This window comes from Salmo trutta, chromosome 30, assembly GCF_901001165.1.
Source record: "Salmo trutta chromosome 30, fSalTru1.1, whole genome shotgun sequence".
NCBI classification, from domain to species: Eukaryota; Metazoa; Chordata; class Actinopteri; order Salmoniformes; family Salmonidae; genus Salmo; species Salmo trutta.
Window position 1 is genome coordinate 37,136,071 of NC_042986.1, and position 143,055 is coordinate 37,279,125.

A 143,055-nucleotide genomic window follows, 5' to 3' on the forward strand; every position below is an offset into this window, starting at 1 on the left:
GGACGGCAGACAATAGGTCTTTACCTCAGACTCTTCTCTCTCTCAGTATCCCCTAGCTACCAGACTGTCTCCACTCAGTAGCCACTCACCACCAGATTGACTGGAAGGGGGTCTTTGACTGTTTAATCAGAATCACCTTTAGTCAACAAGGACATTTACATATACGCAGAATCAGATTTTGTGAAATGGTGCTGCTACAGTCAATAGAATCAACAAAGAATATAGACGATAAACAGAGCACAGAATAGATACTCATCATTATCACCTTTAGTATCAGCAGAACTCGCAGCAGGCAACTGATTTGACAAGAGTCACAAAGACCGATTACACAACTTCATATTAGTTTCCTTCTAATCTGAACTATTAGGAGTCCTGGGCAACATTCCTAGAGTTTCTCTCAAACGTGAACAGTGTAATAAATCAGGATGGGGTTGTGACTAACACAATGAAACAGAAAGATGAATCTGGGCTCCTGCAGAGACATTTCCTCCTCTGCTTCCTCGTCTGTACTCTTCTCTTCTCAAGGCTCAGTTGTAGAGTGAACCACTACACCCCCTGGTGGCATTTTTGCAATCTACAACCACTCATAAATTCCTACATCCCTTGAGAGAACTTATCCTCTAACACTTTGCTTTAGGAGGGGGCGTCACGGTAATTCCTTCACATCACCTCACCATCCCAGACACCAGATAGGTGTGGTTTCATAAATTCTCTCAGCTCGTTTGTCTGTCTGCATATCAGTCTGTCTGGGCGGCTGGCACGGGGCCAGTAACCGAAAGGCTGGTTTTGAATCCCCGAGCCGTAATGTGAAAAATCCATTGATGTGTCCTTGACCGTCGTGTCGTCAAACAGAGAGTACAGGAGGGTGCTAAGCACACATCCATGTGGGATGGAGGGATCAGCGTGGTGGAGGTGTTGTTGCCTACTCTCACCACCAGGGGTCAGCACATCAGGATTTCCACGATCCAGCTGTGTAGTGAACTGTGTAGCTGCAGGTGGAGTTTTTTTTAATAAGCAACACTGGAACCTAGAGCACCATAGGAAAGTATTCAGACCCCTTGACCTTTTCCACATTTTGTTAAGTTACACCCTTATTTCTAAAATTGAGGAAATAAAACAATTTCCTCAATCTACACACAATACCCCATGACGAAGCGAAAACAGGTTTAGACATTTTAGCAAACGTATATTAATAACAAAAATACCTTATTTACATAAGTATTCAGACCCTTTTCTATAAGACTCAAAATTGAGCTCAGGTGCATAACATACTGCTTGACTAGTTGGGCTCAAGCTTCATGTACAACATTAAAACCTATTCAGTCTACAAACAGGCTCTCAAAGTGCTTGATAGGAAGCCCAATAGCCATCATCACTGTTACATCCTCAGAAAGCATGAGCTCCTGAGTTGGGAAAATCTTGTGAAATACACCGACGCATGTCTCGTCTTCAAGATCCTAAAATTGCCAGTCTCCTCCACTCAGTACTTTTGTTAAACAGAAAACCCAAACATATGGCAGCAGATCCACAAGGTCTGCCATGAGAGGTGACTGTATAGTTCCAGGTTGACTAAAAGCACCTTTAGTCAACCTGCTTTCTCTGTGAGAGCTTCCCATATCTGGAACACTGCCATCAGACACACACAATGGCACCACCTATCACACTTCACAAAAAACATGGCTAAAGGCCAATCAGATGTGAACATAATCCCTAGCTGTGTATTGCCACTTTCCATGTTGTCTATTGCTCGTGAGGTGTGGAAACACTTTGTTGCTTTTATGGATTTTGTCTTGTTGCTTTTTGTGCTATGTATGCTACCTCTTGCTTGTCCTATGTTGCTCTGCGTGTGCTCAATGATGGTCTGTATTGTTATTGTAAATGTTTTTAATAACCTGCCCAGGGACTGCGATTGAAAATTCATCAGAGCAAAAACCAAGCCATGAGGTCAAAGGAATTGTCCGTAGAGCTCCGAGACAGGATTATGTCGAGGCACAGATCTGGGGAAGGGTACTAAAACATTTTCTGCGGCATTGAAGGTCCCCCAAAAAACAGTGGCTTCCATCATGCTTAAATAGAAGAAGTTTGGAACCACCAAGACTCTTCCTAGAGCTGGCCGCCCGGACAAACTGAGCCATCGGGGCCTTGGTCAGGGAGGTGACAAAGAACCCAATGGTCACACAGAGCTCCTCTGTGGAGATGGGAGGACCTTCCAGAAGGACAATCTCTGCAGCACTCCACCAATCAGGCATTTATGGTAGTGGCCAGATGGAAGCCACTCCTCAGTAAAAAAAAGCCTGACAGCCCGCTTGGAGTTTGCCAAAGGGAACCTAAAGAGGACTCTGACTATGAGAAACAAAATTCTCTGGTCTGATGAAACCCAGATTGAACTACTTGGTCTGAATGCCAAACGCCACATCTGGAGGAAACCTGGCACCATCCCTACGGTGAAGCATGGTGGTGACAGCATCATGCTGTGGGGATGTTTTTCAGCGGTAGGGACTGGGAGACTAGTCAGGATTGAGGCAAAGATGAACAGAGCAAAGTACAGAGAGATCCTTGATGAAAACCTGCTCTGGAGTGCTCAAGAACTCAGACAGAACCGAAGGTTCACCTTCCAAAAGGACGACCCTAAGCACACAGCCAAGAAAACGCAGGAATGGCTTCGGGACAAGTCTCTGTCCTTGAGTGGCCCAGCCAGAGCATGGACTAGAACCCGATCAAACATATCAGGAGACCTGAAAATAGCTGTGCAGCAACGCTCCCCATCCAACCTGACAGAGCTTGAGAGCATCTGCAGATAAGGGAGAAACTCTCCAAATACAGGTGTGCCAAGCCTGTAGTGTCATACCCAAGAAGATGCTGTAATCACTGCCAAAGTTCCTTCAACAAAGTACTGAGTAAAGGGTCTGAATACTTATGTAAATGTGACATTTCAGTTATTTATAAAATTAGCAAGCATTTTGGAATTTAAAAAAATATGTTTGCATCGTCATTATAGATTATTTTATAATAATTTTTAAAAAAGTCTAACCTAAAATGTAGAAAGTCAAGGGGTCTAAATACTTTCTGCACTGTGACGACATCCTAATCTCCTTCCTCGAGTGGTCCATCAGATGTGATCTCCGCGCTATCCCTCCTACAGCTCAGAATGCACTTAACTGTAGTATTGTAAATAACCAGAAAAACCCATGTGTGGGTGGCTACTTCAGTACAAAACTAAAGACCTACAAATAGGTTATGCTTCTCTACGGTGATATACACCAACATTTATTGAAATAAAAATCAGCTCATAAACAAAAGCTCATAATAAACTTTGAATTGCACAAGTAGAATAGGAGAAAAAAACGGTATATTTATTTGAAATGATAGCAGGGTTACTGAACTTCACCTAAACACATTACTACAAAACTGCTCAATCTTAAATCCCTATCAGGAAAAAGCCCCCCCCCCCCTTCTATCTGGGCCTGAAACACACTGCTCCATTCTGCAAAAGGACAGAACTTATACATAATCAAAGCAAAACAATCCCAACCTAAAGCAAGAGGAATCATTTGATCCCCTGGGTCTCCTCTCCGAGGAGATATGGTTCTGTCGACACGGTCTCCATCTCCATCCACCTCTCAGTCACTGCACAGGACATAACCAACTCATATACTAATAAATTACTTCCATATAACAGACACTTCTGATTGGATATGACTGAGTATGACAGAGTATGACTCTCAGAAATCTCACTGTCATAGTAAATGTCCATACAAATATCAAAATGTGACATCATGATCGCATAAGTTTAGTTGCTTCCTTAAATACACTGATCTGAATTCTAAGCTATTATTACCGTTACACTGGCCAACAAGTCAGGCGGCATGTAATTACACACACTACCAAATTGGCACAATTATACCTTGAGAATGGTAGGTATTTAGGCCTACTTCCAGGCCAGAGGACTGTAGCAAAGGTGAAGTTCCTTCTAAAGCATGTGTTTGACAATCGTAGACTCATCTCCAGCCTCCTTTACATCGTCCAATGATGTTTGATTCTCGATGAGGAAGGGATTCCTATAGCAAACCAAGACTGGACAGAAACCAAACCACCAAACCTGACCACCGTTATCTGAGACTCCGAGAGCAATTTCTAAAATGTTCAGCTTCCTGTGATCTCAGATTCACCCGAAAACAAAATAGTAAAACAGAGTTTAAAATACTGGCAAATCAAATGAAATAAAAACAAGAAATATCATGAGAATGCAAAAGGGAAAGGAATACAAAACAAGAACGAAAACATAGGCACCAAAAAGCTGCTTTACAAACCACTTGAACTACAACATATCCCAATGTTATAACAGTTAATTCATCAAAATCATCCACTTCCATGTACAGCACACAACCCCTGGGAAACATGAACACCCTCCTAGGATGTGTATAGAGAGGAGGGCTGCTGTGAACGTGGTGGCAGAGAGTGATGGACGAGCTTGTAGGACCTTTGTCATCATTTGTCTTTTTTCTCAACCTGTGTAGTCTCTTCCTTAGCAGCAGCATCTTCCGCAGACACTTCCTCATACCTGTCAGATGAGCAGAAAATAAAAAATGTTTTTACAGAGACCAGGAAAGACAGGATGAACAAAACGTTGATTTCACTAAGGCACAATGCACGGCACAATTAACATGCTTCGTGCTGATATCAAAAAACAACCAATGGGAGAGGAGTGATGATTCCAATGCTGGCCTGGGACTCCGACAAATAGATAAAAAGACGTGTCTTAGCTGCAGCCCTTGAGATGACTGAAGGGGTATCCGAATCAGACTCAACCAAAGAAACTCACAATACTTAAGATAAAAATGGTTGGGTTTAAATGTCTGGACCAGACTGGGCCTGGTTAACTAAAAGGAGAAACCCTATTCTCTGGACATGGAACCCTTCGCTGGACATGGAACCCTTCCCTGGACATGGAACCCTTCCCTGGCCATGGAACCCTTCCCTGGCCATGGAACCCTTCCCTGGCCATGGAACCCTTCCCTGGCCATGGAACCCTTCTCAGTGAAAGCCTGACATTTACATTTCTTTCAAAGGAGAGGGAAGGCATCTGCCAATGCCATGGGTCCACAGAGCTCAGGCTTAGAAGCAGAGCAGAAGAAAGAGGGAGACTGAAAGCCAGGGTTGATGACAGGGGTGGCAGGACAGGAGAGTGGGGAAGGGAGACATGGGGAGTACCTGCCCGGGAGAGAGGTGGTGGGTGCTCTGCAAAGTCGCCATTACATCAATCAAATCTTATTTGTCACATGTGCCGAATACAACAGGTATTACAGTGTAATGCTGACTTAAACAATGCAGTTAACAAAATACCTACAAAAATAAGAAATAAAGTAACAAATAATTAAAGAGCAGCAGTAAAATAACAATAGCGAGGCTATATACAGGGGTTACCGGTACAGAGTCAATGTGGAGGCTATATACAGGGGTTACCGGTACAGAGTCAATGTGGAGGCTATATACAGGGGTTACCGGTACAGAGCCAATGTGGAGGCTATATACAGGGGGTACCGGTACAGAGCCAATGTGGAGGCTATATACAGGGGGTACCGGTACAGAGTCAATGTGGAGGCTATATACAGGGGGTACCGGTACAGAGTCAATGTGGAGGCTATATACAGGGGGTACCGGTACAGAGTGAATGTGGAGGCTATATACAGGGTGTACCGGTACAGAGTCAATGTGGAGGCTATATACAGGGTGTACCGGTACAGAGTCAATGTGGAGGCAATATACAGGGTGTACCGGTACAGAGTCAATGTGGAGGCTATATACAGGGGATACCGGTACAGAGTCAATGTGGAGGCTATATACAGGGGGTACCGGTACAGAGTCAATGTGGAGACTATATACAGTGGGGCAAAAAAGTATTTAGCCAGCCACCAATTGTGCAAGTTCTCCCACTTAAAAAGATGAGGCCTGTAATTTTCATCATAGGTACACGTCAACTATGACAGACAAAATGAGGAAAAAAATCCAGAAAATCACATTGTAGGATTTTTAATGAATTTATTTGCAAATTATGGTGGAAGATAAGTATTTGGTCACCTACAAACAAGCAAGATTTCTGTCTCTCACAGACCTGTAACTTCTTCTTTAAGAGGCTCCTCTGTCCTCCACTCGTTACCTGTATTAATGGCACCTGTTTGAACTTGTTATCAGTATAAAAGACACCTGTACACAACCTCAAACAGTCACACTCCAAACTCCACTATAGCCAAGACCATAGAGCTGTCAAAGGACACCAGAAACAAAATTGTAGACCTGCACCAGGCTGGGAAGACTAAATCTGCAATAGGTAAGCAGCTTGGTTTGAAGAAATCAACTGTGGGAGCAATTATTAGGAAATGGAAGACATACAAGACCACTGATTATCTTCCTCGATCTGGGGCTCCACGCAAGATCTCACCCTGTGGGGTCAAAATGATCACAAGAACGGTGAGCAAAAATCCCAGAAGCACACGGTGGGACCTAGTGAATGACCTGCAGAGAGCTGGGACCAAAGTAACAAAGCCTACCATCAGTAACACAATACGCCGCCAGGGACTCAAATCCTGCAGTGCCAGACGTGTCCCCCTGCTTAAGCCAGTACATGTCCAGGCCCGTCTGAAGTTTGCTAGAGAGCATTTGGATGATCCAGAAGAGGATTGGGAGAATGTCATATGGTCAGATGAAACCAAAATAGAACTTTTTGGTAAAAACTCAACTCGTCGTGTTTGGAGGACAAAGAATGCTGAGTTGCATCCAAAGAACACCATACCTACTGTGAAGCATGGGGGTGGAAACATCATGCTTTGGGGCTGTTTTTCTGCAAAGGGACCAGGACGACTGATCCGTGTAAAGGAAAGAATGAATGGGGCCATGTATCGTGAGATTTTGGGTGAAAACCTCCTTCCATCAGCAAGGGCATTGAAGATGAAACGTGGCTGGGTCTTTCAGCGTGACAATGATCCCAAACACACCGCCCGGGCAACGAAGGAGTGGCTTCGTAAGAAGCATTTCAAGGTCCTGGAGTGGCCTAGCCAGTCTCCAGATTTCAACCCCATAGAAAATCTTTGGAGGGAGTTGAAAGTCCGTGTTGCCCAGCGACAGCCCCAAAACATCACTGCTCTAGAGGAGATCTGCATGGAGGAATGGGCCAAAATACCAGCAACAGTGTGTGAAAACCTTGTGAAGACTTACAGAAAATGTTTGACCTGTGTCATTGCCAACAAAGGGTATATAACAAAGTATTGAGATAAACTTTTGTTATTGACCAAATACTTATTTTCCACCATAATTTGCAAATAAATTCATAAAAAATCCTACAATGTGATTTTCTGGATTTTTTCTCTCTCATTTTGTCATAGTTGAAGTGTAACTATGATGAAAATGACAGGCCTCTCATCTTTTTAAGTGGGAGAACTTGCACAATTGGTGGCTGACTAAATACTTTTTTGCCCCACTGTACAGGGGGTACTGGTACAGAGTCAATGTGGAGGCTATATACAGGGGGTACCGGTACAGAGTCAATGTGGAGGCTATATACAGGGGGGGTACCGGTACAGAGTCAATGTGGAGGCTATATACAGGGGGTACTGGTACAGAGTCAATGTGGAGGCTATATACAGGGGGTACTGGTACAGAGTCAATGTGGAGGCTATATACAGGGGGGTACTGGTACAGAGTCAATGTGGAGGCTATATACAGGGGGTACCGGTACAGAGTCAATGTGGAGGCTATATACAGGGGGTACCGGTACAGAGTCAATGTGGAGGCTATATACAGGGGGTACCGGTACAGAGTCAGTGTGGAGGCTATATACAGGGGGTACCAGTACAGAGTCAATGTGGAGGCTATATACAGGGGGTACCGGTACAGAGTCAGTGTGGAGGCTATATACAGGGTGTACCGGTACAGAGTCAATGTGCAGGCTATATACAGGGTGTACCGGTACAGAGTCAATGTGGAGGCTATATACAGGGGGGTGCTGGTACAGAGTCAATGTGGAGGCAATATACAGGGTGTACCGGTACAGAGTCAATGTGGAGGCTATATACAGGGTGTACCGGTACAGAGTCAATGTGGAGGCTATATACAGGGGGTACCGGTACAGAGTCAATGTGCAGGCTATATACAGGGGGTACCGGTACAGAGTCAATGTGGAGGCTATATACAGGGGGGTGCTGGTACAGAGTCAATGTGGAGGCTATATACAGGGGGGGTACCGGTACAGAGTCAATGTGGAGGCTATATACAGGGGGTACTGGTACAGAGTCAATGTGGAGGCTATATACAGGGGGTACTGGTACAGAGTCAATGTGGAGGCTATATACAGGGGGTACCGGTACAGAGTCAATGTGGAGGCTATATACAGGGGGGTGCTGGTAAAGCCAGTTCAAGGTGAGTCGTCACTGTTCTGACGTCCAGAAGCTCTTTTTGGTCATAAGAGACGGTAGCAGCAACATTATGTACAAAATAAGTTACAAACAAATGCAACAAAAAGCAAACAAAATAGTATGGTTGGTTAAGAGCCCATGAAACGGCAGCCATCCTCTGGGGCGCCATTAAACACGGGCGGGTTGTTGCGTCGCCAGCGTGGCGAGGAGGAGCTATGCATTGAGTTAGCCAGACTGGCCGGAGAGCCTGATACGGTGGGATAGTGTGGCAGCACTTCCTCTGACGACTCATAGCTGAGCAGGAAGAGGAGGAACACACAGCAGAGAAAGAGAGGGCGAGAGAGTGCGAGCTCGCGAGTGAGAGGGCGAGCAAGAAGAAAAGACAATTATGTAAAGACGCCTAAAGTTAATTAATCTCGACAAAGAAATCAGCAAAAAATTAAACGAAGATCTTTGGAAGACTGAACACAGCGGTGAAGTAAAAAAATTAGTGAATATAAAGTTTGTCTGGTCCGAGACACCAGCAGTGAGAGATAGGAACCAGTCAAAAGTACGCTGACAAGGCAGGTTGTCAGTTGGTACGAAGCCTTGGCACTGCCACCTTTGACACCCAGGTCTCTTAGCCTCTCTCCACATATTGTGCCACCCCAAGGTCACATCTCTGCTGTTACCATGGTGATTATCAAGCGAGGACACATTCCTGGCAGGAGAGGTTTGGGGAATGTTTCTTCTCCTTCCCCAGCCCAGTCCCAGCATGGGTGGTTGCCCCAGCTGAGTGTCTAAGCACTGTTATTATGGCTAACAGGCAGCAGTCACCCCTCCACAGCCACAGGGCTGAGGGTAGGGGTTAGCGGCCCAAGGCCCTGAACCAGCAGGTTCATTTACATAACACACAATACTCCAAGCAGCACGGATGGGAGGAATGATATCCCATTTTATTTGTCACATGCGCCAAATACAACTCAATACCTTACAGTGAACTGCTTACTTACAAGCCCTTAACCAACAATGTTTTAAGTTAAAAAATACAAATTAGTGTTAAATTGAAAATAAAATATCGATATCGTTGTAATCATGTAAATGATCTTTGAGTCTGGAGGAACAATTGTATGATGAGTGAAGATAGTAAAAAGAGGCATCTCCATGCTTAATGATCGATCATTTGTCAAGCTAAGAGACAGGCAACCAATAGCGCCATCTGGTGCTGAATGGCGAATGATTTGATTTGAAACAGGCTAAATGTTCACTACCACTGGTGATGAGGCTGATGCGTGAGCTTGGCTGATAAAATAAATGCCATGATGGAAACAGGTAAGGTGTTATTACCTGAACATCTCAGTCAGTTCTCCTTTCAACAGAGCTACAACCACCGGGAATCCAATACAGGCTGGGACCAGGTACAGCAAGGCAGGCTGGGAAGGAAGAGAGAAACAAGACAACCAGTTGGTACCAGCCAAGTCGACATAAAGGTGACCCTTTGACCTGCATGTCATTAGTGTGACCTGGGAACCGGTGCCTCTCACCTGGGCATGTTTGAAGGTATGCATGACCCAGATGGTCAGGCCCAGGCCAAAGATGTAGGCCAGGAAGCTGGTGTGGAAGTAGGTCCTGGTGTTCTTCTTCAGACTGGAGGGAGCAGAGACAGAACATTACACATGACAGGTAGGGAGAGGGAGGATATGGGCCATTATAGAAAAGAGTTAGAGCTCACCTGACATCAAAGCGGAGAAGTAAAGCAATGAAGATACCTGAAAAATAACATGTAATATTAACATGTAATATTAACAGAGAGGGCAGCACTATCAGAAGACAATAAGGTGTACTGGAGGTGGATCTAATGCTGAAGTACTACCATTATCTAGTGGATGTAACAAGCCAATTGGTATGTAAAATTAGACGCTACTGTTGAGGGAAGAGAATGTTTACTTGCCTGGAATGACAATATCTCCCAGGCCCAGCATTGCAAATTGACTGGCACCCAGACCCTTCTCCAGAAGATCCTGGGGAAATACCACTGAGATGGACAGAAGAGAAGGGGGAGAAAGAGGAAGAAATCGCTGTCACCGTGTCATCAGATGACCAATCGCAGAGCACACACACAGTACCTAGCAGGAGTATTAAAATGGCGCTGGAATGTACAGCGGAGGTTTTACGGGCTCCTGACCAATTCAGCCATTTTGTCAGTTTTTTTCCCCCACTGATCTTAACTTTATTTGGACCTAATGTTTCAGCCAGTGTTCCCTCTGACAAAAAAAGAGCTTCTGGACATCACCAACTTCGAATTTGGATTAAGATTTCTACTTCAACAAGTCAGTGGCACAGGACATACGGTTCACCCCGGACCAGGCTCTAATCCCGACACTCGGAAGAGAAAGAAGGCAATATAAAGACAGACGTAAGCGCACGAGGGGTGGCTGTGAATGTCTTAACAGCTGGTGCGTAATCTCTAATATTAAGGAAGCCTCAAGGTTCTGCCGTCCCGAGTTAGAATACCTCATGATAAGCTGTAGACCATACTATTTACCAAGAGAGTTATCTACATATTTTCATAGCTGTCTATTAACCGCTACAAATCGATGCGGTCACTGAGACCACACTCAACCAGATGTATAAGGTCATAAGCGAACAAGAAAATGCTCACCCAGAGGCGGCGCGCCTAGCGGCCGGTACAGTAATTTAATGCAAGAAAACTGAAATCCGTCTGACCTCATTTCTACCAGCATGTCACCTGTGCAACTAGAGGTGGAAAAAAAATGACTCTCGATCACATTTGCTTCCCACACAGAGACGCATACAAAGCTCTCCCTCGCCCTCCATTTGGCTAATCTGACCATAACTCCATCCGCCTGATTCCTGCGTACAAGCAAAATCTTAAACAGGAAGTAACAGTGATGCGCCCAATATGGAAATGGTCCAAAGAAACAGATGCTAAGCTACAGGACTGTTTCCCTAACACAGACTAGAATATTATTCTGGGACTCATCCGATGGCATTGAGGAGTTACCACATCAGTCACCGGCTTCTTTAGTCTGTCGACGAAATCATCACCACAGTGACCGCACGTACTGATCACAACCAGAAGCCATGGATTACATGCAACATCCACACTGTGCTAGAGTAGAGCTGCCACTTTCAAGTAGTGAGACACTTATCCGGACACTTATAAGAAATCCTGCTACACCCGTCAAACAGGCAAAGCGTCAATACAATCATCACCATGATTATCCCTGATCCAATCCAATTCGCATACTACCCCAATAGATCCAAAGAAGATGCAATTCAAATTGCATCCACACTGCCCTTTCCCACCTGGACAAAAGGAACACCTACATGAGAATGCTGTTCATTGACTACAGCTCAGCATTCAACACCATAGTGCCCTCCAAGCTCATCACTAAGCTAAGGACCCTGGGACTGAACACCTCCCTCTGCACCTGGATCCTGGACTTCCTGACTGGGTAGGCAACAACGCATCCGCAACGCTGACCCTCAACTCAGGGAACCCCTCAGGGGTGCGTGTTCAGTCCCATCCTGTACTCCCTGTTCACTCACAACTGCGTGGCGCACACGACTCCAACACCATCACTAAGTTTTCCCGACGACACGACGGTGGTAGGCCTGATCACCGACGATGATGAGACAGCCTACAGGGAGGAGCTCAGAAACCTGCAAGTGTGGTGCCAGGACAACAACCTTTCCTGCAACGTCAGCAAGACAAAGGAGCTGATCGTGTACCACAGGAAACGGAGGGGCGGTGCCTCCATTCACATCGATGGGGCTGTAATGGACTGTTTTGAGAGCTTCAAGTTCCCGGTGTCCACGTCACTAAGGATATCTCATAATCCAAACAACACAGTTGTGAAGAGGGCACGACAACTCCTCTTCCCCCTCAGGAAGATGAAAAGATGTGGCATGGGCAGCTGCACCATTGAAAGCATCTTGACTGGCTGCATCACCGCTTGGTGTGCCAACTGCTTGGCATTCGAATGCAAGGTGCTAGAGGGTATTGCATATGTCACTGGGGCCGAGCTCCCTGCAATCCAGGACCTTGACACCAGGCGGTGTCAGAGGAAGGCCCTAAAAATGGTCAGACTCCAGCCACCCAAGTCGGACTTCTCTTTGCTACCACACGGCCAGCGGCACCGAAGCACCAAGTTCGGAAACCAACAGGACCCTGAACAGCTTCTACCAGCAAGCCATAAGACTGCGAAATAGTTAACCAAATGGTATCTGGACTATCTACATTACCGTTTTTGCACAAACTTTAAGCATCCTTTAAGCTGCTTACTATGTCACTTTATTCTTAGTTATATGTACATATCTACCTTAATTACCTCATACCCCTGCACATTAACTCGGGACTGGTACCCCTTGTATACAGATGAAGTCAGAGGTTTACATACACTTATGTTGGAGTCATTAAAACTTGTTTTTCAACCACTCCAACATTTCTTGACAAACTATAGTTTGGCAAGTCGGTTAGGACATCTACTTTGTGCATGACACAAGTAATTTTTCAACAATTGTTAACAGACAGATTATTTCACTGTATCACAATTCTAGTGGGTTAGAAGTTTACATGCACAGTCAACTTAGTGTCTTTAAACAGCTTGGAAAATTCCAGAAAATGATGTCATGGCTTTAGAAGCTTCTGATAAGCTAATTGACATCATTTGAGTCAATTGGAGGTGTACCTGTGGATGTATTTCAAGGCCTACCTTCAAACCCAGTGCCTCTTTGCTTGACATCATGGGAAAATCAATATAAATCAGCCAAGACCTCAGGAAAAAAATTGTAGACCTCCACAAGTCTGGATCATCCTTGGGAGCAATTTACAAATGCCCGAAGGTACCACGTTCATCTGAACAAACAATAGTACGCAAGTATAAACACCATGGGACCACGCAGCCGTCATACCGCTCAGGAAGGAGACGAGTTCTGTCTCCTAGAGATGAACGTACTTTGGTGCAAAAAGTGCAAATCAATCCCAGAACAACAGCAAAGGACCTTGTGAAGATGCTGGAGGAAACAGGTACAAAAGTATCTATTTCCACAGTAAAACGAGTCCTATATCGACATAACCTGAAAGGCCGCTCAGCAAGGAAGAAGCCACTGCTCCAAAACAGCCATAAAAAAGCCAGACTACGGTGGCTTGGGGACAAAGATCATACTTTTTAGAGAAGTGCCCTCTGGTGTGATGAAACAAAAATATAACTGTTTGGCCATAATGACAATCGTTATGTTTGGAGGAAAAAGGGGGATGCTTGCAAGCCGAAAAACATCATCCCAACCGTGTTATTGTCCAAATGAGCCAATTATTAGTTGGCTGCTACTACAGTTAGCTAGTAACGTTAGCAAACGTTAGCAAAGCACAGGGGTGGCAGCATCATGTTGTGGGGGTGCTTTGCTGCAGGAGGGACTGGTGCACTTCACAAAATAGACGGCATTATGAAGTAAAATTATGGAAGTAAAATGATGTGGATATATTGAAGCAACATCTCAAGACATCAGTCAAGAAGTTAAAGCTTGGTCGCAAATTGGTCTTCCAAATGGACAATGACCCCAAGCATTCTTCCAAAGTTGTGGCAAAATGGCTTAAGGACAACAAAGTCAAGGTATTGGAGTGGCCATCACAAAGCCCTGACCTCAATCCTGTAGAAAATTTGTGGGCAGAACTGGAAAAGTGCGCGCGAGCAAGGAGACCTACAAACCTGACTCAGTTACACCAGCTCTTTCAGGAGGAATGGGCCAAAATTCACCCAACTTATTGTGGGAAGCTTGTGGAAGGCTACCCGACACGTTTGACCCATGTTAAACAATTTAAAGGCAATGCTACCAAATACTAATTGAGTGTATGTAAACTTCTGACCCACTGGGAATGTGAAAGAAATAAAAGCTGAAATAAATCATTCTCTCTACTATTATTCTGACATTTCACATTCTTAAAATAAAGTGGTGATCCTAACTGACCTAAGACAGGGAATGTTTACTAGGATTAAATGTCAGGAATTGTGAAAAACTGAGTTTAAATGTATTTGGCTAAGGTGTATGTAAACTTCCGACTTCAACTGTATGTATGTGTGTGTGTGTGTGTGTGTGTGTGTGTGTGTATGAGTGAGTGAGAGTGTGAGTGTGTGTGTGTGTGTTTGAGTGTGTGTGTGTGTGTGTGTTTGAGTGTGTGTGTGTGTGTGTGTGTGTGTGTGTGTGTGTGTGTGTGTGTGTGTAGCTACAGCCAAGTTATCGTTACTCATCGTGTATCTATTATTACACGTTACATTTTCTGTTACTTCCCTTCTCTCTGCATTGCTGGGAAGGGCCCGTAAGTAAGCATTTCACTTAGTCCACACCTTTGGTTTGATAGATGCAGCTTTTCACAGGCAGTCTAACAAAACGCGAAGTGTATGGCTAACAGACATTTACATAGCACTCGTTAAAAAGTTAAACATTAAATACTGTCTATAAAATATTGGCTGCATTGACTTTACCCCCCCCCCCAAAAAAGTCCCTTTACTCACATTTAATGGGTGCCTCGAACGACTTGGCAACAGTAACCATGACATTGGTGCCAAATACCTACAGAAATAACGGTTGTGTTTATTCAAGTGAGTCAATACACCCAGCTTAACGCTTTGACAGGGCCTGAGAGGTTTACTACAAAGCAGAATCAATGAGTTAGCCATCTACCTTGTTTAAACATTCGGATATCTATCAATCGAGATATTTAACAAACTTGAAATTGGCATGGTCTAATTGACTCAAGCAAAAGCGCATAGCAAAGTTCAGGTTTCTTAACTTCTCTAGGATAGGGGGCAGTATTTTGACGTCCGGATGAAAGGCGTGCCCAAATTAAACGGCCTGCTACTCAGGCTCAGAAGGTAGGATACGCATATTATTAGTAGATTTGGATAGAAAACACTGAAGTTTCTAAAACTGTTTGAATGATGTCTGAGTATAACAGAACTCATATGGCAGGCAAAAACCTGAGAAAAATCCAACCAGGAAGTGTGGAAATCTGAGGCTTGTAGTTTTTCAAGTGATTCCCTATCCAGTATACATTGACTTAGGGTTCATTTTGCACTTCCTAAGGCTTCCACTAGATGTCAGTCTTTAGAACGTTGTTTCATGCTTCTACTGTGAATATGGAGCAAACAAGAGGGCCTGGAAGTAGATGAGTGAAGAAATAACATGAGCTCAGAGGCGCACACTCACGTGAGAGTTAGCTGTGTTCCTTTTCTTTTCTGAAGACATTGGAATTGTTCGGTTGGAATATTACTGAAGATTTGTTAAAAACGTCCTAAAGATTGATGCTATACATCGTTTGACATATTTCTACGAATGTAAATAGAACTTTTTTTTACTTTGTCGTGACATTTGTGCGCACTTCCTGCATTTGGAGTAGTGGACTGAACGCGCGAACAAAAGGAGGTATTTGGACATAACTGATGGACTTTATCGAACAAAACAAACATTTATTGTGGACCTGGGACCCCTGGGAGTGCATTCTGATGAAGATCATCAAATGTAAGTGAATATTTATAATATTATTTCTGAGTTTTGTTGACTCCACAAGTCAGAACGCTGTACTCAGATTATTGCAAAATTTGCTTTCACCGTAAAGCTTTTTTGAAATCTGACACAGCGGTTGAATTAATGAGAAGTGTATCTATAATTCTTTAAATAACTTGAATATTTTATCAATGTTTATGATGAGTATTTCTGTAAATTGATGTGCTCATTCACCGGAAGTTTTGGGAGGCAAAACATTTCTGAACATTACCAGCCAATGTAAAATGGGGTTTTTGGATATAAAATATGAACTTCATCGAGCAAAACATACATGTATTGTGTAACATGAAGTCCTATGAGTGCCATCTGATGAAGATCAAAGGTTAGTGATTCATTTTAGCTATATTTCTGGTTTTTGTGACGCCTCTCCTTGCTTGGAAAATGGCTGTGTGGTTTTTCTTGTTTAGGTGCTGTCCTGACATAATCTAATGTTATGCTTTCGCTGTCAAGCCTTTTTGAAATCGGACAATGTGGTTGGATTAACGAGAAGTGTATCTTTAAAATGGCATATAATAGTTGTATGTTTGAGAAATTTGAATTATGAGTTTTGTTGTTGTTTTGAATTTGCCGCCCTGCTATTTCACTGGCTGTTGAATAGTGTGTCCCGCAGGTGGGACGCTAGCGTCCCACATACCCCAGAGAGGTTAATGAACATCAATAAGTGTTTATCAAAGTAGCTGGATAACTCATTGATCCTGCTTTGTAGTATACCCCGCTGGGCTATAACCTGGTAGTACAGTATTGGGGTCATGTGGTAGACTTACCCAGAAGACATCATACACAAACAGCCCCCCCAGCAGGATGCAGCCAGTACTGATGTTGTTCAAGTGCAGAAGTTCCACCCCATTCAGGGCGAACGCCAGGCCAAAGAGGTTGTTGGCAATCCAGTGCTGGGAAGAAATGTTCAAAGATGAACGAAAGAACACATGTTCAAAGAAGAACACCCACACAGACAGAAGACGAGGAACCGTATGTAAAATGTATGCACGCATGACTAGGTCTCTTTGGATGAAATAGTTTGCTAATGGCATATAGAAATAATATACTAAGACAGATGAAGACAACCACAGAGTATTAAACGGAGGGAATTTTCTAGGACTAAGTATAGGCTTACACCATTACCCTCGAAACTACCAACAAAATTGCTATGCCATAAAGGCTAAACACACACACACACACAACCTTAATATACTGTAATTTTAACTGACCTTCTTGAGTATGTACCAGACCCCAACCACAGTGCTGATGACCAGGCAGATCATGTCCTTGGTGTCAAACTCATAGTTGACTATCTCTGTTGGAGGGAGAGTCATCAGTGACATTAAAACACACGTGCTTTTACAGTGTATTAACCATATTACTGCTTCTCATTCCGTTTCCGCCTCACCTTCTTTGGTTTCTCCTGAGCCCTGAGTGAAGAGCAGCTGGTACTGCTTGATGGGAATGCTAGCAGGGAAGATCCTGTTCATGAAGGGACTAATGGAGAGATGGGGGGGGGGGGGGGCACAAATTATGTCGAGACCTTCAGGCTAAATCCGATGTCATAAAGTGAATGGATAACCTAATAAAGTGCTGAAACAAAGCTCTCACCTCATTGTATGAGACAGTGCCAAAATCCCCAGGACAAAGAAATACATTGACAGCAGCAAGTTGATGTACTCTTGAGAGAAAATCTATGATTGAAACAAAACCAATTTAGTACTACTCCACTTTCACAACATACAGTATCCCAACACTAGTCTCGCTCACTTTAAATCAGAGCTGAAAAAGGGAATCAATAAGGACATAGCATGCATGATGTGAGCACAGCGTGCGAGTAAGTATTAACGCAGATACAGCTGATGGTACAGTAAAGCAGAGGTACAGCGCTATGTGGGAGATTGTTGGGAGGGAATAGCAGTAGATTATTACATTGTAATAGTGCAGGAAATGATTCAGGACAAAAACAAGTGATGCGGGGGGGGGGGGGGTGTGATGCTCACTTTGAAGAAGAGATAGAGGCCGAAGAGGGTGCAGCTGGCAATGATGGGGAACCGTGCAGCATCTCTACCTGTGATGGTCTCTGGCATGTCTGAGGAGTTCTGGGAAGAGACAGAAACAAGGGTTGATGTGAGTGGACAAGCATAAGCAGCACACTTCCTAAGTTCCTTCAAAACACACAAAATAAATCAATATGCAGGAGGTTTTTGGGGAGGAGGGACACTTTTTTGGGTCGCTTATGTCCAATGTGTAGAATAGCCGGAAATTTGCTTTAAAAACAGACAAATGTCACTGTGGCAGCCAACAGGAGGGCCAACCACCTACAAGCCCCATTTGGATCCAAAAAAATATATAACCGTTTCAATGCACATTGCCAAAGTTCCACTTCAAAAGAGAAAGCACTATAATGTCTCAATATCAACCTGTCTCTAAAAACAGTCATAACTTTTATTGTTTCATCACATCACAGACTAATTCATCACAAAAGTAGTAAGGTGACTGACAAACTGAGGCAGGTTGCATGTTCGTGTCCCACTAGAGATAGGCCTATCTGAATGAAATGAGCAAATCTGCACAGGGAATATAATTAAAATGGGTCAATGTGGTGCGATGAGCAGCAAGGAACAAGACTGCAACAGGCGAGCAATTAATTCCATCCAACTCTGAAGACCTCATCTCCAGTAAATACTGGAGGCCTTTGACTCATCACCATCTGTGCCCATTTCTTCTTTAGCACAGTCATTGAACCTTACCAGCATACACCCACCCCGTTCAGTGAGATTCTGGTCCAGGGGCCTTTACCTGTACACCAAACACCCACATCCTCATTGATTATGGGCAAAGCAGGACAATGAGGTCCACACCTTGACACTAGGTGCCTAATAACCAGAATGATTTCAAGCACACGGATGGGAAACAGACGCATAGCGACACTGTCATGAAGCATCTTCCAGATTGTTCGTGTCAATGTGTCAGAATAATAAAAACATCTGTTCTGATCATCAGTTCTAATACTCACTCTGTACTCATAATCGCAACCATTTTCTCCAGCAACCTAAGGACGAAATAAGTGCACAAAGTAATTAGCGGAGTATATTGTAAGTAATCTATAGTAAACGCCAGGCGAGATTCTGGATGAGGTAGCAACCAACCACAATTCAACACCACACATGAAACGCTCTTTAGCAGAGTGCAAGTTAGTTAACCACACCGGAAAAGTAGCTCGTTTAGTTTCACGCCACTCAAAAAGCCTGTCCTGTCTAATCGGTCATGTCATCAGACAACCAGGTCGTGCATCGTCGGTTTCCCTCCACCCACCGACTGAAAGTCCACACGTGATGGCAGTAAGGACACGTGTAGTTAAGAGAAACAAACTATGATCAGCATATTCCTACTATACATTGAGCATTGGGACCTTGGAGGAAAGAAAATGCTTAGCTAGAATTTAGCTTTGAAACAATGGTTAGCAGAGTTCATGTTACCTAAAACCTATCCAGATTATTGACAAGCCAAAACAACATTTCCTGAACCTTGTACCACATCTCACCTGCTAAAAGACCTGGCAGTAACAACCTCCTGGCTGAAATGACTCGAGAAACATCCTGCCAACTAGCTCAATGTCATGATAAAACTAAAATATATATGTATTGGCTACTATCAACAATAAACGAATCTAGTTAGCTAGGTGAGTAAACTACCAGGCCAATAAGATGAACATATGGTGCATTGATAGCCCCAGTCAAGGCCTGCCAGTCATGGTAGTTACCTGGATAAATCATACCGGTCTGGATATGGAACAAAACACGGAGAGTGGAAAGAGACACAGCTGACTAGTGTTTCACGATACGTGTGTCTGGGACACTGGGCAGACTGACCGGTGAATGAGGATCATTACCTCGTTTGTTTATGGCCCAACAGTTAGTGGGAACCGAGCTAGGCTCAGTAAACTACCTAGCTGGTTGTACAATCTCATTCATGTTAACATTACCTTGCTTTTGCCGCAGCTTACGGACCGCAGTGCACCGAAGAAGATGGGCAACAGAGCCATGAACACAAGGCTGCCATATGCCAGGGCTGTTCCCTCCGGTGTCGCCACAAACTTGGCCACTGTCGCGTTGACAGCGTCGGTACCGTTTGAGTCGGTTGCATTGAGTCCGTCCAGAGCGGGAGGTGTAGTTTCACCAGGTAAGACCGATCCTTGATTAACATCGGCCATGTTTACAAGTTGTCCACCAACCCAACGGAGTCGTGTACGCTATTTGCCGCCTATCAAGACAGCTTGTTTCTATTAATGTTGGATTCTGCTTTGCTAAGGCCACGTTTACTAACTCTGGCAATTGACAAGCCTCTTCCTTGTTAGTTCACTTGTCAATATCGTTTCAAACCCGTACTTACTTCCGCCTAGTGGTCTGGATGGTTTGGGTAGACAGATCCTCAAACGAAATGTGGCCTACTTTGTTTTAAAATCAAGTTTTATTCAAATACTGTGTACAATACATGCATTGAACATTTACAGTGACAATGTAAAAACCACATTACATAATAGAATGTTTTAAAAAACCTAAATGAATTTGAAATATTGCAACCATTAATTTACAAAATAGATGTTACTAAATGCAGAAGTAGTGGCTTCTGGAATCTGTAGCCTTCCATTCAAGATATTATATGTCAAATACCTGAAACTACATGTCAGAGCAGAGCAAAACTGGGATCAGCAATCCAACACCAGAGCAAATCCATAGATATGAATTGAAAGGAGATTATTCTGTCAATTTGTGTAGTGATAAATGTTGCTGTCTCTAAAATGTCTGCAATCTCATGGGGACCAGTCAAAGACGGAATCACTGTTTATTAGAGCAGTGGTTCTCAAACCTCTCCTCAGGGACCCCCAGTAGTTCCACGCTAGCACACCTGATTAAACGTAGCAACTAATCATCAACATCTTGATTAGATGAATCAGGTGAGCAAGTTCAGGGCCACAGCAAAATAGTGAAGCATCTAGAGGTACCCAGGGATAGGTTTGACAAACCCTTGCATGAGTGAACCAGCTGCTCATTGAAGTTTTAGATGTCCATACCATTGAATTAGAATGAATTATAAATTTCTATGATCCATACTCTGGAGAAGACCATCAGTCCTCCTCACACCATACTGGTTGAAGGTAAGATGTGCAGGGCGGAGGTGATGACAGAGAGAGCAATTAGCAGGAGAGGCTGAACCGGAGCTTGAAGCTGCCCTGACGATTTAGTCTTCAGCTCCACCTCAATAGGGAAGTGGTCACTCACTTCCAGAACCTGAAATTTGGAGATCAGTTTATTCTGTGTCATGACATCTATGACACAGGAAACAGACATAAAACAGGTGACTTCAGCATGTCTGGGATGTTACATCTTCTCCTGGTGCTTTTTTGAAGATGGATAGGAGTTTGAAAGGTTAAATGAAAATGTTGTTTGTAAAGAGGAAAGGGAAGTATTACCCTTTCCTTTGAGAGTTTATACTCGTTGGCAATGTTGAAGACCTGAGCTGAATAAGGTTTGATGGCCTTCAGGAAGCGTTCTCCATGTACCACAATCCTAAGAAAAACAAAGTGTCAAATAGAGCTGAAGAGTAATATGTTATTGGATACATCAATACAGATTGTTTATAATCAAAATGCCTTCATTTCAAATTTCCACCCACCTGTCATAGGCACAGCTGGCAGTATCCCCAACAGTGGTGTCCACCTGGTCCCTGATCAACCAGAAAAATCCAGGTATTGAGAAGAGTCGGATGTTCGTCTTGTCCTGCCGGGTCATGTGCCCACAACCAGCATTGAAGGCTCCAAGGAACATCACGGCCTATGATACAGAGTGGCATTATATTGGTGAGAGGAGTATGTTCCAAAAGTTAGATATTCAGAATCATGTAGCATGACAGATAACAGTAACTGCATTCATCTATGAAAAATAAGAACCAAACAGAAACACCAACAGGTAGCTGTCATGCCTCACCTCAGTATTCCACTTCATTTTGATTTCCTCAAAGACATCGTAGAGCTTGTCAATCTCCTTGATTGCATCAGAGGCCATAGTGTGCAGCGGGATCAGAGCAAAGTCTCCAATCACTGTTCAGAGGAAGATCATTGGAAGTTATCCAAACAGTACACATTGAATTTCAAATTCTCATGAACTTAACTAACCTGTTTCCTTGGCTTGAAATCTAACAACAAAGGGGTCTCTGGAGAATGCAGCCACATTCCCCTCCTTTCTGTCGACGTACTGGTACTGATCCGTCAACTCTACGGTTTCATTCCTGTGGAGGCAGTTATAGCACCATTTGTTGAGGCTTAAAGTCAAGCAGGGTGACAACGTTTAAATAGCATGTAGGGCCGAGATTCAAAAGGTTAGGACTGCGGAGGCGGCATATTTAGGATCTCAAATGAATGCAAGTTTACGTCACGAGAGTAGCATTTCTAAATGAATGAAGAGCTGAAATAGATGTAAAAGAAAGCTTCCCTTACCTGTACAGATAGACGTATTGCTCCTGGTCCTGAGGTGTTCGCCCCAGAACTCCACTGGAAACAGATTTATAGTGATAGGCATCATATCTATGAAGAAATTAACAAAGGGTTGGTCCATAAATTAAGTGAAAAGACTTATCATAAATTATTTTCTTTATAATCAAAATCACAATTTATTTAAAGTGCATTTAACAAAAGCCGCAATACACTTTTTTATAGGAAACAATCAAGGAATACAAAAATATATATATATATATATATGCATGACTGAACGGTGCATGAGGAAGATCCCTCAAATTGAAATCCGGACCTCTAAGGCAGTTCCACTGCTTTCCCCCCTCCCAGAGACTGTTTTAGTTATCAGGAAGAACAGAAAACCCATCACTCTCCGGACCTCGTAGGATAAGATTGGAATACGCCTGAGGTAGAGTACTTGTTACAGTCAAATAGAATTCAATGGATTCTCTTTCTATGGTAACAGTATCTAGATGCAACTGTACCTGTTGAGTGCTTCCACCAAAGCTTTAGTGGCATTGCCTTGTGCGTCTTTAACCTCCTGAAGGAGACAGATGTCACAGCGAGACACAATCTGTGGACAATCAACCATTAGAACAAGAATGTCTAAATCACGGAAAGATACCTGGATTATTATAATAAAGTAATTGAGACTGATTTATCCAACAGTATGGAACTATAGTTAAAACATTTGAGTTTAGATCCTTCCTGGACCAGTCGTCATGAATAGCAACTGTATGATTGTGAAAAGACGAGGCAGAGTCTCACCCTGGTCAGAGTGTGCATCACCCTGAAGTTGGCCGATTTGGCATCGTCGAAGTTCTGGACATTGAAGGCACAGATCTTGAAGCTTGAACATGGCCCAAAAATACCAACGAGAAGGAGGAGGAGAGGAGAGTGGCAAGTCATGACTGAGCTGCTTGCTGTGAATGGAAAATATGTGAGATTACTGGTCATACATTATGTTTTTACTACACTGAACAATACATATACACAGTGCAGTCGGAAAGTATTCAGACTCCTTCCCTTGTTCCACATTGTTACAGCCTTATTCTAAAATGTACGATATTCATTTTCTTCATTCTACACAAAACATCCCATAATGACAAAGCAAAAACTGGTTTAGACATTTTTGCAAATGTATTAAAAATAAAACTTACATAAGTATTTCAGACCCTTTGCTATGAGACTCATTTGAGTTCAGATGCATCCTGTTTCCATTGATCATCCATGAGATGTTTCTACAACTTGATTGGATTCCAACCTGTGGTAAATTCAATTGATTGGACATGATTTGGAAAGGCACACACCTGTCTATATAAGGTCCCACAGTTGACAGAGCAAAAAAACAAGCCATGAAGGTCGAAGGAATTGTCCAGAGCTCCGAGACAGAATTGTGTCGAGGCACAGATCTGGGAAAGGGTACCAAAACATTTCTGCAGCATTGAAGGTCCCCAAGAACACAGTGGCCTCCATCATTCTTAAATGGAAGAAGTTTGGAACCACCAAGACTCTTAGAGCTGGCCGCCCAGACAAACTGAGCAAATCGGGGGAGAAGGGCCTTGGTCAAGGCCATGACCAAGAACCCGATGGTCACTGACAGAGCTCCAGAGTTCCTCTGTGGAGATGGTTGTCCTTCTGGAAGGTTCTCCCATCTCTGCAGCACTCCAATCAAGCCTTTATAGTAGAGTGGCCAGACAGAAGCCACTCCTAAGTAAAAGGCACATGACAGCCTGCTTGGAGTTTGCCAAAAGGCACCTAAAGACTCTCAGACCATAAGAAACAAGATTCTCGGCATCACATCTGGAGGAAACCTGGCACCATCCCTACTGTGAAGCATGGTTATGGCAGCATCGTGCTGTGGAGATTTTTTTCAGCGGTAGGGACTGGGAGACTAGTCAGGATCGAGGGAAAGATGAAGTACAGAGAGAGATCCTTGATGAAAACCTGCTCCAGAATGCTCAGGACCTCAGACTGGGGCCAAGGTTCACTTTCCAACAGGACAACAACCCTAAGCACACAGCCAAGACAACACAGGAATGGCTTCGGGACAAGTCTCCAAATGTCCTTGAGTGGCCCAGCCAGAGCCCGGATTTGAACCCGATCGAACATCTCTTGACCTGAAAATAGCTGTGTCTGGAGGATCTGGAGAAAAGAATGAGAGAAACTCCCCAAATACAGGTGTGCCAAGCTTGTAGTGTCATACCCAAGAAGACTCAATGATGTAATCGCTGCCAAAGGTGTTTCAACAAAGTACTGAGTAAAAGGTCTGAATACTTTTACATCAGTTTATTTTTGTTAAATTTGATATCTTTTCTAAACCTGTTTTTGCTTAGTCATTATAGGGTAGTGTGTGTAGATTGATGGGGGGGGGGGCGATTTAATCAATTTTAGCACAAGGCTGTAACGTAACAAAATGTGGAAAACGTCAAGGGGTTTGAATACTTCCCGAATGCACTGTACATGTGCGCACACACGCATGTGTACTCCCCTTCAAATGAGTGGATTCAGCCATAACCGTTGCTGACCGGTGTACAACATTTAGCACACAGCCATGCAAACTCCATAAACAAACATTGGCAATAGAACGGCCTTCCTGAAAAGCTCAGTGACCGCCAACGTGGCATTTCTGCCCTGCTAGAGCTGCCCCGGTCAACTGTAAGTGATGTTATTGTGAAGTGGAAAAGTCTAGGAGAAACAGCTCAGCAGCGAAGTGATAGGCCACAGAACGAGACCGCCAAGTGCTGAAGCGTGTAGCTCGGAAAAATCTGGCCTCTGTTGCAACACTCACTACGTAGTTCCAAACTGCCTCTGGAAGCAACGTCAGCACAATAACTGTTCGTCGGGAGATTCATGAAATAGGTTTCCATGACAGAGCATCCGCACACAAGCTTAAGATCACCATGCCAAGCGTGAGCTGGAGTGGTGTAAAGCTGCCACCATAGGACTCCGGAAACGCATTCTCTGAAGTGATGAATCACTTGTCACCATCTGGCAGATGAATACCAGGAGAACGCCATCTGCCCGAATGCATAATGCCAACTATAACATTTGGTGGAGGAGGAATAATGGTCTGGGGCTGGTTTTCATGGTTTGGGCTAGGCCCCTTATTTCCAGTGAAGGGAAATTTTCACAAAAACAGCATACAATGACATTCTACACAATTCTGTGCTTCCAACTTTGTGACAACAGTTTGAGGAAGGCCCTTTCCCGTTTCAGCACGACAATGCCCCCATGCATAAAGCAAGGTCCATACAGAAATGGTTTGTCCAGATCGGTGTGGAAGAATTTGACTGGCCTGCACAGAGCCCTGACCTCAACCCCATCGAAACACCTTTGGGAAGAATTGCCAGTCCTAATCGCCCAACGTCAGTGCCAGACCTCACTAACGCTCATGGCTGAATGGAAGCAAGTCCCCGCAGCAATGTTGCAACATCTAGTGGAAAGCCTTCCCAGAAGAATGGAGGCTGTTATTACAGCAAAGGGGGAACCAACTCCATATTAATGCCCATGATTTTGGAATGAGATGTTCGATGAGCAGGTGTCTATTTTTGGTCATATCGTGTATAAACGCAACAATTCCAAAGATTTTACAGAGTTAGTTCATAAGGAAAATAAGTTAGGGCCTAATCTATGGATTTCACATGACTGGGAATACAGATATGCATTGGTTGGTCAGCTACCTTAAACATTATTATTATTTTTATTAAAGTAGGGGCGTGGATCAGAAAACCAGTCAGTAATGTGACCATTTGTCTCATGCAGCGTGACATCGTCACATTGAGTTGATCAAGCTGTTGATTGTGGCCTGTGGAATGTTGTCCCACTCCTCTTCAATGGCTTTGTGAAGTTGCTGGAAATTGGCTGGAACATGCTGTTGTACACGTCGAGCCAGAGCATCCCAAACATGCTCAATGGGTGACATGTCTGAGTATTCAGGCCATGGAAGAACTGGGACATGTTCAGCTTCCAGGAATTGTGTACAGATCGTTTCAACATGGGCCTGTGCATTTTCATGAGGTGATGACGGCGGATGAATGGCACAACAGGCCTCAGGATCTCATCACGGTATCTCTGTGCATTCAAATTGCCAAAAGATAAAATGCAGTTTCACATTGCCAAATTCTCAGAAACGATATTGGTAGCAGCTTATAGTAGAGAAATTAACAATCAATCCTCTGGCAACAGCTCGTGGACATTCCTGCAGTCAGCATGCCAATTGCGCGCTCCCTCAACTTGAGACATCTGTGGCATTGTGTTGTGACAAAACTACAAAATTGGCCTTTTATTGTCCAACACAAGGTGCACCTTTGTAATGATCATGCCGTTTAATCAGCTTCTTGATATGCCACACCTGTTAGGTGGATGGATTATCTTGGCAAAGGAGAAATGCTCACTAACAGGGATAAACATTTGTGCACAATTTTGAGAGAAACTTTGTGCATATGGAACATTTCTGGGATCTTATTTCAGCTAATGAAACCAACACTTTACATTGCATTTATATTTTTCAGTATATTTATGTAAATGCACTTAAGTAGTATCTGTACTATTTATATTTTTGACAATTTACTTAACTACATTAAAGAAAATGTACTTTTTACACCATACATTTTCTGACACCCAAAAGTACTTGTTACATTTTGAATACTTAGCAGGTCAGGAAAATGGTCAAATTGACACACTTATCAAGAGAACATCCCTGGTCATCCCTACTGCCTCAGTGTTGGAGTGTACCCCTGGCTATCCGTAAATAAAACAAGGTAATGGTGTCGTCTGGTTTGCTTAATATAAGGAATTTTAAATGATTTACACTTACTTTTGATACTTAAGTAGGTAATTGCTCAAATATTTACTTTTGATACATAAGTATATTCAAAACCAAAACACTGACTTACTCAGGTAGTATTTTACTGGGTGACTTTCACTTGTCATTTTCTATTAAGGCATCTTTATACTTTTACTGAAATATGGTAATTGGGTTCATTTTCCCACCCCTGGGCCTTGTCAGACGTGATTGTAGTTCTACAGTCGAAGTTGCGAGAGTGCCACTGCCCTTAGTGGCGCTCTCTACCGAGCACCGACTGAAGTGACGCGCCCCAGTGCAGACAAAATTGGTTTTATATTGGATATTCAGTTTGTCAATAGCTGTTGAACCAAGCATGCCAAAAATATGAAAAGTGTATATTCCGAATCAGGGGTGGATGGAGAAAAATACACTTACACAAAGCGTTCCATGACTATGAAAATTATGTATACTGCTCAAAAAAATAAAGGGAACACTTAAACACCACATCCTAGATCTGAATGAAATAAATAATCTTATTAAATACTTTTTTCTTTACATAGTTGAATGTGCTGACAACAAAATCACACAAAAATAATCAATGGAAATCCAATTTATCAACCCATGGAGGTCTGGATTTGGAGTCACACTCAAAATTAAAGTGGAAAACCACACTACAGGCTGATCCAACTTTGATGTAATGTCCTTAAAACAAGTCAAAATGAGGCTCAGTAGTGTGTGTGGCCCCCACGTGCCTGTATGACCTCCCTACAACGCCTGGGCATGCTCCTGATGAAGTGGCGGATGGTCTCCTGAGGGATCTCCTCCCAGACCTGGACTAAAGCATCCGCCAACTCCTGGACAGTCTGTGGTGCAACGTGGCGTTGGTGGATGGAGCGAGACATGATGTCACAGATGTGCTCAATTGGATTCAGGTCTGGGGAACGGGCAGGCCAGTCCATAGCATCAATGCCTTCCTCTTGCAGGAACTGCTGACACACTCCAGCCACATGAGGTCTAGCATTGTCTTGCATTAGGAGGAACCCAGGGCCAACCGCACCAGCATATGGTCTCACAAGGGGTCTGAGGATCTCATCTCGGTACCTAATGGCAGTCAGGCTACCTCTGGCGAGCACATGGAGGGCTGTGCGGCCCCCCAAAGAAATGCCACCCCACACCATGACTGACCCACCGCCAAACCGGTCATGCTGGAGGATGTTGCAGGCAGCAGAACATTCTCCACGGCGTCTCCAAACTCTGTCACGTCTGTCACATGTGCTCAGTGTGAACCTGCTTTCATCTGTGAAGAGCACAGGGCGCCAGTGGCGAATTTGCCAATCTTGGTGTTCTCTGGCAAATGCCAAACGTCCTGCACGGTGTTGGGCTGTAAGCACAACCCCCACCTGTGGACGTCGGGCCCTCATACCACCCCATGGAGTCTGTTTCTGACCGTTTGAGCAGACACGCACATTTGTGGCCTGCTGCAGGTCATTTTGCAGGCCTGTGGCAGTGCTTTTCCTGCTCCTCCTTGCACAAAGGCGGAGGTAGCGGTCCTGTTGCTGGGTTGTTGCCCTCCTACGGCCTCCTCCACGTCTCCTGATGTACTGGCCTGTCTCCTGGTAGCGCCTCCATGCTCTGGACACTACGCTGACAGACACAGCAAACCTTCTTGCCACAGCTCGCATTGATGTGCCATCCTGGATGAGTTGCACTACCTGAGCCACTTGTGTGGGCTGTAGACTCCGTCTCATGCTACCACTAGAGTGAAAGCACCACCAGTATTCAAAAGTGACCAAAACATCAGCCAGGAAGCATAGGAACTGATAAGTGGTCTGTGGTCACCACCTGCAGAACCACTCCTTTATTGGGGGTGTCTTGCTAATTGCCTATAAATTTCCACCTATTGTCTATTCCATTTGCACAACAGCATGTGAAATGTATTGTCAATCAGTGTTGCTTCCTAAGTGGACAGTTTGATTTCACAGAAGTGTGATTGACTTGGAGTTACATTGTGTTGTTTAAGTGTTCCCTTTATTTTTTTGAGCAGTGTATAAAGCAAACCAGACAGCCAGGGCAAGCTCCAACCCTCAGACATAATTTAGAAATGCAGACAAACCATGTGTTTAGTGAGTCCACCAGATAAGAGGCAGTAGGGATGACCAGGGATGTTCTCTTGATAAGTCTGAATTAGACCATTTCCCTGTCCTGCTAAGCATTCAAAATGTAAAAAGTAGTTTTAGGTGTCAGGGAAAATGTACATACTTTTCTTCAGGAATGTAGTGAAGTAAAAGTATAAAGTTGTCAAATAAGTAGAAGTACAAATACCAAAAAAAGTAGTACTTTCAAATATTTTTACCTAAGTACTTTACATCTGTGTGTTTGTGCAAGTTAAAAAAAAGCATGTTGACTCACCCTACTTGTAGAGAAACGCCAATGTCATCCTCTTTCATGTTGATGAAACGGTCTATCACTGTCATACGCTTCTTTTTGTTGTCCTAGGCTACCTGGCTAAAATGCTTGCTCGTTAGCCTAACTTCCATTCATGGGCAACGTTAGCTAGTTAACATTAGCCTTCTACATCTAGCTACATGTTGAACTTCCATCCTCTCAGGCCAGGGGCACAACAAACAATGTATGAATTAATGGTTGGATCAGAATCGCCGTTATAATCATTTGAGAAATTACAGACAGTAGCATACAAGTATCAAAATAGAACTCAATTGATTTAACATTAAAATGTATTTCAATATGATAGGCCTATAGACTACTGTAGACTCTTAACCCACCTGTTGTGTTAATTTCATGTTAACTAATTCTGTGTTCCCGGTCCAAAATGACCACCCCATTATAGCTGATTATAAATCAATAATAATACATATTAATCCCCTAATGATGTGTGAGATCTTTTTAATCAACTTAACCTGTTATGGATAGGGGGCAGTATTTTCACAGCTGGATAAAAAACATACCTGATTTAATCTGATTATTACTCCTGCCCAGAAACTAGAATATGCATATAATTATTAGCTTTGGATAGAAAACACTCCAAAGTTTCTAAAACTGTTTGAATGGTGTCTGAGTATAACAGAACTCATTTGGCAGGCCAAAACATGAGAAGATTCTGTTCAGGAAGTACCCTGTCTGACCATTTCTTCCCCTTCTTGATTATCTCTATCCATTACAAAGGATCTCTGCTGTTACGTGACACTTCCTACGGCTTCCATGGGCCCTCAGAGCCCAGGAAAAAGCTGAATGACGTAATTCAAAGCCCTGGCTGAAACACACGAGCGCTTTTGCTAAGTGGTCTATCAGAGGACAAAGGGCTTAGGCGCGTGCCCGAGTCGACCCCGTGCTGTATTTTCTTTCGGCTGTTTACCTAATTGCAGATTCCCGGTCGGAATATTATCGCTTTTTTACGAGAAAAATGGCATAAAAATTGATTTTAAACAGCGGTTGACATGCTTCGAAGTACGGTAATGAAATATTTAGAAATCTTTTGTCACAAAATGCGCCATGCGCACGACCCTTATTTACCATTCGGATAGTGTCTAGAACGCACGAACAAAACGTCGCTGATGGAACATAACTATGGATTATTTTGGACCAAACCTACATTTGTTATTGAAGTAGAAGTCCTGGGAGTGCATTCTGACGAAGAACATCAAAGGTAATCAAACTTTTCTAATAGTAAATCTGATTTTGGTGAGTGCTAAACTTGGCGGGTGTCTAAATAGCTAGCCGTGATGGCTGGGCTATCTACTGAGAATATTGTAAAATGTGCTTTCACCGAAAAGCTATTTTAAAATCGGACATATCGAGTGCATAGAGGAGTTCTGTATCTATAATTCTTAAAATAATTGTTATGTTTTTTGTGAACGTTTATCGTGAGTAATTTAGTAAATTCACCGGAGGTTTGCGGGGGTATGCTAGTTCTGAAAGTCACATGCTAATGTAAAAAAGCTGGTTTTTGATACAAATATGAACTTGATTGAACAAAACATGCATGCATTGTATAACATAATGTCCTAGGGTTGTCATCTGATGAAGATCATCAAAGGTTAGTGCTGCATTTAGCTGTCTTCTAGGTTTTTGTGACATTATATGCTAGCTTGAAAAATGGGTGTCTGATTATTTCTGGCTGGGTACTCTGCTGACATAATCTAATGTTTTGCTTTCGTTGTAAAGCCTTTTTGAAATCGGACAGTGTGGTTAGATTAACGAGAGTCTTGTCTTTAAAATGCTGTAAAATAGTCATATGTTTGAAAAATGGAAGTTTTCGGATTTTAGAGGAATTTGTATTTCGCGCCACGCCCATCATTGGATATTGGAGCGGTGTTCCGCTAGCGGAACGTCTAGATGTATTAAGTTCTTGTGAACATTACAAGTTTTAAACTTCTATTTGCTATTTATGGCCTATAGGTCTCACTGACCTGAGCTCATACAAGTCATTTGCGTATAAAAAAAAAACCATAATGTATTATTTTGACTATAAACAGATACTCAGATGACAGTGCTAATTATCACAGACTACTTTGTGTCAAAGTTTAACAAGGATTCTCCTTCTCACCAGTGTCGTGATCAAAGATATGATCAAGAGCCTCGCATACAGTTCATCGTTTGGTCATTGTGCTGCCACAGAATGAATTGTGAGCAAGGCCTCAAAAAAATATATATATACCAGAGCTGCGAGAAAAGTTCTATATATTATTGAAACAATGTTACTATTGTTTGTGAGAATGACAACAGATGTGGTTTCCGTGGGGTTTTCCATGGAAACCAAGAAGGGGAGTAAGGTGTGTGTGCTCAAACACACATGCCTCTGTGAGAGGAATAATGGGCATGTGCCTGAACTCAATTTTATACACTAATTGTAGTCTGACTCATTAATTTCTAATGACCGATCATTTTTGGCCGGGAACACCAAGGGTGTACAAAGGTTAAATAAAACACCCAAAATGTAATGAAAATCATCAACATGTATTTTGTATGTTCAGATGCCCTGTGTGGACAAAGTCATGGAATCGTATGACAATCAGATTAAATGAACGACATTTTTCAGAGAGAGAACTTGTAAATCGGTCCAATTCGACCGGAACACAGCAGGAGGGTTAATGCAGTCATTTCGGTTTTAATGTTTAGCATATTCTGATGCGGGAGGGTAAAAAAACTATCTGACGCACTTCGCTGTTGTAGGAGTCGTCTGAGACAGGCGTTATGTGTAACGTTAATAGCGATTGTTTTTTTGAAACAGCTCTGAGATTTAAAGATGCTCCTACGAAGGATCTAACGTGTGTGTGTGTGGTTAAAGTTAGATATAAGTCTGAGAATTCAACATTTGTCTATAAAAAACATTCACACCAGCGGAAAAGTGATTAGATACAGAGACTCAAAAGAAGCAGACAAAACTCAGCGGCAGGAAGAGCGTTGGGCCTGTAACCGAAAAGTTGCTGGATCGAATCCCTGAGCTGACAAGGTAAAAACATGTCGTTCTGCACCTGAACAAGGCAGTTAACCCACTGTTCCCCGGTAGGCCATTGTAAATCAGAATTTGATCTTAACCGACTTGCGTAGTTAATTATTATATTATTTTGGGGGGGGGGCAATTTCCTCCATGATAGTTTGTAGGAAACAACAAAAGCATTGAAGCAGAATTACATTTAGAAGCTTTTGGTGAGCAAGGTGAAGATATAATATTTGAACAGAAACAGTGAATATCATTAGTCTACCTTGTTTGAAGAGAATTTGGTGAATTCCAGGTACACGGGTGTTGAATTAAACTAATGTTTAAACACCTTGATAAAAGTCCCGTCCGGCTGCCGCTGGGTGTAGGTCAGGTATCAGTTTTCACCACACCTTTAACACATCTTCCTGTCAGCTGATGTCCCGATCCGCTTCCTTTTTTTCTTCTTGGAAACTGGAATCTACCAGTACACCGGCTGACCAGTAGGAGTAAAATGTTTTTTTAATTTAAAAAATATATATATATATATTAGGAGCAGCAGAGAGCTCAGTGACTGTTACTATGACCGTGCTACCGATTATTGGTTACACGGTCTGACTAAATGCACTGCAAAAATATGGAAAGTTTAACACTCAAACCAGAATGTTGAATACAATTATATTTGAACGTACTCTACCGGTTGGTCCTTATGTGCATCGAAATTCTAGAAAATATATCTGAAGGAAAGTATTATTTAGCAGAATTTTTTGAGCGCCGGTGGGTGTATGGTTTTGTCAACTATTTTCATTCTCCTGATGTATTCGCATGTGATGGACACGATGTAAACAATCGCCTAATGTAACAGGAGATATCCGGGGAAAAATGCTCGCTTGCAATTTGACCGCACATCGCCCGCTAATATATAATGGCTAATCTGTGGTTCGGTTGGCAATTGTTTATATATTGTGCAAGTGTTTACTTTGCATGCATCAGTAGATTGGAAATACAAACCGACAGAACCATATACACACCAGCGTTCTAAAAGTCTGGTTAATAACACTTTCCTGTGGATATTGTGTCTCTAATTTCCACCCACATAAGGATGAAATCAGTGGACAACAGGTCAAATTCAAATTACGTTTATTCAACATTCTGACTTGTTATTATACACTAATTGTTATACACTAATTTGTTAGAGAAGAGCGAGGAAGGAGACTTCCACGGGGGGGGGAAAGTGTGAGCAAACTACACAGATGTGAGTCAGTCATGGCCACTTCTCAAATATCTTTAAATAAAAAATATAAACATGTAATTCTTACGTGACAGCTTTACAAATTCTTAAATAATACTTTTTACATAAACACATATTTTCATGTGGGCGATCAATTAATTTGGGACTTTTTGCCTAACTTACAATAAACACCAATAAAACATATTTGGGAAGTGGCTATGACACCAATCCACCAGACTGTCTAGTAAATCTCCAAAACTATTAAATTGTTCCATTGAGAAAATTATAATTTTTCTCCTCAGTGGAAAGCAATCTGAAAATGTAAGAGTCTTATTAGTGCTTTGTAGAAGGCACACATCTGTAGAATAAACATATTTCAAGCAGTTAATGAATCAATATTTATCAAGCATCTCACCCAAACATTCAACTGTCTGTAATGTTATGTTTGCAAGTGTGATTATGGTACAGCGGATGCGTCTGTCTCTCTGCACGTTCCTCTGCCCAGGCATTGCTGACACAGGAGGAAAGCTTGGCATGGGCCCTCAAATCCTCAAAAGGTTCTACAACTGTACCATTGTAAGCATATTGACTGGCTGCATCACTTCTTGGTATGGCAATAGCACCCGCCCTCGATCGCACAGAGGGTTGTACGGACAACCCAGTACACCACTGGGGCTGAGCCCCCCGCCATCCAGGACCTCTATATCAGGTGGTGTGAAAAATTGTCAGACCCCAACCACCCAAGCCATAGACTATTTTCTCTGCTGCCGCACAGCAAGAGGTACCGGTGCATCAAGTCTGACACCAGCAGGCTCCTGAACAGCATCTATTCCCAAGCAATATGATAAATAGCTAACAAAGTAGTTACCTTGTATCTTTATTTACCTTTTATTTCAATATTTGTCTCTATGCACACTCACAGGGCCTTACACACTCACACTGTCACTCCAACACACACACACACACAAACACTCCACCATCTGCTCACTCACACATAATATGCACATACATTTATACTGACTCTACACACCCACTCACATGCAAGCTGCTGCTACTCTGTTTATCTTATATGCTGTTGCCTAGTCCCCTTACCCCTATACATATATACCTCCATCACTTAACATGTAAATATGGTATTGGAAATTACTTTTGAAATATTTCCTGTATATAGTATGCTTACTTACTTTGTGTATTTCTTGTTCCTCGTGTTTTTTTCCAGTGATTATTGAATTGTTGCATTTTGAGTTTGCTAGAAAGGCATTTCACTGTACTTGTGCATGTGACATTAAATGAAACATTCCTGATCTTACTACGCCTGGAAAGTTATTTTATGTATTACCTAACCATGCATGTCATATGTTCTAGCAATCAGTTGATGATGTGGCACGCCACCATTGGTTGATGCATGCAACGTCTGAGCAGGGACCTCTGATAGATCATCAAGTAGAACATCTTTGGATCCACTCTGATTGATTTAATTTATTTGACAATTTGTAAAATCCATACCTAGCTGGGCGCTCCAGCTGGTGATGCCTCCACATTCAATATTCAATTTTAAGAAAATCATCAAGGATTACACAATAAATCTTAACAGCTTATTTCAGGTTTTCTCTGTATACATCAATGATGTCGCCCTTGCTGCTGGTGATTCTCTGATCCACCTCTACGCAGACGACACCATTCTGTATACATCTGGCCCTTCTTTGGGCACTGTGTTAACTAACCTCCAGACGAGCTTCAACGCCATACAACACTCCTTCCATGGCCTCCAACTGCTTTTAAATGCATGTTCTTCAACCGATTGTTGCCTGCACCCTCCTGCCCGACTAGCATCACTACTCTGGACGGTTCTGACTTAGAATTTGTGGACAACTACAAATACCTAGGTGTCTAGTTACACTGTAAACTCTCCTTCCAGACTCACATTAAGCATCTCCAATCCATCTAGAATCGGCTTCCTATTTTGCAACAAAGCCTTCTTCACTCATGCCGCCAAACATACCCTCGTAAAACTGACTATCCTACCGATCCTTGACTTCAGCGATGTCATTTACAAAATAGCCCCCAACACTCTACTCTGCAAACTGGATATCACAGTGCCATCCGTTTTATCACCAAAGCCTCATATACTACCCACCCCTGCGGCCTGTATGCTCTCGTTGGCTGGCCCTCACTACATATCCGTCGCCAAACCCACTGGCTCCAGGTCATCTATAAGTCTTTGCTAGGTAAAGCCCCACCCTATCTCAGCTCACTGGTCACCATAGCAACATCCACCCGTAGCACGCGCTCCAGCAGGTTAATTTCACTGGTCACGCCGAAAGCCAACACTTCCTTTGGCCGCCTTTCCTTCCAGTTCTCTGCTGCCAATGACTGGAACGAATTGCAAAAATCTCTGAAGCTGGAGTCAAATATATCCCTCTTTAACTTTAAGCATCAGCTGTCTGAGCAGCTTACTGATCACTGTACCTGTAAATAGCACACCCAACTACCTCATCCCCATATTGTTATTTATCTTTTGCACCCCAGTATCTCTACTTGCACATCCTCATCTGCACATCTATCCCTCCAGTATTAATGCTAAATTGTAATTATTTTCGACCTCTAGGGCCTATTTATTGCCTCACCTCCTTACTCTTCTACATTTGCACACAATTTACATAGATTTTTCTAATTTTCTTTTCTTTTGTGTTATTGACTGTTTGTTTATGTGTAACTCTGTGTTGTTGTTTTTGTCGCACTGCTTTGCTTTATCTTGGCCAGGTCGCAGTTGTAAATGAGAACTTGTCCTCAACTGGCCTACCTGGTTAAATAAAGGTGAAATATTTTTTTTAAATAAAATTCCTTTTGAAGAGGGAAGGGGGTGATGACGCTTCGCTCCAGACCCGAGCATTCCGAGTCTTTGCGGTGATATTCTCATTTGGTTCTTAGTTGAAAATGCTTAAAAATCAACCTAGAACCATGAAAAAAATTATGCAAATAACCAATGTAAAGCCCGAAAGATTTGTGAAATGCGCGTTCAAACATTTTTTTTACCTGGCCAAATTATGAGATGGTCTGCGACAACAATTTTTTTTTATACACTGAAAAAATCAACATGTAACAGATTGATGCGCTCTCTGCGCTATTTATTCTTTCTGCAGTGAGGATTCATCCTCTTTAGATCATTATTTTGTAACTTATCCATAACAGGTTAAAGCAGTAGTGGCAGCAGAGTTACTTTCGAGGAGAGGAGAAACTCAATTATGATCGTATTAAAGGCCATTGTGTACAGTACGTTGCCCATGCGTCGTCAGTGGGCCGCACGGCGAGCTCTCCTTCAGAGAGGGAATTTGAGTAAATTGGGCGCTAGCTCAAAAACCCAACATTAGCCTGAATTTCGTCAACATGAAGTACAACATTACATATAGGTATTAGATAATTAACTTGTTCTCATTACTATCATATAGCTTTGGAATCGTGACATTACATACTTTAGAGGGAAATAATAAGGTTTCTCGATGTATACCCTGATTGTAAAAAGGTACTCTGTGGTGATTAGCTTAGCAACTGCGTGACGCCGCATGACAAGCCCTTAACCAACAATGCAGTTAAGAAAAAGAGTTAAGAAAATATTTACTAATTAAACTAAAGTAAAAAAAAATGGAGTAACAATAAAATAACAATAACAAGGCTATATACAGGGGGTACCGGTACCGAGTCAATGTGCGGGGGTACAGGTTAGTCAAGGTCATTTAGGTAATATGTACATGTAGGGTAGGGATAAAGGGACTATGCCAACAGTACGGGTAGGGGCAATGCCAATAGACCGGGTACCCATTTGATTAGCTGTTCAGCAGTCTTATGGCTTGGGGGTAGAAGCTGTTAAGAAGCCTTTTGGACTTAGACTTGGTGCTCCGGTACCGCTTGCATTGTGGTAGCAGAGAGAACAGTCTATGACTAGGGTGGCTAGATTCTTTGGCATTTTTTTTCTATACACTGCCTGGTATAGAGGTCTTGGATGGCAGGAAGCTTGGCCCTCTGTAGCGCCTTGCGGTCGGAGGCTGAGCATTTGCCATACCAGGCGGTGATGCAACCAGTCAGGATGCTCTCAATGGTCCAGCTGTATAACTTTTTGAGGCTCTGAGTGCCCATGTCAAATCTCTTCAGTCTCCTGTGGGGGAAAAAGCATTGTCGTACCCGCTTCACAACTGTCTTGGTGTGTTTGGACGATGATAGTTTGTTGGTGATGTCGACACCAAGGAAATTGAAGCTCTCTACCTGCTCAACAACTGCCCCATCGATAAGAATGGGGGCGTGCTCGGCCCTCCATTTCCTGTAGTATACAATAATCTCCTTTGTCTTCATCACGTTGAGGGAGAGGTTGTTGTCCTAGCACCACACTGCCATGTCTCTGACCTCCTCCCTATAGTCAGTCTCATCATTCTATGTGATCAGGCCTACCACCTTTGTGTCATCAGCAAACTTAATGATGGTGTTGGAATTGTACTTGGCCACACAGTCATGGGTGAACAGGGAGTACAGGAGGGGACTAAGCACGCACCCCTGAGGGGCCCCCGTGTTGAGAATCAGCGTGGCAGATGTGTTGTTGCCTACCCTTACCACATGGGGGCGGCCTGTCAGGAAGTCCAGGATCCAGTTACAGAGGGAGGTGTTTAGTCCCAGGGTCTTTAGCTTAGGAATGAGCTTTGAGGGCACTATGGTGTTGAACGGTGAGCTGTAGTCAATGAACAGCATTCTCACGTAGGTGTTCCTTTTGTACAGGTGGGAAAGGGCAGTGTGGAGTGCAACACACCAGCATTGCTTCTACACCTGCATTGCTTGCTGTTTGGGGTTTTAGGCTGGGTTTCTGTACAGCACTTTGAGATATCAGCTGATGTAAGAAGGGCTATATGAATACATTTGATTTGATTTGAACATAGATTGCGTCATTTGTGGTTCTGTTGGAGCGGTATGCGAATTGGAGTGGGTCTAGGGTTTCTGGGATGATGGTGTTGATGTAAGCCATGACCAGCCTTTCAAAGCACTTCATGGCTACAGACGTGAGTGATACGGGTCGGTAGTCATTTAGACAGGTTACCTTAGGGTTCTTGGGCACAGGGCTATGGTGGTCTGCTTGTAACATGTAGGTATTACAGACTCAGTCAGGGAGAGGTTGAAAATGTCAGTGAAGACACTTGCCAGTTGGTCAGCGCATGCTTGGAGTTCGCGTCCTGGTAATCCGTCTGGCCCTGCGGCCTTGTGAATGTTGACCTGTTTAAAGGTCTTACTCACATTGGCTACGGAGAGCGTGATCACACAGTCGTCCAGAACAGCTGGTGCTCTCATGCATGCTTCAGTGTTTATTGCCTCGAAGCGAGCATAGATGTCATTTAGCTCGTCTGGTAGGCTCGTGTCACTGGGCAGCTCACAGCTGGGCGTCCTTTTGTAGTACGTAATAGTTTGCAAGACCTGCCACATCCAACGAGCGTCGGAGCCGGGGTAGTACGATTCAGTCTTAGTCCTGTATTGATGCTTTGCTTGTTTGATGGTCCATCGGAGGGCTTAGCGGGATTTCTTATAAGCGTCTGGGTCAGAGTCCCGCTCTTAGCTCAGTGCGGATGTTGCCTGTAATCCATGGCTTCTGGTTGGGATATGCACGTACAGTCACCGTGGGGACAACGTCATCAATGCACTTATTGATGAAGCTGGTGACTAAGGTGGTATACTCCTCAATGCCATCTGATAAATCCCAGAACATATTCTAGTCTGTGCTAGCAAAACAGTCCTGTAGCTTAGCATCTGCGTCATCTGACCTCTTCCGTATTGAGTGAGTCACTGGTACTTCCTGCTTTAGTTTTGGCTTGTAAGCAGAAATTAGGAGGATATAATTATGGTCAGATTTGCCAAATGGAGGGCGAGGGAGAAATGTATAAGCATCTCTGTGTTTGGTGCAAGTTGTTTTTCCTCTGGTTGCACATGTGACATGCTGGAACAAATTAGGTAAAACGGATTTAAGTTTGCCTGCATTAAAGTCCCTGGCCACTAGGAGCGCCGATTCTGAATGAGCATTTTCTTGTTTGCTTTTGGCCTTATACAGATCGTTGATTGCGGTCTTAGTGCCAGCATCGGTTTGTGGTGGTAAATAGATGGTTACGAATAATATAGATGAAAACTCTCTTGGTAGATAGTGTGGTCTACAGCTTATCATGAGGTACTCTACCTCAAGCGAGCAATACCTCAATACTTTTTTATTAGACATCGCGCAACCCTGCCCCTTGTGTTACCAGATGCTCTGTCCTGCCGATGCACGGAAAACCCAGCCAGCTCTATATTATCCATGTCGTCGTTCAGCCACGACTCAGTGAAACATAAGATATTACAGTTTTTCATGTCCCGTTGGTAGGATAGTCTTGATCGTAGATCATCCAGTTTTTTCTCCAGTGATTGCACATTGGCCAATAGGACGGATGGTAGTGGCGGTTTACTCACTCGCCGACAAATTCTCACAAGACACCCTGACCTCCACCCCATGTATTTCCATATTTTCTTCACGCAAATTACGGTATTTGGGCCTGATCTCGAGAAAGCAGTATATCCTTCGTGTCAGACTCATTAAAGAAACATTTTTCATCCAATTCGAGGTGAGTAATCACTGTTATGATGTCAAGTTGATGGGCATGTTGCAGCAGTATGTAGGAGGGAGAGTCCTAGATGTGAAAAGTGTGCAGGAGGGCATGAGATGAAGGAGTGTGTAGTTTCAGTGGATAAAGTTGTGGAGGTGCCCATAGGGCTGAAGATCAGAGGTGTTCGTTGAGAGAAAGTCAGGTTGAGGTTGCTATGGTCAGAGTTGTACAGAAAGTGTCGAGCAGTGAAGAGAGTGGGAGAGGAAGATGGGACACAGAGGATTCCTGTGAGTAGGCTTAGACTAATAGAGAGTGATGGGAAGAATATGTGCTTTCAGTAAGGTAGATTTCTTGGCATTCATAGCTATGGTTGTCAATTGTACTGCAGAAATGGATCAAAAGTCACAGAAAATAGAGGTTGTGGTGGCAGCGGCAGAGAAATACTTGGGATTGCGAGGTTTTACTGCAGAACAGCTGCAGGGGGTGTTGAGTGGCAGTGTTCTGTCCTCGCAGACCGTCGGTCTGGAGCAGAGGAGTAAAGTACCGAAGTGAAAACACTTGAAAGCACTACTTAAGTCGTTTTTTGGGGGGTTATCCGTACTTTACTTTTACTTCACTACATTCCTAAAGAAAATAATATACTTTTTACTCCATACATTTTGCCTGACACACAAAAGTACTTCTTACATTTTGACAGGAAAATTGTCAAATTTACACACTTATCAAGAGAACATCCCTGGTCATCCCCTACTACCTCTGATCTGGCAGACTCACTAAACACACATGCTTTGTTTGTAAGTTATGTCTGAGTGCTGTAGTGTCAATCCGTCAATACATTTTCATTTTTAAATGGTGTCGTCTGGTTTGCTTAATATAAGGAATTTGAAATGGTTTATACTTTTACTTTTGATACTTAACTCTTGAGTGGTGTTCAGGTCTGTGGGACCCATTTTCAATGTTTACTAAAATAAAAAGGGTTTTGTGAAGAACATGTAAAAAAAACACATTTTCAGTGAGTGCACACTGTGCATCCCCCTACTGTATACATTTATATTACATATGTGGTGTTCGGGTACACTGGACCTGAGGCTAGGAAAAGTGTGTGTGTGTGTGTGTGGGGGGGGGGGGGGGGGGGGACAAGTAAAAATGAAACAAAGGTTAGCTTTGTTCCTTCATCCTGTCTTCCTCCTCCCTGGGCCTGCTGTTTCAACATATCACCAATAACCTGTCTGTCTCCCTGCCTGTCTGCCTGTCTCTCTCTTTTCTCGCACTCTTTACCCTTTGTAGTGTGTGTGAAACTACACAATGTCTTGCGAGAACCTACACAATGTTATTACAATACATTAAATAAATGTTGATCCATTCTATGTGATTATTTAGGTATTTAGTAAATAAATAATTCAACCAAGTTTTGTATTGCTGATTCAACTTGTTAGCCAGGGTTCGTGAAGATAACCAAGAATTTACAACTTTCAGATGAGACTAAACAAGGTGACGATTAAATATTGACTGCTATTGATGTAAAAGATGACTAGGTCTTTAAGAGTTTATTCGGAAGATAAAAGCTCTATAAACATTATTTTGTGGTGCCCCGACTTTCTAGTTAATTACATTCACCTGATTAGCTTAATCAGGTAATATTAATTACAGAGAAATAATTTTATAGGATAGCATGTCATATCACTTAATCCGGCATAGCCAAAGACACGACACAAGCTAGCTGCAATCAGGTCAGTGTGGGACAAGTAGGTGGACCGCCTCCCATGTTTTACAACCCTGGGCCCAACGTTACTGTTGATGAGCAGCTTATGCCATTTAGGGGCCGCTGCCCTTCAGGCAGTACATACCGTCTAAACCCACAAAATATGGAATCAAGATCTTGGCTGCCTGTGATGCTGCTTCATCATATGCATGGAACTTGCAAGTGTATACGGGGAAGCCAGATGAAGTGGTCCCTGAGAAGAACCAAGGGATGTGGGTTGTCCTGGACGTGACAAAGGGACTCCATGGCCACAACATGCGATAACTTTTTTACTTCGCACAAGCTGGGACAGGAGCTCCTCAAGAGGAAGCTGACAATGGTAGCTGTTGAATACACGGAACAGGCCTATCAATTCCTCTAAGTTTGTGTTCACGGCCGACACGTCCCTAGTGTCCTACGTGCCAAAGAAAGGCAAAAATGTGGTACTCATGAGTACGCTGCATAGGGATGGGAGAATCTGTGGCCAGGAACAGCAAAAAACTAAATCATAATGGATTATAATGCCACAAAAGGAGGGGTGGACAATTTAGACAAGCTGGTGACTGGCTACAGCTGCAAAAGAAGAAACCTATGCTGGACACCTGTGATATTCTTCAACATCTTGGACATCTTAGCGTACAACGCGCTTGTCATCTGGATGGAGTTGAACCCAGATTGGAACAGAGGGAAGCTCCAGAGGAGACAGCTCTTTCTCGAGGAGCTGGGCAAGACGTTGGTGAGACCTTAAATCCAGAGGAGGCAACATATCCCAAGGACCTCAGCTTCTGCAGCCATCGTGAGGAGGATTCAGGAGGATGCTGGTGCTCCATCCGCCCGACCCACAGAACCAACAACTCCAATAGTAAGTGTGAGTGATGTTGTTGTGTGTGTGTGTGACTCTCCTACCTTGGCCTGCTGTAACTATATATGTGAGTGAGTGAGTGAGTGAGTGAGTGAGTGAGTGAGTGAGTGAGTGAGTGAGATGTTAGTAAAACTCCTGAACGAAGTGTTTTCATCATTCTGGACTGCAGCCGGTAGCAACAAGAAGAAACGTTGTGATGTGTGTGGACATAAGAAGGACAGGAAGACACAGTACACCTGCATCAAGTGAAAGAAATACATTCACAACACACACAGTAAAACTCTGTCCCTCAAGTGGTGTCTAGACCAGCCTTGATTTGTGTTCAATGGGGCTCATTTATCATTTCCATAAAATACTGTATGTAAAATGAGTCCTTCCAATTTGTTCAGTTCAAAGCAATAAACATCAATAGCGATGAAAACCTTGTTTCATTTATATTTGTTCAAGATAAGCATGATTTATTCCACCCACTTCTTGATTATTTTTGTTGACAAAAATCACATTTTATATAAAAAAACGAATAATACTTATTGATAAATGTGATGTAGCAGAGGTAAATGGTAAATATTAACCACGCATGCTGTCTATATTGCTTGTAATTGATATGTCAACATCTAAGTATTACGTATTTTTACTAAATTGTTATGGCTGTATTGTTTTAAAAACCCAATAACGTTGTGCGTCCATCAGACCCGCGAACATTGGGTGAATAACAAAAACATGAACACCACACAAGGGTTAAGTACATTTTAGCAATCCCATTTACTTTTGATACTTAAGTATATTTAAAACCAAATACTTTTAGATTTTTACTCAAGTAGTTAATACTGGTGACTTTCACTTTTACTTGAGTTATTTTCTATTAATGTATCTTTACTTTTACTCAAGTATGATAATTGAGTTTGACTCTACCACACCTGCTGTTTTGACCTCTGAATGCTCAGCTATGAAAAGCCAACTGACATTTACTCTCAAAGTGGTGACCTGTTGCACCCTCTACAACCACTGTGACAATTATTTGACCCTGCTGGTTATCTATGAACGTTTGAACATCTTGAAGAACAATCTGGCCTTAAATGGCCATGTACTCTTATACTCTCCACCAGGCACAGCCTGAAGAGGACTGGCCACCCCTCAGACCTTGGTTCCTCTCTAGGTTTCTTCCTATGGAGTTTTTCTTTGACACCGTGCTTCTACATCTGCATTGCTTGTTTTTTGTGGTTTTAGGCTGGGTTTCTGTATAGCACTTTGTGTCATCTGCTGATTTAGGGCTCCTGAGTGGTGCAGCGATCTAAAGCACTGCATCTCAGTGCTAGAGGCATCACTACAGACACCCTGGTTTGAATCCAGGCTGTATCACAACCGGACCCTCCCATAGGGCGGCGCACAATTGGCCCAGTGTCGTCCGGGTTTGCCTGGAGTAGGCCGTCATTGTAAATGAGAATTTGTTCTTAACTGACTTGCCTAGTTAAATAGAAAAAAATTATGAAATGTAAAAAGGGCTTTATAAATAAATGGGATTGATAGGGTAAATAGTGGAATGGGGTGTTTTATTTTATTATTATAAAACGTTTTGTTTTATTATATATGTATATATATTTTTTTAGAGCGGTTTAATAGTTGGCAGGGTAATTTTTACTTTTCCCCCAATTTTGTAGTACCATATCACAAATCAAATAAATGTAGGTAGGTCGTGAATGGCCTCACACTTCAGTACAGTAGGTGGCGGTGAATCTACCTTCAATTGGATGCGATCCGCCAACACAATCTCGAAGAAGAAGAGATTCCGGGGCCGAAGAAGAAGAGATTCCGGGGCCGAAGAAGAAGAGATTCCGGGGCCGAAGAAGAAGAGATTCCGGGCCGTATCCAGCGGTAAAGAGGTCGGACAGACTGTCCCAAATAAGTTTGGGGGAGAGACCGAAGCGGTGTAATGCTGATGAAATAAGGCTGGGTGCTTTACGGATCCATCATAACAGTGAGTAAGAGTAACAACTCCGTTAGCTATAGCTACTTTTTTTTTTTTTTAGCTCGACCGCTAGGTTTAGCTAGCTAAATAAATTCAAGTAACTAAGTAATTAGCTAGCTAAATTGTTTTTCCTAGCTACAGTAGCATGCTGACTCGTTACTATAGCTACGTTAACAAGTTAAGTAGGTAAATAAGCCGATTTGACTTGCTAGCTAACGTTATCTATTTGTATTATTTGCTAGCTTCGCTTAGCTACCTAGTTAGATGGTAATTGGAATTGGGATCTTTGGGACGTCCCACTGACGTTGACATGTTAAAAGTGGGTAAAGTTAGGTAATCCTGTTTGGCTAGCTCGCAAGACTACCTAATCTATTTTGCATTCGTAACTAGCTAGGTTTTCTTTCCCTTCTAATTCAAGTCGTTGACAATACATTTACACGTTGGAGCTCTTGCCTTGGTTCTCCATCTTGCATACATGTATGTTTTTTATTGTTTAAACAATCAGGCAAACGCAATATTCAAAGTACCGCTAACTAGTTAGAATCAAAAGTAGCTATTATCTTTTAAAGACCCCTACTCGAAGTGTCTGGTTTCGGGATTTCCGTTATTCATAAACTACAACGTTTCCAGTCAAACGTTCTAGCTGGGGGTGTAACGTTAGTCACCTAGTTGATCTGAGTTGTTACCATACGAAATAATGATTGATATTTACTATTATAAGATGACTTACACCTACATGGACTTCTTGTAGGTTGTACACTAAAATATACTATCTGAAATCAAATGAAATTATTTCCTAGTGGTTTGATGGGATGGCTTCTAAGCTATTGGACAGACTGAGACGAACACTGTTCAAAGGAGAAGTAGTCTCTAGGGAGCCAATTGATGTACCAGAGGACAGCTTCCCAGAGAGTTCTGAGTTAGAAGATGACACAGAGTGTCTCTCAGAGCGGCTTGGGGGAACACTCTGCTTCGATGGAGAGAGCGCCATGGAATCAGAAGACCCAGGTGAGGCCTCAGGACCAGACAGTGATTCAGACTTCCTTGGAGAGTCCGTAGAGGATGGATTCAGCAGCACAGGTAATGTAGATCTTAGCAGCAACTAAAATGGGTGCCGGTACTAATTTCAGTGCCGGTACTGTTTTATATTTAGTTGCAGGAACTTTGCAGTACTTTTTGAGCTGATATTCTGAAGTGGAGGAACGAAAGCAGTAGAATATTTGAGGTGCTGCTGAGTATCCACAACTGTGATTATGTATGGACAATGATGTACTATTAGTATTAGGCACAGTCAACTGAAACAGTCTGACCAGAATAACAATAACATTCATTCCACGGTATCCTGGTTTCTTGAAACTGCAAATTTCACTGAAGCTTTTTCAGTCTGATCTTTCTCAGTTTAGATGAGCGGTTTTAGGGCAGTCTGAGCTGATGTCTCTCTTTGTTCCTCAGACACCAGCCCAGTGGGCCTGTCTCCTGGAGGCTCATCCCTGCTCACATGTCAGTTGCAGCGGAGCTTACGGAGCCGCACTGTGCCTGAGAAGCTGGTGTTTGAAGTGACTGATGCCAGTGTGGTGCCAGAGAGCTCCTCTAAGTATGTGGTAAGTATGAAATAGCAGAGATGAAAGTCTAGTCCCTGGCTAAGCCTGTGTGTGACATCTCTCCCTCTCCTCAGCTCTACACCATCCATGTGATCCAGTCTGGGATGTTTGACAAAACCCCCGCCGTCATCACCCGGCGATACACCGACTTCGAGCGTCTGCACAGCCGCCTTCGCCGTCGTCACGGGGACCACATGGAGCGTGTCTGTTTCCCCCGCAAGAGGCTGCGTAAGAACTTTGTGGCAGAGACCATCGCCAAGCGGAGCCGGGCGTTTGAACAGTACCTGACCCACATGCACTCGCTGGCTGAGCTGCGACGCTCTGCCACCTTTCTGGAGTTTTTCTATCTGGGTGACCTGCAGGCTGGCCAGATGCTGATGCGTGTGGGCCGTTACCAGGAGGGCCTAGGCCCTCTGCTCAACGGCCTGAGGCTCCAGGAGAAGCTAGGCTGTGAGCAGCAGGGGATGCAGCAGCCTCACCACCAGCAGCGCACCCACTGGCTCTTCACCGTGCTGGCCCTGGTGACCTGCTTCCAGGAGCTGGAGCAGCTGGGGGAGGCCCAGGAGTACTGTGACCGAGCCCTGAGGGACCTGGCCCCCTCACAGGAGGCCCTGCAGCAGCACCTCTTTCACCCACTGCTTATCCCTCTCCTCCAGACCAACGTCAGATTGTCGTGGAAGATCTCCAAGGATAAGCGGCGGTGGGAGGTGCTGCTGCAGGAGATCCAGGACTCTGGGGCTGATGTAGGGAACCAGCCCAGCCTGAAGGAGTACCTGATGAAGGAAAACCTGGTGGAGAGCGAGGGAAACACTAAGACCAAGGTCAAACGAGACGACACCACTTAACCAGAAGATAATGGTACTCACTTATGAGGAATGCACTTCATGTAGCCTAGCCTAGTAATGAGGTATTTGGTCTCTTTTGATATGTATTTTCTACAGGAGTCTGGACTGTTAGACATTATAATGAATACACTCAACTGACCAAGTCATACACAATAAGCAGAAAACAATCACATTTTATAGAATGTTTCTAAAGTTCCAAGTATTCACTAGCTTTACCTTGTAAATTGAAAACACTAAAGTCATTTTGATCATTATATTTATGATACAGCTGCTTTGTAGCAAACATTAATATTTTTATTAAACATTGTATTTTTCCAGGTCAATATTTCAAGTACTGCTGCTTTTAAAACCTTTATTTCTTTTAATTATGCCATTCAGAATCTTGACGTGTGGATGAATAACTTTTAGGATAAAAGGATCACAGTTCATTTTGAAAAGGAAACAGGGATTTTCAAAGGCACATTTTCCACTAACTAATTTTCTACCTGTTACACGTATTATTTGCTTGTTTACACATTAACGAATTAAGGGAAAACAATAGATGTCTGAGCTCTCGACAAAGCACTCCTACCTGTTAAATCTGTCAAGGAATTTTAATCAACCTTAGGGAATTGGGGGTAGTTGTTAATAGCCCAGATTATTCAGAGAATGTGTTTTATTGCTATGCTTCACGAGTATGCAGCCTCTGTACTTTTAGATTTTAGTCACGGTCAGTATAGACTTACATGAGGGAAAAGCATGCTAGTCTACGGTGAGTTCCAATTCTCCTATTTGGTCCCCTTCATATGCCATAAGGGGGAGTCAAATCTGAATTCACCGCTGGAAGTGTGTGAGAATGTTTTAGACTTGAGGTATGACGTAACAGTGTATTTTTTTCCCCCCCACACTAACTGAAATAGGTCCTGTATTACAGAGCACAGTAACCCTGTGATTAAGTGTAAAAGGTACCTTCCTACTCTGTGAAAGAATAGGCTTGTAGTCGTCCTACTTTAATTGCCTGAGTGACAATTCCAAACGAATGTAAAGAAAATGATTGTTAGCCTAGATTAAAATACTAAGCACTCGCAACAATGCATTTCAAAGTGCCTTTTTTTTTTATGTTGTGAACTCTAGCCTTAACTTTGTATACTTAACCAAATCCTATTTTCAGAGTACTTCCTCAGTTATGTCCTTTGTCTGTATTAACTTGCTTTTTAACATTGGAATGTATTTTATTGAATAAATCTATCCTAAAAATGTAGTGAAGGCTTTTACTTTTTCCATTTGGAAGAAATTGCATACTATTACTGGCATGTTGTAGAAGTAAAAACAGTTAAAATCAAACACTGTTTACTGATGCACATTCAGAAGATAACATTGTCAAGTTTCCATTTCTCTAAGAGGGGCCAATACAATGGAGACATTGACAAGTAGATGTATTTCAGACAAACATTTGGTGCTAGTCATGGACCTACTGTAGTAATCTGTAAATCTAATATAATGGATGAACGTGTTGCTTCCTGCTTTGCCGTAGTATCACTTTTCAATGTTGTTGTCATCTGAGATGTGTTCGCAGCAGTGCAATGCCATTAATCAATTGCTCTGATTATATTAACATGCATGGACCAAGAACAGAGATTGATAATGTTCCTCTTTCTTCAGACGTACGTTACTGGAAGCGTTGAAACCCTTTAAGGAGAAACAAATGGAGTGGATTTACAAAGAACCCAACCTCAGTAACTTAGTCCTGTCAGCATCAGTCACAACTAAAAACATTTTAACACGTGATTGACTCCATCAGAGAGTGTGTTGGCTGATCTTGGATAGTATCGATAGACTTAACGGACTCAGTCTTTGGCAAAGCGTGGTGGCACAGTAAGACAGGACACCAATCAGGGTTTGTTGGACATCTGATGGTTTCCTCCAGCAACACTGGGGGACATGCTAGCAGCACCAGCTCCTCCTCCTGACTGGACATCCACAAAGCCCATCCTCTGCCGCCTCTTCCTCTGATCCGTCATCTACACAGGAAACAGTATGTCAGCCAGCCAGGCCAGGGGCATCCTCCTGGAAACACTAGCCTATATCATGAGGACATCAGTTAACCAAATTGTACTATTTCTACAATTTATCATTATTATAGTATGCTACTTGCCCTGGATAAGAGATGTGAATAAGTGCCTTGTATATTGTTCTGGAGCTGGCCAGCTCCTCAATGTCTCTGACAAGGGACTAAGGGGCTAGATTCTATCCGTACTGCTGAAGAGCCGTGACATCGTGCGATTTGAAATGTAAAAAGGTAATTTCCGATTGAGCTGACATGCAGCGTTTAACCGTAAATGAAGGCTTTGCGAACACTGCATTTAAATTTCAATCGAACTATAGAGCGGATCTTCTGCAATACGAATTGAATCTAGGCCTGTGTGTTATACCTGCTCTTTGAGCTCTGTTAGCTGTCCTGTGAGTTGAATCTAGGCCTGTGTGTTATACCTGCTCTTTGAGCTCTGTTAGCTGTCCTGTGAGTTGAATCTAGGCCTGTGTGTTATACCTGCTCTTTAAGCTCTGTTAGCTGTCCTGTGAGTTGGCTGACCACATTCATAGTGGACGTCAGTCTGTCCTGCAGGTTCCTCATCTCGTTCTGGTCCCCGTCTCCATCCGTCACCACCAGGGACATGGCCTGCATGCGGGGGAACCAGTCCAGGTTCTTACTCTGAGACAAGACGGGGGAGGACATGTAGAATCACTGGCAGTGCTCTTCCCTAGCAACAGATGACCCCAAAGTCAAAAGTATCCAATGCTACTTATAATAAGGATACGTTGTAAACTGGTTTCAGTGAGAGTTATTTTAGAGGTGGTCGTTTATCCAATTAAAATAGAACTCAACCAGCTATTACTGTACCTTTATCATGAGGGCCACATAACTCTCTGGTCCAGTGTAGTCAGTCTTGTTCTTCTCGCGAACAAGCACGATGAAATACAGGTAGTTCCAGATGTTATGTTCCAACTTTATGTGCTCCTCAAAAGACACTGTTTTATTATCAAACTTGTCCCTCTCCAGACCTGCAGGGAGTTTCAGGTTGAATGTTCAGATTGTGTGATTTATGAGCTCATGTTATGCAATGTTTCTTTTTTTTTGTTCCTTTAAAAAATAATCTTTTGATCTCTCACCACAGATGAAGCAGGTGGTCTTGAGGACCTCCTCTTTCTTCTGTTTCTCACTACGCAAGTCAGCGAAGGTGTCGATAATGACGCCAAAGATCAAGTTGAGTACGATGATGATGACAATGAAGTAGAAGAGGAGATCGTAGATGACGCGGGCTGGGAACAGCGGCTCCTACAAGGTACGAAATCACATCAATTGTTCAAATGTAAATATGAATGTTGGCTTGTGGAACATTTTGTCCTCTTTGACATGAAGTGATACTGATTGTGTATTAGATGGATTGTAAGTAGGTTAATGTGTGTGGTGGGTCTTCGTTCGTACGTTTTTGGAGGGCCTGCGTAGCACGTCTCCCACCCCTCCACCGTTCCTCAAGCCGTGGTTCAGCACAGTGACAATGCACATGAGCAGAGTGTCACAGGCCCGCTCCAAATTGTTCTCCTCTGCTAAACCGTAAAATTGTTTAGCTATGTACCACTCACACCAGACTTTTTAAAGTTCATGATATTTTACCGCTCACATCCATCCAAACTGTGTTTTATATTATTTAACATTTATTTCCTATCCAAACCCGTCAAACGATGAGGGTGACTTAACAATTAAAGGAGCAATAGATGACTTACTAAGTAGAGACAATAAATGGAGACTAACCCTCAGGTTCAACAGGAAGTCCTGCCTTTGCAGTGCAGCTGACTCCATCACTACTGCAGGTGTTCAGGAAGTCTTGGGATGCCTCCTCATTGCCATGTCGCCCTGTAGAAGATGATCCCAGATTAAATCACAACCCTATAGTATACCATACACAGAACATAAAGTTATTTTTTAGTTTTTGTAAATAACCTAATTCAGCTTATCAACCAGCTAATTATTAGAATCAGGTGCGCAGCTCTCCAGGAACAGGGTTGGAGTGTAAACCTACAGGATGGTAGCTCTCCAGGAACAGGGTTGGAGTGTAAACCTACAGGAGGGTAGCTCTCCAGGAACAGGGTTGGAGTGTAAACCTACAGGACGGTAGCTCTCCAGGAACAGGGTTGGAGTGTAAACCTACAGGAGGGTAGCTCTCCAGGAACAGGGTTGGAGTGTAAACCTACAGGACGGTATCTCTCCAGGAACAGGGTTGGAGTGTAAACCTACAGGATGGTAGCTCTCCAGGAACAGGGTTGGAGTGAAAACCTACAGGAGGGTAGCTCTCCAGGAACAGGGTTGGAGTGTAAACCTACAGGACGGTAGCTCTCCAGGAACAGGGTTGGAGTGTAAACCTACAGGACGGTAGCTCTCCAGGAACAGGGTTGGAGTGAAAACCTACAGGATGGTAGCTCTCCAGGAACAGGGTTGGAGTGTAAACCTACAGGATGGTATCTCTCCAGGAACAGGGTTGGAGTGTAAACCTACAGGGCGGTAGCTCCCCAGGAACAGGGATGTAGAGCCCTGCCATACACTGACCAATGACCAGACATGTTTGTTTTTTATCATGTCTTATTGTACCATCCATACGCTAACTGCTTGTAAAGGCTACCTGTCTGATTTCCAGTAAGGTTATTAGCCTTGGCGTGCCATAACGTATCATAGGAGCAGCAGCCTATATCCGGTTTCTGTAGCATGAGGTAGCTTGATGTACAAGTACACCCCAATTACTTTTCAATACATTTCAAAACAAGTATTAAGAACCTTTATTTGGAAAAAACATGTAGTTGAATATTGGAATGTACTTGCAAAAAAACGACTCAAATACACTGACATAAATACACTCCCATGAATTTAATCCAGGTATTTGAAAGTACACTACATGACCAAAAGTATGTGGACACGTGCTCATCGAACATCTTATTCCAAATTCATGGGCATTAATATGGAGTTGTTCCTCCCTTTGCTGCTATAACAGCCTCCACTCTTCTGGGAAGGCTTTCCACTAGATGTTGGAACATTGATGCGGGGTCTTGCTTCCATTCAGCCACAAGAGCATTAGTGAGGTTGGGCGTTTCAATTCATCCCAAAGGTGTTCGATGGGGTTGAGGTCAGGGCTCTGTGCAGGCCAGTCAAGTTCTTCGGCACCGATCTCGACAAACCATTTCTTTATGGACCTCGCTTTGTGCACGGGGACATTGTTATGCTGAAACAGGAAAGGGCCTTCCCCCTACAGCCCTAGACAATTATTCCTCCTCCACCAAACTTTACAGTTGGCACTATGCATTCGGGCAGGTAGCGTTCTACCAAACCCAGACTCATCCATCGCACTGCCAGATGGTGAAGCGTGATTCAGCACTCCAGAGAACACGTTTCCACTGTTACAGAGTCCAATGGTGGCGAGGTTTACACCACTCCAGCCGACGTTTGGCATTGCGTATGTTGATCTTAGGCTTGTGTGCGGCTGCTCGGCAATGGAAACCTATTTCATGAAGCTCCCGACAAACAGTTATTGTGCTGCCGTTGCTTCCAGAGGCAGATTGTAACTCAGTAATGAGTGTTACAACCGAGGACAGATGTTTTTACGTGATACAGCACTTGGCAATCCTGTTCTGTGAGCTTGTGTGGCCTACCACTTCGCGGCTGAGCTGTTGTTGCTCCTAGACTTTTCCACTTCACAATAACATCACTTACAGTTGACCAGGGCAGCTCTAGCAGGGCAGAAATTTGACAAACTGACTTGTTGGAAAGGTGGCATCCTATGACGGTGCCACATTGAAAGTCACTGAGCTCTTCAGTAAGGCCATTATACTGCCAGTGTTTGTCTATGGAGATTGCATGGCTGTGTTCTCGATTGTATACACCTGTCAGCAACGGTTGTGGCTGAAATAGCCGAATCCACTAATTGGAAGGGGTGTATGTATGTGTAGTGTACTTTCAAATACAATTTGGTTGACTATTTGGTTTTAAAAATAAGCATTCAAATACAAGTCCTTGTTTTGGGATGTGTATTTGAAAATACTAAAATACACAAAATATTTAAATAACAAACCCAGGTCTGAACAGGACGCTAGTCTATTGCAGGGCCTTATCCCCAGTCTATCTCCTTAATGCTGAGTGCCAAGCAGAGATGCATCAGGGTCCCATTTCTTGCAGTCTTTGGTATGACTTGGCCGAGGTTTGAACTCCCAATATCAGGGCGGACACTAACCACAAGGCAATTGAGTTGGTGATGGTCCAGTAAGTCAGGTGTCTGCGGCACGGTCCAGTACCTGAGGTTATCTGAGGCAGGGGGTCCACCTCCATGAGGAAGTCATTCTTGAGGCAGAGGAAGCCCACGATGGAGAACAGGTAGACCAGGATGATGGCCAGCAGGGCAGTGAGCAGGATGGAGCGTCCATTCCGGGTCACACTCTTTATCACGTTGAACAGCGTCTCCTCTCGGTAGATCAGATCAAACAGCTACACACACACACACACACACACACACACACACACACACACACACACACAACAAAAAGAGGCAAAACAAATCCTAGGGTCTTTGTGTGTATGTAGATGTGTACGCTGAATGATGTATTGCCAGTAATATTATTAACATAATGTTATGAGTCATAAGGGTCACCCACCAGGAAGCTGTAGAACAGCTCATGGACACAGAGGCCCAGGGTGCTGGTCAGAACGTAGGCTAGGTGATACAGGAACTCCACGTCCATCACCATCGCACGGTAGCCCATGATAAATGTCCCGTTGTTGCCCACGAAGCTCACCACAAACACTATCTTATTTATCAGCTGTGGAGAGGAACAGATGAACAGTCATTGGATCACCATGTTGTCATTGATATTCAGCATATTTATCAATACCTTTAACAAAACCGGCTCTGGCCTACGAGGCCAATCCTAACCTCCACTTAGTCTCCCAGTTGGAATTGACTTAAGTGAGGCTTACATTGAGGGTGCCCAGTAGGATGAGAGTGGGGCCGATGCCAAAGCAGTAGATGGAGCGCAGTATAAGGGCCACGGTGAAGGGCCTGAGGCCGTAACCCTGGGAGAACATTCCCATGACAGACAGACCCAGGAAGCCCCAGAACAGCATGGACAGCATTGAGTCGTCTATCGCACCTAGGGGACAGCAATCACAACATGAAACATTTTGTTTCTTTGTCTTCAATAAGTACACAGAATAATGATTCTGGGGACACACCCACACCAGTGGAGGCTGCTGAGGAGAGGGTGGCTCATACCACTCCATTCCAGCCATTGTTATAAAACATGGTTTTCATGTGTTTGGTATCATTCCATTCCAGACATTATTATGAGCCGTCCTCTCCTCAACAGCCTCCACTGACACACACAAGCAGAGCCTCACCTTGGCCTGAGTCGTAGGGGTAGAAGAACGCGATGATGAGGTTGATGAAGACAGCCAGGTTAAAGGAGATGCTACCCCAGGTGCTCATCCTGCGAGAGAACCAAAACAGCACCGGCATACCTGAAACACAAAACACCCTTCAGTCTTTTATCACCACACAGCATCCGTGAGAGAGAGAGAGAAAGAGAGATTAAAGCCAGTAGAACATGGACAGGGGGATCAGAAGAGCCAAGCTTATATTTGAATAATTTAGACACTTATCAAGAGTGACAGATAGTGTATTCATCTTAAGATAGCTAGTTGGGACAACCACATGTCTCAATAAGTAGTTATCAGCAAAGTCAGTCCTAGTAGGAAAAGACAGGTGCGAGTGTTACTTCCTTGAATTCTTTTTGCTTACTGCGGAGCTTCTTCTGCCACTCCATCTCGTTGTGGAGGAAGGAGGCCTGTTGGAAGAAGTGTGTGACCTTGCTGCCCTGCTCGTCCTGCTCAGTGGTGTTGAACACACGGAACTTGGACTCCTCCATCAGGAACTCACAGATGGGATGAATGGGGAACACGATCTGCTCCATGCTGCGGTCCTCACGCACAATCTGACCGGAAGACAGACGGACAGGGACAACAAGTTAAGACAGTGGTCTTTTGCAGTCGGCAGTTCAAGTGAACTTCAGACTATTCACAATGAGCAAGCTTGACTACTGTAGTACAGGGTGAATTAAGGGGAGAAGTGTGGCTGTGGAGACCTCTATCTGTGAAGTGTGCTGGTCATAGAACTCCAGTGGGTCCTGCTCCTCGATCTCCACCGGCACCGTAGATTTCAACATCTGAGAGAGAGGTCTGTTGTTCAGGTTCAGCTGCAGGAAGTCAACAGGAGAAACAGAGGTTCAGCTGCAGGAAGTCAACAGGAGAAACAGAGGTTCAGCTGCAGGTCGTCAAAAGGAGAAATAGAGGTTCAGCTACAGGAAGTCAACAGGAGAAACAGAGGTTCAGCTGCAGGTCGGCAAAAGGAGAAACAGAGGTTCAGCTACAGGAAGTCAACAGGAGAAACAGAGGTTCAGCTGCAGGAAGTCAACAGGAGAAACACTCCTGCTCTTTTTGAACTTTTCCTGTTGAAAAACAATATCCCATGTATAAATACAGTAATGTACACACACTTAACGGTAAAAAAAATATATAGTTTGAGCACCTTCGACCCCCCCCAGAGGACAGCTGGACCCCCTATATTATTTTTGTTGCAGTGTTGATTTCATTTAAGCCCTCGGGTTTCCAACCTGCACACAGTTTTATTTATTTTTATCTGTTTTGTTGTGTATCACTTGTTTTCTTTGGTGCAAATAAATGAAACTAAACTAAATCAGTTGATAAATGATCCAAAAAGGAGACTGGAGTAGGACTAACAACATCAGAGAGCATCATTAGTGAATCAAAACATCCTGGCTTTTCCCATTCAGCTTGTGTTTACATTCTAGATCTACAGCTACTACTTCCAAGTCATGCTTTATGTTAAACCATTTCCCGGCATATAAACGAAGCACGGATATGCAAATATCCCCATTTGACGGCATGGTGCTTGCAAGGCCAGGATAGTAGGTTTGATTCCCAGTCCCACTCATATGTAAAAAAAAATGTATGCTCACATGACTAAGTCGCTTTGGATAAAAGTGTCTGCTAATTGTCTTATTATTATATTGAAATCAGATGTTAAACAAAGTTTGCAGTGAGTCTGCTACCATTGATGCGAGCAGCTATAGCATAGACGTAGAGGTAATGTGAAGGGGACAACTTCCTCCAATTAATAAGAAAACCAGATATACTGAAGCTTGCCTTGTACAAACGAACTGACTTTAAAATAAACGCACGGTAGAAAGGCTACAAAGAATTAATAGACAAAAGTGATGAAATGAGAGAGAGAGAAACACTGACCATAGAGGATATCCCCTCCTCTCCCGCTTCGGTCCTCTTTGCAGGTTTCAGCAGATTGAGCAGGATCTTATTGTGCCTCGCCAGCTGACCAAAACATGGCCCACAATCAGAAGCATAACAGGTGAAAGCATTATTCTCTAACATTAACTTATTATGTTATTAAAGGAGTGCATAAATAAAGTTCATTAATCTGAAGAGGAGCATTACCTGAAGTGCCAGGATGTAAATGTTGTGGCCGACCTCTTGAGGTGACACCTCTCCAACTTCACACTCGCTCTCCTGCTGGTAGGCTCTCTTTATCACCTCTACCTGGGGGCAGAGTAGAATACTGATGTCGGCTGAAGTCTACTGTACTATTCTGCACCGTCCTGTGTGTGGCTGTTTTACAGGTTCGTTATAAAGAAGAATGAGGAGAAAGAATAGAGGGAGAAGAAGAAATAGAGATGGGTCTTTGCTCTGACCAGTTCCCGAGGTCGGAGGTTAAACAGTATCCTCTCTGCATTCTCGTTGTCATGGCGACTCTCCATCAGAGCCAGCAGCAGCTTGGAGGCGTTGTCCTGGAAACAGGAGAAACAATACCGTCACTGACCATGTCATTTCAGAGGTACGACACAGAGAGGAATTAGGACACAGAGATCTATATTTATAAAGTAGAACAACAGGAAGTGAACCTTGAGCTGCAGCACCATCTCCATGCGGTAACAACACAGAGGACTGATGTCATTCAGAATGAGGGCTGTGATGATGTCGATGCCGTTGGACTCATGGGTCACTATACAGGTCTACAGAAACAGACAGTTATTATCACAACATGACAAAGTATCTGTGTTATGTCTTCAACCTCACAGAACTTTTAATAAACCTAATTTCTGGCAGTATTATCAAAGTATCTGTCTGAAGAAAAAAACAATTCTGTCAAACTGTGTGCGATTATCTGACCTGGTTCTCGTGGCAGGGGCCCTGGCAGTACTCTGTGAGCGTCTCCAGGGTCTGGGTGATGAGGCCCACGTTGCTCTCGTTGATGTAGAGGCCCAGTAGGCCCAGGCCTCCCGTGGTGCTGCCACACATGACGTCCAGAAACTGCAGCGTCTCACACACCAGGTTGTAGTTGGTCTTGTTGTTCTGGCAGCGCAGGAAGTTCTGGGAGGGAAAGGGAAGGATGGTCAGTCAGTCATGTTGGGTCGCTGGGTTAAACAGACCATTTTCAGCTTCATCACCCGTAGCTACCTCATAGGTGAGTTTCATATAATGACGACTGACTGTTTAGACCTCAGCAGAGTGTAAATTGCAGTAGTATCAGTATCAGTAGTTGTAGCAGTATCAGTAGTAGTAGTAGTGGTTGTATCAGTAGTAGCAGCAGTAGTAGGAGTAGTAGTAGGAGTATCAGTAGTAGCAGTAGTAGTAGTAGTAGCAGCAGGAGTAGCAGCAGCAGTATCAATAGCAGTAGTAGCAGCAGTAGTAGTAGCAGCAGTAGTAGTAGCAGTAGCAGTAGGAGTATCAGTAGTAGCAGCAGTAGTAGGAGTAGCAGTAGTAGTAGCAGCAGTAGTAGGAGTAGCAGTATCAGTAGTAGCAGCAGTAGTAGGAGTAGCAGTAGTAGGAGTAGCAGTAGTAGTAGTAGCAGTAGTAGTAGCAGCAGTAGTAGTAGTAGTAGTTGTAGTAGCAGTAGTAGCAGTAGCAGTAGGAGTATCAGTATCAGTAGTAGCAGTAGGAGTAGCAGTATCAGTAGTAGTAGCAGCAGTAGTAGTAGCAGTATCAGTAGTAGTAGCAGTAGTAGTAGTAGTAGTAGCAGTAGCAGGAGTAGCAGCAGCAGGAGTATCAGTATCAGTAGTAGCAGCAGTAGTAGGAGTAGCAGTAGTAGTAGCAGCAGTAGTAGGAGTAGCAGCAGTAGTAGTAGTAGCAGGAGTAGCAGCAGCAGTATCAATAGCAGTAATAGTAGCAGCAGTAGTAGTAGTAGCAGTAGCAGTAGCAGTAGTAGTAGTAGCAGCAGTATCAATAGCAGTAGTAGTAGTAGTTGTAGTAGTAGTAGTAGTAGTAGTAGTAGTAGCAGAAGTAGTAGTAGTAGTAGCAGAAGTAGTAGTAGTAGCAGAAGTAGTAGTAGTAGCAGAAGTAGTAGTAGTAGTAGTAGTAGTAGGAGTGGCAGTATCAGTAGTAGTAGTAGTAGCAGAAGTAACAGTAGAAGTAGCAGAAGTAGTAGGAGTAGCAGTAGTAGGAGTAGCAGTATCAGTAGTAGTAGCAGTAGTAGTAGTAGGAGTAGCAGTATCAGTAGTAGTAGCAGTAGTAGTAGTAGTAGTAGTATCAGTAGTAGTAGCAGCAGTAGTAGGAGTAGCAGTATCAGTAGTAGTAGCAGTAGTAGGAGTAGCAGTATCAGTAGTAGTAGCAGTAGTAGTAGTATCAGTAGTAAGAGTAGTAGCAGTAGAAGTAGCAGTATCAGTAGTAGCTCGACAACTACTGTGATTATTATTATTTGACCATGCTAGTCATTTATGAACATTTGAACATCTTGACCATGTTCTGTTATAATCTCCACCCGGCACAGCCAGAAGAGGTAGCAGTATCAGTAGTAGTATTATCAGTAGTAGCAGCAGTATCAGTATTAGCAGCGGTATCAGTAGCAGTAGCAGTATCAGTAGTAGTAGTAGCAGCAGCGGTATCAATAGAAGTAGTAGTAGCAGCAGCAGCACCAGTAGTAGTAGCAGAAACAGTAGCAGCAGCAGTAACAGTCGTAGTAGTGGTGGCAGCAGTGGTAGTAGCAGTAGTAGTAGTAGTATCAGTATAAGCAGTAACAGTGGTAGTAGTAGCAGTAGTGGTAGTAGTAACAGTAGTAGTAGTAGTGGTAGCAGAAGTAGTAATGGTAGTAGTAGTGGTAGTAATTGTAGTAGTGGTAGTAGCATTAACAGTAGCAGTAGTAGTAGTAGCAGTAACAGTAGCAGCAGTAGCAGTAACAGTAGCAGCAGCAGCAGTAACAGTAGTAGTAGCAGCAGCAGAAACAGTAGTAGTAGTAGTAGTAGTAGTAGTAGCAGCAGAAACAGTAGTAGTAGTAGTAGTAGCAGCAGTAGTAGTAGTAGCAGCAGCAGCAGAAACAGTAGTAGTAGTAGTAGTAGTAGCAGTAGTAGTAGTAGCAGCAGCAGCAGCAGCAGCAGCAGAAACAGTAGTAGTAGTAACAGTAGCAGTAGTAGTAACAGTAGTAGTAGCACCGGTAACAGTAGTAGTAGTAGTAGCAGCAGTGGTATTAGCAGTAACAGCAATAGTAGTAGTAGCAGCAGTAACAGTAGTAGAAGCAGTAGCAGTAGTAGTATCAGTAGAAGTAGTAGCAGTATTCATTCACTACTATAAGTCGCTCTGGATAAGAGCGCCTGCTAAATGACTAAAATGTAAATGTAGTAGTAGTAGTAGTAGTAGTAGTAGTAGCTGTTTCAGCTGAATCAATGGTGCTTGTTCTGCCTCTCACCCACCTGTAGGTCCTGGTTGTGGTTCTCACAGAGCAGCTGGAGGAAGCGTAGGATGGGTTTCATGATGATAACTGCAGGGCCCATCTCTGTCTCCTGCTGATCAGACTCAGAGGCCGGGACAACGGAGCCAGGTAGAACCGACCCACCAGAGCCTGGCAGGAGACATACCAGGGAGGGAACCATGAACAAAGTGAAATGTTAGTTTAAAAACACCAACAATATACCCATACCATATAGACTTAAGTACAATACGTAGTCATTGACACACAATCATAGTTTTTTTCTGTAAATTACAATAATTATTTCATAACTATGACAGTCGAAACCTGCATTTGACTATCTGAGATCAGAGTAGTGTCCCTCTCACCAGTCTGGAGGTCTTTGTTAGTCATCTCTCCCACACTGACTGATACGTTGGCCTTGATGTCCATCTGGGCGTTTATCATCCGGTCGTGGAGGACCTTGAAGAATTTCTCTGACTTGTTGTCCCCCATCATCAGCTTGTAGAAGGAGTTCTGAAGAAAATCCACTAAAAGGATCAGTGTGTTGCCCCCCTTCAGCAGACCTATGGCCAGCTGGATGCTCTCCTGTGTTATAGCCTACCTGTATCTCTGTGTTGCCCCCCCTCCAGCAGACCTATGGCCAGCTGGATGCTCTCCTGTGTTATAGCCTACCTGTATCTCTGTGTTGCCCCCCCCCCCTCCAGCAGACCTATGGCCAGCTGGATGCTCTCCTGTGTTATAGTCTACCTGTATCTCTGTGTTGCCCCCCCTTCAGCAGACCTATGGCCAGCTGGATGCTCTCCTGTGTTATAGCCTACCTGTATATCTGTGTTGCAGACATATGGCCAGCTGGATGCTCTCCTGTGTTATAGCCTACCTGTATATCTGTGTTGCAGACATATGGCCAGCTGGATGCTCTCCTGTGTTATAGCCTACCTGTATATCTGTGTTGCAGACATATGGCCAGCTGGATGCTCTCCTGTGTTATAGCCTACCTGTATCTCTGTGCTACAGACATATGGCCAGCTGGATGCTCTCCTGTGTTATAGCCTACCTGTATCTCTGTGTTGCCCCCCTCCAGCAGACATATGGCCATCTGGATGCTCTCCTGGAAAATCTTGTTGTTCTTGGTACTCATTATGAGGTCAGTGAAGAGCTTTGTCCCACCCTCCCTGTCCAGATGACACTGAACAGCAGCTACAGCCACCCAGTCCCTTTCCTGCTCAGCACCTAGACATACACATGAACACAGTCAGTATAGACATACACATGAACACAGTCAGCATAGACATACACATGAACACAGTCAGTATAGACATACACATGAACACAGTCAGTATAGACATACACATGAACACAGTCAGCATAGACATACACATGAACACAGTCAGTATAGACATACACATGAACACAGTCAGTATAGACATACACATGAACACAGTCAGTATAGACATACACATGAACACAGTCAGTATAGACATACACATTAACACACTATAAATAGGAACGCAATTAGTATAGACATACACATGAACACACTGTAAATAGGAACAGTAATAATCTTGTTCTAAGCCTAATATAAACAAACCTGTTGCTCCAAGTTCAACCAGCTCTGCCTTGTTGTTCTTCTTGTTGGTGAACAGATAGTTCTGTAGCAGCACCTTCCTCAGTGCAATGCCCTTATTGATGAGACATTCAGTCACACAAAAACATGGTTTGTTTCTTACCCAAATAGTACCTCAATACACACCTTCATAAAACCTTTATTAAATGCACTCAGATATTCTATTGGTTAATCTACCAGACCTACACTGACTGGTCATTAAGTCTTTACCTTCTCGTCAAAGTCCAGTGTACGTATGAGCATCTCCTGCAGAATCCTCAGAACCTTGATACAGAGCTTCTCGTCAGAGTTCATCAGGGCTTTAGTGTGCTGAATCAGTCTGGGCCACAGGTACACAGTGACAGTGTTAGGCCTCTGCCAACTCTTACCAAGACTTGCTCCACTTTACTGAACTAAAACGATTCACTGGAATGCTCTTTAACTTAGCATTTGGAAAGATTTGTATCTGTAAATTCCACTGCGTTGGTAAATAAATACACCCCCCCCAGAAGGTCAGTCCCTTGGCTTACTTTGAGATGAAGCCTCCTGATTCGCAGCTTTGCCGTGTATCCGTTCCCTCCAGGAAGAGGAGTTCAGGCTGCTGCAGGACGTCCACCAGGACAGACAGTTCAGCGTTCAACAGCGGCTTCAGACGCTGCTCTAGAGTCCCGATGATGTCCTGAACATGAATCAAATCTAGCTTTATTTAAAAAATGGCATTAAAACATCACAATACGATATAAGATAGAGATAACATCAGTGTAGAGGAACAATGTTTACATCACAGGCAAACAGAGAGAAGGGACAGGGTTATAACCCCGCTGGGTCAAACACCAAACCCTCAACCAGAGAGAAGGGACAGGGTTAGAACCCCGCTGGGTCAAACACCAAACCCTCAACCAGAGAGAAGGGACAGGGTTATAACCCCGCTGGGTCAAACACCAAACCCTCAACCAGAGAGAAGGGACAGGGTTAGAACCCCGCTGGGTCAAACACCAAACCCTCAACCAGAGAGAAGGGACAGGGTTATAACCCCGCTGGGTCAAACACCAAACCCTCAACCAGAGAAGGGACAGGGTTAGAACCCCGCTGGGTCAAACACCAAACCCTCAACCAGAGAGAAGGGACAGGATTATAACCCCGCTGGGTCAAACACCAAACCCTCAACCAGAGAGAAGGGACAGGGTTTTAACCCCGCTGGGTCAACCACCAAACCCTCAACCAGAGAGAAGGGACAGGATTATAACCCCGCTGTGTCAAACACCAAACCCTCAACCAGAGAGAAGGGACAGGGTTATAACCCCGCTGGGTCAAACACCAAACCCTCAACCAGAGAAGGGACAGGGTTATAACCCCGCTGGGTCAAACACCAAACCCTCAACCAGAGAGAAGGGACAGGATTATAACCCCGCTGGGTCAAACACCAAACCCTCGAGAAGGGACAGGGTTAGAACCCCGCTGGGTCAAACACCAAACCCTCAACCAGAGAGAAGGGACAGGGTTAGAACCCCGCTGGGTCAAACACCAAACCCTCAACCAGAGAGAAGGGACAGGATTATAACCCCGCTGGGTCAAACACCAAACCCTCAACCAGAGAGAAGGGACAGGGTTATAACCCCGCTGGGTCAAACACCAAACCCTCAACCAGAGAGAAGGGACAGGGTTAGAACCCCGCTGGGTCAAACACCAAACCCTCAAGAACAGTGAACAAACAGAGAGACGGAGGCCAAGGAATTTTCCCATTGCTCTTTCTGTTGTGGCTGGTTGAATGAAGTGATGGATACAGGAGGGGAATGGGAGCAGGGTAGGTTATGGGTCCAACCTGCAGCTTCTCAATGATGTTCTTGTAGTCCCAGGGGTTGTTGGGGGCGGAGGGGCGGCTGGAGCGGGTGGAGCTCTTGTAGTTGGGGTTGGAGCGGGACAGAGAGTTGAAGGAACTGCTGCTCAGCATGGTGGTGATCTGAGACTCCAGGTCCAGGGGCAGGGAGATGGAGAGGTTCTTCGCTGCACACATAACATTGGAGAAAGTCATCATTGAGTTCAAAAGGTACTCGCACTCAAACAATGTAGAACAATCTTAAGTTATATTTACAAACCTTTAACTAGGCCAAGTCAGTTAAGAACAAACTCTTATTTACAATGACGGCCTAGGAACAGTGGGTTAACTGCCTTGTTCAGGGGCAGAATGACAGATTTTTATCTTGTCAGCTCAGGGATTCGATCTTGCAACCTTTCGGTTACTAGTCCAACGCTCTAACCACTAGGCTACCTGCCGCCCCCGACTTAATTTGACCTTGTGTGTCTAGGCCCTGTATGCCCCTGACTGTAGCCCACCTCTGGGCCCTGTATGCCCCTGACTGTAGCCCACCTCTGGGCCCTGTATGCCCCTGACTGTAGCCCACCTCTGGGCCCTGTATGCCCCTGACTGTAGCCCACCCCTGGGCCCTGTATGCCCCTGACTGTAGCCCACCTCTGGGCCCTACAGTAGGTCCGTCTCACCTGTCATAGCCAGGGTACGGATGCAGGTCTCCACCAGGCCTCTGTGTTGCTGCTGCAGCCAGGGACAGTCCAGCAGACGCATGCTAGACTGGAGCAGCTGTGTCACCGTGGTGTGGTGGGTCTGGTTAAAGGCACAGAGGATATCAGAATCACACCATGAGAATTCATTACACATCATGACTGCACAAATACTGTAAGACAATACACAGGCTCTACAGTAAACGTTATATCATGACAAAGCCTCTGAGTAGGCAGCAGCAGTGAGCTGACCTGTAGAGATGTGCTGTTTTCAGAGAAGGGGGAGCTGAAGAAGGCATTGATGGTGTCAAACACCACGTTGATGATGTACTTCTCCAGGATAGGGTCAGTCAGACGCTTCTCTCTCTTGTTACACACCTAGAGAGATTAGAAAGGATAAGAACTCTAGATGGTTACCCAAAGACCCACGGGTCAGGTCAGGCAGTATGACCCTGCTAGGGCCCTCTGTTTCACGCAATCATGTGACATGCCTGGATTTGAATCTTTATTTAAAGCTTTTTCATCAAACTTGTCCCCTTATCTTTTTATGTCAGATGGTCCAGCACCATCCTCAGACAATCGCTTTCATGTTTGATGTAATTCTCATTTCTGGAAAAGGCTTAAAATACAGGATAAAATCTTGCTGTGTCATATGATTGCGCAAAACACAGAGAGGATGAGACTTGTGGGTGAGACTTGTGGGTGAGACTTGTGGGTGAGAGTGGTCCCATTGATTGGGGAGTGAGACTTACCCTGGCCATGTCCACGACGAAGTCCTCAAACAGTTTCCAGATATGGTTGCTGGTGTAGATCTCCTTCATCTCTACCTCTGTGTCTACATAGCAGTGATTCACAAAGTTCACATAGGCAACCTTCACCTGAGGAACACACACACACACACACACACACACACACACACACACACACACACCTGGGTCACCCGTCTTTACATTTTGTAATGATAATGTTAACATTACCTTTGCAGGTGTATGTCCGCAGATCATTGCATGCTGCTGTGGTTTTTTCTAAATGAGGATAATGTAGGGTACTAACTAACTAACTAATTATATGCCTGTTCCATTTGAGACATACCTCTGTGATACAGTCCTCGTGTGTGACCACTCTCACCACGTCCTCTAGGGGTAGCAGCGAGGTACATTTGATCTCTGTGTATACGTTCTTGCCTTCAGCGCAGGCAGATAGCAGCTCCACCAGAGAGATGTGGTAGCGCAGGGGGCTGTGCTCCTGAACCCCCTCCCTGGACTCTGCCATCAGCTCCAGCATGGTGGAAAATGACGCCTTGTCATTATAAAACACCACCACATCCTCACCGGCGTTGGTTAACTAGAGGGGAGACGAATAATTACATCCTTACCGATGTGATTACTGTGGCTGGATGTGGTTCATCTGTTATTTTAGCAGCGTTTCACACAAACTTTGGATTGTAAAACAGACTAGACAAGATAAACATGGACAAAACTTCAGCATTATTTACAACTTTTAGAGGTTGATTCCATATTAATTAAAAAGGCAGGGTTAACAAATGGGTTGTGGGGGAAGGTCCCTTACCTCAGTCATGATCATGTCCTGACACTTCTTCACATACTTCCCCTCGGCCTTGATGATGGTGTGCAGGAAGTTGAGGTACTGGACGTGGCGTCCGTGAGTGGCCAGGCAGTGGACGAAGTGCTGCAGCACGTTCTCACTGATCTCTGTACACAGTTGGTAGTTATTACTGAAGATGTGCTGAACCGTCTCAGCCTCCATGAGCTGGAGGAGGGAAGGGGGAGAGAGAGGGAAGGGGGAGAGAGAAAGAGAGACGGGGGAAGGGAGAGAGACGGGGGAAGGGAGAGAGAGAGAGAGAGAGAGAGAGAGAGAGGGGAAGGGAGAGAGGGGAAGGAAGGAAGGAAGGAAGGAGAGAGGGGAAGGGACAGAGAGAAAGAGAAATGGGCAAGGGGGAAGGGAGAGAGAGAGAGAGAGCAAGAGAGAGAGAGCGAGAGAGCGAGAGAGCGAGAGAGCGAGAGCGAGAGAGAGAGAGAGAGAGATGGTTCATTATTACGTCTGATGAGAATAGGATGGATTGAAGTAGAAAACAACATGGTGTGTGAATTCACTTACTCCTGGGTTCAGGAAGAGGCTGAGGTTCTTATGAAGCAGCACCTGGTTCTCCAGGTTCCCCATGCAGAACTTCTGCAGGAACAGGTGAGTGCACCTGATGATCCCTTGCATCTTGGTGTCATGCTGAAACCCAGGAAAGTGTGTGAGAGAGAGAGACAGAAGTAATGTTATTTAGGGTGGCTTTAAATTACAACACCGGGATGTTTTAGTAGATATGTTAGTATTGGACTATGTGTTTGGTTGTCAGTGTGGGGGTAAAGCACCGTTCACGTACAGCCCTCACCTGATCGTATGACACCTGCAGCAGGTCCAGCATCACTTTGTGGGCTCCCATGTTCTTCAGGAGTCTCTGCTGCTTCTTCCACACCCCCGTGCTGCACATCTTATTCAGACGCTCCATGATCTGGAGGAAACAGAATGTCTTCAGAAATACAGCACAACACTACTCCACGGGGACTATGGGACATGCTAACCTGGGTGAAGGAAAATGTGACAGTTCCAATGGAAAAGATACACACCTCTCTGACTTTCTGGTAGTTCTCATTGCTCTTATCCGACTGCTCTTTCTTCAGGGTCACATCCTCTAAGTCATTCTAAAAGGAAACCAGAAGTGCTGTTAGCATGGTGTTAGTTCCTATACTAAGTGCTGTTAGCATGGTGTTAGTTCCTATACTAAGTGCTGTTAGCATGGTGTTAGTCCCTACACTAAGTGCTGTTAGCATGGTGTTAGTTCCTATACTAAGTGCTGTTAGCATGGTGTTAGTTCCTATACTAAGTGCTGTTAGCACGGTGTTAGTCCCTACACTAAGTGCTGTTAGCACGGTGTTAGTCCCTACACTAAGTGCTGTTAGCATGGTGTTAGTTCCTATACTAAGTGCTGTTAGCATGGTGTTAGGTCCTATACTAAGTGCTGTTAGCGCGGTGTTAGGTCCTACACTAAGTGCTGTTAGCGCGGTGTTAGTCCCTATACTAAGTGCTGTTAGCGCGGTGTTAGGTCCTACACTAAGTGCTGTTAGCATGGTGTTAGGTCCTACACTAAGTGCTGTTAGCATGGTGTTAGTCCCTATACTAAGTGCTGTTAGCGCGGTGTTAGGTCCTATACTAAGTGCTGTTAGCACGGTGTTAGGTCCTATACTAAGTGCTGTTAGCACGGTGTTAGTTCCTACACTAAGCGCTGTTAGCATGGTGTTAGGTCCTATACTAAGTGCTGTTAGCATGGTGTTAGTTCCTACACTAAGTGCTGTTAGCATGGTGTTAGTTCCTACACTAAGTGCTGTTAGCATGGTGTTAGGTCCTATACTAAGTGCTGTTAGCATGGTGTTAGGTCCTATACTAAGTGCTGTTAACGCGGTGTTAGGTCCTATACTAAGTGCTGTTAGCATGGTGTTAGTTCCTACACTAAGCGCTGTTAGCATGGTGTTAGGTCCTATACTAAGTGCTGTTAGCATGGTGTTAGGTCCTATACTAAGTGCTGTTAGCGCGGTGTTAGGTCCTACACTAAGTGCTGTTAGCGCGGTGTTAGTCCCTATACTAAGTGATGTTAGCATGGTGTTAGGTCCTACACTACGTGCTGTTAGCATGGTGTTAGGTCCTATACTAAGTGCTGTTAGCATGGTGTTAGTTCCTACACTAAGCGCTGTTAGCATGGTGTTAGGTCCTACACTAAGCGCTGTTAGCATGGTGTTAGGTCCTATACTAAGTGCTGTTAGCATGGTGTTAGGTCCTATACTAAGTGCTGTTAGCATGGTGTTAGTTCCTACACTAAGCGCTGTTAGCGCGGTGTTAGTCCCTATACTAAGTGCTGTTAGCATGGTGTTAGGTCCTACACTAAGTGCTGTTAGCATGGTGTTAGGTCCTATACTAAGTGCTGTTAGCATGGTGTTAGTTCCTACACTAAGCGCTGTTAGCATGGTGTTAGGTCCTACACTAAGCGCTGTTAGCATGGTGTTAGGTCCTATACTAAGTGCTGTTAGCATGGTGTTAGGTCCTATACTAAGTGCTGTTAGCATGGTGTTAGGTCCAGACTAAGTGCTGTTAGCGCGGTGTTAGGTCCTATACTAAGCGCTGTTAGCATGGTGTTAGGTCCTATACTAAGTGCTGTTAGCATGGTGTTAGGTCCTATACTAAGTGCTGTTAGCATGGTGTTAGGTCCTATACTAAGTGCTGTTAGCATGGTGTTAGTTCCTACACTAAGTGCTGTTAGCATGGTGTTAGTTCCTACACTAAGTGCTGTTAGCATGGTGTTAGGTCCAGACTAAGTGCTGTTAGCATGGTGTTAGGTCCAGACTAAGTGCTGTTAGCATGGTGTTAGGTCCTATACTAAGTGCTGTTAGCATGGTGTTAGGTCCAGACTAAGTGCTGTTAGCATGGTGTTAGGTCCTATACTAAGTGCTGTTAGCATGGTGTTAGGTCCAGACTAAGTGCTGTTAGCGCGGTGTTAGGTCCAGACTAAGTGCTGTTAGCATGGTGTTAGGTCCAGACTAAGTGCTGTTAGCGCGGTGTTAGGTCCAGACTAAGTGCTGTTAGCATGGTGTTAGGTCCAGACTAAGTGCTGTTAGCACGGTGTTAGGTCCAGACTAAGTGCTGTTAGCGCTGTGTTAGTCCCTATACTAAGTGCTGTTAGCATGGTGTTCGGTCCAGACTAAGTGCTGTTAGCGCGGTGTTAGGTCCAGACTAAGTGCTGTTAGCGCGGTGTTAGTCCCTATACTAAGTGCTGTTAGCATGGTGTTAGGTCCAGACTAAGTGCTGTTAGCATGGTGTTAGGTCCAGACTAAGCGCTGTTAGCGCGGTGTTAGTCCCTATACTAAGTGCTGTTAGCATGGTGTTAGGTCCAGACTAAGTGCTGTTAGCGCGGTGTTAGGTCCAGACTAAGTGCTGTTAGCATGGTGTTAGGTCCAGACTAAGTGCTGTTAGCATGGTGTTAGGTCCAGACTAAGTGCTGTTAGCATGGTGTTAGGTCCTACACTGGTAATAATAGAGTCTCTTCAATCTAAAGCCCTCACCTCTGCATTTTCATTTTTGTTCCCCTCCCCTCCTCCAGAGCCGCTCTTCTTGTCCACCCAGAGCTCAGACTTCTCCACCATGGTGCGGAGAAGGTCAAGGTCGCTCTTTATCAGCTTGTAGTTATCAACATCCTGGCCCGAGATCAGCAACTGGACCTGAGGACAACATGGAGACAATTTCAGAGAGACCAGGAAACAAAGATAGCAAGAATATATAGATGCTGTATAAGAACGAGATGGCAATAGAGTACTTGCAGATACTGTACCGAGTTTATATTGGAGTGCAGGTCATTATTGTTTGTTTATTATTTGTTTGCCTTCAGTCATTTCATCATTTTGAATTGATCTCCTTACCTGTTTAAAGGTATGCAGGACCTCCTGTCTCTGGCTGAAGTGCTTGAAGAGCAGCTGGAGGGCCCCAGACACCAGTGCAGGGTAATCATGCATGGTGAGGTGGATCAACACCCTCAAGAACATTCGACCTCCCTCATCATCCACCTCTAGTATGCTGTTCCCCTTCCTGACAGGAGGACACAGTCACGGGTTAGTATGCTGTTCCCCTTCCTGACAGGAGGACACAGTCACGGGTTAGTATGCTGTTCCCCTTCCTGACAGGAGGACACAGTCACGGGTTAGCATGCTGTTCCCCTTCCTGACAGGAGGACACAGTCACGGGTTAGCATGCTGTTCCCCTTCCTGACAGGAGGACACAGTCACGAGTTAGTATGCTGTTCCCCTTCCTGACAGGAGGACACAGTCACGGGTTAGTATGCTGTTCCCCTTCCTGACAGGAGGACACAGTCACAGGTTAGCATGCTGTTCCCCTTCCTGACAGGAGGACACAGTCACGGGTTAGCATGCTGTTCCCCTTCCTGACAGGAGGACACAGTCACGGGTTAGTATGCTGTTCCCCTTCCTGACAGGAGGACACAGTCACGGGTTAGTATGCTGTTCCCCTTCCTGACAGGAGGACACAGTCACAGGTTAGCATGCTGTTCCCCTTCCTGACAGGAGGACACAGTCACGGGTTAGTATGCTGTTCCCCTTCCTGACAGGAGGACACAGTCACAGGTTAGCATGCTGTTCCCCTTCCTGACAGGAGGACACAGTCACGGGTTAGTATGCTGTTCCCCTTCCTGACAGGAGGACACAGTCACGGGTTAGTATGCTGTTCCCCTTCCTGACAGGAGGACACAGTCACAGGTTAGTATGCTGTTCCTCTGTGTCTCAGTTGGTAGAGCATGGCTCTTGCAATGCCAGGATTGTGGTTTCAAATCCCGGGACTGTCCATATGTAAAATGTATGCACGCATGAACGTAAGTTGCTTTGAATAAAAGCATCTGCTAAATGGCTTATATTATTATAACAACAAGACATGTTCTGGAGAAGGACTTCAGTAGTGAACCTACCCCACACCAAACATGGCCTCTGCCTGATCTCCTATGTGCTGCAGGTTGATGGTGGCTGTTGAAAGACAGAGTTAAGAATGTGATTTATTGAGGTGGAGAGAAGCTGTTCAAAGAGGAATAATGTATAAGGCCTGGTTAGTAGAGAGCAATGGGTCCCTTAAAATAGCCACTGCACTACCTGCTTGCTCCATTGATGTTGTAGCATCGGCATCTGCCATGGGATAAACGTCAACAAACTCCTTCTTGAAGACAGACAGCAGGAAGGAGAGCCGGTAGTCCAGGCGGACATTCAGGATAAACTGAACATCAACAAGAGAAAGAAAGAACAGCGTTTAGCATTAAAAGGGATACATGAAGGGCTATGACTTGTTTTCCATTACAAGCATAAACACAACCCTATGAGAAGATGTCGTAGCTTCCAGTCGGTTTATCAAACCTGCAGGATTTCCAGTATTTTCAACTTGGTGTCCATGACGGTGATGTCCTGTTTGCCGATGCTGTCCTTGCTGCGGTTCGGTCCTTCTATAATGGAAACAGTCCTCCCTGGACCTCCAAACATGGACTGTTTCCTGTTCAGTACCATGGTGGACATCATCTGACCCACGCCATGGATGGAACGCTTCATGTTCTTTCCTAAAACACAGAATGGGAGATGTAAAGAAGCCTGAAACTACTCCATTATAACGGAGATGGTGAAAAGCATTGAGGAAACTACTCCATTATAACGGAGATGGTGAAAAGCATTGAGGAAACCTCCATTATAACGGAGATGGTGAAAAGCATTGAGGAAACTACTCCATTATAACAGAGATGGTGAAAAGCATTGAGGAAACTACTCCATTATAACGGAGATGGTGAAAAGCATTGAGGAAACTACTCCATTATAACAGAGATGGTGAAAAGCATTGAGGAAACTACTCCATTATAACGGAGATGGTGAAAAGCATTGAGGAAACTACTCCATTATAACAGAGATGGTGAAAAGCATTGAGGAAACTACTCCATTATAACGGAGATGGTGAAAAGCATTGAGGAAACCTTGAATATGAACGTCAGTTGTACCGATTTGTTTTTCATAAAATGTGTGGTAATTCTCCCCTAATACTGTTGAATGCAGAGGTGTTTCTTATCCTCTTACCACTGCCATCATCCTGGAGCACTGGGTGAAGTGAAGGGTTGGGAATACAGTCAATGATTCCCAGAAGAGTACGTGTCAACCTCAGCAGCTCAAAGAAACTGTAGAAGCCGAAGTAGATGAGGTGTCTGGCCAGGCTCACCACCTGAGGGGACAGAACATTCTAGCAGTTATCATTCTAAAGTGGTAGAGAGCCAGAGAGTTCTTGTCCCATTACCAAATATAGGTGTTTTTGAGGTCTTCACAGTATTGTTAAATGGGAATAGGAATGAGGAGGGAATTGACACCTCATAGGTGAGTTTGTTCTTCTCCTCGTCAGCGAAAGGCAGGTCGTCATTGAGGACGTTGTTGAGGTACTCTTCCATGAACACCATGGTGTTGGCAAACTTGTTCTTCTTATTGTCCCGCAAGTCATCCATGTTGGAATCATAACTAAGCAAGGGAAGAGATATAGAAATACACAGCGTTAGTTAACCTGTACCTCAATGTGCACAATGCAATGTTCTGGGAAAAATGCTTGAAGTCTTACTCTTTAATTGTGATGGAGGTTGGGATCTCTGTCCACAGACGTGCAAACCTGACGGGGGTCACCAGCTCCTGAGGGTCTCGGTCGACGTGAGTGTGCAGCATGAGTCTGCAGAAGGAGGCTCTGAGGTCAAAGGGCAGCGTCTCGTCCATCATACACAGGAAGATGAGCTCCACATCCAGCTGCTTAGAGATCTCACCTATGGCCAGGTACTGGCGGTCCAGACATATCCGCGCATACAGCTTCAGCTGGTACCTGCAGGGACAAAGGGGAAGGTTTGAGAATGAATCATACACAAGACTTCATCAAAGTTGGTCACAGGGTTGAAATACTTCAGATTAGTACAATTTCCTGTTTACATTACCTTTAGTAACAGGACATTCCCATATCTAGACATAATGGAAGGGATGCAACTTTCACTGTGGACAGGGGGGATATGACCCCCCCCCGCATTATGAAATTGTATTTTTGTCCTCCCCCCAGTTTTATCATTGCACTGTGATACAAAACATGGCAACGGTGTGCTTTAGGACCATGCGGATGCCTCAGAGAGGTCAGATAGGCAAAGCTTCTGAAAGCTGGTGTATAGGGCCAGCATGGGAGAGATGAACAGAGGCAGCTGCTGTCTGTTACGCTCTTTCAATGAGTTGTAAATGCAAGCAGAGCAGAAACTGGCTACTCTTTAGTTGGCTGATCTAGCTGGCAAGGTAACTGCTGTTTGACAGGGGGGGAAAAGTATTTATTCCCAGTGCTGAGCTAGTAGTGTAACTGACACGTTACGTTCGCTAATGTTCCATTCCCTCTCGACTGAAGTGAATGAACTACTAGCAGCTAGTTAGCTTGCTAGTAGCTACCACAGCCAGTTGAGCTCTAGCTAGCCTCTAACTATCTGTCAGGTAGCAGTATCTAACAGCTTGTGTGTGTATGGAAATGTTTTGTAGCCTTTGTTTTGTCCTATTTCAACAGAAGTAAATTTGATGATGTACCATTAGCTAGAGCTAGCCAAAAGTTGGCTAACGCTAGCTAGCTCACTAAGTTTAGCTAATATTTTTGTCTCGATCACACTAGACATGAATCAAACAATGAAACCAGAGGCCAAACGATTGAAAACCGATATTCTATTTTTTTTTTTCAGCGCAATGTGAGTTTTTATTAGTCAGTATAGCAATGTAACTTTATTGATCTGTCAGTTTCCCTAATTAATTCACTACGTTTCACACTGACAGCTCTACAGGCTACACTGTCATGGTGCACAGTCAGTACACAACACTATGCTCATCATGTTTTAGCAGGATCAGATGGTGACAGGTGTCCTTACTGGGTCAGACAGCCAGGGAAGACCAGTCTACGGAGCTCAGGTGAATTCTGCTGTATATTATAACAATCAGCGAATGGAAACAAAGTTCCATCTCGAGTTGATGGGTACAGTCTGGGATCAGGGAATAATGGTAATTTCTATTATTTAACCATTTTTATTCTTGGATAATATAATGTACACCAAGGTAATAATTTGTCATGCCTCATCTGAGCAGGATCAGATGGTGACAGGGGTCTCATCAGGGCCAGGCAGTTAGGGAAGACCAGTCTGATGACGCAGAGGTCAGGCAGTTAGGGAAGACCAGTCTGTGACGGCGCTGAGGTCGGGCAGTTAGGGAAGACCAGTCTGTGATGGCGCTGAGGTCGGGCAGTTAGGGAAGACCAGTCTGTGACGGCGCAGAGGTCAGGCAGCTAAGGAAGACCAGTCTGTGACTGCGCTGAGGCCAGGCAGTTAGGGAAGACCAGTCTGTGACTGCGCTGAGGCCAGGCAGTTAGGGAAGACCAGTCTGTGACGGCGCTAAGGTCAGGCAGTTAGGGAAGACCAGTCTGTGACGGCGCTAAGGTCAGACAGTTAGGGAAGACCAGTCTGATGACGCAGAGGTCAGGCAGCTAAGGAAGACCAGTCTGTGATGGCGCTGAGGTCAGGCAGTTAGGGAAGACCAGTCTGTGACGGCGCTCAGGTCAGGCAGTTAGGGAAGACCAGTCTGACGACGCAGAGGTCAGACAGTTAGGGAAGACCAGTCTGTGACTGCGCTGAGGTCAGGCAGTTAGGGAAGACCAGTCTGTGACGGCGCAGAGGTCAGGCAGTTAGGGAAGACCAGTCTTGACGGCGCAGAGGTCAGGCAGCTAAGGAGGACCAGTCTGTGACGGCGCAGAGGTCAGGCAGCTAAGGAAGACCAGTCTGTGACGGAGCAGAGGTCAGACAGTTAGGGAAGACCAGTCTGTGACGGCGCTGAGGTCAGGCAGTTAGGGAAGACCAGTCTGTGACGGTGCAGAGGTCAGGCAGCTAAGGAAGACCAGTCTGTGACGGCGCAGAGGTCAGGCAGCTAAGGAAGTCCAGTGTGTGACGGCGCTGAGGTGAACTTTTGCAGATACAGTTTATTGAAACTATTTTAAGGCAGTCTGACAAACCTCTAAAGTTAATTTCCAAACTGTATCAAGGGTTGAGAGGCTTTTCGCAGTGAGACAAAACATGTAAAACAAAAATATGTGAGGAAGACCTGGGAGACACTACTGATGATGATGAATGGATACAGATGTGTTAGAATGCTTCGTCATGTTCATATCATCTCAGACATAAATTACTGCGGTTTAAGACCATCCAGAGACCATACTATATGCCAGTGTAAGTGAATATCATGTACTCAGAAATGTCATTCTGCTGGAAGTGTAAAACACAAAAGGGGACATATTTGCATATGTTATGGTCTTGTGAAGGCTGGCTGAATTCTGGCAAAGAGTATGTTCTTTTATCTCAGCATGTCTACAGATTCTCCCTTCACTCAGTTTTTCTTTGCTTGGAATGTTGATACTGTAGACTTATCAGAAGAAACTATGTAACCTAGAATTTATAGCAGCTAAGAAATGCATTGCCATTAATTGGAAGGTTGGTTATCCTCCCACAATGGATGGAAGAAATGTCAAGTTATGTATCACTAGATTAAGGGTATACTGGGCAACTTTCATAAGGACTAAAACCCTTATATAGAATACTGTACGACAAAATAAGTCTGTATTGAAAACATGCCCATGTCAGAGGAGATACCTATTTAGGCAATCCCTAGCTGCTGGGCTGCTCAGTCCTGGCCCTGGGGATCTGCCGTACTGCTGGTTGTCACTCTGGCCTTGGCCTAACACATCTGAAAACAATAATGAATGTTTCACTAAGATCCTAAATCTGAGTGGGGTGTGTTGGGTTGGGGTGCTGCAGGGCTGTTGACCCTTAGTGGCAGGACGGGGTGACCCAGCTATAGTGTGCAAGAAGAGTTCTACAGTACTATTAGGCCTATGATATGAATTATATGCAGGATGTACTGTTTCTGTGTGTTAATGTGTAGGTGTATGAGTGTTTGTATGAAACTTTTGTTTCCCCAAACTTTCCTTTGAGCAGGTTGGCTGGGCGTTCTGGCTGAAATGTGATATTGTAACGATGTGCGCTGAGAATCGGGAAGCGAGTTCAGGGAGTGAGCGTTTTAATAAATAAATGAAACAAACACGTAACACAAACAACGCACAGACACGACCCAGGAACAGAAACGATGACGCCTGGGGAAGGAAGAAACCAAAGGGAGTGACATATAAAGGGCAGGTAATCAAGGAGGTGATGGAGTCGGCTATGAAAAAGCCAACTGACACTTACTCTTGAGTTGCTGACTTGTTGCACCCTCGACAACTACTGTGATTATTATTATTTGACCATGCTGGTCATTTATGAACATTTTAACATCTTGACCATGTTCTGTTATAATCTCCACCCGGCACAGCCAGAAGAGGACTGGCCACCCCTCATAGCCTGGCTCCTCTCTAGGTTTCTTCCTAGGTTTTGGCCTTTCTAGGGAGTTTTTCCTAGGGAGTTTTTCCTAGCCACCGTGCTTCTACACCTGCATTGCTTGCTGTTTGGGGTTTTAGGCTGAGTTTCTGTACAGCACTTTGAGATATCAGCTGATGTACGAAGGGCTATATAAATAAATTTGATTTGATGGAGTCCAGGTTAGTGTCATTATGCGCTGATGCGCGTAACGATGGCAACGGGTGTGCATTATAATGAGCAGCCTGGTGACCTAGAGGCCGGAGAGGGAGCCCACGTGACAGATACAGAGGATGTCTTAATAAAGACAACCAAAAGTTGTCTTTGTACTTTATTTGTAAGAGTTGTTCATTTGTTAGGCTATTGTTTGGTTTTAGAAGCCTAAGTTGCACCCTTAAGGTTACTGATGTTAGATAAGTAGTCTCCTTCAGGATAAATAAAGGTTAAATAAAATTAAAATAAATAAATCCATCTACCTATAGTATCTGAGCACGTTCTCGTCATGAGCGTTCCCCTGTCTGGCCTCCTGGGCTAGCTGTCTGATGCCCTTCTCTTGCTTCTCATTGGTCTTGTCAGTCCAGACCAGCCACACCTCATCATCGTCAGCATACTCTTCCATGCCCATGTATTCAGTGGCATGGGGCATCTCTTTGGGCACGCGCCGTCTGCATGGGAAAACACATTAAATCATGAACACTCAACCCAGAAGAACACACACACACACACACACACACACACACACACACACACACACACACACACACACACACACACACACACAGAGAGAGAGGCCATTGCATGTCAACTGTATGTTTGTGTGTGTAGGAATATACACAGTAAAGAAGAGCACCACTTACTCAGTCTTGATGAGAATGTCTTGGTTCCTGGGATCCAGCACACACTTACAGATCAGCTCCTGAGTTACAGAAATGGCCACGTTGTTGGACACACACAGATCTGACAGGTAGTCCAGAAACCTGAGGGGAAACAGGCCAATGTTTAAGTTACACCACAAAAGGTTTTGAATGAACAGAAATATTATTTGAATATAATTTTTTTTTTGGGGGGGGTCTCTCTCCTCACCTGGGTTCCCTGTTCTTGCGGACCAGGCTAACGAAGGTCTCCACCTCCTTCTTAGTGATGTGTTTCTCCAGCAGCTTGCGGTTGTTGTGCAGCAGGGCAGTGATGGTGTCCTCAGCCAGGATGTCATAGCCAATCTGAGACTGCATCAACCCAAACTGCTTGGCTATGTGCTCCTGAGGGGGGGAGCAAGAGTGGGGATTTTTTCTGCTGTCAGCCACTTTGTGTATCATCCAAGTGGCCTGTTGCTCTACATTTAGCTTTAGCATTTAGCTTTAGCAGCAAAGGAGGCTAAGGGATCAATCATTTTATATTGGGCCAGGAAAAGTAATCGACCCTGTTACAGAATGTGAGGCAATGTGGTGTACAGTACCTGGTTCTTGCGGTAGTCCTGCTGTGAATGTCGCAGCACCCGGTAACAGAGGCGAAACATGTACTGGTAGGGGGAATTCTTCTGGTCTGACAGCTCCTCCAATCGCAGCAATGGGCCTTCTGCCCCTTTATCCTTGAACGGGGCCTTCAGGATCCCAAAGATCTGTGGCGGGACAAAAGAATAGAGAAATATTCAAGGTAACATGTGACAATATGGATATAATTATGACAAGAAAAGATAAACCTATATGTCATCATCAATCTGATGTTTAGGCAGGCGCCATTACATTAGGCTTGTTTAAAATGGTTCTTCTGACCTGTTTGAGGATGTTTTGTTCCCTCATGAGTTTCTGTCTCTCTCGGTTGACCTTGGTCATCACCACATCTAGCACAACCTGACCGCTGTTGGGCGTGTCCACCACAAAGAACACCAGGTCCTCTAGCAGCTTAATGGCAAACCTGCAGTGTCAAGGAAAAGGACACACACAGCTGTTACTGGTCTGGCCAGGGAACTAACCCTATTGACTGCTACAGTGCTAGCGCTTAAAATGCTGACTTCAATCAAGTAGAACGGAGAGGAAACCGACCCAAAGCTTTCTTTCATAAAAATGGTTTGATTTCATGGATATATTTTTACGCCTTTTCTGCAGACACTTTACCTTCTGTCATTGGGACTGATAAATCCCTCGTTAAACCTGTCCACTACGGTGCTCAACATGAAACTGGCATCGTTGGCAAAGTCTAGATCCCGGATCTCCATCACTGGCACTGACACGATGGCAAAGGCCTCCTTATCCTCTTTGGTAGGACAGGTGCCCAGCTGAGAGAGGGAGATGCAACAGAAAGACTGTCTGTTTCTGACAGGAAGTCAGTGTCAAGTGACAGTGCATGTACAACAGCCTATACTTACCATGAGTCTAATAGGTCTCTCCTCATCTATATCTATGGGCACGTTGGTGCTCTGGATCCACGTGTTGGTGCATAGGTGTCTGAGGCGCACATACGAATTCCTGAGAGGAAGAAAGTTTACAATAGAGAGCCAGTGAAACATAGTGAAAGTCTTTACTGTATGGTACAGTCTGTGCAAGGTCGATGCAATACACTACCTTGGCACAAAGGAGTCTGTTTTCTGCAGAGTTGTGGGGTCTAGCTCAAACAAAGAGGCAATGTCATTCCCATGTGGCATAGCCGACAGCTTGTACTTGATCCTCTCACCCAGAATCTTCAGTTTTCTTCTACTATCCTGCTACAGAGGGCAGGGGTCAAGGGTCAGGGTTTAACACAGTAACACTGACTGTCAGCATCACACCGGCATCAGTAACCCTAGACAGTCAAATAATATAGTACGCGTACCGTATCTTCAATCACCGACGTCTGGATTTCAACGCCGTCACCTTTGTAACCCGGATTTTCCTAAAGCAACGATAACAACACATAGTGCTCTATGAAGTAAAACGACCCAACATCAATTCAGCCTGTATAATGACCACAACGTGGTGACTAAAAGCCGTGGTCCAATACACAGTAGTGCAGCGGTGTGTTACCTCAGCTGCCAGGTAACTCCCTGTGGCAAGGTGTTTAAAACGATAGAGAGTGTTCCAGTGTCCGGCCCCTCCTCGACACGGATCGTGATGCACCACCTTGGAAAACAATCACACCATCAAAACAAACCTCCGTCATCACTTAAACCATTTAGCTACGGTACAACAGAGCATATTGTGTGTGTGTGTGTGTGTGTGTGTGTGTGTACCAACCTCCACTTCCCACAGGGCATTAGAGCTGGTGGCAGAGGTAGCAGACTGGCGCAGGGTGGTACGGAGGAACACATGTAGCTTGACCTTGTACTCATCACAGGTCAGGAACTTCTCCTGCTCAGCGTGGAACAACCGCACGACATCCCCCTGACCAGACACACCAGCAGAGTGATGCATTTATCATCCCCCTGACCAGCCACACCAGCAGAGTGATGCATTTATCATCCCCCTGACCAGACACACCAGCAGAGTGATGCATTTATCATCCCCCTGACCAGACACACCAGCAGAGTGATGCATTTATCATCCCCCTGGCCAGACACACCAGCAGAGTGATGTATTTATCATCCCCCTGACCAGACACACCAGCAGAGTGATGTATTTATCATCCCCCTGACCAGACACACCAGCAGAGTGATGCATTTATCATCCCCCTGCCCAGACACACCAGCAGAGTGATGTATTTATCATCCCCCTGATCAGACACACCAGCAGAGTGATGCATTTATCATCCCCCTGCCCAGACACACCAGCAGAGTGATGTATTTATCATCCCCCTGACCAGACACACCAGCAGAGTGATGCATTTATCATCCCCCTGACCAGACACACCAGCAGAGTGATGTATTTATCATCCCCCTGACCAGACACACCAGCAGAGTGATGTATTTATCATCCCCCTGCCCAGACACACCAGCAGAGTGATCCATTTATCATCCCCCTGACCAGACACACCAGCAGAGTGATGCATTTATCATCCCCCTGACCAGACACACCAGCAGAGTGATGCATTTATCATCCCCCTGACCAGACACACCAGCAGAGTGATGTATTTATCATCCCCCTGACCAGACACACCAGCAGAGTGATGCATTTATCATCCCCCTGACCAGACACACCAGCAGAGTGATGCATTTATCTACATCTGGAGGTTCTAATGCTATTATTGGTGACAGTGTTTGGCTGTGAAAGTGACCAAGATATCGATCACATCGAAAGAAGTTTGATAGATAGTATACATCAAGGACGTTACAGGAGACTTACTCCTTTCAAGACCTCATCCTTATGGTCACTGAACATCATGAACAGGTTGATCTTCCAGCTAGTGTTGCAGTTCACAGAGTTCACCTGCAGAGGGACACACACACACACACACACACACACACACACAGCATTTAACCCAGAGCTAAAAATCTCAAAATGCATAGATCTGTTTCACAAGAGATTAACATTACAGCTATTCGTCATTACCATCAGTAACAACTGTTTTGCATGTGTTGGTGTGTGTGTTCGGTGGGTGGGTGTGTGTGACAGGAAGAAGACTCACTCTTCCAGAGACTTTGCCACGGATGAATCAGACAGTGTGGTTATGATGACAGAACTCTCCATTACCTCTTTGCATCCAGCGTGGTCGGAGAGCTCATTGTTGCTGGCGTGTAAGGGCTGGCCTGCATTCACTGGGTTCAGGATCACCTTGTCTCCCACCACTACCTGTAGAACAACACATGACCAGACTGGTTACGGTTATGTACCTTGGATGACTCTTTATTCAGACCGATGTCTGTACTCTGTACTCATCATAGTAAAAAAAAACAAGCCAATGCTGTAATTGGCAGTATCCTTCTGGATAGTGGTTATGGTACTTTTCTTGGTGAAGCTAACATTTAGGTTAGTGTGTATTAATGTCATTTGAGTGTGTACTGTAATACGAGTTAGTTGAGTTACATTGTCTCCGTTGGCCCTTAGCTTCCAGAAGGGTTGGATGAACATCCAGGAGCCCTCATTCCCCGTCCCGTCCAGGGTGACCCGCATGGCATTCTTCTCCAGCAGGGCAGGCAGACGCTTATTCACAGTCAGAAACTTGTTACTCTTCATATGCAGCAGCTGTCAGCCAGGATACGTAAACACACAAAAAGACAGGCACACAGGCCACTGTTAAACCTCCAAAAATCACTCAATTTCATATAATGTTTGTGATAATGTGCTGTTATGATGGTAGGTTGACATGGATAGAATGCACCGCTATCCTATTCAAGAATGGGAATCAGCCAGCCAGGAAGGGAACCACTTAAGAAAGCATGGTTGGAAGACCAAGATGAATAGTACTAAAACCATGTATCAACAGACAGGATTCCCCCCAGAGGTTGTCATTCAGAAACTATGCTCTCAGGCATTTCAATAGGAGACAATGAAGGGAAAGTAGCACACCTGTCCTCACTGAAGCTTATTATGGTTGCAAACTTCCGGGAATTTACAATAAATTCCCTGGTTTTCCAGAAATCCTGGTTGGAGGATTATGGATTTCCTGCTTATTCCCTCCCGATTCCGGGAATCCTCCAACTGGGATTTCCGGAAACCATGGAATTTATTGAAAGTTCATGGAATTTTACCACCCGAAGGAGAATAAAGGACTGGGGGAAACCTGAGGAAGCGTGAGAGTGTGTCCAAACCTTAGAAGAACATCAGTAAATCCTCAAAGCTAAATTAGACCTTACTTCCTGGAAGTTAAAGTGACTCAGCAGGTTAGTTGTACTGCATTGTATGCTTGTCATTGTGATAACCCCAAGGTGTGCTGTGTGCACTCGCTGCACAGCCATTAACAGATTACATCACTCACTCACTCACTCACTCACTCACTCACTCACTCACTCTCACAGTTGAATCACACCTATAATGTCTGCCCAGATCAGCGAGGGCTCTTAACATTGACTCTTCACTGTGTGTCCCCACCATTCTGTAAGTGCATTACATTTAGATCTCATCCAGAGCGACTGTTAGTTAGTACATTCATCTTCAGATAGCTAGGTGGGACAACCACATATCACAGTCATTGTAAGTGCATTCATCTTCAGATAGCTAGGTGGGACAACCACATATCACAGTCATTGTTAGTACATTCATCTTCAGATAGCTAGGTGGGACAACCACATATCACAGTCATAGTAAATACATTCATCTTCAGATAGCTAGGTGGGACAACCACATATCACAGTCATAGTAAATACATTCATCTTCAGATAGCTAGGTGGGACAACCACATATCACAGTCATTGTTAGTACATTCATCTTCAGATAGCTAGGTGGGACAACCACATATCACAGTCATTGTTAGTACATTCATCTTCAGATAGCTAGGTGGGACAACTGCATATCATAGTAAGTACATTTTTCCTCAATGAAGTAGCTAAAATCAGCAAAATCAGTGGTAGTAGGAAAAGACAAGAGCACAGCACTCTCTCTCTTTGTGTTGCAAGAAGAGTCAATATTGACCAGGTACATGTTCAGTGGAAATCCTGGCACCGAGACCTCAGTCAATAAATACATTTCTCATAAGATATTGACACTGTACTGTACGTTTTCCTAGGAATGATTTAATATTGGGTCTTCAGTGATGAAAACAGGGGTTGGAAATGTCTGATCATAACCATCAACTGTAGCCCATCTATAAAATTAACAAAACTCTAAAATATGTTAAAGTTCAGACACATGTTCTTGGTTTGATAGACTAGATACAATTTAATAAACGTTTTTGTTTAAGAAACTCAATATGTCTATTTATGACATTAATGTACACCAATTATGCACTTTTATCTACAAATACTCATACTTCCCAGACAGTTTACCTAAACCCTTCAATGGATTCTTCCAGGTTCATTCTGAAATCCATCTACATAACACAAGACACTGTGATAACCTTCACCCTCCCCACTGCCACACCTCACATAGTCAATTTACTATCAGATACAGAGGTACCATGCTCTGGAATTCTTAAATTCACACTGCCAAAACATCATCATCCCTCAGTAATCTCCTCCATGAAGACTGGGGGGTCAGCCTGATGAACCAAACTACTCAGTAATCTCCTCCATGAAGACTGGGGGGTCAGCCTGATGAACCAAACTACTCAGTAATCTCCTCCATGAAGAATGGGGGGTCAGCCTGATGAACCAAACTACTCAGTAATCTCCTCCATGAAGACTGGGGGGGTCAGCCTGATGAACCAAACTACTCAGTAATCTCCTCCATGAAGACTGGGGGGTCAGCCTGATGAACCAAACTACTCAGTAATCTCCTCCATGAAGACTGGGGGGTCAGCCTGATGAACCAAAGTACTCAGTAATCTCCTCCATGAAGACTGGGGGGTCAGCCTGATGAACCAAACTACTCAGTAATCTCCTCCATGAAGACTGGGGGGTCAGCCTGATGAACCAAACTACTCAGTAATCTCCTCCATGAAGACTGGGGGTCAGCCTGATGAACCAAACTACTCAGTAATCTCCTCCATGAAGACTGGGGGGTCAGCCTGATGAACCAAACTACTCAGTAATCTCCTCCATGAAGAATGGGGGGTCAGCCTGATGAACCAAACTACTCAGTAATCTCCTCCATGAAGACTGGGGGGTCAGCCTGATGAACCAAACTACTCAGTAATCTCCTCCATGAAGACTGGGGGTCAGCCTGATGAACCAAACTACTCAGTAATCTCCTCCATGAAGACTGGGGGTCAGCCTGATGAACCAAACTACTCAGTAGGGATCACTGAGAAACCGGTATGGTATGGTCTGTTCTCTGTCATTACTTAGAGTCTCTTTAGAATATGAACACACTTAAGAGGAAAATCTAGTCTGACTTCACCTGGCTATGGCAACCTGACAAACAGACTGTCTAGGTTTCCATACAGGGGTGACATGCAGAAACATTCCATTATGGACCAGCTTTTAGGAGTCATGATGAGTAAGCTTGGGTTGTGAAACACCTGACTGTATGGAACACCAATCCCTGAAACTTGAAGGTCAATAACTCCCATTAGTGAGCGATGCTGCCCACAGCTAGCCCATTTGGGTTCTATTTTTCCTGGCCGCTAAAACTGAATTTTTTTTTAAACATTCCGAGAATATTAGTGAACATTTTGCCTGTTCTGGGAATGTTTATTTTTAGGTTACAGGGAGGTTCTGAGAACATTTTACTCTGGTTCCTAGAAAGTTTTCCTGTGAGGTTTAATTAACACAGAAAAAAATATATATAGTTAATTTTTTAGAACTTCCTTAAAACTTTCACTGAATGTTTCCATAAGACTTTTCTGAACTCCAAGCCCAGTTAGGACACAGGGAAATTCATTTCCTTAGGCATTAATCATGCAAACACATTTATTTTTCATCGTGACACAGCATCAGTGAGACCCAAACCTAGAATCTTCTATTCTCTGTCCATGGAATTAGTCCACTGCGCCACCAGGATGGTGCTAGCATGTCATGTTTTTAGAACTCATATAAAGCTGATCATTTTAATCTATTCAAACAGACCCCATTTCAAAGGAAACCAGCACTCATTAAGATCTGGTGTAGCCAATTAGTGGGTGTGGCCAACACACAACACAATAGAGAGAATTTTGTTGACGCTGTTGAGCATGACATTAAATAGGACCATGAGGAAACCTATAGGAAACTTTATGCTGAAGTACTGACAGAAGAATGTTTGTTTCCTAACTTTCTCTGATCTATTTGAGAACATTCCCAACATCAAACCAGTTGGAGAACATTCCTAGAACACTACTAAAATGTCAATTAAATGTAAACATGTTTGAACTTTTAGGAAAAGTTCTGTTAAAAGTAAATACCTAGAAAATAATGTTTGTCATTTAATGTGTTGAGAATGTTCCAAAACCAAGCAACTATCCTGCACCATTTCCCAGACCGTTGTGGGAAGTATGTATGTAACATAACTATAGGACAACCACACTCTCACCAAGCTCTAAGTAACATATGCTTCTCTGAATGCTATGTGCTAGCTGGGTGCATACTTGCTGAAAGTGATTCAAAACACAGGTATTCTGGGACCGCTCCCTGATTGATACTGTGCAGGTGTGCTCAAACCCTTTACCAGACACATTACTGATTGGTGACCTGTAGATCCATCACACTGAGAATGTGCAGGTGTGCTCAAACTTCCCCTCAGGTACAAGACCAGCCATTCACTGACATCAGCCTAATCCAATTACATTACTCTGCTGCTACTCTCTGTTATTATCTATGCATAGTCACTTTAAAAACTCCACCTACATGTATATACTACCTCAATTACCTCAAATAACCGGTACCCCCACACATTGGCTCTGTACCAGTACCACCTGTATATAGCCTCGCTGCTGTTATTTACTGCTGCTCTTTAATTATGTTACTTTTATCTCTTACTTTTTTGGGGGTATTTTCTTAAAACTGCATTCTTGTTTAGGGGCTCCTAAGTCAGCGTTTTACTGTAAGGTGTACACCTGTTGTATTCAGCATTTCACTGTAAGGTCTACTACACCTGTTGTATTCAGCATTTCACTGTAAGGTCTACTACACCTGTTGTATTCAGCATTTCACTGTAAGGTCTACTACACCTGTTGTATTCAGCATTTCACTGTGAGGTCTACTACACCTGTTGTATTCAGCATTTCACTGTAAGGTCTACTACACCTGTTGTATTCAGCATTTCACTGTAAGGTCTACTACACCTGTTGTATTCAGCATTTCACTGTAAGGTCTACTACACCTGTTGTATTCAGCATTTCACTGTAAGGTTTACACCTGTTGTATTCAGCATTTCACTGTGAGGTCTACTACACCTGTTGTATTCAGCATTTCACTGTAAGGTCTACACCTGTTGTATTCAGCATTTCACTGTAAGGTTTACAGCTGTTGTATTTGGTGCATGTGACAAATACAATTTGATTTGTTTGATATTGTTCCACTCGTTCCGCTCCAGAGATTACCACGAGCCCGTCCTCCCCAGTTAAGGTGCCACCAACCTCCTGTGCTCAACAGTGCTACTGGGAATGCAGATCTTACCTGGATGTGTGCTGCTGGGAATGCAGATCTTACCTGGATGTGTGCTGCTGGGAATGCAGATCTTACCTGGATGTATGCTGCTGGGAATGCAGACCTTACCTGGATGTGTGCTACTGGGAATGCAGACCTTACCTGAATGACAGTGCCGTATTTTACTACATCGCCGTGGACCTTCTTGTTTTCAGTCTCGTTCTGTTTTTGCTCCAGATTAGAGGCATGCTGTGGAGAACAAGGAAAGGTTTCATCAGTGTCCAGTGTACGGTCTCTAACCTGGCGGCATGACCCTTGTTGTACTGTCTCTAACCTGGCGGCATGACCCTTGTTGTACTGTCTCTAACCTGGCGGCATGACCCTTGTTGTACTGTCTCTAACCTGGCGGCATGACCCTTGTTGTACTGTCTCTAACCTGGCGGCATGACCCTTGTTGTACTGTCTCTAACCTGGCGGCATGACCCTTGTTGTACTGTCTCTAACCTGGCGGCATGACCCTTGTTGTACTGTCTCTAACCTGGCGGCATGACCCTTGTTGTACTGTCTCTAACCTGGCGGCATGACCCTTGTACCTGGCGGCATACTGTCTCTAACCTGGCGGCATGACCCTTGTTGTACTGTCTCTAACCTGGCGGCATGACCCTTGTTGTTCTGTCTCTAACCTGGCGGCATGACCCTTGTTGTACTGTCTCTAACCTGGCGGCATGACCCTTGTTGTACTGTCTCTAACCTGGCGGCATGACCCTTGTTGTACTGTCTCTAACCTGGCGGCATGACCCTTGTTGTACTGTCTCTAACCTGGCGGCATGACCCTTGTTGTACTGTCTCTAACCTGGCGGCATGACCCTTGTTGTACTGTCTCTAACCTGATGGTATGACCCTTGTTGTACTGTCTCTAACCTGATGGTATGACCCGTGTAAGTATCTTTTACCTGTAGTTTCTGGAGTAGCACCACATCAGCAATCTTGTCCTTCTCATGCTTGGCCTGCTTGGCTTTCCAGAACTGTTTCTGTGCAGAGTAGCGGTTCATGGGACACACTTTGAAGAGGCAGTCTAAGACAAAATAGTGTGATTTAAAGAGTTAAGATTGCTAATAAGGGGACTGGTGAGTATTCAATGGTGTAGATGTTTTGGTTTCAAATATTAAAAACCTGTGAAATATGTGTGGGGGAGGGGGGGGGGGGCTAGTGATGCACTATTTTACGATTACTATGCCAAGATGGCTGCCATTCTCCCGAGCATCTATGTACTTTATAGCAAAGATAAGCTGTGTCACTGTCTGAGTAAGTATATAACGCTTCCACATAAAATGAATAGTTTGCTTAGGGAAGAAAATAAGTGTAATTTGCCCCACACCCACCATAGGGGATCTGGGCGTCAGGTAAATATTGACTCTCCCCATCCTCAGAGGGATATCGTGTTTTTAAAGGAGCCTAATACTAATATTGGAGATGAAGGAGATCAGCTGGTGCTCTGTGTACTCTGTGAGTACAGTAGTTGTTACCTGTCACACAGGTCTGGCAGGAAGGTTACATCAGCACCATAACGGCAAACATCCTTGAAATGCATGTCGCCCCTCAGCAATATTGAAATGTCAACTTTGATACAGTCGAGTTGTGGCAGGCACTGGAGGCTGTAGCACCTTAATTGGGGAGGACGGGGCTCGTGGTAATGGCAGGAGCGGAATTAGGGGAATGGTATCAAATACATCAAACATGGTTTTCTATGTGATTGCATTCGCTCCATTCCGGCCATTATTATGAGCCGTCCTCCCCTCACTAGCCTCCAGTGGTTGCAGGATAAATCTTTAAAGGGAATCATGCAAACTACTGACAGAATATTAGTCATAAAGCCATCATATGGGAAACAATTATAGTGTTATTAGACTGTACTGGACAGTATTGCTGAGACTTTTGGGACAACAAACGTTTACTTAGATGGGCAAGTTGTCTTTTCTGTTTAAACTGAGATCCAAGGAGAAGGACATCAATGAACCTTTGATCAGACAGAAATGCACTGAATGCGTGTCACCCCAGTGAAGGAATCTGAGAAAACTAAGTGTGGGTTTAAAAAAAAAAAGTGTCTGCTGTCTTGATTTGGAGTCTGTTCTCTCTGGTGCCCATATCAGGCTGAGTAGGCAGAGAGCTGTACATTCCCCATATGTCACAGTCATGGGCACACTGAGTCACAAGCAAACACACAACAACATTTCGTGAATCACTCTCACAAACACACAGGGAAGTACATAACACTCCCACAATGCACCCACACGCATGCACCCACACACTACATTGTAGGCCTAAATAATAAGAATACTAATCTGACCTCTGAACTTCTTGGGGGGATTGTCCAGGTCCCCTGCAGCTGGCTCTACCACACATCTGTCATCCACTAACCTGGGGAGAAACACAACACACAGGAGATCAACACTTGCATTGCAGTGTTTGTATACGTACCCCTGAATTCCACAGCTTTTTCCCCACACTTCCCCTCTAACCAGGGACTGAATTAGACCTGGCACACCAGGTGGGTGCGATTAATGATCAGGTAGAAGAGAAAAGCAGCAGTAGTCCAGCCCTCGTGGGGTACGACTGGAATAACACCCTGATATACATAATGACAACATATGGCAAAGCTAATGTTGTTGTGACACTAATGTCCTTATGCAGAAATCATCTACAATGATTTCCACTTGGATTTACTCCAGGTCTCATTGTGGTCAGACTTCAGTAGCTAACCACTGTGAGAGCTAGTGACTTAAAGGACTTGCTAGTGATGTAGCCCTTTTCTGCAGTCAAATTACCTAGTGGCCTCATTGGTGGAATGTTAATATTTTTCATAATTAACAAAAATATATTTTGGGGCTGAAAATGGTGTTTCTATGTCAAACTGTTTTGTCATATTTCAGTCTTCTGAGATGTATATAAAGTGTAATATTGGGATGCAAACTCAAGACAAAGGAGATGATTGTGGACTACAGGAAAAGGAGGGCCAAGCACACCCCCATTCTCATCGACGGGGCTGCAGGGGAGCAGATTGAGAGCTTCAAATTCCTTGGTGTCCACATCACCCACAAACTATCATGGTCCAAACACACCAAAACAGTTGTGAAGAGGGCACGACAAAACCTATTCCCCCTCAGGGGACTGAAAAGATTTGGCATGGGTCCTCAGATCCTCAAAAGGTTCTACAGCTGCAACATTGAGAGCATCCTGAGTGGTTGCATCACTGCCTGGTATGGCAACTGCTCGGCCTCCGACCGCAAGGCACTACAGAGGGTAGTGCGTACGGCCCAGTACATCACTGGGGCAAAGCTTTCTGGCATCCAGGACCTCTATACCAGGCGGTGTCAGAGGAAGGCCCTAAAAATGGTCAGACTCCAGCAACCCTAGTCATAGACAGTTCTCTCAGCTACCGCACGGCAAGTGGAACCGGAGCGCCAAGTCTAGGTCCAAGAGGCTTCTAAACAGCTTCTACCACCAAGCCATAAGACTCCTGAACATCTAATCAAATGGCTACCCAGACTATTTGCATTTCCCCCCCCCCCCCCCTTTACACTGCTGCTACTTTGTTATTATCTATGCAGTGTCACTTTAATAACTCTACCTACATGTACATATGACCTAAATTACCTAGACTAACCGGTGCCCCCGCACATTGACTCTGTACCGGTACCCCCTGTATATAGCCTCCACATTGACTCTGTACCAGTACCCCCTGTATATAGCCTCCACATTGACTCTGTATCGGTACCCCCTGTATATAGCCTGCACATTGACTCTGTACCTGTACCCCCTGTATATAGCCTGCACATTGACTCTGTACCGGTACCCCCTGTATATAGCCTCCACATTGACTCTGTACCGGTAACCCCTGTATATAGCCTCCACATTGACTCTGTACCGGTAACCCCTGTATATAGCCTCCACATTGACTCTGTACCAGTACCCCCTGTATATATCCTCCACATTGACTCTGTACCGGTACCCCCTGTATATAGCCTCCACATTGACTCTGTACCGGTACCCCCTGTATATAGCCTCCACATTGACTCTGTACCGGTACCCCATGTATATAGCCTCCATATTGACTCTGTACCGGTACCCCCTGTATATAGCCTCCACATTGACTCTGTACCGGTAACCCCTGTATATAGCCTCCACATTGACTCTGTACCGGTACCCCCTGTATATAGCCACCACACTGACTCTGTACCGGTATCCCCTGTATATAGCCACCACACTGACTCTGTACCGGTACCCCCTGTATATAGCCTCCACATTGACTCTGTACCGGTATCCCCTGTATATAGCCTCCACATTGACTCTGTACCGGTACCCCCTGTATATAGCCTCCACATTGATTCTGTACCAGTACCCCCTGTATATAGCCTCCACATTGACTCTGTACCGGTATCCCCTGTATATAGCCTCCACATTGACTCTGTACCGGTATCCCCTGTATATAGCCTCCACATTGACTGTACCGGTATCCCCTGTATATAGCCTCCACATTGACTCTGTACCAGTACCCCCTGTATATAGACTCCACATTGACTCTGTACCGGTAACCCCTGTATATAGCCTCCACATTGACTCTGTACCGGTAACCCCTGTATATAGCCTCCACATTGACTCTGTACCGGTATCACCTGTATATAGCCTCCACATTGACTGTACCGGTATCCCCTGTATATAGCCTCCACATTGACTCTGTACCAGTACCCCCTGTATATAGCCTCCACATTGACTCTGTACCGGTAACCCCTGTATATAGCCTCCACATTGACTCTGTACCGGTAACCCCTGTATATAGCCTCCACATTGACTCTGTACCGGTGCCCCCTGTATATAGCCTCCACATTGACTCTGTACCGGTACCCCCTGTATATAGCCTCCACATTGACTCTGTACCGGTACCCCCTGTATATAGCCTCCACATTGACTCTGTACCAGCACCCCCCTGTATATAGCCTCCACATTGACTCTGTACCGGTACCCCCTGTATATAGCCTCCACATTGACTCTGTACCGGTACCCCCTGTATATAGCCTCCACATTGACTCTGTACCAGCACCCCCCTGTATATAGCCTCCACATTGACTCTGTACCGGTATCCCCTGTATATAGCCTCCACATTGACTCTGTACCGGTACCCCCTGTATATAGCCTCCACATTGACTCTGTACCGGTACCCCCTGTATATAGCCTCCACATTGACTCTGTACCGGTACCCCCTGTATATAGCCTCCACATTGACTCTGTACCGGTACCCCCTGTATATAGCCTCCACATTGACTCTGTACTGGTACCCCCTGTATATAGCCTCGCTGCTGTTATTTTACTGCTGCTCTTTCATTATTTATTACTTTTATTTCTTATTTTTGTAGGTATTTTTTTTTAAACTGTATTGTTGGTTAAGGGCTTGTAAGTAAGCATTTCACTGTAAGGTCTATACCCGTTGTACTTGGCAAGTGGCAAATAAAATGTTATTTGATTTGAAACTCAGAATGTAATACATTTCAACATTGTATCTGACATGGTACTGGTGTCTTCTTTTTTAAGCCCATAACCATGTGTGTGAGGTGTATACTTTTGTTTCAAAGTTGGTTTTGTTTAAGACTACACTGATTTGGCCCACTGCAGTAAAAGGTTAAAGGTCTTGCTAATGACTAGTGACTTAACCCCCTAGAGCCGATGTCCACGCCCCACGCAAATCTAACTAGCATAATAATAACAACAAATCACCCCCAAAAATCTGTCAGTTTCAGCTGAAAATATGTGTGGTTTTTAAAAAAAAAAAAAAATTTTACATCCACTGATGTCGCAATTCCGCATCTGAGGTGAAATGTGACAGAGCTAAAGCGGTGTTTGTCAGACCATGAGACATCCTGAAAATCACTCTTCTCACAAAATTGTTTGTAGAGTCTGAACGGTTAGTGTCCAAACTATTATGACTCCTCTATGGAAAGATGAGACTCTCACGAACAGGTCGGTTGTTTTGCTCTAAGACGCCCACAGGCCTCACAAGACTTGTCTGAAGATCACCCGGTGCCAGTTCACAAAATTCATGGTAGTATATATGGAGACTGCTTAGTGCCCCCACAATATAATGACAATGTAGCCTGAACAGTGAACACTAAATGAACTGTTTAGATTGTAACAATGGCCTGTCCACAAAGCATATGCCGTTTCCTGGTATGTAGACAACACTATGTCCACTGTGATTGGCCAGAGCCGACACAGTGTCTTATGACAGACTGTTACATAATGGCCAGTGTGCAAGTGAGATTTGGTTGTGGACTCTGATTAGAGCCAAAATAACTTCATTAAAATAAGTAAGTAAGATTATTCCAGATCTGTTGTTTTCCTGTATTGTTGCGTAGCGATGAACCAGGATAAAAGACAACAGTTTCCCAAAATGACAATCAGAAAGCAGATTGGATTGTATGATTCATGCCTTATTATCAAATTACACATGGACTCAAAAGGCCAACTGTCAGTTGATTTGAGTCAGAATTCTGTGTTTTATTTTTCCTCACTGTCTCACGGTCACGGTTAAGAATGACGGTTTAAAGACATCTGGCCCAGAGTGTATTTAAACCCACGATCATGACCTGTCTGCGTTTACTTATTTAACCCCCCTCCCTCCCCGCTATGGACTCCTACAAGCTGTCAGTAAACATAACGAATCACTAGAGACCACTATCCACAGCAGCTCAGAAAACTAAATATACAAATCAGTTGAGCCTAACTACGGTCTCCCTGCAGACTGTGAGCTTTATTCGGATCATCTGTCACATCCTTCCACTTTAAAGTCAACTCTTAGCATGAATTGAACTACAGTATGTACAGTGCCTTCAGAAAGTATTCACAACATTTTGTGGTGTTACAAAGTGGGATTAAAATGAATTTAATTGTAATTTTATGTCAACAATCTGCACAAAATACTCTGTCAGTGGAAGAAAAATGTGAATATTTTGTATTTATAAAATAAAATACTAATATTTATATAGTGCATTCTGAAAATATTTTCCACATTGTTACATTACAGCCTTATTTTAAAAATGATTAAATTATTTATTTTCCCATCAACAATCTACACACAATACCCCATAATGAAAAAATTAAACATATAGATTGAAAATGTTTTAAAAATAAAAAAACTGAAATACCTTATTTACATAAGTATTAAGACCCTGTGCTTTGAGACTCGAAAATGAGCTCAGGTGCATCCTGTTTCCATTGATCATCCTTGAGATGTTTCCGCAACTTGGAGTCCAACCTGTGGTAAATTCAATTGATTGGACATTATTTGGAAAGACACACACCTGTCTATATAAGGTTGACAGTGCAAGTCAGAGCAAAAACCAAGCCATGATGTCGAAGGAATTGTCCGTAGAGCTCGGAGACAGGATTGTGTCGAGGCACAGATCTGGGGAAGGTTACCAAAACATTTCCGCAGCATTGAAGGTCCCCTATAACACAGTGGCCTCCATCATTCTGAAATGGAAGAAGTTTGGAACCACCAAGACTTCCTGGAGCTGGCCGCCCGGCCAAACTGACCAATCAGGGGAGAAGGGCCGTGACCAAGAACCCGATGGTCACTCTGAAAGAGCTCCAGAGTTCCTCTGTGGAGATGGGAGAACCTTCCAGAAGGACAACCACTCCTCCGTAAAAGGCACATGACAGCCCACTTGGAGTTTGCCAAAAGGCACCAAAAGGACTCAGACCATGAGAAACAAGATTCTGTGATTTTGTTGAAACCAAGATTGAACTCTTTGGCCTCAATGCCAAGTATCCCGTCTGGAGGAAACCTGGCACCATCCCTACGGTGAAGCATGGTGGTGGCAGCATCATGCTGTGGGGATGTTTTTCAGTGTTAGGGCAATGACCCTAAGCACACAGCCAAGACAATGCAGGAGTGGCATCGGGACAAGTCTCTGAATGTCCTTGAATGGCCCAGCCAGAGCCCGGACTTGAACCCAATCAACCTCTGGAGACCTGAAAACAGCTGTGCAGTGACGCTCCCCATCCAACCTGACAGCGCTTGAGGATCTGCAGAGAAGAAGGGGAGAAACTCCCCAAATACAGGTGCCAACCTTATACTGTAGCTTCATACCCAAGAAGAGTCAAGGCTGTAATTGCTGCCAAAGGTACTTCAACAAAGTTTTGAGTGAAGGGTCTGAATACTTATGTAAGTGTTAAGGACTTGAAAAAGAAATCTAAACCTGTTTTTGTTTTGTCATTATGAGGTATTGTGTGTAGATTGAGGGGGAAAAAACAATTTGATCCATTTTAGAATAAGGCTGTAACATAAAATGTGGAAAAAGAGGGAAAGTATTCAGACCCGAGTCAATATATGCTAGAAATACCTTTGACAGCGATCTCAGCTGTGAATTTTTCTGCTTAAGTCTAAGGAGGTTTGCATACCTGGATTGTGCAATATTTGCCCATTTTATTATTTTAAGAATTCTTCAAGCTCTGTCAAGTTGGTTGTTGATCATTGCTAGGAAGCCATGTCTTTCCACAGATTTTCAAGCCGATTTTAAGTTAAAACTGTAAGTAGGGCACTCAGGAACATTCAATATCGTCTTGGTAAGTAACTCCAGTGTATATTTGGCCTTGCGTTTTAGGTTGTCTTGCTGAAAGGTAGATTTGTCTCCAAGTTTCATCTAGTATTTTGCCTGTGCTTAGCTCAATTTGTTTTTAGAAAAAAAAACTCCCTAGTCCTTGCCAATGACAAGCATACCCATAACATGATGCAGCCACCACCACTGCCATGCTTTTGATACTCAGTGATGTGTTGTTGGATTTGCCCCAAACATAATGCTTTGTATGCAGGCCATAAAGTTATTTTCTTTGCCACATTTCTCTCAGTATTATTTTAGTGACTCATTGCAAACAAGATGCATATTCTTGGATGTTTTTATTCTGTAGAGACTTCCTCCTTTTTACTCTGTCAATTAGGTTAGTATTGTGGAGTAACTACAATGTTGTTGATCCATCCTCAGTTTTCTCCTATCACAGCCATTAAATTCTGTAACTGTTTTAAAAAGTCACCATTGACCTCATGGTGAAATCCCTGAGGGGTTTCCTTCCTCTCCGTCAATTGCGTTAGGAAGGACGCCTGTATCGTTGTACTAACTGGGTGTATTGATACACCATCCAAAGTGTGATAACTTCACCATGCTCAAAGGGATATACATCTACCAATAGGAGCCATTCTTTGAGAGGCATTGCAAAACCTTCCTGGTCTTTGTGGTTGAATCTCTGTGCTTATAATTCAGTGTTGGACTGAAGAACCTTCCAGATAACTGTATGTGTGGGGTACAGAGATGGGGTAGTCATTCAACAATGTATGTCGAACACCATTATTATATTTAGTCCATGCAACTTATTATCGTCTAAGCAAATTTTTACTCCTGAAGTTATTTAGGCTTGCCTTAATAACCAAGAGGTTAAACTTATTCACTCAAGATTTTTCTGCTTGTATATTCATTTGTAAAAAAAAAAAAAAAAATTCTAAAAACAATTCCCCTTTGACATGATGGGGTATTGTGTGTAGGTTAGTGACACAATCTACATTTAATCATTTTACATTCAGGCTGGAACAAACTGTAGAAAAAGTCAAGGGGTGTGAATACTTTCTGAAGGCACTGTAGGTTGTAATCTATAGCCTATTATACTGTAGGTGAGGATGTGGTCACAACAAAGCTTCTTAATAAAGTAGTCTGAATGCTTTGGGCTGCTCCTCTTCAGAGTGCACATAGAACCCATTACCCAAAGATGTCTGAAACATGAAGTGGTATTTCCATGACAGCAGATGAAAAACACAAGACAGGCTCACAGTTCACACAATGCAGTGGAAATATGCAAAAAGGGTTTGTATCTAAAAGACGCTGCCTGAAAGGCCAAGCTAATCCTACATCTTTACCATCGGTCTGTACATGTTTGCGTGCAGAGGGTTGTCTCTGGTTAATGTCCCTATATCCCCCTCCTTCACATAATCAATGGGAGTTATCTAGCAGCCAGGTGAGGTTTGTCTACCTATTGCGGGTTCATTGCTTTGGCTAGAGTCTGGAGTGCTCCCCTGGTCATTTGCATTGCATATGAATCACTCTCAACTCAGGAATTGAGGTCTTTATAAAAACAGTTTTATTTTTGTTAAACTTCACGGTCATTCCATTAATTCACATACATAATGAATATCATTCAATGTGATTTTGAACTTATGCAAGAGATTTTGTTTATATACAGTGCATTCGGAAAGTATTCTGACTAGAGGTCAACCGATTAATCAGAATGGCCAATTCATTTGGGCCGATTTCAAGTTTTCATAACAATCGGTAATCGGTATTTTTGGCCATCGATTTGCCTTTTTTTTTACACCTTTATTTAACTAGGCAAGTCAGATAAAGAACGCATTCTTATTTTCAATGACGGCCTAGGAATGGGGGTTAACTGCCTTGTTCAGGGGGGATTCGGGGATTCGTTTTTGCAACCTTCTGGTTACTAGTCCAACGCTCTAACCACCTGCCTTACATTGCACTCCACGAGGAGCCTGCATGGCAGGCTGACTACCTGTTACGCGAGGGCAGCAAGAAGCCAATGTAAATTGCTAGCTAGCATTAAACTTATCTTACAAAAAACTATCACTCTTAACATAATCACTAGTTAACTACACATGGTTGATGATATTACTAGTTTATCTAACATGTCCTGCGTTGCATATAATCGATGCGGTGCCTGTTAATTTCTCATCGAATCACAGCCTACTTCGACAAACGGGTGATGATTCAACAAGCGCATTTGTGAAAAAAGCACTGTCATTGCACCAATGTACCTAACCATAAACATCAATACCTTTCTTTAAAATCAATAAACAAGTATATGTTTTTAAACCTGCATATTTAGTTAATATTGCCTGCTAACATGAAATTGGGTCACTGCTCTTGCGTTCATTGCCTGGCTCGTTGCGAACTAATTTGCCAGAATTTTACGTAATTATGACATACCATTGAAGGTTGTGTAATGTAACAGGAATATTTAGACTTAGGGATGCCACCCGTTAGATAAAATACGGACTGGTTCCGTATTTCACTGAAAGAAAAAAACATTTTGTTTTCGAGATGATAGTTTCCGGATTCGACCATATTAATGACCTAAGGCTCGTATTTGTGTTATTATGTTATGTGTGTTATTATGTTATAATTATGATTTGATAGAGCAGTCTGACTGAGCGGTGGTAGGCACCAGCAGGCTCGTAAGCATTCATTCAAACAGCACTTTCGTGCATTTTGCCAGCAGCTCTTCGCTGTGCTTCAAGCATTGCGCTGTTTATGACTTCAAGCTTGTCAACTCCCAAGATTAGGCTGGTGTAACCGATGTGAAATGGCTAGCTAGTTAGCGGGTGCGCGCTAATAGCGTTTCAAACGTCACTCGCTCTGAGACTTGGAGTAGTTGTTCCCCTTGCTCTGCATGGGTAACGCTGCTTCGAGGGTGGCTGTTGTCGATGTGTTCCTGGTTCGAGCCCAGGTAGGAGCGAGGAGAGGGACGGAAGCTATACTGTTACACTGGCAATACTAAAGTGCCTATAAGAACATCCAATAGTCAAAGGTATATGAAATACAAATCGTATAGAGAAATAGTCCTATAATTCCTATAATAACTACAATTTAAAAACTTCTTACCTGGGAATATTGAAGACTCACGTTAAAAGGAACCACCAGCTTTCATATGTTCCCATGTTCTGAGCAAGGCACTTAAACGTTAGCTTTCTTACATGGCACATATTACACTTTTACTTTCTTCTCCAACACTTTGTTTTTGCATTATTTAAACCAAATTGAACATGTTTCATTATTTATTTGAGGCTAAATTGATTTTATTGATGTATTATATTAAGTTAAAATAAGTGTTCATTCAGTATTGTTGTAATTGTCGATTAATCGGCATCGGTTTTTTTGGGTCCTCCAATAATCGGTATCGGCGTTGAAAAATCATAATCGGTCGACCTCTAATTCTGACTCCTTGACTTTTTCTACATTTTGTTATGTTACAGCCTTGTTCTAAAATGGATTAAATAAAAACCTCATCAATCTACACAATACAGATCTGTACCTCGACACAATCCTGTCTCTGAGCTCTACGGGCAATTCCTTCGACCTCATTGCTTGGTTTTTGCTCTGACATGCACTGTCAACTGTAGGACCTTATATAGACAGGTGTGTGTGTGCCTTTCCAAATCATGTCCAATCAATTGAATTTACCACAGGTGGACTCCAATCAAGTTGTAGAAACACCTCAAGGATGATTAATGGAAACAGGATGCACCTGAGCTCATTTTAAGTCTCATAGCAAAGGATCTGAATACTTACACCTTATTTACAAATGTTGTATTTTTTTTATAAAATTGCCAAAAAATCTAAACCTGTTTTCGCATTGTCATTATGGGGTATTGTGTGTAGATTGAGGAAAATGTTGTTTTTTTAATCCATTTTAAAATAAGGCTGTAACATACTTTTGGGGGGGAAGAAGTCAAGGGTTCTGAATATTTTCCAAATGCACTGTATATATTTAAATTGTAGTATGAATACCATCAGTGGTATGCTGTTTGAATAGGCTACCATCAGTGGGTTGAAGCTTTTCACCTGAGACAGAGAATGCAAAGCATGTGTGATTGAATGCAGAGCTATCATACCTCACAAGAAGGGTGCAGGCTCTGACTTAAACTACACAACAGAAAATCTGGGCCTTTACGAAAGCTGCACCAGGTGTATGTTCGTGGTTTTAAAGTCTGTGCCACTTTTAAAAACCTATGTCAGGCAGTCTAAAGCACTGCTGAGGCACCACTACAGCCTGGGGTTTGATCCCAGGCCGTGTCACAGCTGGCCGTGTCACAGCTGGCCGTGTCACAGCTGGCCGTGTCACAGCTGGCCGTGTCACAGCTGGCCGTGTCACAGCTGGCCGTGTCACAGCTGGCCGTGTCACAGCTGGCCGTGTCACAGCTGGCCGTGTCACAGCTGGCCGTGACCGGAAGACCCATAGGGTGGCGCACAATTTGCCCAGCGCCGTCCGAGTTAGGGTAGGGTTTGGCTGGGGGTATTCCTTGGCTCATCGCGCTCTAGCAACGGGGCGGGTACCTGCAAGCTGACTTCGGTCGTCAGGCAAACTGTGTTTCCTCTGACACATTGGTGCGGCTGGCAGTGTGTTAAGACGCACGTCTCAACCTTCGTCTCTCCCGAACTCGTTGGGATTGGCAATTGGACATCACTAAATTATATTTTCAACTGTCAGGTCCCTGATGATTTCATTCATAAAACACAGATCTGCACTGTGTTCTCTCATGTGTAAATAATTCAACAGGCACCAACGCAGATGCTGTCAAAAATAGTTACAACTCATTTGTCCTTCTTCTTCTGTCCTTACAGGCATCATGTGTTATACAGTAAGACAGACTTAAAGCAGCTTTAGGTATTTAGCTCTGAAGTCCAGTATCCATGTTTTAAATATAAGTGCAGAATTTATCATCATTATTGGTCATTCTTGGCCATTGATACACAACTTAGATGTAATTTAATTCTGAAATAATGTTTAATTCTGTTAAGTGTTAGAGCTTTGAGGTAACCCCAATGTAAACAATACAAACTTTCTCTCTGGACGGAGACCTGATGTGAACCTAAAGTACATCAGTGTGCTTCTTTCTTTTACTGGTGACTCAAGACACTTGCTAAATGCTTTGTCACACTGAGCTAGAACCTTCCAATAGGCAGCCCTCTGTTGTCAGACAGTCTAACGCGTGTCCTGTCCTCGACAGAGATTTCCAATAGGCAGCCCTCTGTTGTCAGACAGTCTAACGCGTGTCCTGTCCTCGACAGAGATTTCCAATAGGCAGCCCTCTGTTGTCAGACAGTCTAATGTGTGTCCTGTCCTCGACAGAGATTTCCAATAGGCAGCCCTCTGTTGTCAGACAGTCTAACGCGTGTCCTGTCCTCGACAGAGATTTCCAATAGGCAGCCCTCTGTTGTCAGACAGTCTAACGCGTGTCCTGTCCTCGACAGAGATTTGGCATGCTTTACCCACCGCCCCATCCCTTGTTGTGACTGATTACAGCAGTCATCCCCGTGTTTGAATTTATGCAAACTAAGAGACATGATTTTAGAGACATGCTGTTGTTCAGTCCTCATGTGACCCTGTGTTATTGGCTACTATCCACTTCCCCATCATTCCAGAAGGAAGCAATTGTGTCTCTCCACAGATGATAAATAAGTTAAACATTGTTTCAAATATGACTCAGCCAGACTTGTAGCCTACTTCGCGATAGTGGATTTGTGAAGTGAATAAATTAAGTGGGGCTAAGAGGTGACTCAAAAAGCTGTTTGAACAGGCATCAGAGGCTAAGCCCTGGAGCTGTATTAGTGGCTGACTGGACAGGGCTCCACTCTTAAGAAAAGGGTGTTATTTGTTTGTCCCCATAGGAGAACCCTTTTTGGTTCCAGGTAGAGCCCTTTGATGGTGAAAAGTAGAGGTCGACCGATTATGATTTTTCGACACCGATACCGATTATTGGAGGGCCAAAACCCCCGATACCGATTAAATCGGCCGATTTAAAAAAATATATATACATTTTTTTTATTTGTAATAATGACAATTACAACAATACTGAATGAACACTTATTTTAACTTAATATAATACATCAATAAAATCAATTTAACCTCAAATAAATAATGAAACATGTTCAATTTGGTTTAAATAATGCAAAAACAAAGTGTTGGAGAAGAAAGTAAAAGTGCAATATGTGCCATGTAAGAAAGCTAACGTTTAATTTCCTTGCTCAGAACATGAGAACATATGAAAGCTGGTGGTTACTTTTAACATGAGTCTTCAATATTCCCAGGTAAGAAGTTTTAGATTGAAGTTATTATAGGAATTATAGGACTATTTCTCTCTATACGATTTGTATTTCATATACCTTTGACTATTGGATGTTCTTATAGGCACTTTAGTATTGCCAGTGTAACAGTATAGCTTCTGTCCCTCTCCTCGCTCCTACCTGGGCTTGAACCAGGAACACATCGACAACACCCACCCTCGAAGCAGCGTTACCCATGCAGAGCAAGGGGAACAACTACTCCAACTAACCCTAACCCTAACTAGCTAGCCATTTCACATCGGTTACACCAGCCTCATCTTGGGAGTTGATAGGCTTGAAGTCATAAACACCGCAATGCATTGCGAAGGGCTGCTGGCAAAACGCACGAAAGTGCTGTTTTGAATGAATGCTTACGAGCCTGCTGCTGCCTACCATCGCTCAGTCAGACTGCTCTATCAAATCATAGACTTAATTATAACATAATAACACAAAGAAATACGAGCCTTAGGTCATTAATATAGTCGAATCCGGAAACTATCATCTCGAAAACAAAACGTTTCTCCTGTCAGTGAAACCGTTCCGTATTTTATCTAACGGGTGACATCCCTAAGTCTAAATATTCCTGTTACATTGCCCAACCTTCAATGTTATGTCATAATTAAGTAAAATTATGGCAAATTAGTTCGCAACGAGCCAGGCGGCCCAAACTGTTGCATATACCCTGACTCTGCGTGCAATGAACGCTAGAGATGTGACACAATTTCATGTTAGCAGGCAATATTAACTAAATATGCAGGTTGAAAAATATATACTTGTTTATTGATTTTAAAGAAAGGCATTGATGTTTATGGTTAGGTACATGGATGCAACGACAGTGCTTTTTTCGCAAATGCGCTTGTTAAATCAACACCCGTTTGGCGAAGTAGGCTGTGATTCGATGAGAAATTAACAGGCACCGCATCGATTATATGCAACGCGGGACACGTTAGATAAACTAGTAATATCATCAACCATGTGTAGTTAACTAGTGATTATGTTAAGATTGATAGTTTTTTAAGGTAAGTTTAATGCTAGCTAGCAACTTACCTTGGCTTCTTGCTGCCCTCGCGTAACAGGTAGTCAGCCTGCCATGCAGGCTCCTCGTGGAGTGCAATGTAAGGCAGGTGGTTAGAGCGTTGGACTAGTAACCAGAAGGTTGCAAAAACGAATCCCCGAATCCCCCCTGAACAAGGCAGTTAAACCCCGTTCCTAGGCCGTCATTGAAAATAAGAATGTGTTCTTAATCTGACTTGCCTAGTTAAATAAAGGTGTAAAAAAAAATATATACTTTTTTTTTTTTATATATAAAAAATTGGCGGCCAAAAATACTGATTACCGATTGTTATGAAAACTTGAAATCGGCCCTAATTAATCGGCCATTCCGATGAATCGGTCGACCTCTAGTGAAAAGGTTCTACTTAAAACTTCGATTCCCACGGGGGGCCAAGTACGAAGAAAAAAAAAATGTATGAAATTAAAATGAAATGTATGCATTCACTACTGTAAGTCGCTCTGGATAAGAGCGTCTGCTAAATGACTAAAATGTAAAAAAAATGTAAAAATGTCTATCAATCACATTAAAGTAGCTAGGTTGTCTATCTTAGCTTGCATGCCTGCTGGCAAGGCTGGTAGACTAGAAAAGCAAGCAATAACTAAATGTACTGAATAAGACACAAACCTTTTAACCAGATTTTTGCAGAGAACCATATTTTGTTTCTTTAAAAAAATAAACCAGTCAAGGAGGATAGACAGCTCAAGAGGTATGCTTTGATATGCAGAAAAATACATATTGTTTACATAGAATTAAGCAGGGCCTAGCCCCACTCCGGACCACCCCCAGCCATCCTCACAAACTTTGTGCCCCCTCAGATTTGCACGGTGCCTGACGCCCCTGGCGGGCAGCGCCAAGTGAACACAAAGGGCACCAGAACACATCGAATGCTGTTCCTTCTCCGGCAGCAACTGGAGAAACCACAGGAAGCACTATGAATAGAGAGGATTTGAAAACATCGCAAATGGCAACGTATTCCCTACATAGTGCACTACTTTGGACCAGAGCACAATGGGCCCTGGTCAAAAGTAGGGCACTTAATAGCGGGCTATTAAGTGCCATTTGGTACAGTACCAAGTTACCCGAGCACCTATCCGTTGGAAATCTCCAAGGGAACACATTTGGAATCACTTCCTGATCCAGACATAATTCCTACTAAAATAATAGCATTCAGGCAAACAATGGAAGGGGGGCTGCAGTGTATATGTGAACATAAACAACAACAGGATGCTGCCAGGGGAATATATCCAGGGACAAAGTTGTAGCCATGTTGTCACACCTTTCACTGACAGAGTATTAAACCAATAATGTCTATGATCTTTTTTCAAGGACATGTTTCTGACTAGAGGAAACCACTACTTTAGACATTGGCGGCAGGTAGCCTAGTGGTTAGAGCGTTGGACTAGTAACTGAAAGGTTACAAGATTGAATCCCTGAGCTGACAAGGTAAAAATATGTCCTTCTGCCCCTGAACAAGGCAGTTAACCCACTGTTCCTAGGCCGTCATTGAAAATAAGAATGTGTTCTTAACTGACCTGCCTAGTTAAATAAAGGTACAAAAAAAAACATATGCCTGCACAAAATCAGATGAAACAACACTATTCATCATCAACAACAACGTAGGCCTAGTGCAACTTTTCACTCTAAAGCCTTGCAATGTGAAATACAGTTTAAAGTGGGGCTCTCCAACCCTGTTCCTGGAGAGCTACCGTCCTGTAGGTTTTCACTCCAACCCTGTTCCTGAATAACTACCCTCCTGTAGGTTTAAACCAGGGCTCTCCAATCCTGTTCCTGGAGAGATACCCTCCTGTAGGTTTTCACTCCAGCCCTGTTCCTGGAAAGCTACCCTCCTGTAGGTTTACACTCCAACCCTGTTCCTGGAGAGCTACCCTCCTGTAGGTTTACACTCTAACCCTGTTCCTGGAGAGCTACCGTCCTGTAGGTTTTCCCTCCAACCCTGTTCCTGGAGAGATACCGTCCTGTAGGTTTACACTCCAACCCTGTTCCTGGAGAGCTACCCTCCTGTAGGTTTACACTCCAACCCTGTTCCTGGAGAGCTACCGTCCTGTAGGTTTTCCCTCCAACCCTGTTCCTGGTCTAGAAGATGAATCAGGTTACTTTCAACTTGGGTTGGAGCGAAAACCTAAAGGAGGGTAGCTCTCCAGGAACAGGGTTGGAGAGCCCTGGCTTAAAGGATTAGTTTGCTATTTTACAACTTGATGTTATATGATTCCTCAGCCTGAAAGTCGTCTATTTGCCAGGAAGAACTGAAAGCCGTGGTTCAGTTCTCTAAATAGATGACGTTTGTAATGACTAACTTTAGCCACTGCTAGCTGAAAATCAATGGAACAAAGTTGTAAAATAGTGAACTCCTTTTAATGAGCTTTCTGAACACAACAATTGTAATATCTTACTAGAGAACTGATGTTTCCATAGGTTATGCTTGACTATGTAGAGATCAGACTCCATGGCCCACTTTGCCATACTGAGACTGGGTATAACTTATTGTCATCAGCTGATGAAATATATGAGGGTCTCTCAGACACTAAATCTCAGATGCAATGATCTCATGACTATTTAATATGGCTGGAATTGTTATAATAGCTTACTGTGCTGTGTAACATGAGCTACACAAATACATGAAGCCTAAATCATGGATTCGTGGAGTTTTGTATTTCTCTGTAAAATGAATTCATTACGCAGAGAGCAAAACTTGACACAGAGGCTACAAGAGGTGAAGGAGATAAGAAGAGTGAGTCTCGATTCGAAGTCGACCGATGTGGTAACTACCGTATGTTGAAATGAAGATCTGTCAAAATGACAAGACTGTAAACGTATAACCACAGGCAAGGTAAAGTATTTGTAGGGACATGCACATACTTACCCAAGTGTACTTATAAAACCATTGACAGAGCCCTCCGCGTAAAGGGAAACGATGTCCCCAATGTGCAAAAAGCTGGACATTGAATCGGACATCTTCGGTGTCTTTCGCGTTGACAATTATCAACTGAAATACACGTATCCTCTTCTGTATTCTCCACTTGACTGCTGCGACTTTTTGAAGCGCTGCTCGTATCTGATCTTCCTCCTCGTGCACTAAGGGCTAAGAACCCTTCATTCGAACTAATGAAGATTTCGTTGGAATGCACGGAGGACAATGTAGTTAATTCAAATTATAGCTTCAATTGTTTAATTCAATAAAGTTTAAACCCGAAAATGAGCAATGACAACCCGATGTTAATGAAAGTAGAGAAAGTCCAAATGTGTCAGCGAAGTCGTCATGTTGACACTGCACCTGAAGACATAGTATTGGAACCAGGAAGTGTGTTATCTTGATAACTCCTCAGTTATCTGTTCTTGGTTCAGTTATCTTCTCAGTTGCCTGTTTCTGACTGTAGAAAGTACAAGAGAAAGATTGCGTTATACCCTCTCTTGCCTACATACATTAATACAATGAGAATTGGTACAAATGGATGGTACAGTAGGCTACATACAGTGCAAGGGGTTTTATTCAGTAGACCTACACATGTTTGTTTATCTGCTCATTATAGAGTCAATAAAAGTCAGATGATTTAAAGGGCGTCAATAAACCATAATCTCAACTATATAAACAAATAAACACATTTTAAACTATATATATCATAATTAAGAGATATAGTTTCATATGAACAGATATATATTTTGAAGAGGGTTTTAAGTTCAAAAGTGGATCACAGCTGCACTACTGTCTATGAGAGTGTGATGTAGTGTGATTCAAAAGTTGCCTTTTTTATTTTGTCTTTTCTACATGCCCTGCTGGCCTATTCCAGACGTCACTCTCTTACCATAGTTTACCATCTAGGGTTCTTGCTTACTACATCGTCATAGTTTTGGCCTTTCTAAAAGCTTGAGTTCAAGGTATTGAACAACAATTTAGGCAGCTGTGTAGCAAACACATACAGCCATGCTTTTTTTCCCGCCCACTGTTGACAACTCATGGTAGCAGGCGAGTCATGCTCAGCCTTTGGCTTGGACTTCCTGGTGCAGTCAAGGGGTGATACGGGCTGAGGCTGAGCCAAGCTGTTTGTGTAGGAGAGACGTCTTGCTGCTTTCCTTACACAATACAGTATGCACAATCAAAATATAGCCTCTCTTTCGTGGTTTTCTAGTGGGCAGGTCTGATCGGTTGATCTCATCTAGCTGTTCAAAAAGTCAGTGTTTGAGGAAAATGACATTTCTAACAATGTGCCAGTTAACTTAGCACTTATTCAGCAAGTGTCACCGTACCATGGCTACAGTAGGCTACAACCTTATCTGAAGTACTTTCTGAGCCAAAGTACAACTCTCTAAACATGCAGTTCTTTCTTTCTTAGATTTCCCATTAAATATTGGTTTACCCTGTGTATTTTCACCATGATTCCTCTGGTTAGCGCTGGCATTGAAAGGCCATTGTTACGGACTGACTTACTGACTGCCTTTAACTATCATGTCCCAGGCCGGACCATACATGGACACTACAAGGCAACATTTATTATCTGGCTTGGCCCATGTGAATGTATCCATGGTGAACATTTGTAATTCAAGGTTCCTCCATCTTGTTTCTATGGTGATGGAGACAAAGGCCCAATGAAGGAGCATGAGAGAGGCCCATAGAGGTCCACTGGACCTGGGGAACATTCTGTCTCTCTCATTGTGATTAATACCTACTTTAGTAGAGACCAAACCTGGACCGTATTTTACACCCCACCTTCTCCTTTACAAGTACCACACAAACTTTAAGCTGGAAAGCCGCCACCTTAACTAATTTCATCATCATTTAACATCTGCTTTCTTGTAACCACATGCACTATTACAATCCACTCAAACAGGTTTTGTGAGTTAAGGAGCATACTGTATTTATTTAACAAGGCAAGTCCATTAAAAACAAATTATTACTTACAATGACGGCCTAGGAACAGCCTTTTTCAGGGGCAGAAAGACAGATTTTTACCTTGTCAGATCAGGGATTCTATCTAGCAACCTTTTGGTTGCTGGACCAAACACTCTAACCACTAGGCTACCTGCTCTAACCACTAGGCCACCTGCCTCCCCCCTCTAACCACTAGGCTACCTGCTCTAACCACTAGGCTACCTGCTCTAACCACTAGGCTACCTGCTCTAACCACTAGGCTACCTGCTCTAACCACTAGGCTACCTGCTCTAACCACTAGGCTACCTGCTCTAACCACTAGGCTACCTGCTCTAACCACTAGGCTACCTGCCGCCCCTAAGGACTGTAAGGATTATTATCCTTATTGCTCTAATGCTGAAAAGAAAACGGACAGACACCTATTTTACTGGTATTTTTCCCCGTGTAGCTGGGTGGGTTTTAAAGTGGAATTTCACCCTGGGCTTGTTTTCATCATGTCTAAGGCATTTCTAGGTCAGTGAGATGTGTTTCACACACACACTATCTATACAAAAGTATATGGACACCCCTTCAAATTAGTGGATTTGGCTATTTCAGCCACAACCGTTGCTGACAAGTGTATAAAATCGAGCACACAGCCATGCAATCTCCATAGACCAGGTATTACCAAACTGGGGTATGCGCAATGCCGTCGGGGGTACGACAAATAAAAATGTTATTCACTTTTTCTTTTTAAAGAGACAATGCCTTCATCAAACACTGTTTCACGACGCATCAGTGACATGGCAGGAGATGTTTTGAAATCACTACTTCGCATACAAGCCAGTGAATTCTATGCGTTACAGCTGGATGAGTCAACAGATGTGGCGGGCCTGGCACAGTTCCTGGTATATGTCCGTTAAATTTATGGGGGGTCAATTAAGGAAGACAACCACTGGAAACCAGGACAACAGGAGTGGATATTTTTAAAGTACTGGACAGCTTTGTGACATCAAATGGACTTTGGTGGTCAAGATGTCCTGGTATCTGTACTGATGGCGCAAAAGCCATGACACGGAGACAGAGTGGAGTGGTAACGCGTGTGCAAGCAGTTGCTCCCGACGCTACTTGGGTTCACTGCAGCATCCACCGAGAGGCTCTTACTGCCAAGGGAATGCCTGACAGCTTGAAAGACGTTTTGGACACTACAGTGAAGCTTATGGACAAGCTTACGGACAATGTCAAATGTGATATAGCGAAGCATCTGAGTGAGTTGGGTACGCAATTACGCAGGTACTTTCCCGAAACAGATGACACAAACAACTGGATTTGTTAAACCTTTCATGCCCTGCCTCCAGTCCACTTACCAATATCTGAAGAAAGAAAGCCTCATCAAAATTGCAACAAGCGGTTCTGTGAAAATTGAATTTAATCAGATTTCTGGATTGGGCTGCACTCAGAGTATCCTGCCTTGTCAAAATGCGCTGTTAAGACACTGATGACATTTGCAACCACGTACCTATGTGAGAGTGGATTCTCGGCCCTCACTAGCATGAAAACTAAATACAGGCACAGACTGTGTGTGGAAAATGAATTAAGACTGAGACTCTCTCCAATACAACATTGCAGAGTTATGTGCATCCTTTCAAGCACACCCTTCTCATTAACCTGTGGTGAGTTATTCACAATTTCCGATTAAAAATGAAGTTTTATATGTAAGGTGGCTAAATAAAAAGCAAAATGATTGATTATTATTATTTGTGCCCTGGTCCTATAAGAGCTCTTTGTCACTTCCCACGAGCCGGGTTGTGACAAAAACTCTCACTCATTCTTATGTTTTAATAGATGTATCGTATAGTGTGTGTGGCAGGCTTACAATGATGGCAAAAAACAACATTTGAGAGTGCGCTGATCCTGGTGCTAGAGGGGGTACGCAGCTGGAGGTTGAATGTTTGAAGGGGTACGGGACTATAAAAAGTTTGTGAACCACTGCCGTAGACAAACATTAGCAGTAACATGGCCTTACTGAAGATCTCAGTGACTTTTAACGTGACACCGTAATAGGATTCCACCTTTCCAACAAGTCAGTTCATAAAATGTCTGCCCTGCTAGAGCTGCCCTGGTCACCTGTAAGTGCTGTTATTGTGAAATTGATACATCTAAGAGCAACAACAGCTCAGCCACACAAGCTCACGGAATGGGAGTGCTGAAGTGCGTAGTGCGTAAAAATTATCTGTCCTCGGTTGCAAACTGCCTCAGAAGCAACGTCAGCACAATAACTGTTCTTCGGGAGCTTCATGAAATGGGTTTCCATGGCCGAGCAGCTGCACACAAGCCTAAGATCACCATGCACAATGCCAAGCGTCAGCTGGAGTGGTGTAAAGCTCGCCATTGGACTCTGGAGAAGTGGAAATGCGTTCTCTGGAGTTATGAATCACGCTTCACCATTTCGCAGTCAGACGTACGGATCTGGGTTTGGTGGATGCCAGGAGAACACTACCTGCTCGAATGCATAGTGCCAACTGTAAAGTTTGGTGGAGGAGGAATAATGGTCTGAGGCTGTTTTTCATGGTTTGGGCTAGACCCCTTAGTTCCAGTGAAGGGAAATCTTAATGCTACAGCATACAATGACATTCTGTGCTTCCAACTTTGTGGCAACAGTTTGGGGAAGGCCCTTTCCTGTTTCAGCATGACAATGCCCACATGCACAAAATGAGGTCCATGCAGAAATGGTTTATCAAGATCGGTGGAAGAACTTGACTGGCCTCAGAGAGCCTTGACCTCAACCCCATCGAACACCTTTGGGATGAGTTGGAACACCGACTGCGAGCCAGGCATAATCGCCCAACATCAGTGCCTGACCTCACTAATGCTCTTGAGGCTAAATGGAAGCAAGTCCCTGCAGAAATGTTCCAACATTTAGTGGAAAACCTTCCCAGAAGAGTGGAGGCTGTTTATAGCAGCAAAAGGGGCCCAACTCCATATTAATGCCCATGATTTTGGAATGAGATGTTCGACGAGTGGGTGTCCAGATACTTTTGGTCATGTAGTGTAATTGCACAGCAGGAAGGCAGGTCTGGGCTTTGCTCGCTGAATGATGGCCCTATGATGCCTTCTGGTGTATTGATGGGGGGGATTAAGTCATACAATCAAAATATTGACATCAAGAGGGCAGCTGACAAATACAAATGCCTACCTAAGTAAGTTATTTTTCCAGCAAGCCACCTAGCTAGTTAGCTAACAGGTTTATCTACTGAAACCCATGTTGTGTATTGCTGGCTAACATACTACATTGTTACAGTGGGGGGGAAATCAAATTATTTTTCAGTTTGTTAACTTAGGTAGGTGGTTAGCTAGTCTAGCTAGGTAATTGAGCTAAACAACTACAGGTAGCCATATTTATGACAAAAAAATAGAGGTTTTACAATCAGAGATCTGTTGTATCTCGATTGTAAAACCTCTTCTCTTTTTAGTCGTAGATTTGGATACTAAACAGCAAGCTATAACATTACAACCAGCCACCTGAAGCAAACGTTAGCATATGACTAGAGTTGGCTTGCTAGTTATCCTGGCATCTGCTAACGTGTTACCACAGATGGAATAATGAGCTAGATATTTCACCGGATGTATAAATGTGAAGCATCCAGTTGGCATTTCCACTCACTACCAAATATGGTGATGAGAGGAAGCCCAGTGGCTGGCAGTGGGAGAAGATGGAGCGAGATGGATTTTGCACATTTTCTCATTGATGAAACATTTGATGTTTCCAAAATTACACTGAACAAAAATATATATTTTGTTTCATGAACTGAAACAAAAGATTCCAGAAATGTTCCATACAAACAAAAAGCTTATTTTTCTCAAATTTTGTGCACAAATTTGTTTACATCCCTGTTAGTGAGCTTTACTCCTTTGCCAAGATATATATTTTTCATATTTTATAACTTTATTTAACTAGGCAAGTCAGTTAAGAAAAAAATCTTATTTACAATCACAGTCTACAAAGGCATGCTGCGGGGACGAGGGCTGGGATTAAAAATAAATCTAGGACAAAACCCTCATTACGACAAGTGAGACAACACTACATAAAGAGAGACACCACAGCACTAGATAAAGAGAGACCTAAGACAACAACATAGCATGGCAGCAACACCACATGACAACATGGTAGCAACACAACACTGCAGCAACACAACATGGCAGCAGCACAAAACATGGTACACCTGACAGGTGTGGCATATCAAGAAGCTGATTAAACAGCGTGATCATTACACAGGTGCACCTTGTAAAGGCCACTAAAATGTGCAATTTTGTCACACAACACAATGCCACAGATGTCTCAAGTTTTGAGGGAGCGTACAATTGGCATGCTGACTGCAAGAATGTCCACCAGAGCTGTTGCCAGATAATTCCTTTCTCTACCATAATCCGCCTCCAACATCGTTTTAGAGAATTTGCAGTTGTTTTAGAGAACCTTTTAGAGAACCGGCCTCACATTTGCAGACCACTTGTATAGAGTTGTGTGGGTGAGCGGTTTGCTGATGTTCACAACGTTGACAGAGTTCCCCATGGAGACGTCGGGGTTATGATAAGGGCAGGCATAAGCTACGGACAACGAACACAATTGCATTTTATCCATGTAAATTTCAATGTACAGAGATACCGTGACGAAATCCTGAGGCCGACTGTCTTGCCATGCATCTGCCCCCCATCACCTCATGTTACAGCATGATAATACACCACCCCATGTCGCAAGGATCTGTACACAATTCCTGATTGGTGAAAATGTCTCATTTCTTCCATGGCCTGCATACTCACCAGACATGATTGGTTGAAATAAATTGATAATAAGAAGATAGTGGGGGCTGTACTGTTAGATTTCAGTGCAGCCTTTGATATCATTGACCATAACCAGTTGTTGAAAAAACTTCAAGTGCTATGGCTTTTTAACCTCTGCCATATCGTGGATTCAGAGCTATCTATCTAATATAAGTCAAAGTTTTTTTTAATGGAAGCGTCTCTAATGTCAAACATGTAAAGTGTGGTGTACCGCAGGGCAGCTCTCTAGGCCCTCTACTCTTTTTTTCTATTTTTACCAATGACCTGCCACTGGCATTAAACAAAGCATGTGTGTCCATGTATGCTGATGATTCAACCATATACGCATCAGCAACCACAGATAATGAAGTCACTGAAACCCTTAACAAAGAGTTGCAGTCTGTTTTGGAATGGGTGGCCTGTAATAAATGGGTCCTGAACATCTCTAAAACTAAAATAATTGTATGTGGTACAAATCATTCTTTAAGTGCTAGACCTCAGCTGAATCCGGTAATGAATGTTGTGGCTGTTGAACAAGTTGAGGAGACTAAATTACTTGGCGTTACCTTTGATTGTAAACTGTCATGGTCAAAACATTTAGATTCAATGGTTGCAAAGATGGGGAAAGGTCTAGCCATAATAAAGAGATGCTCTGCTTTTTTGACACCACACTCCAAAAAGCAAGTTCTGCAGGCTCTAGTCTTTCTAATCTTGATTATTGTCCAGTCGTGTGGTCCAGTGCTGCAAGGAAAGACCTAGTTAAGCTGCAGCTGGCCCAGAACAGAGCGGCACGTTTTGCTCTTCATTGTAATCAGAGGGCTGATATAAATACTATGCATGCCAGTCTCTTTTGGCTAAGAGTTGAGGAGAGACTTACTGCATCACTTCTTCTTTTTATAAGAAACATTAATGTGTTGAAAATCCCAAATTGTTTGCATAGTCAACTTACACACTTATCCCACCAGACATACCACCAGGGGTCTTTTCATGGTCCCCAAATCCAGAACAAATTCAAGAAAACGTACAGTATTATACAGTGAGGGAAAAAAGTATTTAACCCTTGCTGATTTTGTACGTTTGCCCACTGACAAAGAAATCATCAGTCCATAATTTTAATGGTAGGTTTATTTGAACAGTGAGAGACAGAATAACAACAAAAAAATCCAGAAAAATGCATGTCAAAAATGTTATAAATTGATTTGCATTTTAATGAGGGAAATAAGTATTTAACCCCTCTGCAAAACATGACTTAATACTTGGTGGCAAAACCCTTGTTGGCAATCACAGAGCTCAGACGTTTCTTGTAGTTGGCCACCAGGTTTGCACACATCTCAGGAGGGATTTTGTCCCACTCCTCTTTGCAGATCTTCTCCAAGTCATTAAGGTTTCGAGGCTGACGTTTGGAAACTCGAACCTTCAGCTCCCTTCACAGGTTTTCTATGGGATTAAGGTCTGGAGACTGGCTAGGCCACTCCAGGACCTTAATGTGCTTCTTCTTGAGCCACTCCTTTGTCGCCTTGGCCGTGTGTTTTGGGTCATTGTCATGCTGGAATACCCATCCACGACCCATTTTCAATGCCCTTGCTGAGGGAAGGAGGTTCTCACCCAAGATTTGACGGTACATGGCCTCGTCCATCGTCCCTTTGATGCGGTGAAGTTGTCCTGTCCCCTTAGCAGAAAAACACCCCCAAAGCATAGTGTTTCCACCTCCATGTTTGACGGTGGGGATGGTGTTCTTGGGGTCATAGGCAGCATTCCTCCTCCTCCAAACACGGCGAATTGAGCTGATGCCAAAGAGCTCCATTTTGGTCTCATCTGACCACAACACTTTCACCCAGTTGTCCTCTGAATCATTCAGATGTTCATTGGCAAACTTCAGACGGGCATGTATATGTGCTTTCTTGAGCAGGGGGACCTTGCGGGTGCTGCAGGATTTCAGTCCTTCACGGCATAGTGTGTTACCAATTCTTTTCTTGGTGACTATGGTCCCAGCTGCCTTGAGATCATTGACAAGATCCTCCTGTGTAGTTCTGGGCTGATTCCTCACCGTTCTCATGATCATTGCAACTCCACGAGCTGAGATCTTGCATGGAGCCCCAGGACGAGGGAGATTGACAGTTATTTTGTGTTTCTTCCATTTGCGAATAATCGCACCAACTGTTGTCACCTTCTCACCAAGCTGCTTGGCAGTGGTCTTGTAGCCCATTCCAGCCATGTGTGGGTCTACAATCTTGTCCCTGACATCCTTGGAGAGCTCTTTGGTCTTGGCCATGGTGGAGAGTTTGGAATCTGATTGATTGATTGCTTCTGTGGACAGGTGTCTTTTATATAGGTAACAAGCTGAGATTAGGAGCACTCCCTTTAAGAGTGTGCTCCTAATCTCAGCTCGTTACCTGTATAAAAGACACCTGGGAGCCAGAAATCTTTCTGATTGAGAGGGGGTGAAATACTTATTTCCCTCATTAAAATGCAATTCCATTTATAACATTTTGACATGTGTTTTTCTGAATTTGTTTGTTGTTATTCTGTCTCTCACTGTTCAAATAAACCTACCATTAAAATTATAGACTGATCATTTCTTTGTCAGTGAGCAAATGTACAAAATCAGCAGGGGATCAAATACTTTTTTCCCTCACTGTATAGAGCCCTTATTGCATGGAACTTCCTTCCATCTCATATTGCTCAAATAAACAGCAAACCTGGTTTAAAAAAAACAGATACAGCCTCTCCCCAATTTGACCTAGATAGTTTGTGTGTATGCATTGATATGTAGGCTACATGTGCCTTTTTAAAAATGTATGTAGTTCTGTCCTTGAGCTGTTGTTGTCTAATGATGTTCTGTATTATGTTTCATGTTTTGTGTGAACCCCAGGAAGAGTAGCTGCTGCTTTTGCAACAGCTAATGGGCATCCTAATAAAATACCAAATACCAAATGTCACCCATTGAGCATGTTTTGGATGCTCTGGATCTACGTGTACGACAGCATGTTCCAGTTCCCGCCAATATCCAGCAAATTCGCACAGCCATTGAAGAGGAGTGGGACAACATTCCACAATCAATATCCTGATCAACTCTATGCGAAGGAGATGTGTCGCGCTGCAGGAAGCAAATGGTGGTCACACCAGATACTGACTGGTTTTCTGATCCACACCCCTACCTTTTTTAAAGATATCTGTGACCATAAATTAGAATAAATTTATTTCAATTGACTGATTTCCTTATATGAACTGTAACTCTGTAAAATCTTTGAAATTGTTGCATGTTGCATTTATATTTTCGTTCAGTGTAGAATCTGTACTGCATTTTGAAGACTTTACCCTTTGCCAAAGTTTTAAAAAAGTGTGTTGTTTAGAAGGAGTGCAAGGGCGAATTAAGTTATTGCACATGCGCACTTCACAGAGTAGGTGTTCCCTAATGGAAATATGCAAATAAATGCTAGAATGTGCCAATAGGAACTCACTTGCTTGTGCTTGGCTCTGCTCACCTCCTTGCTTGTTCTGCCCGCTGTGATTGATTTGCTCCCATTTGAAACGACAGGCTCTGGTTTATCTTTGGTTAGTTATAAAAATCTTTGTTGTTACTATGCTCCAGGCCTCACGTTTGTAACTTTTCAGCAAACATGTGTCACATCAGCAACTGTAAATAGTTTTATTAGCTATGTAACATAATTGACAAGGGTTGACATCGGTTATGATTGACCATGGATGCATTTTGAAATCACCAAATTATAGGCACGATGCAAGATGGTATTACAAACTGATGTAAATAACAATTATTTTCTATCCAGCAAGCTAGCTAACTAAGTTTACTAGCTAAAAATGTGGAGAAAGAATAATACAACAATTTGACTGTTGTGAATCTCTAAAGCTGATTTTACTATAAAACTATTTGCCTAAGCACGCCTGTTAGACATTGCTGTAGCTAGATACTGTCTGCCTACCTACCTAGGTACATTTGTACAGTCTGGTCACTGTGCAAAGGTTGAGGGTTATGCCATATTTTTTTCTATTAGGCTAGATATTGTTGTAAATGTAATCTCTGTGCCTGTCCACATGTATGCATGTTCAACTAGTTTACCCTAATGTTGTTATGCTGGCACAGTTCAACGGTCGTTCAAACTGTGCAATGGAGTATAATTTATTATATATTTTTTTGTCTTGCAGACGATACAGTGTGGTGGCTGGGCTTCTTCCTGGAGTGGATTCTTGGACAGAAACAGATTTTCTTGGCCTGCGTGTGTCATTGTAGCAGAACTGTATCCCGTGAACTGTATCCTTCTCGATGAATTGGACATTATGCTGGATTTCAAGCAGAAGACGACTCAAGAGGAGCTGTTTGATGGCAGTTTGATCATGACAACACTCCTCCCACAGCTGTATAAGTGTTCCCTGAACTTACTGTATGTTCCTTTGTAATGGCAATTTCATCATGACCACCTCTCCCATCATCTGCTGATCACCACTTCTCTTAGTCTTCGTTGTCGATTCGTGAAAACAGCAGTCTCATAAAATGTCTGTGTCCAGTTGCAAGGGATCAGTTTGAATTTAGAAAATGCTCAGTTATTAAAATAAATACTATTTTTGCTCCATGAAGTAATCCAAGACAGGTGTCTGTCATCATGACATGCAACACTTTGGGGTGGACACCCACCTGTTTTGAAATAGATAAGATGGCAGCGTACACTGTTGGATTACTTAATTGTTTAGGGACAATGAGGGACATTGGGAGCTGCTTTTGAGAGGAAAGATCAGTCAACAAAGTGAATGGGCTGGGGGAGCTGCAGAAGGTGTGACAAGTCTTAGGAGGACAGTTCTTACACAGTATATTTTGCTGTGTATGGGAGATTGAGGAGAAATGCCACCTTTTAATTGTTCTCATAAACAACAATACATTTACTGTCTCTAAGCACAACTGAAACACCCTTCCTAATCTCAAAGACCTGTCTGTAAACTTCCCCCAGTCCATTGACTTTGACAAATAATTTGTGTCAATAGTAGCCCTTGGCAGGGGATTTTTGTAGATGTGTCTTTGTATTGTGTTTTGAGAATCTGCAGAGAGAAGAATGAGGTGGTTGTGTCATTACTGTTGTGGTCTTGATTTTATAGTTTTCAGTGTCCTTTGCCCGTTTCTGTCCCACAATCTTGTTGTGCTCCATAACCGCAAGGTGTGTCCGCTCCCTCATGCGTGTGTACACAAAATGCCGCCGCTTTGTATTTTTTTCAGCAGGGTGGACTCCAGATAACCTGAGTTTTACAAAGAGAAAAAAGGTAGACTAAATTGATGACATGGTCTGGAAGGTTCTCTGTGGTCCTCAGTCTACATCTAACCACCTGTAACCCCACAACACAAACCATACAAACATGCTTACTGTAAATCTTAGCCGTCAGCTTGTACACATTTTTAGCCAACTTACCTTAACCTTGTGCAGAGCTAATGGAATGGTGGAATCAGATGATGTACCACCTACAACAAAACACCTAACAATACATAATTTAACCACCCCACTAATTGTATTGATCTCTATTAGACTGGCTATCTTAGCATACCTAACATGGACATTTAATTATTGTCAGCTTGCTGTTAGCTAATTAGCATCAGCTGAGAACCAACTAACCAACCATAGACAATTTATACACATTCATCATTACTACCAACACACCGAGAGTGAGTTAGCTATAATCGACAATTCTATTTTTAGTAACAGAGTGTTTTCCAGACAAGGGTGTAATAGATGGCTACCAGATTGAGTTAGTCTTATTTGCTAACGTTAGCTAGCTTACATTCGCTAACGTTAGTCAAACTGGTATTGCATCACTTCCCAGCTGTCGTTTAAATGTATTCCCCATCCATTCAGCCTGAAAATCCCTCTGATAATCTTTGGTCACTGTAAGCATCATTTTTGATAGCTGCAAACAACTGGCAGCATCGGGGTACATTTCTGGTAGGTAGCTAGTACGGTGAAAGATAACTTATTTTCATGCTTGTTTGTAATTAGCACAGCCAGAAAGAACATGATGACAAACGTTATTGAAAAACAAACATAAAAAAAGAGAAGTTCTGAGACTACTATGTGTTGGTTGTTCGAAGTAAACAACGCCATCAACCAAGTTTGTGGGCACGCCCCATCTAACGGAGCGGTATCTGCATTTGCTATGAATGCTGGACTTTATGGTTCACTATGAGCAGCCAAATACACAGGAAGCCGAAACTTCCTGATTCTACCATTGAAATGAAATAGTGCTCTTTCTAGCTTGTGGTTTGGATAATTTTGAAGTTTATGACAAAAACATAATGTTGTTAATATAGTCATGACTAATCTCAGCAAAAAAAGAAACGTCCTCTCACTGTCAACAGCGTTTATTTTCAGTAAACTTAACATGTGTAAATATTTGTATGACACTAACAAGATTCAACAACTGAGACATAAACTGAACAAGTTCCACAGATATGTGACTAACAGAAATGGTATAATGTGTCCCTGAACAAAAGGGGGTTCAAAATCAAAAGTAACAGTTAGTATCTGGTGTGGCCACCAGCTGCATTAAGTACTGCAGTGCATCTCCTCCTCATGGACTGCACCAGATTTGCCAGTTCATGCTGTGAGATGTTACCCCACTCTTCCACCAAGGCACCTGCAAGTTCCCGGACATTTCTGGGGGGAACGGCCCTAGCCCTCACCCTCCAATCTAACAGGTCCTAGACGTGCTCAATGGGATTGAGATGGCAGAACACTGACATTCCTGTCTTGCAGGAAATCACGCACAGAACGAGCAGTATGGCTGGTGGCATTGTCATGCTGGAGGGTCATGTCAGGATGAGCCTGCAGGAAGGGTACCACATGAGGGAGGAGGATGTCTTCCCTCTAACACACAGCGTTGAGATTGACTGCAATGACAACAAGCTCAGTCTGATTATGCTGTGACACACCACCCCAGACCATGACGGACCCTCCACCTCCAAAACGATCCCGCTCCAGAGTACAGGCCTCGGTGTAACGCTCATTCCTTTGACGATAAACGCGAATCCGACCATTACTCCCGGTGAGACAAAACTTCTACTCATCAGTGAAGAGCACTTTTGACAGTCCTGTCTGGTCCTGCGATGGTGGGTTTGTGCCCATAGGCGACGTTGTTGCCGGTGATGTCTGGTGAGGACCTGCCTTCCAACAGGCCTACAAGTCCTCAGTCCAGCCTATTGCGGACAGTCTGAGCACTGATGGAGGGATTGTGCGTTCCTGGTGTTGGATGTTGTTGCCATCCTGTACCTGTCTCGCAGGTGTGATGTTCGGATGTACCGATCCTGTGCAGGTGTTGTTACACGTGGTCTGCCACTGCGAGGACGATCAGCTGTCCGTCCTGTCTCCTTGTAGCGCTGTCTTAGGCGTCTCAAAGTACGGACATTGCAATTTATTGCCCTGGCCACATCTGCAGTCCTCATGCCTCCTTGCAGCATGCCTAAGGCACGTTCACGCAGATGAACAGGGACCCTGGGCATCTTTCTTTTGGTGTTTTTCAGAGTCAGTAGAAAGGCTTCTTTAGTGTCCTAAGTTTTCATAACTGTGACCTTAATTGCCTACCATCTGTAAGCTGTTAGTGTCTTAACGACCGTTCCACAGGGGCATCTTCATTAATTGTTTATGATGCTTCATTGAACAAGCAAGGGAAACAGTGTTTAAACCCTTTACAATGAAGATCTGTGAAGTTATTTGGATTTTTACGAATTATCTTTGAAAGGCAGGGTCCTGAAAAAGGGACGTTTCTTTTTTTGCTGAGTTTATAGGCAGTGGCAGAGCCAGGGTGAAATTCCCTTCTAAAAGGAGACTTTGTTGTGTATTTTCAGAGAGAGAGAGAGAGAGAGAGTACGTACAAGCATATGAGAGGGAATACCTCCCAGGGGACATAGGAAACATTCAAACATCCAACTGCCAGTCAACAGGTTGCCCACTATTCCCTGGACCAGAGAACTCCTTCCTGTAGCTGGCCATCTATCTATTATATTTGAGTTCCATTCTGCCTCATTAGGGCATAGCATTACTCATTTCAGTCTGACATTTTGGCCTTTTGGTGAATTCTATAACCCCCTTCATGAAAGGTGTTTGTACTTAAAATATGCTCTCCGCCTCGGACACTACACTCTTAGAAAAAAAGGTGCTATCTAGAACCCAAAATGCTTCTTCGGTTGTCTCCATAGGAGAGCACTTTTAAGAACCCTTTTTGGATCCAGGGGGTTCTAATTTGAACCCAAAATGGTTCTACCTGGATCCAAAAACAGGTCCCCTTTGGGTACAGCCGGAGAACCCTTTTGGAACTCTTTTTTCTAAGAATGTAGAAACATACCTGAGGCTTAGGAATGCGCCTTTACCATGGAACCTGTCTGTGTGCGTGTGTGGACAGACGTTGGTGCAGGAACGAGGTATGCCTTATTGCCGAGAGCAGTGCAAATGAGCACTGTAATGACACATTCCAATAGATTGTAGATTAAGTCAATTACTCCACCTCTCCTGTGGGCAAAACCTGTCAATGCTGTTGTGTGTATAGTAGGGGAGCTGGGCTGTTCATGTGGATTTTGAAACAGGACGCTGTTCCTACACTATGAAAATACACTGTGCCTTTGGATAACACAACAGATCTGCTTATATATACAAGACACACAAGAAAGCCATCTGCACGTGATGTTGAACCACCTGGATGTAATATTGAAATGAATGGGACCAGATCTGTATTTGGGATTGGTGTACTTTTTGGAGACATGCACTGCCCTCTACATGCACAACATAAAACTGCAACTGAGAAGTATTTTGACCAGCAGAGGGCACAAACGTTTTGCTCCATTTGGGGGTCCATAGAGAGAAACAGATGAGTTCGCCTCTTGTCTGTCCCTTTTCAAAGGGACCAGCCACCCATGAATGAGCAGGCAACGGTACTTGTTAACAGACTCACAGACTCGCCTATGGGACCGCAGCCACAGGACGCAGAGAGAGGCAAGTTCCCCAAGCTTCAGCATCCCACCACGGATTGGCCAACTTCTTCTTCTCTACTAAATGAACTGCTGAGGGGGCCTCATTTTGACACCGTCTCCTGCAGTGAGCAAAGCTGGGAAGTTCTGGAATTTAAAAGAAAAGCTACTTTTCAGGCTACTGCTCTCAAGATGATTCTCTCTATTTCACTGGTGGTACTATTGACAATGTGGGCTTCCGATGCCAAAAACATTCCCCAGACAAACAGTGCATCTCTTGAAAAGGATATGTTAAATCTCGACATTCAAGTCATTCAAAGCCATGGTTATGGCAATGAGGATGTGAAACGACTGGAATGGGACAAGCACCACAAGAGAGCACCGCGGGGTGCAGAGGACGAGGACACAGACGCAGGTGAACCTCAGTCTACCTTCTCACGGTCTTATGGGAACGAGTTCACCTCACCCAGAGCTACCCAGTTCTCTAGCTCAACCCTGGAAACTGGGGCCAACACAGACTCAACCCTGGACACTGGGGCCAACACAGACTCAACCCTGGAGACTGGGGCCAACACAGACTCAACCCTGGACACTGGGGCCAACACAGACTCAACTCTGGAGACTGGGGCCAACACAGACTCAACCCTGGACACTGGGGCCAACACAGACTCAACACTGGACACTGGGGCCAACACAGACTCAACCCTGGACACTGGGGCCAACACATACTCAACCCTGGACACTGGGGCCAACACAGACTCAACCCTGGACACTGGGGCCAACACAGACTCAACCCTGGACACTGGGGCCAACACAGACTCAACCCTAGAGACTGGGGCCAACACATACTCAACCCTGGACACTGGGGCCAACACAGACTCAACACTGGACACTGGGGCCACTGGGGCCAACACAGACGTGGATCAGGGCAACAGCAGCACTACAGGAAGGGGGATCACCAACATCCACAACCCTCTGTACCCGGTGACTGACAGTTCCTACACTGCCTACGCTGTCATGTTCCTGTCCCTGGTGGTGTTCTCTGTGGGGATTATAGGGAACCTGGCTGTGATGTGCATCGTCTGGCACAACTACTACATGAGGAGTACCTGGAACTACATCCTGGCCAGCCTGGCTTTCTGGGACTTCCTGGTGCTCTGCTTCTGTTTACCTGTGGTGGTCTTCAATGAGCTCACCAATAAGAGGCTGCTGGGGGACATCTCATGCAGAGCGGTACCATATATGGAGGTGGGTTTGATTCCCTTAGCCCCCCCCCCCCACCATCACCACACCCCTCCCCACACACCCCTCAAGCCACACCCCTCCCCTTATGCCATGGTGGAATCACATGAAAATGATTAATGAACACAACTATTTGTACATGACTATATGATAAGTACCTGTTGTTGTTCTTTTGATTATATAATTATAGGATATTTACAATGATTTATGACATTGTTGCAAAACCAGGCCGTAAAAGAAGGTTGTGGGTTGAATTATGTTTATGGGCCACATTGTGAAATGTTTTTAAATGTTTAATACTTTTTTACCAACTGAATCTTTATAGTATGTTTTGTGGTAAACCAAAGTTTATTAACTGATAATAAACAACACATTACATAGCTGTATGTAAGCAATACATTATAGAGTATCTACGATTTTGGTCTTATCAATATAGATACTACACTGTAAACTCATCGTTGTATATCTCGACGGCTAATGTAACAGGTCGGAAAGACTTCTTCCATATTGAAACTGTTCTGTAATTTAAATTACGAGTAAAACTACTATAAAAAATACTTCTCTGTCCATCGATTTTGGAATTTTCGATGCTCCCTGACTGTCTAGAGTTCATTTCAGTGATTATTAGTGAGCTGGACACAGTCAATAAACTGTATGAATGTAGATCCATGATTTATACACCGTTTAGATTTGGTTTTAGTCATTTTAAAGTATATTGAGTTTGTCCCCCCCAAACCACCTGTGTGCCGGATTGGACCCCCTGCTTATCTGTGTTTTTTTTATGACTGTTGTGATCTTTCAATCTACAAATGTGGGTGGAATTAGCAAAAACTACAGTTTTCACATGCTGCACACAGCATTTATAAACACGTATCATGTTTGACACCCCTTTTTTTTAACATAATACGTGTTTATAAATGCTGTGTGCAGCATGTGAAAAGTGTTGTTTTCGCTAATTCCACCCACATTTGTAGATTGAAAGATCACAACAGTCATAAAAAAAACACAGATAAGCAGAAAAAACAGCCCATCGTGAAAGATGTAGCATATCTGACAAGTTCTTCCTCTTTAATCCATATAACACTCCAGGTGACCTCCCTTGGGGTGACATCCTTCAGCCTGTGTGCCCTGGGTATTGACCGCTTCAACTCTACCACCAGCTCCCAGCCCAAAATCCGGCGAGTGGAGAGCTGCCAGTCCATCCTGGCCAAGCTGCTGGTCATATGGCTGGGCTCCATGGTGCTGGCGGCCCCAGAGCTACTGCTGTGGCAGCTCAGCCAGGCCGTGTCTCCAGCCACAGGGGTTGTGGTGGACTCCTGCACCATGAATCCTACCTCCAACCTCCCCGAGTCCATGTACACCCTTGTCATCAACTACCACGAGTGCCGCATATGGTGGTACTTTGGTTGCTACTTCTGCCTGCCCGTGGTCTTCACCCTCTTGTGCCAGCTGGCCACCTGCCACGTATCCAATGACGGTATCCCCCAGCGCTTAGAGGAACGCTCCCCCTCCAAGAAGCAGAAGATACAACACAGTCAACAGGTGGAGCGCCAGCTCAATTACACCGTGATGGCCCTGACTGTGGTTTATGGCGTCTGCGCCCTGCCGGAGAACGTGTGCAACATCGTCCTGGCCTACACCGCCATGCCCATCTCTGACAACACTGCTACCCTGCTGGCCCTCATCAACCAGTTCTCCCTGTTCTTAAAGTCGTCGGTGATGCCGGTGCTGCTGCTGTGCCTCTGTAAGTCTCTGAGCCAGGCCTTCATGGACTGCTGCTGCTGCTGCTGTGAGGAGGGCCAACCCATGGGCTCCCATTCCCCTGGCACCGAGGCCAAACTCAAGAGCACCAACGAGATGTCCTCCTCCATCTTCTTTGACAAAGCCAAGGACAGCTCCACCATCTTGTCGATCAGCGGGTCCAGCTGAACTGGCCTCTTCTGCTTTCTTTCCTTTCCATCACCTAAACTGGTTAGATGTGGTAACAAAGCAACTCACCTTTCAGCAGTGGACATTCCAGTCTCAATCATGGACACACCTTTGTTTTCAGTATTGTTAGTCAGAAGACAGGGACCAGCGTCACCTTCTCTGTACCCTTAATGTCTGTAATGTTCTCTCCAGACAGATACAACACCCCATCCAGTTTTAAGGTGGTTCATTTTACAGGAAGTTCAGACATTGACTAAAGTGCAGACTAGGGGGCTGGAGGGAAGAAGGAGAAGAGCTCCATTTAATATCCTTGTAGAAGTGTCACCCCAATGTGTTTATTCTAAAGATTATTAAGTCAAAAATAAACAGAGTATTATGCTAGATTATTATACTAGGGTTGACTAACAGCCCCAGAGTGTCCGGCACTGAGATCGTTATTTCTTGATGTCACAACTATTAACATATCTGTAAAATGATGTTGCCTTATAATTTTCTTCATGTCCCCCAATTATCGATGCAGCTACTTCATCTTTAGCCGTCCCATGTCATTGTATCAAGTATTGTTTTGAGTTATATTAGTAATCAACAGGGATGGTTTAGACAGTATTTTCCATCAAATCAAAGTGCTGTGAATAATGCAAAATTATTTTAACAGCTAATCATGAGAAATCACTGTACAGAGGTCAAGGTTATAAACTGGTTATAAGAAGGTTAGGAAAGAAGTCAGACATCATTTTGTGAATAATAGAAAAATCCACCAGCTGTAGTTGTCTTTAATTTATCCAATAAAGGTTTGTAATTTATCAGCGCTTGTCATTTTTCTCACAGAGAGATTTCATAAACGTCAGTAAAAAAAAAATGCTCAACCAGATGTAGGGATTTTGGGTGATTTGTGCTTGACGCCCATCCCATTGACCCTCTGAAACTCAATAATGGAGTCCTCTCTCTGACCTGTAGCATATTTCTCCTCTCACTGATTCAGGCTTTGGCCAGCAGCAGAGCTGCTCTCACTGATTCAGGCTTTGGCCAGCAGCAGAGCTCCTCTCACTGATTCAGGCTTTGGCCAGCAGCAGAGCTCCTCTCACTGATTCAGGCTTTGGCCAGCAGCAGAGCTCCTCTCACTGATTCAGGCTTTGGCCAGCAGCAGAGCTCCTCTCACTGATTCAGGCTTTGGCCAGCAGCAGAGCTCCTCTCACTGATTCAGGCTTTGGCCAGCAGCAGAGCTCCTCTCATAAGGGTGTCATTGTTCTCCAGGGGCCAGTGGAAGCCTCCACTCTGAGGCCCTAGGAGTGGAACTACAGTTGAGTTGCCAGGTTACTGTCCCAAAATTCACAGGTATTGCAGACAGACCAAAGCTGGGCAAGCCTTCCACCGTTTTCTCACCCTGTCTGGTGCCCCTGTCCAAATGAACACGTGGCACTACTGCATGTTCTCTCATGTTGTCGCGAAGGTTCGAAATATATATATGTTGTTTTTTTACTTTAAAAAATGGAGATGGACATTGGCTTGGTGAGAAGTTTCCAATGTGATGGACTAGGTTCAATCAGAGAACACCATCACAGCACAGACACCAGGATTATGTAATGCATTGTTTCCAACATACAATGAAACTAGAGCCAACTTGATTGGACAGCATATCAAAAGATCACCAGTAAGTCAATAGAGGGCAAAATAGTAATGACGTCTTTTTGTAGGCATTAACAAGAGGCTTAGCTCCACCATGGCTTGTTGGCCAAAGCCTATGGGGATCAACACTGAAAATAAGGTCTGAGGAGATCTTATACTGTACGTTTTGCTCTATGACCAGTGTTCATTGTCAGGTTCCTCTGCCTCTGCTGCAGTTAATTATTGTAATTATTTTAACCCTTACGAAAAAAAGATGGCTGCAAATAGCGCGTCCACAATAACACTTTTTGTTTTACGACAGTAATTTTTCAGTGTAACTGCAGTTACAGTGCAGTATACTGTAAATGCAGTTCAACTTTTGTAAGGGCACTTTTTTCTGAATTTTGAAGCATTTCTGTAATCAAAACAAGCACATAAAGACTTCCTCATTGATAAAGTTCATGTTAACTGACTGATATTATCTCATAAAACAAAACATATAAGATCTCCTGATGCTATGTTAACCTCAGACCTTATTTTCAGCGTATATCCCAAAACCCCATTCTTTCCTCATTCATTTTCCCCATAGGAATGGCCAACAAACCAGAGGTAGAAAATGCTAACTCATGAATGTTTTTTAGGACTACAAGCTGGCGAGCTCTACAGGGCCAACCAATACCCAATTGTGATTAGCTTAGAAGTCAGTTTGAATGTACAGAGACAGTCTGGTTCCTCCATTAAATGATGCACTGATTGAAGGGTTTAGAGACAGAGGAGGGTCTTTTTTTCCGGGGGTTGGTTGACCTCTTTAGAGTCTCTCTCTCTGGGTCTTGGAGTGTGTTCAGAGGCTGTCAGGGCCTGGGTAGATGGTGCTGTAGGGTTGGTTGACCTCTTTAGAGTCTCTCTCTCTCTGGGTCTTGGAGTGTGTTCAGAGGCTGTCAGGGCCTGGGTAGATGGTGCTGTAGGGTTGGTTGACCTCTTTAGAGTCTCTCTCTCTGGGTCTTGGAGCGTGTTCAGAGGCTGTCAGGGCCTGGGTAGATGGTGCTGGAGCTTCATTAGCAGTGAGTAGAACTCCTCACCAGCTCCTGTGGACACTAATGACTGAACAGTGAACAGTCGCCTCTCTGTTTCATTAATGAAGCCACCGACACAAATCAACAGACAGCCTCCCCATGCCACAACATCCAATGCCAGTCCACTAACATACAAGGACTGAGGGAGTGGGATGGTTCATGAAGCCCTGCAACAGGTAAACAAATAGAGAGCGTCATTCCAGGATTAAAAGTTGACTACATGAGGACACAGCAAGCTGGCGTTACAAGCAGCAATAGGACAGAAGTGATCAACCTTATAGATCAGATAATGTGCACTCATTTTATTTATACTGTAAGTACATTTCTAAATGCTTGATGAAACAATTTTTTTGATTACAGTTTTTCTCAATTGCTAAAACACTAAAACCCATTGGCTGAACAAAGTTCTCAGTTGCCTGGACTCATTTAGCTAATTATACAGTCTGTTGCCAATACCTTAAACCATTTCACATGGTAAAACACAATTTACAGATCTCACTTAGACTTTTCAGCAAAACTCTAAACACATTCTCATTCTCAAAACACATTCTGCACTCTAATGCACATGTCATCCATACTGGTAAACACAAGTGGCAACAATCAAATACAAATAGAGAACACATGTCATTGATTGAACACAACCACTCAAAATTGATTTAACCTGTTTCAAATGATGCGACACAAGCAATATAAGCCAGTTCAGAGAGCAAACAGGTTGTTGAAGGTGGGAAGGAGAAAGTCTGAGAATGGATAGAAGAAACAATGTGAGAGGACGAGGACAAGTGCGTATGCGAGGTGGGCGACGAGGAGGAAGAGGAGGAGGAGGGCAAGAAAGAGGAAGAGGAGAACGAAGAGGAAGAGGAAGACAAAGACTGGAAATATCTGATGAAATTCGAGCAACAGTTATAGACCATGATCTTGTCCATGGACTGACAATGAGGGAAGCAGGACTTAGAGTGCAACCCAATTTGAGCCGATTTTCTGTGTCCACCATAGTAAGGACATTCAGAGAAGAGAACAGGTACAGAATACTACTGTATTTTTGTAATTTCAAATGTACTGTACTACACTATATGCAGCTGTTTCAATAGACATTTGTAAAGTTAATCACTGTATTGTACTGCATGAATATGTTTTGTAACTGCACAACTACTTTTTGTAGAATTGCAAGGCTGCCACATGCAGGTGGAAGGACAGCTATATTCACTCGGGAGCAAGAGGCCGTTATAGTTGGCATGGTCCTTCAAGATAATGCAATACGACTCAGAGAAATCCAGGAACGAGTGATACAAGACAACACACACTTCCAGGGAATCGACAGTGTGAGCATTTCCACTATTGACCGTGTCCTCCATCGTAACAGGATGCGAATGAAACAAGTATACAGAGTACCTTTTGAGCGCAACTCACCAAGGGTGAAAGAATTGCGAGCTCAGTATGTGCAAGTAAGTGTACATTCAGAAACATTTACTGTAATCCAGATTGTCTACAGTACTAACACATACTATGTGAATGACATTACTCTTCAGTACATACAATGTATGTGAATCAGAAGTGCATACAGTATGCCTAATTGTACTCTACAGTATAGCACTGTCTCTGTACGACTTACAAAATCCTACATACAGTATATTGTATTTCTACACACACAATATTTGACTTGGAATCCTTGGACAGACCCCATGAGTTCATCTTTGTCGATGAAGCAGGCTTCAATCTAACAAAGAGGAGAAGGAGAGGCCGAAACATGATTGGACAGCGGGGCCATTGTTGAAGTCCCTGGTCAACGAGGTGGCAATGTCACAATCTGTGCTGCTCTCAGCAACCATGGTGTTCTACATCACCATGTTACACTCGGGCCATATAACACCCAGCACCTTCTAACATTTATTGCCAATCTAAGAGATATTTTATTTGAGCAGCAGGTTCAAGAGCAGCAGGGTCAAGAGCAGCATGAGAATCCCATTCCCACCTATGTGATAGTGTGGGACAATGTCAGTTTCCACCGAGCTGCTCAGGTAAGGGAATGGTTTAACATCAATGGGCAGTTTGTAAACTTGTACCTCCCTCCATACTCGCCTTTCCTGAATCCGATTGAGGAGTTTTTCTCCTCTTGGAGATGGAAAGTGTATGATAGACAACCCTACACCAGAGTAAATCTGCTGCAAGCCATGGATTTAGCCTGTGGTGATATAGGTGAGGAATCATGTCAGGGCTGGATACGGCACACAAGAGGCTTCTTCCCCCGTTGCCTCAGGAGGGACAATATTGCTTGTGATGTCGACGAAGTGCTCTGGCCTGATCCAGCCCAAAGACAAGAAGAAGCACATTGATCACATGTTTACTCCTTTGATTTTTGTCCATTTTAGTATTGTATACTGTAGTACAGTGCATTGTAGGCTGTATACTGTATAATGGACCAATTGTATGGCCCTGAACATTGTGCTTTCCATTTATTAACTGTACTGACTGCTTAATAGATTTTGACTGGTTGCAGGTTCATATCAACAAAGAACAAGAATTAGAGTATCACAGAGACAAAGGACAAGTTTGTGAGATGCGGGGTACAGTACTGTAAAAATAGGGGTACAAGGAGGAGGAAGAACAAAAAACAAAATTGCCAAGAGCAAAGCAGAGTAGTAATTTCTGATCAATTTTGAGCTACTATGAAAGAACGTTTTCGTTCATCAAAAGTCAATGACGGAAATATATGAATATTTTTTTCGATTACAAATTTACTTCTCCCTGAGAATTGTATGTTTTGAACAATGTGTTTTCTATTTTTCAGTGTATTGTTTACTGACTGCTTGAGAGTGTATATCATTTTGATCACTTTGTTTATGATTTGAGAGCAGTGTTTGATTTTGAACACAGGTAAAACTGTTTTGAGGCGAATGTTTCATTTTGCGAGAGGAGTCAGAGGTTATGTAAATAGTGCATGAAGAAGAGGTTTTGTGTTTAATGCTTTCAGGAAATGGAGCAAGGTTTCAGAAATTGTGATTTAGCAATTGAGAAAAACTGTAAACTACTTTCTCCTGCATTGTAGTGTATTTATGAAACACCAAAGACGAGGGAGGGAGGGAGAGAGAGAGAGAGAGAGGCCTCTTTGGTTTGGCTCAGTGAACGTAGACTAATATGACCTGAATGTCCCCACTTATGAACACAGAGCTGCCTCACCTCCCCCTGATGCGGGGACAATGTTTGTTTTGTTCTGTGGGAAAACTGACTAGGATTGGGGGGGAGCTCTGTTGTCATGGCAGAGGCCTGACAGAGAGCTTTGGCCCTCCGAGCAACACAAATTGATCTGAATCAGAGAGGCTGGCGTGGATCCTGAGCATGAATGTCCACACACACACCGGTCCGGTCCAGACCCAGGCCTCTATAGCGGACCACCTTGTTCTCTCTGGACAGGAAGCCTCATTATTGTCATGCCAAGGAGGGACAAGAACAGAGCTTGTTGTCACAACTCGTTCGTATTCATGGCCTAATGCGGCTCAACCCAGAGAAGAAGGAGAGTAGGGAGGAAAGTAACTTCTATTCAGCTTTAGTCTGGGCCGTTCTGAGATCACCGATCTCATAGTACATCTCTGGTACCCACAGTTCCTCCCCTCTCTGGGGTCTGGGTGCTTGGGAAGCTCTCCAAAACAACACAACAGTTCCTCCCCTCTCTGGGGTCTGGGTGCTTGGGAAGCTCTCCAAAACAACACAACACAACAGACCTCTCTGGGGTCTGGGTGCTTGGGAAGCTCTCCAAAACAACACAACACAACAGACCTCTCTGAGGTCTGGGTGCTTGGGAAGCTCTCCAAAACAGCACAACAGTTCCTCCCCTCTCTGGGGTCTGGGTGCTTGGGAAGCTCTCCAAAACAACACAACTTCTTTACCACTTTGGTGCTTAGATTTGTCATACACAAAGGCTTTACCCATTTGTTGAAAATCAGCATTGAGAAAGAGGTGAGAGTGTTGTAGGGGAAGAACACCCTGCTCATATGTGTGTAGTGTATTATTTATTTGTATTTAACCTTTTTTAACTAGGCAAGTCAGTTAAGAACATTTTATTATTTTACAACGACGGCCTACCCCGGCCAAACCCTCCCCTAACCTGGACAATGCTGGGCCAATTGTGCGCCGCCCTATGGGACTCCCGATCACAGCCGGTTGTGATACAGCCCGGGATCAAACCAGGGTCTGTAGTGACGCCTGTTGCAGTGTCATATACACGTTTAAAGTAGCGTTTTAAATAAGAAAACAAATTGACATTACAACTTTCATAACAGTTACATACCGATAAAAAGAGACTACCCTGCTGGCCTTACAGGGTGGATAGGAACATTTGCCTGAGCTATTTAGGAGGGATATCACACCTGGCACAAATGATTGTCTGTTGTGTTTTCCCTGCTGAGGGGTGCCCTATACCTGCGCCCAGAGGGGAGTAGTTCAATGTACGGGTACAGGGGTCTAAAATGATTTTGTGAGCCTTGCAGAGGGCCCTGACCTTAAAGATCTCATCCAGGCTTGTCTGTTTGACTCCAAGTACCTTGGGGAGGGCCCTGACCTTAAAGATCTCATCCAGGCCTGTCTGTTTGACTCCAAGTACCTTGGGGAGGGCCCTGACCTTAAAGATCTCATCCAGGCCTGTCTGTTTGACTCCAAGTACCCTGCTGAGGGCCCTGATCTTAAAGATCTCATCCAGGCCTGTCTGTTTGATCCCAAGTACCTTGGGGAGGGCCCTGACCTTAAAGATCTCATCCAGGCCTGTCTGTTTGACTCCAAGTACCCTGCTGAGGGCCCTGATCTTAACGATCTCATCCAGGTCTGACTGTTTGGCTCCAAGTACCTTGGGGAGGGCCCTGACCTTAAAGATCTCATCCAGGCCTGTCTGTTTGACTCCAAGTACCCTGCTGAGGGCCCTGACCTTAAAGATCTCATCCAGGCCTGTCTGTTTGATCCCAAGTACCTTGGGGAGGGCCCTGACCTTAAAGATCTCATCCAGGCCTGTCTGTTGGACTCCAAGTACCTTGCTGAGGGCCCTGACCTTAAAGATCTCATTCAGGCCTGTCTGTTTGGCTCCAAGTACCTTGCTTGCTGTGGTGATAATCCTTCTCAGCATATTTCTCTGGCTGACAGTGGAATTGCCAAACCAACAAACAATACAAAAAGTTAAAATACTCTCAATGAAAGATTTGTAAATCAGAGTCAGTAAAGTACAATTAACATTAATAAAAGACCCCAGCTATTTGAGAAAGTTCAGTCTCTGTCGTCTACTGGTTTAGGTGTAGAGTTCTTGGTTGACAAATCCCTGTTCCATACCAGCCTTTGACTAAATCTAAAATGGTAATTGTTATATAATGAAATATACAGAGAAACAATACACAGTCACAACAGATCACTAAAATCTATGATTTGAAACTAAAATGTGTGAAAGTGCCAGTCAGCGGTATGAGTTTGTCACAGGGCAGCATTGTGTGAAACAGACAGAAGACACATAATGATCCAACCCAGTAGACTGCTCAGCCTGCTGCTAGGCTATACCTCAGAAGTAGATCAGCTCCAAGTGACAGTCCTGAGGTTATTAACCACCAATCCTGCTAAACGTCCTCAGTCTAATGCACAACCTCCTTTCATTAACAAACTGCCCCCAGAATACTCACTACAACGTTATGATCAGAAGTAGTATAGACCACACACATACACACACATTTAGACCATGTGTGTGTTTAAAATACTTTTAGAGGGATTGACTGCCTTATAGTCTACTCTCAATCCCCCAGAAATGATCTGCGACTGGAACCTACTGCCCCCTGCTGTTACCTCAATGCAACTCCTGCTTCAATAATATTATGTTGGTAGGCTTGGATCTTCCAATTAAGCAAATCCTTTAGAAAAAGTTGCAGAAAATAATATTTTGTGGTTTGCCCAAAAATTAGATATATTTTTACTTAAGTGCCTAATGCAGTCCCTATAGGACTTTCACTATCTTACTATTCAAAGGCCCTAACTGAGGACAGAGAGCAAAAACTCTTTAAAGGGCCTATCCGTAGTTGAAACAATAACAAAGCCTTTCTCTCTCTCTCTCTCTTTCTCTCGGAGGACCTGAGCCCTAGGACCATGCCTCAGGACTACCTGGCCTGATGACTCCTTGTGTTGCCAGTCCACTTGATCGTGCTGCTGCTCCAGTTTCAACTGTTCTGCCTGCGGTTATGGAACCCTGACCTGTTTACGGGACGTGCTACCTGTCCCAGACCTGCTGCTTTCAACTCTCTAGAGACAGCAGGAGCGATAGAGATACTCTGAATGATCGACTATGAAAAGCCAAATGACATTTACTCCTGAGGTGCTGACCTGTTGCACCCTCGACAACCACTGTGATTATTATTATCTGACCCTGCTGGCCATTTATGAACATTTGAACATCTTGGCCATGTTCTGTTATAATCTCCACCCGGTACAGCCAGAAGAGGACTGGCCACCCCTCATAGCCTGGTTCCTCTCTAGGTTTCTTCCTAGGTTTTGGCCTTTCTAGGGAGTTTTTCCTAGCCACTGTGCTTCTACACCTGCATTGCTTGCTGTTTGGGGTTTTAGGCTGGGTTTCTCTACAGCATTTTGTGACATCAGCTGATGTAAAGAAGGGCTTTATAAAATACATTTGATGAATTGATAAAATGCTGAAGGATGCAGCTGGAGAAATGTAGCCACTCATAGAAAGAGCTATGGATGCAAATATATCAGAATGATAATTTTAAGCATGTTTTAAGGCTATATAGTGTTTGATGTACTTTTTTTAATTATAATTTTTAAAAACGTTGACAAAGAATGGAGTGAAAGAAGCTTCTATGTTGGGTTCTGATGGGGTACGACGGTTGAACTAAGCTCATGAGGCATTTGTGATATATTCTTCAAGAAACAATGGGTATTATTTAATTAATTTATAAGTCCAAAAGTGGATATAACAGCTGTAGATTGCACCTTCAGCCACACTGGTCATGGGAAGTACAATTCTCAGAGGTAGCAGTTGTCAGAGCCACAGCTATTTTCCACATTGACTGGAGTGATTTGAAACGAGAGGCACTTTTCCTCAGGTTGTGCCGAGTGCCGTGGCATGGATCCTTTAATTAGAGGACAACCAAAACACTACATTTTCTCCCACATTGATTCTTTCATTTACATGAAAACAGCCAGACAAACATACACATGACACCACATGAAAAGCACCAACCATCATCAACAACCCAAAGCCACGGTGACTACTGCGTGGCAACAATCATATGAATTCTGCAGACCATGTATAAAGTGGTTTTCACCAACGTTTTTAGTTATCATACATAAGCATATCCTATTAAAAACACAATCATCAACTTAATTGAAACAATAAATGTACAAACAGGTTAAAACAGATATAGTAAATACTATATTTGCCATAAAAAAAAATAACAATTTATAGTTAATTCTCAAAGGTCCCACAAATACTTATGCCCCGGCATGCAAACAAAAAGCAGAGACGTCGCTGTGGTTGTCAATGATTATTACGTTGGCCATGTAGGAGGCAATATAATATCATAAACATGGAAGTTTATACAAAATTACACAGAAGCCTTCATCGTTAGTTAATATGACATTTCCAACACCTAGATTATATTGGCTGACACCTGTATAATCTCAATTTATCTCGGGGGGCTTCTTTATCACAGAGTTTCAATTTCTAATGGGTCGTTCCAGATCACGTAATGATATGAAAACTGGCCAAATAGTATCTCCACATTACTGGGAGGAAAGGCGCTATTGCATAATGATATAAATCAATGACAGGAAATGGGAAAAGAAGATTCATAAATCTAAACATTTATATTGTGTTTGTAAACCATGTGTTGCAGATATTGCTTGCCCATTGACATGGCTAATGGAAATTCAAATTGTCCATGTTGCTTAGTTTAAAGAAAATCTTCCTGTTTCTAAACTACCAAAAGTGTGTCAGGTCAAGCAACAGAGAAGATGACATAATGCAAATGTATATATAAATCACAATAGAGAACATCGAGGCCATCTTTAACAACATCTCCCATTAACCTTTAAAGAAAAGAGAAATGGAGAGACTTGTGCAAACTCCAAGTATTTCAATCAAATGTTTTAACACTCCCCCTTCAAAAAGGTACATACAGTACCATTACACACAGTACCACTGTCGTTGGGAAGTAATAGGACTATGGTCAAAGACAGTGGTTCCCAACCAGGGATACTACCTACAGGGGGTACTTGAGAAGATCCATGAGACCATAGGCATTCTGGAAAAATATACATGGGGTACTTCAGGGGTACTCTGGGCAGAGAAAAATTCAGTTGATGGTACAGTAACCGAAAAAGGTTGGGAACCACTGGTCTAAGACGTAAATACTGTTTGAAATGTGATATCAGTGTGGTAAAGATAACTTTGAAGCTGCTAAGTGATGCAGTTTTCAGACTCCAGTCTTCTCTGACCTATTGGGAACAAAGGTTATGTACTGTCTCTGGAGCAGTTGACTATAACCCTCAACAGAGATGATGAAGTATGACATATGAACATCAGGGCAGCTAAGTACCACTTTATCCAGCAGAGGTCACAAGAAGTGTTATATTACAAAAAGAAAATGAACACTGCAAATAAAAAAAGGTTTCCAGGCTCCCTTCAGGAGGAATCAGGCTGGGGGGGGGGGGGGGGGGGGGGGACTTGGCAAGAGAGGGCCATCCAAAGAAAAGGGGAATATGAACAAGCTGGGTAGGACAGAGGAATTGGTACAGGTGGGTAGAACAGAGGAATTGGTACAGGTGGGTAGGACAGAGGAATTGGTACAGGTGGGTAGGACAGAGGAATTGGTACAGGTGGGTAGGACAGAGGAATTGGTACAGGTGGGTAGGACAGAGGAATTGGTACAGGTGAAGGCCTAGGACTTGAGATGAGGTTCTCATGACGTGCTCCGCTTGGTTCTGGAATGCTGGATTAGCCACTGTAGTGTGATATCTGGAGGTGAAATAACAGGTGTTTAAATGTCATGAAATACACAGGAAAACTAAAGGTGACATTTTCTGTGATATAAGCTAGAACAAGTCAGAGACGTCAGATGCTTACCGATGTTGTCCTTTTCCTTGCAAGAGATGGAGTAACAGCAGATCTCTCTGTCTTGGATGGCCGAGAGGTTCCTGTGGACCACAGAGGAGACATGAGCATCACAGACAGAGAGAGAGAGACACACAGACAGCAACAGAGAGAGAGACAGAGACGCAGATTCTTACATTCTCTCAATCAGCTCCTTCTCATCAAGCGCCCCAGGAAGATCCCTCTTATTCCCCAAGACAAGAACCTGTGAGGGGGAAACAATATTAGTATTGAATCTTTCTTTAGACACCACAGTGTGTTTTTCAAGGGAGCCCTGCAATGACAAGACCAAGCAGGAGCATAGAAAACACAGGAACGTTGGACAAAGTCCAGTAGTAGACCTACTGTAGCTACTGGATCAGATAGCACTGTATGGGGGTACTCACAGGAATACCCTGGAGCTGGGGCTTGTCCAACAAGTTGTGTAGTTCATTCTTAGACGCCTCTGTCTTTTCTGGGTCTGCTGCATCAACCATGTACCTTAAAAATGATACGGTTTCAAAAGTTACAATAAATATCCTTATTTGAAATAAGCTACCAATATAACTGACCACACCCTGCACAAGGGGATAGGAGGGTGCTGTTACTCACACAATGGCACTGACTCCTCTGCAGTATCGCTCCCACATGCTCCTGAATCGAGGCTGACCGCCGATATCCCACAGCTAAGGAGGATGAGATCAGAACATCAAGACAGCATTGACACTGCGTAGCTAATCAGTTTTCAACCTTTCACAATTAATACAATTGTTAAAGTGGGTCACAGTCAATCACAGGGACCATCCAAGATCACCCCTTCCACTTCATACTACTCCCTCTGTAGCAAACGAGAAATGAATCAAGAGATGACCATGAAGTGGCCTGACCTCTAACCTGGCAGTATACTGACCTTGATGGTGACATTTCCCTTGGTGATCTTCCTCATGTTGAAGCCCACCGTGGGAATCATGTCTTCGCTGAACTGGCCCGACTGCAAGCAAGGGGAAAGAATAAAGGTGGGTTATATTTTAAGTTATGTTCAAATCATCTGGGCCCAGTTTTTCAAAAGTTATCTCAGATAGGATTAATTCATAGAAAGAATAGAACAGTTGATTTATTGACTTGAATGGGGACTCCTGTTCTATGAATTACATTTCTATGAATTTAATAGTATTCGATAGCCAACTTCTTAAAAAAACTGGGGCCTGGCAGCTAGCTATGGTTAATAAAATATTACTGAAATATGGTAATGTTGCTCATAAAACTGTTATGCTAGTCAATCAGGAAAGAGAGAAGACACAGACAAGATTGAATGCACATCAAGTGAACTGAATGAATACACCTGATTGTCTTGACTAGACAGATGTGATGATGGACTAACGTTATACTGCTACATGCCTCATGTGCATGTTGTCGTTAGCTAACCAAACTAGCTAGGGTCATCATCACCGCCCGAGCATGTCTGGGACCACACAGAGCCAGCTAGTTTACCAGCTAGCTACCTAGCTAAACTAGCTAGCTATAGTATCGTTACAAAATACCAGGTTACAGAAACACGATTGAAACATAGAACATGGTTATGATAGAAGTTAGCTAACTAGCTGCTTAGCTAACAAAACTGGCATTGGCAAACATATCGACCTGTTTAGCAACAATGGACAACGTCAGATGACTAGAGATTAACCGTACCGCGATCACGTTAACGAAGGTTGTCTTGCCCGAATACTGGAGTCCCACCAATGTTAACTCCATCTCCTCCTTCCAAAACAGTGCTTTGAACCAGTCAAGGAGCTTGTTTATCAATGCGATCATCGTGGGCGCGTTGTGACTGCACTGCTAGTGGAACTGGAGCTTGCTAGCCTGCTAGCTAGCTGTAACGTTAGCTACAAGTTGTCTAGCTTGCAGTGACAACACAGGGTACAGGACGTATTACTAACGGTCGAATAACGTGTCTATCATGAATATTCGCTAAACAATCTGTTTTGTGCGCAAGTATTGGCACTATTATTTTGGGTAAGTTGTAGTTATCTGCCTTGTTTACTTCGCCTCCTTCCTCCCTGGTTGTCTTTTCCTGCCTGACAAGGGTCGTCACTGGTTACTACAGCCACAAAGTCATAAACCCTGCCCATTTATACAATTTATGTTCTTAACATGTGATTTTAAGCCTAGCCTTAACCATAACCATAACCTTAACCACATGCTAACCGTACGCCTAAACTAAAATTAAGACCAAAAAGCCCATTTTTGTTTTCATTATTGTTTTTCGATATAGACAATTTTGAGTTTGTGGCTGTGGTAACTAGTGGAAACCTTGTTAAGGATTGTTCTTCCTCAATGGGTGGGGTTTCAGAGTCACATCAGCGTCTCGTCAGCAACACTAAAAAAGTACTTCTGGTCACGCGATTTCGGATTATTTTCAAAACAAAAGTCCCCCACGTGTCTCAATATCAAATCAAATGTTATTTGTCACGTGCTGAATACAACAGGTGTAGGTAGACCTTACAGTGAAATGCTTACAAGCCCTTAACCAACAATGCAGTTTTAAGAAAAATAAGAGTTAAGAAAATATTTACTAAATAAACTGAAGTAAAAATTACATTTACGTTTACATTTAAGTCATTTAGCAGACGCTCTTATCCAGAGCGACTTACAAATAATCAGCAACAATAAAATAACAATAACGAGGCTATATATATGAGGTACCAGTAGCGAGTCAATGTGTGGGGGTACAGGTTAGTTGAGGTAATTGAGGTAATATGTACATGTAGTTAGGGGTAAAGTGACTGTGCATTGATAATAAACAGAGTAGCAGCAGTGTAAAAAAGTGGGAGTTAATGCAAATAGTCTGGGTAGCCATTTGATTAGCTGTTCAGCAGTCTTATGGCTTGGGGGTAGAAGCTGTTACGAAGCCGTGTGGTAGCAAAGAGAACAGTCTATGACCAGGGTGGCTGGAGTCTTTGGCAATTTCTAGGGCCTTCCTCTGACACTGCCTAGTATAGAGGTCCTGGATGGCAGGAAGCTTGGCCCCAGTGATGTACTGGGCCGTACGCACTACCCTCTGTAGCGCCTTGCGGTCGGAGGCCGAGCAGTTGCCACACCAGGCGGTGGTGCAACCAGTCAGGATGCTCTCGATGTTGCAGCTGTATACATTTTGGAGGATCTGAGGGCCCATGCCAAATCTTTTTAGTTTCCTGAGGGGGAATAGGCATTGTTGTGGCCTCTTCACGACTGTCTTGGTGTGTTTGGACCATAATAGTTTGTGGGTGATGTGGACACCAAGGAACTTGAAGCTCTCAACCTGCTCAACTACAGCCCCGTCGTTGAGAATGGGGGGCGTGCTCAGCCCTCCTTTTCCTTTAGTCCACAATCATATCCTTTGTCTTGATCACATTGCGAGAGAGGTTGTTGTCCTGGCACCACACTGCCAGGTCTCTGACCTCTCTGACCTGTCTCGATCATTGTCAGTGATCAGGTCTACCACTGTTATCCTGTATATATTCATGATATATGACAAATAATTGTCTAAACATTACCAATGATTCACATTTGTTCATATTTAAGTGAAATTTGCATGAAATGTTCCAAAGTGAATCACTGTACAAGCAGTACATATTGGTTGATAGAGCAACATTGTTTCTGGGTGCGGCAGTAAAATTATTGTATGGAATACTCAGTAGGGTCTGCAGAATGTATATATATGATGTCATTTTCATGGAGCTCTGAATACAATGCAAATCACATGCAAATCACAGTCTATAGAATACATATTGGCTTATTGAGGAAAGACTATTAGGACAGCAACACTCTGTATAATTCAGAGCTTCATGAAATGACACCACATTCTACAGATCCTACTTAGTACTCCCAACCCCACTTTTACATCGGCACATAGGATCTTTTTTTCTTCTCTATAACGCAATATGTAATTTATAGGCCAACGGTGTATTGCATTGGGAGCAATGGAATGAGTGGTGTAGAAAGGGCTGCTGGGTATTTAGACCACAGTCAGAAATAACACCATATACTGTATATAGACTCTAGTGCTAGATCAATAGGGTCTGTACAATATATTTACTTAAGATCCAGCCATTTCTCAATGTGTTCCATCGTATAATATTATTTATCACATATAAAGAAGCAATTATCTTTAGTTTAGATTTATGTAGTTATAATTTTGTAACACTATTTTAACATAATGCGCTCTGCAAAGCTGCACAAATTATTGATTTACTGCAGACTTTTATTTTGAAGACAAAATCGGAAAACCGGAAGTCTCGATGTTGCTGCCGGGACTCTAATGTTGCTGCCATGATGCTAAATCAGAAACACCAAGTGAGAGAGGCGCTCGATAAAGAGGGACTCTCCGCAAAATGATGATCTCAATTCACGACACTTGCCCTCTGCTGGAGAGAAGGGGATCGTCACCGTAGCTCTTCTGTATTTCACTTTCTGTTTTACATATTAACATTTACTGATCAATTCTATTTTACATATAAATATGTATTTATTAATCAATTAGCAAATCAACCTGGAACCTAGAAAAACAAGAAATTATAACCTCTTCTAAGTGACCCCAAACTTTTGAACGGTGGTGTATTTATTTTGTCTACAGAATGTCAAGTAGACTGCAATGAATTAAAGCCAAGGGCATAACATATTTATTATCAGGGTAGCAAATATGGACAAAATCATTATTCATGAATTTCAATACAACTCCAACCAGTCCCATGCGCCCATAAAAATACTACAATAACTGTCACAGTTGTCATAAGGAGAAGCGGACCAAAGTGCAGCGTGTGTGTTGTTCCACATTTTATTTTCACTGTGAAACTATGCAATACATACACATAAACCAAAGAACAACAAAAACGTGACGCAGAGGTGAAACATACACTCACTCAAAAACAATCTCCCACAAACCCAGGTGGGAAAAACACCCACTTAAGTATGATCTCCAATTAGAGACAACAATGACCAGCTGCCTCTAAATTGGAGATCATCCCAAACAAAAACCCAACATAGAAATACAAAACTAGAACATAACAACATAGAAAAACGAAACTACAAAAACCCCCCTGTCACGCCCTGACCTACTCTACCATAGAAAATAACAGCTTTCTATGGTCAGGACGTGACACAATAACTGTCACAGTCAAGGGGATGAGATTGCCACAGACAGCACATGAGCAGAGTTCCAGAAGCTTGTTCTCCCATGCAGAAAGATAGAATTCCAGAATCTTGTTCTGCCATACAGAAAGACAGAATTCCAGAATCTTGTTCTCCCATGCAGAAAGACAGAATTCCAGAATCTTGTTCTCCCATATAGAAAGACAGAATTCCAGAATCGTGTTCTCCCATACAGAAAGACAGAGTTCCAGAATCTTGTTCTCCCATACAGAAAGACGGAATTCCAGAATCTTGTTCTCCCATGCAGAAAGACAGAATTCCAGAATCTTGTTATCCCATACAGAAAGACAGAATTACAGAAGCTTGTTCTCCCATACAGAAAGACAGAATTACAGAAGCTTGTTCTCCCATACAGAAAGACAGAATTCCAGAAGCTTGTTCTCCCATACAGAAAGACAGAATTCCAGAATCTTGTTCTCCCATACAGAAAGACAGAATTCCAGAATCTTGTTCTCCCATACAGAAAGACAGAATTCCAGAATCTTGTTCTCCCATGCAGAAAGACAGAGTTTCAGAAGCTTGTTCTCCCATACAGAAAGACAGAGCTTCAGCTGGGCTTTCTCTGTCACCGCGTTTCTCCTGTAGTACTGCCGGTCTGGACAGGGACAGGGACAGGGCTCTCTGAGCCACAGTCTGTGTTCACCAGCTGTCGGCTGTACTGGGCCAGGGTGAGGTACAGGAACTGGTACTGCTCACTGGTCTGTATCATACCACCCCTGACAACACAATCAATCAATCAATCAATCAATCAATCAATCAATCACATTTATTTTATAAAGCCTTTTTTACATCAGCAGTTGTCACAAAGCGCTTTACAGATACCCAGCATAAAACCCCAAAGAGTAACACAGAGCGGCAGAGACTGAAGGAGCAGCATCCTTCAGGGCAGCATCTAAGATCCCTATGACTACAGCACCTTTTAAACAACTCAAGACAAATTTCAAATGCATTGTTTGAAGCAAGGTGCTCACTTGATAGTTTACTTGATAGAAACAGAGTTTGGTTGAAACGTGCTTGGCACTTCACTACCAGCAGCAGGGCAGCAGCAGGGCAGTGTGTAGTATTTAGTACCTGTCGAGGCGTAGCTTGCAGACGATTCCAAGCACGTCAGCCTTACTGGTGTGTTTTAACTGCAGGCATCCAATGCTGCTGGCGATGAAACAACCTGTTCTCCCAATCCCTGCACTGTGATGGAGAGCATATGACAAATTAAGTCAAATAGAGTCACAGCATAAAAGCACTGTCTGACCCTAACCTCCTGGCAACTTTTTCTACTATTCAGCCCTTTTTAAAATGTGAAAGGAACGTGAAGGCAGCCTACACAGGGGCCTTTGTTATAAACACACAGACAGAGAAACGTGATGGAGACATTAGAAATCCAAAGAGTCTCCAGAAAACGGTCCTAAATTAGCAGAGCAGAAATTTGACGAACTGACTTGTTGGAAAGGACATGTATCTATTCTCCAGTCTCTGCTACAGTATTTGCCTGCAATACACAGTCCACATACAGTACATACACGTATTGAACACAACACTAAATTAATTCCATAGCATTCACCTTTGTCGTCAGTAAGTGAACTCAAGCTAGTCACAGTAAATCATTATTGTAAGAATTTAATTCTGACATGGTATGTGAAATGGAGCCTCCCTTAAGTGTCATAACATAGACTACTTTACCAAAAGTATGTGGACACCTGCTCGTCGAACATCTTATTCCAAAATCATGGGCATTAATATGGAGTTGGTCCCCCACTTTGCTGATATAACAGCCTCCAATCTTCTGGGAAGGCTTT

General features: G+C 43.6%; 7 protein-coding genes across 17 annotated transcripts in view; 2 read left to right on the forward strand and 5 right to left on the reverse strand.

The window, feature by feature from the left end:
- Positions 1-3,238: 3,238 nt before the first annotated feature.
- On the reverse strand, positions 3,239-20,324 carry LOC115168613 (minor histocompatibility antigen H13). Of its 2 annotated transcripts, none has more exons than XM_029724063.1 (12): positions 19,942-20,324; positions 17,957-18,055; positions 17,565-17,647; positions 17,362-17,450; positions 17,183-17,268; positions 16,739-16,864; positions 14,924-14,981; positions 10,339-10,422; positions 10,120-10,156; positions 9,932-10,034; positions 9,735-9,820; positions 3,239-4,561 (listed from the first exon to the last, which is right to left on the reverse strand). In XM_029724063.1, exons 1-12 carry the CDS (start codon positions 20,167-20,169, stop codon positions 4,489-4,491), a joined length of 1,152 nt encoding a protein of 383 aa, XP_029579923.1. In that variant the 5' UTR covers positions 20,170-20,324; the 3' UTR covers positions 3,239-4,488. The 2 variants fall into 2 exon arrangements, with proteins under 2 accessions (XP_029579923.1, XP_029579924.1); XM_029724064.1 differs by lacking the exon at positions 19,942-20,324 and adding an exon at positions 18,973-19,004.
- Positions 20,325-20,407: 83 nt separating this feature from the next.
- LOC115168615 (deoxyribonuclease gamma) lies at positions 20,408-33,194 on the reverse strand. Its single transcript, XM_029724066.1, has 9 exons — positions 32,980-33,194; positions 23,236-23,390; positions 22,953-23,041; positions 22,453-22,539; positions 22,132-22,244; positions 21,944-22,056; positions 21,633-21,790; positions 21,430-21,526; positions 20,408-21,247 (listed from the first exon to the last, which is right to left on the reverse strand). The coding sequence occupies exons 2-9, from the start codon at positions 23,374-23,376 to the stop codon at positions 21,095-21,097; spliced, it is 951 nt and encodes a 316-aa protein (XP_029579926.1). The 5' UTR covers positions 23,377-23,390; positions 32,980-33,194; the 3' UTR covers positions 20,408-21,094.
- An 11,748-nt stretch (positions 33,195-44,942) lies between these two features.
- LOC115168608 (sorting nexin-21) lies at positions 44,943-48,782 on the forward strand. 2 transcript variants are annotated; one of them, XM_029724053.1, is made up of 4 exons: positions 44,943-45,107; positions 45,899-46,178; positions 46,551-46,699; positions 46,774-48,782. In XM_029724053.1, exons 2-4 carry the CDS (start codon positions 45,911-45,913, stop codon positions 47,542-47,544), a joined length of 1,188 nt encoding a protein of 395 aa, XP_029579913.1. In that variant the 5' UTR covers positions 44,943-45,107; positions 45,899-45,910; the 3' UTR covers positions 47,545-48,782. The 2 variants fall into 2 exon arrangements, with proteins under 2 accessions (XP_029579913.1, XP_029579914.1); XM_029724054.1 differs by having other exon boundaries at positions 45,899-46,106.
- Positions 47,817-105,846, reverse strand: LOC115168596 (inositol 1,4,5-trisphosphate receptor type 3). 6 transcript variants are annotated; one of them, XM_029724014.1, is made up of 58 exons: positions 105,364-105,845; positions 88,840-88,910; positions 87,446-87,567; positions 86,655-86,741; positions 81,418-81,576; positions 81,085-81,183; positions 80,737-80,820; positions 79,693-79,839; positions 79,483-79,578; positions 79,292-79,351; positions 79,045-79,181; positions 78,849-78,948; positions 78,598-78,758; positions 78,256-78,397; positions 77,940-78,101; positions 77,570-77,742; positions 77,344-77,463; positions 76,963-77,151; positions 72,646-72,897; positions 72,404-72,548; positions 72,120-72,261; positions 71,418-71,614; positions 71,160-71,280; positions 70,982-71,036; positions 69,927-70,092; positions 69,573-69,728; positions 67,089-67,163; positions 66,845-66,973; positions 66,571-66,693; positions 66,022-66,222; positions 65,545-65,796; positions 65,205-65,330; positions 64,705-64,830; positions 64,435-64,555; positions 63,758-63,939; positions 62,466-62,614; positions 62,167-62,275; positions 61,921-62,011; positions 61,387-61,562; positions 60,698-60,845; positions 60,334-60,482; positions 57,821-58,021; positions 57,553-57,663; positions 57,343-57,438; positions 57,089-57,190; positions 56,882-56,965; positions 55,702-55,812; positions 55,359-55,551; positions 54,959-55,078; positions 54,539-54,711; positions 54,217-54,381; positions 53,860-54,049; positions 51,335-51,436; positions 51,008-51,129; positions 50,692-50,857; positions 50,423-50,583; positions 50,072-50,233; positions 47,817-49,544 (listed from the first exon to the last, which is right to left on the reverse strand). In XM_029724014.1, the coding sequence occupies exons 1-58, from the start codon at positions 105,453-105,455 to the stop codon at positions 49,416-49,418; spliced, it is 7,980 nt and encodes a 2,659-aa protein (XP_029579874.1). In that variant the 5' UTR covers positions 105,456-105,845; the 3' UTR covers positions 47,817-49,415. The 6 variants fall into 6 exon arrangements, with proteins under 6 accessions (XP_029579874.1, XP_029579875.1, XP_029579872.1 ...); XM_029724015.1 differs by having other exon boundaries at positions 66,854-66,973; positions 79,045-79,184; XM_029724012.1 differs by having other exon boundaries at positions 79,045-79,184.
- A 15,228-nt stretch (positions 105,847-121,074) lies between these two features.
- LOC115168604 (G-protein coupled receptor 37-like 1) lies at positions 121,075-125,094 on the forward strand. The gene is made up of 2 exons (XM_029724039.1): positions 121,075-122,368; positions 123,452-125,094. The coding sequence occupies exons 1-2, from the start codon at positions 121,115-121,117 to the stop codon at positions 124,289-124,291; spliced, it is 2,094 nt and encodes a 697-aa protein (XP_029579899.1). The 5' UTR covers positions 121,075-121,114; the 3' UTR covers positions 124,292-125,094.
- An 8,944-nt stretch (positions 125,095-134,038) lies between these two features.
- On the reverse strand, positions 134,039-138,181 carry LOC115168620 (ADP-ribosylation factor-like protein 8A). The gene is made up of 7 exons (XM_029724070.1): positions 137,765-138,181; positions 136,986-137,066; positions 136,688-136,761; positions 136,483-136,576; positions 136,234-136,301; positions 136,070-136,140; positions 134,039-135,961 (listed from the first exon to the last, which is right to left on the reverse strand). Exons 1-7 carry the CDS (start codon positions 137,885-137,887, stop codon positions 135,906-135,908), a joined length of 567 nt encoding a protein of 188 aa, XP_029579930.1. The 5' UTR covers positions 137,888-138,181; the 3' UTR covers positions 134,039-135,905.
- A 2,915-nt stretch (positions 138,182-141,096) lies between these two features.
- The window catches only part of LOC115168612 (tyrosine-protein phosphatase non-receptor type 7), a 12,702-nt gene continuing 10,743 nt past the window's right edge, over positions 141,097-143,055 (reverse strand). For all 4 annotated transcript variants that reach the window (XM_029724058.1, XM_029724060.1, XM_029724061.1 and 1 more), the window contains 2 exons: positions 142,334-142,447; positions 141,097-141,978 (listed from right to left, as the gene is read on the reverse strand). In XM_029724058.1, the coding sequence (XP_029579918.1) occupies positions 141,828-141,978; positions 142,334-142,447 (265 nt within the window). In that variant the 3' untranslated portion in view covers positions 141,097-141,827. The remainder of the gene's footprint in view (positions 141,979-142,333; positions 142,448-143,055) is intronic.

What these genes read in the sequence shown, in the direction of transcription:
- LOC115168613 (XM_029724063.1), bottom strand. Translation starts at nt 20,169, where the DNA reads ATGGCCGATGTTAATCAAGGATCGGTCTTACCTGGTGAAACTACACCT. An exon ending in CTCAGGAGAAACCAAAGAAG is followed by an intron (nt 17,269 to 17,361) that starts GTGAGGCGGAAA and finishes TCCCTCCAACAG; the next exon opens with AGATAGTCAACTATGAGTTT. An exon ending in CTTCTCCGCTTTGATGTCAG is followed by an intron (nt 10,035 to 10,119) that starts GTGAGCTCTAAC and finishes TGCTCCCTCCAG; the next exon opens with TCTGAAGAAGAACACCAGGA.
- LOC115168615 (XM_029724066.1), bottom strand. Translation starts at nt 23,376, where the DNA reads ATGACTTGCCACTCTCCTCTCCTCCTCCTTCTCGTTGGTATTTTTGGG. An exon ending in TGATGCACACTCTGACCAGG is followed by an intron (nt 23,042 to 23,235) that starts GTGAGACTCTGC and finishes GATTGTCCACAG; the next exon opens with ATTGTGTCTCGCTGTGACAT. An exon ending in GCCAGCTGTGCCTATGACAG is followed by an intron (nt 21,527 to 21,632) that starts GTGGGTGGAAAT and finishes TGTTTTTCTTAG; the next exon opens with GATTGTGGTACATGGAGAAC.
- LOC115168608 (XM_029724053.1), top strand. Translation starts at nt 45,911, where the DNA reads ATGGCTTCTAAGCTATTGGACAGACTGAGACGAACACTGTTCAAAGGA. An exon ending in GGATGGATTCAGCAGCACAG is followed by an intron (nt 46,179 to 46,550) that starts GTAATGTAGATC and finishes TTTGTTCCTCAG; the next exon opens with ACACCAGCCCAGTGGGCCTG. An exon ending in AGAGCTCCTCTAAGTATGTG is followed by an intron (nt 46,700 to 46,773) that starts GTAAGTATGAAA and finishes CCCTCTCCTCAG; the next exon opens with CTCTACACCATCCATGTGAT.
- LOC115168596 (XM_029724012.1), bottom strand. Translation starts at nt 105,455, where the DNA reads ATGTCCGATTCAATGTCCAGCTTTTTGCACATTGGGGACATCGTTTCC. An exon ending in CATACGATCAGGTGAGGGCT is followed by an intron (nt 66,694 to 66,844) that starts GTACGTGAACGG and finishes CCTGGGTTTCAG; the next exon opens with CATGACACCAAGATGCAAGG. An exon ending in CCGTACCCTGGCTATGACAG is followed by an intron (nt 63,940 to 64,434) that starts GTGAGACGGACC and finishes TTATGTGTGCAG; the next exon opens with CGAAGAACCTCTCCATCTCC.
- LOC115168604 (XM_029724039.1), top strand. Translation starts at nt 121,115, where the DNA reads ATGGGACCGCAGCCACAGGACGCAGAGAGAGGCAAGTTCCCCAAGCTT. An exon ending in GAGCGGTACCATATATGGAG is followed by an intron (nt 122,369 to 123,451) that starts GTGGGTTTGATT and finishes ATAACACTCCAG; the next exon opens with GTGACCTCCCTTGGGGTGAC.
- LOC115168620 (XM_029724070.1), bottom strand. Translation starts at nt 137,887, where the DNA reads ATGATCGCATTGATAAACAAGCTCCTTGACTGGTTCAAAGCACTGTTT. An exon ending in CCCAGCTCCAGGGTATTCCT is followed by an intron (nt 136,302 to 136,482) that starts GTGAGTACCCCC and finishes TCCCCCTCACAG; the next exon opens with GTTCTTGTCTTGGGGAATAA. An exon ending in AAGGAGCTGATTGAGAGAAT is followed by an intron (nt 136,141 to 136,233) that starts GTAAGAATCTGC and finishes TGTGGTCCACAG; the next exon opens with GAACCTCTCGGCCATCCAAG.